General features: G+C 44.1%; 5 protein-coding genes across 7 annotated transcripts in view; 4 read left to right on the top strand and 1 right to left on the bottom strand.

The window, feature by feature from the left end:
- Atp1a2 (ATPase Na+/K+ transporting subunit alpha 2) overlaps window positions 1-11,819 on the top strand; it is a 23,953-nt gene extending 12,134 nt beyond the window's left edge. Inside the window, exons 12-23 of the mRNA XM_090340672.1 lie at window positions 218-407; window positions 530-705; window positions 4,578-4,714; window positions 5,154-5,304; window positions 5,380-5,548; window positions 5,783-5,937; window positions 6,171-6,294; window positions 6,393-6,538; window positions 6,742-6,872; window positions 8,509-8,610; window positions 8,759-8,850; window positions 10,002-11,819. Coding sequence (XP_090196798.1) covers window positions 218-407; window positions 530-705; window positions 4,578-4,714; window positions 5,154-5,304; window positions 5,380-5,548; window positions 5,783-5,937; window positions 6,171-6,294; window positions 6,393-6,538; window positions 6,742-6,872; window positions 8,509-8,610; window positions 8,759-8,850; window positions 10,002-10,030 — 1,602 coding nt within the window. The 3' untranslated portion in view covers window positions 10,031-11,819. The remainder of the gene's footprint in view (window positions 1-217; window positions 408-529; window positions 706-4,577; window positions 4,715-5,153; window positions 5,305-5,379; window positions 5,549-5,782; window positions 5,938-6,170; window positions 6,295-6,392; window positions 6,539-6,741; window positions 6,873-8,508; window positions 8,611-8,758; window positions 8,851-10,001) is intronic.
- A 10,865-nt stretch (window positions 11,820-22,684) lies between these two features.
- On the top strand, window positions 22,685-62,957 carry Atp1a4 (ATPase Na+/K+ transporting subunit alpha 4). The gene is made up of 23 exons (XM_090340671.1): window positions 22,685-22,797; window positions 23,058-23,237; window positions 23,426-23,485; window positions 26,020-26,223; window positions 26,743-26,856; window positions 28,860-28,994; window positions 29,282-29,399; window positions 34,704-34,972; window positions 42,521-42,719; window positions 42,934-43,043; window positions 43,241-43,375; window positions 46,304-46,493; window positions 46,886-47,058; window positions 51,467-51,603; window positions 51,935-52,085; window positions 52,680-52,848; window positions 54,040-54,194; window positions 54,334-54,457; window positions 55,649-55,794; window positions 58,764-58,894; window positions 59,032-59,133; window positions 61,775-61,866; window positions 62,139-62,957. The coding sequence occupies exons 2-23, from the start codon at window positions 23,085-23,087 to the stop codon at window positions 62,165-62,167; spliced, it is 3,096 nt and encodes a 1,031-aa protein (XP_090196797.1). The 5' UTR covers window positions 22,685-22,797; window positions 23,058-23,084; the 3' UTR covers window positions 62,168-62,957.
- Window positions 62,958-66,149: 3,192 nt separating this feature from the next.
- Casq1 (calsequestrin 1) lies at window positions 66,150-76,336 on the top strand. Its single transcript, XM_090339814.1, has 11 exons — window positions 66,150-66,715; window positions 68,565-68,649; window positions 69,925-70,025; window positions 70,787-70,898; window positions 71,263-71,336; window positions 71,674-71,804; window positions 72,982-73,027; window positions 73,478-73,532; window positions 73,734-73,834; window positions 74,504-74,578; window positions 75,781-76,336. Exons 1-11 carry the CDS (start codon window positions 66,437-66,439, stop codon window positions 75,925-75,927), a joined length of 1,206 nt encoding a protein of 401 aa, XP_090195940.1. The 5' UTR covers window positions 66,150-66,436; the 3' UTR covers window positions 75,928-76,336.
- Window positions 76,337-79,913: 3,577 nt separating this feature from the next.
- Window positions 79,914-90,141, top strand: Pea15 (proliferation and apoptosis adaptor protein 15). Its single transcript, XM_090340670.1, has 4 exons — window positions 79,914-80,080; window positions 85,651-85,824; window positions 87,539-87,694; window positions 88,125-90,141. Exons 2-4 carry the CDS (start codon window positions 85,653-85,655, stop codon window positions 88,187-88,189), a joined length of 393 nt encoding a protein of 130 aa, XP_090196796.1. The 5' UTR covers window positions 79,914-80,080; window positions 85,651-85,652; the 3' UTR covers window positions 88,190-90,141.
- A 1,815-nt stretch (window positions 90,142-91,956) lies between these two features.
- On the bottom strand, window positions 91,957-138,634 carry Dcaf8 (DDB1 and CUL4 associated factor 8). Of its 3 annotated transcripts, none has more exons than XM_090340668.1 (14): window positions 138,551-138,634; window positions 137,376-137,450; window positions 120,761-120,835; window positions 117,905-118,572; window positions 116,427-116,567; window positions 114,172-114,266; window positions 107,904-108,014; window positions 102,754-102,826; window positions 102,007-102,064; window positions 101,402-101,509; window positions 99,363-99,493; window positions 94,300-94,419; window positions 93,624-93,740; window positions 91,957-93,004 (listed from the first exon to the last, which is right to left on the bottom strand). In XM_090340668.1, exons 3-14 carry the CDS (start codon window positions 120,807-120,809, stop codon window positions 92,888-92,890), a joined length of 1,788 nt encoding a protein of 595 aa, XP_090196794.1. In that variant the 5' UTR covers window positions 120,810-120,835; window positions 137,376-137,450; window positions 138,551-138,634; the 3' UTR covers window positions 91,957-92,887. The 3 variants fall into 3 exon arrangements, with proteins under 3 accessions (XP_090196794.1, XP_090196793.1, XP_090196795.1); XM_090340667.1 differs by having other exon boundaries at window positions 138,381-138,582; XM_090340669.1 differs by lacking the exon at window positions 138,551-138,634 and adding an exon at window positions 138,228-138,349.
- Window positions 138,635-142,187: the final 3,553 nt, after the last annotated feature.

The raw sequence follows: 142,187 nt of genomic DNA, 5'->3' as shown, positions 1-142,187 counted from the left end.
AGAATATCCTTTCTTGACTGATCATAATAATGCCTTATGGAAGTGGCTCTCGGGTTAAAAGAGTTGAACACCCCTCCATGCTCAGCGAGTCTCCCTTTGTTGACAAGCCTTTTTATGAAAAGTTTCCTTACCACAGCTGCTCTGTATCAGACCCCATGCTGGGCACAGAGCTACTAAGTCAAATCCAGTCCCTCTATCACTGCCTTTCCGCTTCCAGCTGTCTATCCATGAGCGCGAAGACAGCCCCCAGAGCCATGTGCTGGTGATGAAGGGGGCCCCAGAACGCATCCTGGACCGGTGCTCCACCATCCTGGTGCAGGGCAAAGAGATCCCCCTTGACAAGGAGATGCAAGATGCCTTTCAAAATGCCTACATGGAGCTGGGAGGACTAGGGGAGCGTGTGCTGGGTGAGAGAGCCCCAAACAGACCCTCTGTGGCATCCCAGGGTGGCAGGCTACAGGGGAGTGGGGGGGGAGGCATCCAAGCAGCCACTGTGCAGCTCTCACGCTTCCATCCTGCCCTTCCTCAGGGTTCTGTCAACTGAACCTGCCCTCTGGGAAGTTCCCCCGGGGCTTCAAATTTGACACGGATGAGCTCAACTTTCCCACGGAGAAGCTGTGCTTTGTGGGGCTCATGTCTATGATTGACCCACCCCGCGCAGCTGTGCCAGATGCTGTGGGCAAGTGCCGGAGCGCAGGCATCAAGGTACAGGTTTCCCTTCTTTCCTTCCACCTTTGCCATCCCCATGCTGAAGGTCAAGGTCTCCCCACAGCAGCTGCTGCCCTGGGGAGACACTGGTTCCTGGTGGCTTCTGTCTTTCCGACTCAGCGGAGCCACTGTCTATCTGCAGGGGAAGAGCACCCAGCCTGACGCCTCACCTCTCCCTTCTGCTCACAGCAGTCCATTTCCTCTGCCCATCGTCTGTCTTCCTGGCACAGTTCATTGCTCAACATTCATGTGACCCTTTCCCTTCTAATTCCACGACAACACACCTTCCCATGTTGGAGATCTAATTATCCCAGCCTTCCCACAGCAGCCCATTCTATCCACTTGGGAAGGGCTTAACAAACTCTTGTCTGTTCTCATTCTTTCACCTCCCCAGCTCCTTCCCTGCTGCAATTCAAATACACCTCTCATAGACTTTCTCAAACTGCAGCCACTTCCTACTTTCCATTTTCTCCTCTGATTCTTTTGTTTTTTGGGGTTTTTTTTGCAGATTGTGGGGCTTCAACTCTGGGCCTGGGCATTGTCCCTGAGCTCTTCAGCTCGAGGCTACCACCTTACCCCTTGAGTCACAGAGCCACTTCCAGTTTATAGTGGTTAATTGGAGATAAGAGTCTCATGTTCTTTAGTGCCTGGGCTGGCTTTAAACCATGATCCTCAGATCTCAGCCTCCTGAGTAGCTAGGATTACAGGCCGGTCTTCTTTATTCCACAAATATTGTTTATCCATAGATATTGTTTACCAACGATCCATCAGACACTGTGCAAGGTGCTGGAGTGGACACACAAATCTCCTTTCCATCTTGGAGCTTACGTTCCTGTAACAGATTTGCCCCCCATGACAGGTCTTTGTCATCCTCTTTTTCTGATCACCAGTTCTAAGGCTATCACTTGCCATCTTACCAACATCTCACCAATTCCCAAATCAATGGGACTCAACCTGTTCACTGAGGGCCAGATAGGCACTGCAGCTGCAAAGAGGAACAAAAACACAGGGCCTGGCCTCCATATGTCATGGTCTCCCAGGCACAGATGACTTTACAGCCCATGATGAAATAGTCAATGATGGAGTTATTGAGTATTTACTGTAGTCAATTTTGTTTAACTTGTATCAAATCAGGCACTGTTCTAAGCATTAAGCTGGTATGATATTTAATCTTCACCATGGCTCTCTGAGTAAGCATTAGTATTCACTCTATTTTATGGAGAGGAAAACTGAGGCACAGAGTATCATTCCCAAGGCCAAATAGCTGGTATGTTGCAGAAGCAGAGTTTGAAGCAGGAAGTCTATTTCTTCACCATCACATCAGAAGGCCTGGTACTGGATATATGTGTGAATGCTGAACCCATAGCCACTTAAACTGTAAGGCAGGCATCACTGTCCTCATTTAAAGACAAAACAAATGGAAACTCAGAGTCAGTAAATAGCTTTCCCAAAATAGAACCACTGCTAAGAGGTGATTCGGGAATATGAAACACAGTCAGCTGGAAGCCAGAGAGTGTCTTGCCAGGTTAAGTGCCTCTTGCAGTGGTGGAGGTTACCACGGAGTCCTGGGCAAGGGATCTCAGGGAATCAGCATGAAGCAGTTAATTCTACCCCGGAACTGGACAGTGATTAGCAAAGAAGGATGATATCTGATCCGGGCCTTGAAGGCTAAAGAGGAGGAGAGGGCTTGGAAAGAGCAAAGAACACGGCGTGCTCTGACATGCCTACACTGTGTAGGGGTGTGGGGGATGGAGTTGGTAGAGGAAAGATGGCAGAAGATCAACGAGGATTGAGATTAGAACATTGAGTTAAGGCCAATTGGAAGGATTTGGTTTAACTGCCAGACTCGGGGTTTATCTCATGGCCCAACCAGGGCTATAGATGTCACAGGTACTTCTATCTAGATGCAAGATGGATAGCTGGAAATCAAGAGGCAGGTTAAGAAGCTACATGATGGTTAAGTCAAGACATGGTGACCTGAACTAAGACAGCAACAAAAGAATAGAGAGATAGTTACTGATGAGAAATGTTTTGAGAACATTTGATCAAAGTGGGTATAGGAGTTGAGGAAAATATGAAAGAGAAAGGGACAGAATGAATAGAGCAGGGGATATCTGGGGTAGAGAGGAGCAGACTTGGGAGGAGTTTGGGAATAGAGATGAGTTCAGCTTGAACCAGGTGCTGGTGGCTCACACCTGTAATCCTAGCTACTCAGGAGGCTGAAATCTGAGGATCGCAATTCAAAGCCAGCCAGGGCAGGAAAGTCTGTGAGGCTCTTATCTCCAATTAACCATCAGAAAACCAGAAGTAGCACTGTAGCTCAAAGTGGTAGAGTGCAAAACTTGAGCTTTTTTGCCCAAGGACAGCACCCAGGCTCTGAGTTCAAAACAACTGAAGAGTTCAGTTTGGACAGTAAATTTGGAATGCCTGCAAGAAACTCAGACATTCCAGGATTGGAATATGGCTTAAAACTCAAGAAATAGGATCCAAATTGGAAATCTGAATTTCATTAGCACATAGGTGCAAACTAGGATACTTTATAATATTAATGTGGAAGTACACGTAAGAAAAGAGGGAATGAAACTCTGACCTATACTAATGTGTGCATGAAAGCAGACAGAGTACCTAGTGAAGAAAAGATGGCAGGCCATAGCTAACACAGCATCCACCTGTCTCATGTGGTCTTCGAGACAACCTGGGAAGGTAAGAATCATCTCCATTGTTCCACAGACTGACTTGTCTCTGGGTAGCATCTAAGTTTAGGTCTCCTATCCAACTCCAAAGGCAGTGCTTGCTCCATTGCACAAGGCTTCCTGCCACCCTGAGAAGGCTGAAACGAGCAGGCAGAGATGGCATGGTGGGGGAGCCAAGAGAGCATAGGGTTTCCACAGGAGGCTTCAACACTGTCAGTGTCTCAGAGGGTCGGAGGAAGGTGAGAGTTGAAGAGCTTACCTTTTGTTTTTGCTTTTGTTTTCTTCTATTGGGTGGCCCATTTGGGGGTGGTTTCAGTGAAGTGATATGGGGTGGGAGAGAAAGCGTGAGGTCTGAAATGATTTACTTCTCAGGATCTGTGGGAGTTTCCCCCCAGACCCATACAGGTACACATTGCTCTCATCATCCAGCCTTGAACACATTATGCTAATATCTCCTACCTCATCCTGGGACAGCCCTTCTCATCTAACTCCATCCATTTTTGCAGCAGCAGCAATTATCCTGGCTAAGGCAGGACTCTTTTTCCAACACTGTGCAGGGCTCTCTGAGGCAAAAGAGCAAGATGCCAACCGCAGGGCACTGTCTCCATTTGTCCCTATTAGGTTGTGGCAATGCTCACACACATTAGACACTCATTCATTTGTTCTGGGACCCAGAGCCAATTGCAGCTTCTCCCTCACAGAGCCTTTTCAAAGCCTTACTCTATAATAAGAGAGCAGGTAAAGGAAGTGACCTTCCAGCTCCAACTGCCTCATACCCATGAAATCCAAGCTTCAAAATAATCCTAACCAACCCAGGCTTCTCTTCCACGGGATCTTCATTAACTTGTCATAATCATGGATGCCTTCCTGTGTTTAAGCAAGCTATTTTCCAGCTCCTAAATACAACTCATCACTGTCTCCCAAACAGTCTCTCTCTCTCTCTCTCTCTCTCTCTCTCTCTCTCTCTCTCTCTCTCTCTCTCTCTCTCTCTCTCTCTCTTTCTCTCTGTCTCTCTCTCTCTCACACACACACACACACACACATGAATATGCTTTCATTTATTTGGGTTGGGATTTGCCAGCCTCAGATATCTCATGACCTAGATGCTCCACCAGCTTCCGGGAAAGGAATAGGGACAATCTCTCAATATTGTGTTCCCTTTCTCTTTCCCATCAGGTGATCATGGTGACTGGAGATCACCCTATCACAGCCAAGGCCATTGCCAAAGGTGTGGGCATCATATCAGAGGGTAATGAGACGGTAGAGGACATTGCAGCCCGGCTCAACATTCCTGTGAGTCAAGTCAACCCCAGGTGAGGCCTTTTCAGAATCTTACCCCTGATCAACTCATCCTCTCCCACTGTGAGGCCTTCCCTGTCTCCTGGGGGGATTCAAACAGCATCTCTGGGGCCTTTCACTAAGGCCTTACTTCTGAACCTCTGTGACTACTTCCTCCCACCTCCCACCAATGAGCAGTGTGACTTTGGTGGTAGTCACTTTGCCTTGCTGAACATGTCCACATGGTGAAGCTTGCTGTGGGAGTGAGATATGGAGGAAGGAAGTATCCCAGGGCTGGAAAACTGGACCTACAGCCTGTGGTGACATCACGAGCCGAGGATATAGAGTAATGGAGGGAGAGGGATGTGAAAGAGATGGGAGATCCCCACTTGTTAGGTAGACTGAGGCAGGCCCAGAGATGGTGACGAGACACCTGGGCTCAAGTCATCAGCCACAGCTGTCCCTACCCTCCAGAGAAGCCAAGGCATGCGTGGTGCATGGCTCAGACCTGAAGGACATGACATCAGAGCAGCTGGACGAGATCCTCAGGGACCACACGGAGATCGTGTTTGCCCGCACCTCTCCCCAGCAGAAGCTCATCATTGTGGAAGGATGTCAGAGGCAGGTAAGCGTGCGGGGAGAGGGGGCGGTCAGGGGCCTTTGAGAGAGGGGCTTTATCTTCACAGTGGTATTTTCACAGGGAGCCATCGTGGCCGTGACGGGTGACGGGGTGAACGACTCCCCCGCCCTGAAGAAGGCTGACATTGGCATTGCCATGGGCATCTCTGGCTCTGACGTCTCTAAGCAGGCGGCTGACATGATCCTGCTGGATGATAATTTTGCCTCCATTGTCACGGGCGTGGAGGAGGGTGAGGAGGCGGCACGGGCTGGGGTGACGTCCAGGGTGTGTGAAGCCAGTCCCTCCACCTCCTGTGTTTTCTTCCCTAGTAGAAATGTCAACCCAGGTTTCCAGACACCTCGGCCTGCTTTGGTGTCTCTTAAATAGACTATCATCCTCTCTCGGGGAAATGAAAGGCCACTTTTCATGGGCTAGGGGTGGGGACTGTCCCTCTGACCTCCCTGACACTCAGAATCTCCTGCAGGGCGCCTCATCTTTGACAACCTGAAGAAGTCCATCGCGTACACCCTAACTAGCAACATCCCCGAGATCACCCCCTTCCTGCTGTTCATCATTGCCAACATCCCCCTCCCTCTGGGCACCGTGACCATTCTCTGCATTGACCTGGGCACTGACATGGTGAGGCCAGAGGGAGCGGCAGCCGGGTCGCTGAGGGAGGGAGGGAGATGGTATGTGAAGGAATTTCAACAGGGCAGCCCATTGGGTCTTGACTGTTCAGACACACTCAGGCCGGGAGGAGAATAGGATCTTCGTATGTGTGTGTGTTGAATCATATGTTGGAGATTCTTCACGGCTGTGCCCGTGGTCTCCCACACCCCTTCTGATTTCCTCCCCACATCCTGTGCACACAGGTGCCCGCCATCTCCCTGGCCTACGAAGCAGCTGAGAGTGACATCATGAAGCGGCAGCCACGGAACTCCCAGACTGACAAGCTGGTGAACGAGAGACTTATCAGCATGGCTTACGGACAGATCGGTGCGCCAGGCCCCAGGGATGAGGAGAGAACCCCCCAAAGGCTTCTGTTCTTGTTTCCTTCCCTGACCCAGCTGCTGCTTGTGGTCCCCCACTCACAGGGATGATCCAGGCTCTGGGTGGCTTCTTCACCTACTTCGTGATTCTGGCGGAGAATGGCTTCCTGCCTTCGAGGTTGCTGGGAATCCGCCTGGACTGGGACGATCGGACCACAAATGACCTGGAGGACAGCTATGGACAGGAGTGGGTGGGTGGGATGGCATGTCGCCATGTACACACTGGAGGGGTTGAGCTGCATGCCTGGCAGGAGTGGCCAGGGGCCAAAGGTGGGGGAGGGCAGTGTCCAAGGATGGATCGGGGACCAGGGTTAATGACTACTCTAAAACCAGGCTGTGCTCTGGTCCTACCTTTTCCTCTTAACACTTAACCTCCTCTGGCCGCCCTCCCCAGACCTACGAGCAGCGGAAGGTGGTGGAGTTCACGTGCCACACGGCCTTCTTCGCCAGCATTGTGGTGGTGCAGTGGGCTGATCTCATCATCTGCAAGACTCGCCGCAACTCCGTGTTCCAGCAGGGCATGAAGTGAGCACCCCACTGTCACCCATCCACCCGGGCAGAGCACTGGGGGCAAGACCACCAACTCACGCAGTCCAGTCCCGACAGCAGATCACCTCGCTTCCCTGCGTCCCAGCCTGCCAGGGGGCGTCTGGTTCTCATTATCTAGCTGCTTATCCATAGCTAGGTTTGAAATGGAGAAAAGACAAGGAATAATAGAATCCTTTCCACAGATTCTAATTTTGTTCCTAAAATATATTTTGTTATGGTTTCCTTCCCCCTTCCTTTTTATCTTCTTTCATCCTTCCTTTCTTTCTCCCTCCTTTCCTTCCCTCCTCCTTTTCATTCCCCATCTATTACTCCAGGGGCATCTACTGACATTCTTTGCCCAACTCTATATTCAAGGTCTTCTGCTCACCTCAGCATGGAGCCTAGAGTACTGCACTTACCCTGCGGTGCTGTATCTGCCTACTGGCAGACTTGGGCCTTCCTACAGCATGGTACCATGTGCCAGGCACTGGGCCAAGTCCCTCACAGCCTTAAATCCTTACCATCACTGTAGAAAGTAAATATTAGTGTTTAAGTAAACAAAAGTCTGTTATGCCCAAACTTGCCAGTTAGTAAGGGTCCACTAGGCCTGTCTCTAAAGCCCAAGCTCCTGGCTCTCTCTCAAATCCTAGTGGCTCATCCATCTCAGACACTGGCACTTATTAGGAACTCAATAATTTATGATTCCAGCATAGATGGAGGTTGAGTGCTAAAGGTACTACACTAATTCTCTTTCTTTTCCTCCGCTTTAAACAATGGCCATTATTCCCCTGGTAAGTTTTGTCCCAGGGAATCTAAGAACTTGGGAGACAGACTTAGGGCCCGGGACTTATGTGTAGCACATGGATAGGCCCAAGAAGCTAGGGGCACTGTCAGACTGCTAAATCTAACTCACCTACAAGCCAATGGAAAGAAAAGAAAAATAGAGCAAAGCCAAGAAGTGACCGAGCTGGAAATAGACTCCTTATCTGACTCCAGAATCCTCCCTCTAAACCTGTCTATGCTGGTATAGGGAACAAACTTCCCAGAGTTCCCTCAGCTTTCCATCTTGACTCAACATCTTTAATGAACCACCACTAGAATCGGTAAGAGACACTGAGAAATATAAGACACGCATGGGCTCTGCACTGAGTTTTCAAGAAATCTTTGTTAGTTTGATTGAAGTTTTGTTGTTGTTTTGAGATGGGCTTGATATGTAGATCCTCCTGCTTCAACCTGGTGAGTGCTGGGGTCACCCAGCTTTTCAGAGCCTCTCATTGGAGGGTCTCTGGGAGACCCTCTCCCAGAGAACGCATCTGAAGCAATAACTTAGAATGACCTGGGGAAAGGGATCTGCTGACCGCTGCAGCTCTAGCTCAGTACATATCATCCAATATGTAAGAAACAATATGAACACATGTGTGATAGACAATAATTGGGGCTAAACTCAGTAAGCAGAAAAGGAAAAGGTTTCTATGGTTACATAAAACATAAGATGTTTGAAGAGGAAATCAGCAGATCTCATTTATAACCCTTCCTCCGTTATTCCCCCCCCCTTTCCTTTCCACCCCCGAGGGTGTCCTTGCAGCTCTCCCTTCCCATGCCATCTCAAACCTCTTGCTCTTTGCCTTTCCAGGAACAAGATCCTGATTTTTGGCCTTCTGGAGGAGACAGCACTGGCTGCCTTTCTGTCTTACTGCCCAGGCATGGGAGTAGCCCTCCGAATGTACCCACTCAAGTGAGCGTCCCTTTGGGTGGCTGAGTGCATGGCACACAGGTGTCCTGAGCCCCGCTCTGGGATTCAGGATCCTACCCATTTGAACCCAGTGTGTGTGATGCTGCGCTGACCTCCGAAGCTCCTGATCACCCCTCCCTCTTGTTTGTAGGGTCACTTGGTGGTTCTGTGCCTTCCCCTACAGCCTCCTCATCTTCATCTATGATGAGGTCCGAAAGCTCATCCTGCGGCGATATCCTGGGGGTAAGCGCCTCTGCCCAACCAGGCCGGAGAAGTCCAGCCCTAGCCTGGGTTTGCCTCTGAGCTTCATTTCTTTATTACACCTTTGTTCCTGTTTCTCAGGTCCCAAATCCCAGAATCCCTAACTCTGGAGTCTCCCTCCCTCCTAGTTCCTCCTCTCCAATTCTAAGTCCCACTTAACTGACCACATCTCTCTCCTTCCCCCAGCATCACAGAACATTCAAATTAGAAAGAGACTCCTCAGATTCATCTAGCCACTTCACCTCCAGACTTTACAGAGAAAGAGAAAGCACTAGGGTGAATTTATTTATTCAAGGTCTCAGGCAAGAAGTAGTAGAACTTGATCTGCTGATTTCTTGGCATCCAACAAGAGCTTGTTTGGTTTTCTTCTGACATTTAAAAAAAAATCACTTACTAGGTTAAAAAGTTATGGCCTAAAAACCAAATACAGTCCACAGAGTATATTTGGTGTGTGTGTGTGTGTGAGAGAGAGAGAGGGGGAGGGCACCTAGGGCTTGAACTCAGGAAATGAATGCTGTACCTAGCTTTTTTGCTCAAGTCACGGCACCACTTCAAGTTTTCTGGTGCTTAATTGGAGGTAAGAATCTCAGTAGTTCCTGCTTGGGCTATCTTTGAACCACTATCTTCAGATCTTAGGATTATAGGGATGAGCCACCAGCACCCGGTTACATACAGATACACGCAGGTAGACAGACAGACAGACAGACAGACAGACAGATCTCCAATATCCAAGCTCTTAGGAGCTTTCATATTAAATCTGAGTTACTAAGTCTTTTAATTTCAGAAGAACTGGCAGTCCTCTGTCCCTATTCTCTGCTTCATTTCATCAGCAGACAGCTGCTTCTAGACACTGTTTTATCTGAAGAGTCCTGAGACATTTGTACTTGAGTCTCCGCTGTTCCAATATAGATCTCCCCAGAAGGCAGGCTTGCCCGCTTCTTCCCTCTAACCCACAGCCTGCCCAGCAGGCCCCTTGCTCTCCTTTACTTCCCTCCCACCAACTGCGGCTGCTTCCCTCAACTCCCTCTCCAGGTCTCTCTTCCACCTGGCCTCAGCTACCCAAGCTCCCAAGAAATCTATCTTCTGCCTCATTTTGAGCTCACACTGTAACCTTACCCCAATCTCTCTAACAGGCTGGGTGGAAAAGGAGACATATTACTGAATCCACTGGAAGAAGAATCAGCCACGGGCAAGCTGGGATGCTCTGGAGACCTTGCAGGGGTGAGGGGAAAGATGTGGGGAGAGACAAGGAAGCAACTCAGCAGGCTAAGTTGGGGGAAATGGATTAAAAAACAAACAAACAAACTTGAGAACGACTGCTCCATAGACCTAATCGTGAACTCTCAGATTAGACTGCATGCTAGTCATCCTCCCAGATTCTTTTTCATCCTACTCCACCCTGTTGAGGAGCTGGGGTTTGTGACAGCACCCTTCTGTGCCCTAGCCCTTTACCTCATCTCCTATAGAGCAGCATCTGAAGACAGGGATCTGCCTAATTTAAAGACGGAACCCTCTTAGATCACCAAGTGTCACTTTATGTCTTCAGCCTTATTCCTCTTCTGGCTCTTGCCTCTCAGTTTTCTGTCCCCTCTGCTTCCCCTCAGACCTTGACGTCACAAAGGCTTCTCTCATGAGAGCAAGAGCCGGAGGCTGGGAAGAGAAGTTAGTTTGGAGAGGCAGGCCATTCCCTAGTTAGGAACTAGAGAAAGGATCTGGGAAGACAGGTGTTCTGGCTAGAGGAAAGGAGCAGCAAAGGAAGAAAGGTAGGAAAGTAATAGCAATATCAGAGCAACAGAAATACTGCATCCTTCCCTTTTAGAATAGCCTACCAGTAGACCAAATTCATATCTCATCAGAGTAGCAGCAGAAATAGAATCAGGAGACAAACTGAAGCAGCGCACAGATACCACACTGCATGCCACCTAGTGTCCCATTGGCCCTTGGCTCACAGTCTTGTTGGTCCATGAGGCCCAGATGTCACAGATGCTCCCGCTATCTCAATCACAAGTACTTAAGATACTAAGTCCTTAGTCACTCCCTGCTGTTCCAGGACACTAGATGCTGCTTGTTCTTTCCATGCCTCCCTCCCCCCCACCATGTCAACTCTACATCAATCAAGCAGGAACCTTGATGCCCATCCTATGAATTAACCTCTTGACACTTACAAACTGACCCTGGAAAAGGCCATTAGCTGGAGTTGGAATGGAATCGTTCCCAGAAGATTCCTAACTCCCAGAGTCATGCAGAATCAGCTTAGGCCATGACATAATCAGATCCTTTAACACGAAGAGGGTCAATGTTAAGACAGATCTGCTTTAGGTTCTGAGGCAGATTCTTTACTCCTTCCCCATCTAATATGTTTGCTCTGCTGGCAGTTCTGCCTATTCCCTAAGCCTGGTTTCAAAAGTATTGGGAAAACCCTACACAGCAATCTAGATGGCCTAAGCCAGCATGAGACACCGGAGGAAGATGGAAGACATAGGTGAAAAAAAAGGACAAAACCCAACCTTAGTCAGGCCCATTAACAGCCTCCCATTGGCTTTCCTTTCTCTGCACTGGCATTTTGCTTTATCAGAAGAACCTTGAAATAAGTGAGTCATTGTTTCACGATGGAATCTAAATCGGACATCATGATTTATTTGAGCCAGATTAATTTGAGATTATTGACTGTGGACAAAAGTTCATCTTTACGCAATCAATAAAAATGGCATCTATCTAGTGAATTAAGGGCATCAACAGTATTGGTAGGGGTGACCTATTTAGTCTAAAATTATACGTTTCAGGCACTTTACAAATATGCATTTAGAAGTATAGCAAGTACGTTGGCTAATTATCACCAATCCTGATGTATTTGTTAAATATCTACGGGCTCTTTACTGTGATCTGTAGAATGTTAGTCTGAGGCACTATATATGTACTTGAAAATAATAAAGTTGCGTTGCATTTCTTTACGGGAAGAACACCTCTTCTATAATTGACTTGTATACTTCATATCTGCCGCTCACTTGGGTATTGAAATGTGTGCTGCAGCAAGATTTGGCTTGAAGAGAGAAGTGTAACGAGAACAAAGGTGTCAGGGATGGGAGTGAAATGATCTGGAAACAGATGGTGCTGGGAGGAAAACTAGCAAGAAGTTAGTTGCAAAATAACCTAGAAGGAAACAGAGTAGAACTTCCTCCTAGTTAAATCACCCCAGGGGTCACAAGGTCTTCTCCAGGACAGCAAAGGGATGTGAGATTATGAGGGCCAAACCTCACAGCCACTTCTGCTTCTTTCTGTTCCAGACAAAATTCAGGCCACTCCCCCCACCGCTTTTTTTCTAATTGGTCTTGGGACTTGAACTCTGAGCCTGGGTGCTGTCCTTGAGCTCTTCAGCTCAAGGCTACCACCCTACCTCTTGAACCACAGTGCCACTTCCAGTTTTCTGGTAGTTAATTGGAATTAAAGAGTTTAAGAGTTTCACAGACTTTAGTGCGTGGACTGGCTTTGAATTGTGATCCTCAGATCTTAGCCTCCTGAGTAGCTAGGATTACAGGCGTGAGCCACCTCGCCCAGCTTCTGCTACTTCTAACCTGACAAGAGTAGGGGAAAGAAATCTGCTCTGAGAGGTTGGACAGACAGCACTATCAACAGTCTGTACTATATGCAGAGCTGCTGTGGCAGACATACTTAGGGTGTGAAGATAATACAGGTTCAGCCTTGAAGTGCACCTGAGAATCTGGTAAGCGTCACAGGGAAGGTGTGATGGTCAGCCAAGAGGAAGGCCATGTTCTGGATATTGGGGGGATGGGGAGGTGTGCACTCCTCCAAGAGTTCCTAAGCACGGGAGATGGGGCAATCCCAGTTCTTACAACAGACACAAGGATTCTCAGAAGAACAGCCAGTTCCTGCTGACCTATCTTCTGACCCTTCAATTACACTCAACAGTGTAGTGTTGTATGAGTGTTGTGGTGTAGTGATTGCATGAGTGATGACTCTGACTTACTCTATGCCATAAAGATAAGATGTCTACTCTGTGAGTGTGTGTGTGTGTGTGTGTGTGTGTGTGTGTGTGTACATACCAGTCCTGGGGCTTGAACTCAGGACTTTGTGCTCTTACTTACTTGCGCTATAGCTTCACTTGTGGTGGCTTTTTTGTGGTTAATTTGAAATCAGAGTCTCATGAACTCTTTTCTCAAGCTGGGTTTGAACTATAATTCTCAGATAACAGGATTGAGTCATTGGTGCCCAGCTCAAATTTGTTTTTTGTTTTTTTTTTTTTGCCAGTCCTGGGGCTTGAACTCATGGCCTGAGCACTGTCCTTGGGCTTTCTCAAGGCTAGCCCTCTACCACTTGATCCACATCACCATTTCTGACTTTTCTGTGTATACTGAGGAATCAAACCCGGGTCTTTGTGCATGCAAGACAAGCACTCTACCACTAGGCCAAACTCCTGGCCCCAGCTCAAATTTTTATTTGTAAAAATTTTATTCACATTTCTTTCATCTCACCTCAGGGCTTCTATTCTTGATGGCCCTTATGTCAAGAATACTTTTCCCTCAAATGCCTAGCTCCTTCATTTCATTCGAATCAATCCTTAAATATTGTCTCCTCAGAAGGGTCCTTTCAGCCCTTTCAAAAAGTAACATTCTTGGTACCTCTTTGTTTTCTCTCTTTCTAACTTTCCAAGTAGATACACAAGAAATAGATATAGTGTATAAAAATATATACAGGGGCCAAGAGATAGGCCTAGTGGTAGAGTGCTTGCCTAGCAAGCACAAAGACCAGGGTTCGATTCTGTGGTACCACATACATAGAAAAAGCCGGATATGATGCTGTGGCTCATGTGGTAGAGCTCTAGTCTTGAGAAAGTCCAAGTACAGTGCTCAGGTCCTGAGCTCAAGCCCCCGGACTGGCCAAAAAAAAAAAAACTAAAGTAAAAAAGGACTGCAAGTCAGCCTACCTACTAAGGAGGCTAAGATCTGAGGATTGTGGTTCAGAGCCAACCCAGGCAGGAAAGTCCAATAAACAACTCAGAAAAAGCTGGAAGTGGTACTGTGGCTCAAGCAATAGAGCACTTTGAATATAAAGAGGCTCAGGGACAGCACCTGGCCCTGAGTTCAAGCCCTAGGACCAGCTAAATAAATAAATAAATAAATGGCCTGCAAGTAAGGCTCAGATGGTAGAGTATCTGCCTAGCAAGTAGAAGGCCCTGAGTATCAGCTAAAATAAAATAAAATATAAATGTAAACACATATGTCTAATGAGGCATATGTCTAACATATATGTCTAATGAATCCTCAGAAGAATCCAGAAATATGGAGGCTGTTACTATTATGTCCAACTAAGCAAATGAGACTATGGAGGTTCAGCAAGGTTAAATAATGTCTTCAGAGTCTCTTAGGTAGTCAGAAGCAGTAGTCAAATTAGACCAGCCTAGATCCAGGGCCAGCTCTCTGCATCGGGTAACCTGCAGGTACAGAAGTCTGCAGACAGCATGCAACCTATCAGCCCAGTGCTTAGCAGAATATGGGGGTCTGTGCAGGGAGCCAGGACTTGTAGTCATTGACTGTTCAAGCAATAGGGGCTGGGAAGACACATAGGATTAGAACCAGAGAAATACATCAGAGTTTTTAAAAATATATGCAAAAAGACTCAACAATTTGCTAGAGGATCTTCCTAAAGAGATGAAATGTGATTGGTATTTGAAAGTAAGGCCACCTCTGACCCAAGAAGTGCTTTCCATGACATTTCCCACAATTTTATCTACAGAATAGGAAATGTGATATTTCAGAGACAGACGATAAGCTAATTACTCAAAATGTTAAGAATGTAGTAAAAATAGGAAGTGATTAGATTTCTATCAGGGGAAGACATTTGGTTCAAAACCACTCTTTCCAACATTCTTGGCTCCATATAATTCAATGAGAATGTTTTCCAAATTCCTCAAAGAGTGTAACTGGGTGTGGTGGCTCAAGCCTATACTCCTCCATACTGGGGAGGCAGAGATGGCAACAGGGAAGTGAACTAGTTTGAGGGTGGTTCAGGCAAAAAGAAGATCATAGACTTCATGAGACTTCAGGGGAAGGCTCATGAGAAGCAAGAGAGCTGGGCCCAGCGATGCATACTTGTCACTCCCAGGGACATAGGGGAGCGAAAGTAGGGGAACCTATCTTGAAAACAGCCAGGGGAACTGGGAAACTTGAAGGTTGGATAGCTGAGTGTGGGAGGCAGGGAAGGAAGAATGACAGATAGGATCACGATATATTATATTCATAAACTGACAGGTTGAATCAAAACCCCTTTGTATAACCACTTAAAGATAATAAAAATAAATTTAAAAATAAATAAACATGAAAAGACAGAGAAAGGAAGAGAGAGAGAAAGGAAGGAAGGAAGGAAGGAAGGAAGGAAGGAAGGAAGGAAGGAAGGAAGGAAGGAAGGAAGGAAGGGAGGGAGGGAGGGAGGGAGGAAGGGCCTAAAGAGGCCATAGGGTGCTTGCCTAGCATGCACAAAGACCTGGGTTCGATTCCTCGGTACCATGTGCATAGAAAAAAGCCAGAATTGGTGCTGTAGCTCAAGTGGTAGAGCTCTAGCCATGAGAAAGCCCAAGGACAGTGCTCAGGCCCTGAGTTCAAGGCCCAGGACTAGCAGAAAAAAAAGAAGTAGTAGGTATGTATGACTCAAGTAGTAGAGCAGCTGCCTAGCAAGCTCAAGGCCTTGAGTTTACTTTTCAATATTATCCAAATGAAAGAAAAATCAGGCGTCGTGGCTCATGCCTGTATTCCTAGCTACTCAGGAGGCTGCGATGTGAGGATCGCTGTTCAAAGCCAGCCCTGGCACTAAAGAACATGAGACTCTTATCTGCAATTAGTCATGTGGCATGCGATCATATCACTAGGAACATGTTACTAACAACTTTCATCAACTAGACAAATGATGAGGTCATCATTTCAAGTGGTATCAACAAGGTGGTCGGTAATGCTCAGCATCACTTCCTGATTCAAATATTTGAGGAAAGAACCTACTAGAACACGCCATTATGCTCAAAGGAGAAAAGGATGAAATTCGGAAAGCAGCAACAATTACAACAGAAAGGATAGCAACAGCATTTGAAATCTTCAGGAAGGGACATCATTAAAAAAAAGTTTAGGGGCTGGGAATGTGGTTCAGCATGCATGAGCCCCTGGTTTTGATTCCTCCATACCATATAAACAGAAAAGGTTGGAAGTGGCAAAAACTGTGGCTCAAGTAGTAGAATGCTAGCCTTGAGCAAAAAGAAGCTCAGGGACAGTGCCCAGGCCCTGAGTTCAAACTCCAGGGGTGACAAAAAAAAAGTTCAAACAAGCCAGGTATGGATATTCCATACCTGTAATTCCAACACTCAAGCCTGGATTACAAGTTCCTCTGGTACATAGAAAGACTCTTTCAAAAGAAAAATTTTAAAGTGTGTGTGTTGAGGAAAGGTAAGAGAAAACCCATAAGCCCAACTACTTAAAAGGTAAAAATCATTTGATTAAAAAAATACCACTTTATGACTCTATAGACATAATGTTTTATTACATAGATTATTATGTATCTATGATATACAAACCCGCAGCCTAATTTTGATTACGTTCTAAAATCTAAGTGCCAGTGATTGTATGTAGAGATTCCCTTATTGGGGCCGGGAGTTTGGCCTAGTGGCAGAGTGCTTGCCTAGCATGCACGAAGATCCAGGTTCGTTTCCTCGGTACCACATACATAGAAAAAAGCTGGAAGTGGTGCTGAGGCTCAAGTGGTAGAATGCTAAGCCTTGAGAAAGTCCAAGGACCGTGCTCAGGCCCTGAGCCCAAGCCCAGGACTGGCAAAAAAAAACAAACAAACAAGAAAAAAAAAACCAGTATTCACCTCATGGAATAGAATGGGCAATGAAAATGTCTTTTCTATATTCTAGGAAGTGGTATTGTAGCTCAAGGGGTAGGGTGGTAGCCTTGAGCTCAGGGACAACACCCAGGCCCAGAGTTCAAGCCTCACGAACCACCCCCCAAAAATATTTTTTCTATATTCTAGTGTGGTTTAAATAATGGAAGGATATTCTTTCTGTGAGGGGGTAAATATTTCAACTGAAGGTCTTGAGCTTGCTAAGCTTTACCAAGGTTAGAGGCCAAACCCAGCCACAACATTTAGCAAGACCTTATTTCAAAGAACACACCAAGTGTGGCCCAGTTACTTAGGAAGCACAGATGAGAGATTGCAGGTCTGAGGCCAAGTCAAGAAAAATGTGCAAGACTTTGTCTGAAAATAATTAAAGCAGAAAGTGCTACAGGCATGTCTCAAGTGATAGGGTGCTTGAATTCAAATCATAGTGCCTGTTCCTCCAAAATTTCCATAGAAAGGTAGAGACAAACAAGAGTAAAAATATTTTGTTAACCAGGCACTAGTGGCTCATATCTGTAATCATAGCTGCTGAAGAAGCTGGAATCTCAGAATCTATGGAGGATATGTGAAGCTGTGGAGGATACGTGGAGCTATGGCTCAAGTGCTAGAGCACCAGCCTTGAGTGAGAGATAAGGTCACGCCCAGGCCCTGAGTTCAAACCCTGATATTGGCACCAAAAAACAAAGAATATAGGGCTGGGAGTTTTGCCTCATGGTAAGAGTGCTTGCCTAGCATGCTCAAAGACCCAGGTTTGATTCCTCAATACCACGTACACAGAAAAAGCTGTGAAGTGGTGCTGTGGCTCAAGTGGTAGAGCTCTAGTCTTGAGAAAGCCCAAGGACCGAGTTCAAGCCCTGGGACTGGCAAAAAAAGAAATACATATGTATTTGTATTTAAGCAAGAATCTGCTTAGTATTGAAGTAAACAGATCAAATGTATAACAATAATACTAACTAATCTACTTACAGATTTTTTTTTTCTTTTTTCTGCTGGTCCTGGAACTTGAACTCAGAGTCTAGGCTCTGTCCCTGAGCCTCTCTGTGATCAAGGCTAGCATTCTACCGTTTGAGCCACAGTTGCCACTTCCAGCTTTTTCTGACTAGTTTATTGGAGATAAGAGTCTCATGGTCTTTACTGCCCAAGCTGGCTTTAAACAATAATCTTCAGTTCTCAGCCTCCTGAGTAGCTAGGATTTCAGGGATAAGTCACCGGCACTTGGCAATTATTTTAAGTCATATTTTTTAAAATACTGCAGACCTAAGTGACTTTGATATCAAAATCTTATAATGTTAAGATGAAATCTAAAACTCATTCATTCAACATTGATTCAAGAGCTATTTGTGGAGCAGCCACTCTGCAGTGGGCACTGTTGCCAGGGCTCAGCCTCTTGCCATGAAGAAGTCAGGAGAGGTCACGGAGTATGACAATCAGCAAGTGCACAGACAAATAGGATAATTTCAGAGGGTTAAAAATACCCAGAAGAGGGGCCAGGAGTTTGGCCTAGTAGTAGAGTGCTTGCCTACTATGCACAAAGACCTGGGTTCAATTCCTCGGTACTATATACATAGAAAAAAGCCAGAAGTGGTGCTGTGGCTCAAGTGGTAGAGCTCTGGCCTTGAAAAAACCCACAGACAGTGCTCAGGCTCTGAGTTCAAAACCCAGGACTGGAAAAACAACAACAACAACAAACGCTCAAAAGAAGCCAGGTGCCTGTGACTCATGCCTGTAAGACTCTTTTCTCCAATTAACCACTCAAAAACTGGAAGTGGCACTGTGGCTCAACTGGTAGAGCACTAGCCTTAAGCACAAAGAGCCTTAGGAACAGTGCCCAGGCCTTGAGTTCAGATCCTCAGATTTCAGCCTTCTGAGGAGCTTGGATTACAGTTGTGAACCACTAGCACCTGACCAGTAATTTTGATTCTAATCCTTTTCTTGCTCTTAAGACTTTTAAAAAATTTTTTATTTTATTATTGGGGTGATGTACAGAGGAATTACAGTTACATTCAATCAGGTAGTAGGTACATTATTTCTTTTTTTTTTTTTTGGCCAGTCCTGGGCTTGAGCTCAGGGCCTGAGCACTGTCCTTGGACTTTCTCAAGGCTAGAGCTCTACCACTGGAGCCTCAGCACCACTTCCGGCTTTTTTCTATGTATGTGGTGCAGAGGAATCGAACCTGGGTCTTCATGCGTGCTAGGCAAGCACTTTAACCACTAGGCCAAACTCCCGGCCCCATAGGTAAATTATTTCTTGAACATTGTTACCTCTTCCCATGTTTTCCTCCCACTTTCCCTTCCCCAAGCCCCCCCAACTCATATTGTTTTTCCCTTACCTTCCCACTTTCAAATATGCAAATAAATGTAAGACTTTTATGTGGACAAAGGGAGGAAAAGGTTAGTAATGTATATCACACAGGGTTCCTACAAATCAATTTTTAAAAAAGGAAATCAATAGAAAATTGGGCAAATGACAAGAATGACAACTCACACACACAAAAAGAAACAAATCCTGAAAGCCAATAAGCAGAAGAGAAAATGCTCGCATAGACAAAGAAATACACATGAAAACTACAAAATACCAAATATTGCAGTTAGAAAGGTCATCCAGTGTACAGAATGGATGTCCTTGCATTTTGTTGTTCAGATCTGGACAGGTAAAACCCTTTTAGGCAGTAATTGGTAACATATTTTGAGCCTTTAAATGAGTACACACTATGAGTCAGCAACCAAAGTCAATGCTACAGACACAGGCTAGAGATACCTGTCACTGTGGTAATGCTTGCTTTTCTTTTTTCTTTTCTTCTTTTTCTTTTTCTTTTTTTCTCTGGTGCTGAGACTGGGGCTTGAATGCAGGGCCTGAGTGCTGTCCTTGCACTTTTTTGTTCAAGGCTATTACTTGAGCCACAGCTCTACTTTTGGCTTTTTTTTTTAACTGACTAATTGGAGTTATGAGTCTCAAGGAAATTTTCTACCCAGGCTGGCTTTGAACCAAAATCTTCACATTTCAGTCTCCTCAGTAGCTAGGATTACGGGCATGAGCCATCAGCAGCTAACTATGGTGGTACTTTTAGTGGTTAAATTTTTAAAAATGGAAAAATATTCTATGCATCTATCAATAATGCAAATGATAAACAAGTCCCATGCTCAATATGGAATATGAAATAACTTGCAGCTAAGCTTTTATTTGTCTGAAAAGTTGCTAAGTTAAAGAGAGCTGTAAAGATTAAAATGCATCAAATTTGGGATCTTTGATTGTATAAGCATCTAGAGGAGACTACAAGGACAGGTCACACGTTCACAGCAGTTCCATCAACTAGAGTTGCTGAGATCAGGAAGAGGAGAATTTTCAGTCTTCTTTTATCCCTTTCTATTGTACACAGGGTCTTGCCATGTAGCCAAGATCGATCCTTTTGCCTTGACTTCTGAAGCACTGGGAGTGCTTTATTTTATACATTCTTAATAAAGAAGGCAAACTCCATCTGATAAGAAAACAGACTAACCTTTATCCCTGCCAGGAAAGGGATGCTTTCATTGGTAGATTTGGAAGGAGGACTAGATCAGTACCAATGTGGATGTTTTGGGGGTTGGGATGATGAAGATTGGTGGTAAAGCATTTGCCCAGAAAGCACAAAATTCGGGTTCAATCCCCAGTATAAATAAGGATAAGTGAGGGGGAGGAGGAGGAAGATGAAGAGGAGGAGGAAGAGAAGGAGAAAGAGAAGGAGAAGAAGGAGAAGGAGGAGAAGGAGGAGGGGGGAAGAAGAAGGAGGAGGAGGAGGGGCGGAAGAAGAAAGAGGAGAAGGAGGAGGAGGAGGAGGGGGAGGAGGAGAAGAAGAAGAAGGAGAAGAAGAAGAGGAGGAGGAGGAAGAAGAAAAAGAAGAGGAGGAGGAAGAGGAGGAAGAGGAAGAATTTGCAGACCCAACCAAAATGTAATTAAGCAATCATCAAACATAGAAAGGAGAAATCATGGGGCACCTATGGCCCAGGTGTGTAATCCTAGCTATACAGGATCTGGAGAATCTCCATTCAATTAGACCAGCCCAGGCAGAAAAGTCCTTGAGGTAAAATAACTAGCAAGAAAGCAGGACTGAATTCTGACAAAATATTCTAGTACCCCACTGGTGGGAATGTAAACTACTACAATCACTCTGGAAAGCAGCCTGAAGGTTCCTGAAAATAGGAAACAGGGGCTAGGAGTTTGGCCTAGTGGTAGAGGGCTTGCTTAGCATGCATGAAGACCCGGGTTCAATTCCTTAGTATCACATACATAGAAAAAGCCAGAAGTGGTACTGTAGCTCAAGTGGTAGGGTCCTAGCCTTGAGAAAACGCAAGGACAGTGCTCAGGCCCTGAGCTCAAAGCCTAAGACTGGCAAAAAAAAGAAAAAAAAAAAAGAAAGAAAGAAAAGAAACAGGCTGAGCACCAGTGGGTGGCTCACGCCTGTAAGCCTAGCTACTCAGGAGGCTTAGATCCAAGGGTTGCTGTTCAAAGCCAGCTCGGGCATAAAAGTTGGTGAGACTCTTATCTCCAATTAACCATCAGAAAACTGGAAGTGGTGCTGTAGCTCAAGTGACAGAGTGATAGCCTTGAACTGAAGAGCTCAGGGACAGTGCCCAGGCCCAGAGTTCAAGCCCCATGACCAACCAAAAAGAAAAAACAAAAAACAAAAAACTAAATATAAACCTTCCTACAACCAAACCAGACCATTCCTAGGCATCTACCCTAAGCACCAAGAGCCAGGATATGACAAGGACATGGCACGTTCATGTTCACTGTCTCACTGTTCACAACAGCCAAGATATGAACACAACCACATGCCCTATAATAGATGAATAGATCCCAAAATGTGGTACTTATGTATAATTTTACACAGTCATTAGAAAGGATAAAATAATGCCATTTGCAAGGAAATCATGTGGAGCAAGGTAAGCCACGATCAGAGAGAGAAACAGCTCACATTCTCCCTGATATGCGGAAGTTAGACTTAAATCACAAGGGGACATGCAAATTGCACAGGATTCTAGACTTTCACATACAATGAGGCCAGAAAAGGATAGTCTAGGAGAAAATCACCATGTTGTAATGCCTAAGCATATGCACATAAAATAATATACATACTGAAATGAACTCCAAAAATACGAAACAAAGGATCTTTTTCTTAATTTGTTTTTCATATTCTCATGACTCTGTATTCTTTACCTCATATATGGTATACAATAAAGTAATTTAAAAAAAAAAAAGCAGGATTGGAGGCTGAAGGGATAGAATGCCTGACGAGCAAGCCAGACTGAGTGTGAGACACTGAATGCATACAGTTCCACCAAAAGAGGAAAAAAAAAGAGTAGAGGGAGTTTATGTCATAGACATTACTGAATATATGTGTGCATACATATAAATATATAGCCACTTTAGGAAGCAGGAAGGAGGCAAAAAATAATTTGCATATACTGTAAGCATGTAAAGTTGAAGCACTTACTGAGATGTCTGCAAAGGTGAACAGAAGATAGCCCATCGTTTACAAAAGGTGGAATGGTTATAGTTTTACTCTCATTGGGAAGAATCCATTGCATTAAGCAATGAATCTGAGGGTCTGAATTTGTAGCCAGCCTAGGAGGAGGAGAAAAAAAAAATCTTAGCGACTCTTATCTCCAATTACCCAGTAAAAAGTAGGAAGTGGTTCAAGGGGTAGAGCGCTAGCTCTGTAGTTGTTGAGTTAGCTATGTGGGATATTGGTAAGTCTCCAGAAGTCACAGCACCACACAAGCCCTTTGTTCTAGTCTGATCCTCACATCCAAAGTTGCTTTGTGACAGAATCTGCTTCCGTCCTCCTTAAACTCAGTGGAAGTTCCAAGCAAGAACTGACAGGTTCCTGGACGGAACTTCCACAAGCCTTTGTAACAAATGACCTGGGCTGTTGCCACAGCACCCACAGAGCCTAGGGCAGAGGGGCTACCAGCCTGCCCTGAAGCTCACCTGGCCTCCTAGCTCTTGCTGCACTTCCTACCTGTCGAGCAGCTGTGCATCTTCATCTCTTAGGTACCTGGTTTTTCTCCACCTCCCTCATTACTTCCATCACCATTCTGCATCCTTTACCTTCTCCTTAACTCTCCAAGCTCAGTGGACCCCTCTCAGCTTGACTCTCTCCCTCCATCTTCTTGGCTCAGACCTGTTCCTCACTCCCCTTTCCCTTTCTCATCCCTGGGCTGACTCCTCCATCGCCATCCCTTTTTTTGCTAGGCTCTAGCTCCCCATTCCCCACGGCCCTCCCCTTCTCACTGTCGGTTTTCTTCCACCAGTGGAGTCAGTTCAATCCAGGGATCAGTATGGGGCTTGAGGTAAACAAAACATCAATGACTTCTCCTCAAGGATGGAGTCCAACCCCAAGATCTTCAAGGTTGCCTAAAAGTTTTAAGTCCTCAATATACAAAAAAGGAGGAGAAATAGATATAGAAGAACTAAAGAAAGAAGTGGACATGGTGAGACCACCCAAAACAAATGGCCCCTGAAAATGCTCCCCTCCACCTTGATGCTAAAAGGCTATTCAGCATCTTACCTTGACAACAGATCACACAGGCCTTGAATGTCTTTTCCCTCTGTATTTCCCCCCCCTGCCAATTGACCTGTGGTCACCACTTCCCCATCAATGACTCTACTGTCCCCTCAGGATGACCACAAATTAACCTTGGAAGAACTGAGTGCCAAGTATTGTGTGGACCTGACCCAGGTGAGTAGGGAAAGGAGGTAGAAGATTTGCAGCTGGGACTTGGGCCTCCATGACAGGCAGAGTGAGAAATCAAGTCCCCTAACTTCAAATCCAATGCTCATTGGCTAGGCCAAGGCCCGCAGGACATGGTGATAGTGGTAACTTCCCTGAAGAGAGTTTAGTACTAGATAACGGATTAACAAAGATTTAGAGCTGATTCTCTCAAATGTTTTATCCCCTACCCCCACCACACACATCATTTATTCAAAGACTCTGACCATTTATCTACAGTTACCATATTAAACATTAAAATTCAAGAATGTAAAAAGTGTTTTTTAACCCATTTAAAAATAACAAGAAGAACTAGAGGCATGATACAAGAGATATAATGCTTGCCTGACACAAGCAAGGCCCTGAGTGTAATTCTTAGCACCACAGTAAACAAACAAACAATTACAATCATACATATTTGTCATATATGCTAAAATCTGACTCAAGGCCTAAATCATGTTCTACAGCTGAGCAGCTGCAAGGTCTTATGTTCTACCCCTCTGTTACAATCCCTCTGTTGCAAAATGAACAAGTTAATTTTCTAAGTGATAAATTCCTTACAAATTAGTATCACTAGTATTTGGGGCAGAAGGCTGGGAGTGGTAGTGCATGCCTATAATCCCATCTACTCTGGAGGTGGAAATAGGAGGCTCTTAATGACTGCCTAGGCAAAACATGAGACTTTATCTGAAACACAAATTAAAAGTTAAAAGAACGAAGGGCATGGCTCAAGGACTAAAGCACAGTGTGAGTCCCTGAATCTAATCCCTAGCACGGACCAAAAACAATTTAAATTAATAATTTTTTGCAAAATAACCATTTATAACAAAAGTGCCATCTTTTTACAAAGCTCTTTAAGATCTAGTTTTTAAAAATAAGACACTTAAGAGTCTCATATCTTTTCTCTATTTGTTGATACAGTGTGAGTCACGTATGCTTTAGAAAATCCTATCTATTAGCTTTCAGTCACTGTGACAATATACCTGTGGTAATATTACCTGTGGAAATATCGTCAGAGGAGGAGGGATTTCATTGGATTCACAATTTCAGAGGTTTCAGTCCGTGGTCACTTGGCTCTCTCCTTTCTTTTCTTTCTTTCTTTCTTTCTTTCTTTCTTTCTTTCTTTCTTTCTTTCTTTCTTTCTTTCCTTTGCCAGTCCTGGGGCTTGAACTCAGGACCTGGGCACTGTCCTTGGACACTTTTTGCTCAAGAATAGTGCTCTGCCACTTGAGCCACAGCTCCACTTCCGACTTTTTCTGTGTATGTGGTTGCAGGGAATCGAACCCGGGGCTTCCTGTATGCTAGGTGAGCACTTTACCACTAGGCCGCGCTCCTGGCCCTTCTGTTGTTTCTAGGCCTGTGGTAAGGCAGAGCATCAAGACAGGGAGCATGTGGTGGGACAAAAGAGAGAAACAGAACAAGGAACTAAAGTCCCAATATACCCCTCAGGACCGCCCCTTCCCACGCTTAGGCCTTGAACTAGGCCCTTCATTCCTAATGCTGCCCCCTGCTGCCTCCTGACAGCTGAGGAGCAAGCCTTTAGCATGTGGCCTTCCAGGGGCTATTTACCATCCTAATGGTAGTATTTCCCATACACTCAGGCTTTTCCATTTGGTTGGGTTGGTTATGTTGTTGTTTCATGTAGCCTCAGCTGACCTGGATCTTGCTCTGCAGCCAAGATTTTTCAGCCTTTTGAGTATGGGGATTATATGTTGGAATAGACCACCAGCCCTGACCGACTGTATGCTCTTGAGAATGAGAGGGGAAAAAAGACAATGACTTATGAATATGAGTAATTCTGGACCTATGGGCCACACCTCCCCCCATCAGATAGTCTTTTGAATCCCTTGGGAGCCCCCTCCCCCAACACACACACCCTACCCTGGGATAGGCTGGAAAGGGGTGATGGAAATTGGTAGAATCTATATTGTCATGTCCATTTAGAGGGGGAAGCACAAAAACTTGCACACAAGACTAGAATGCCTGTTTATGCTTCCTGCCTTTAGACATCTGTTTACTTGGGGTTTCCTTTCCCAAGTTGGAGAGACAAAGTGTAGCTGTCACATTAATACGTAACATTTACATATTACAGCTCATCACTACATTGGTCTTGCACATTTTATCTCTCTATATTTGTCTCCTCCCCCCAAGGAAACTCCTTAAGGATAGGTACAATTCTTATTTCATGTTGGTATTCTCAGTAGCTAGCACAATCAGGGGCATTAAGATAGACATTCAAGTTCATATATTGATTTATAGACAACAATATAGGGACCCAATAAATGGATCGTAGATGGACCGGTAAACGATAATAAGCTCTTCTTAATAAACTGCTAAGTGAGATTCCTTCTATAATGACAATATTCAAAACCTATCATATCTAAAAAGAGCTTCCAGATTGCAGGGCTACTTTAGTCAATACTATCCTGAGCAGGTCACTATTTGCTGCAATCCCCTTTTCTCCACCACAACTCTTCATCTGCCCCCATTTCCTTTCTCTCTAGGGCCATAGCCCAGAAACGGCAGAAAAGATCCTCCTGCTAGAAGGACCCAATGAACTGACCCCACCCCCCAGCACTCCAGAGTGGCTCAAATTCTTGAAACAACTGTTTGGTGGCTTCTCCCTCCTGCTGTGGGCTGGTGCCATTCTCTGCTTCTTGGCCTTCATAGTCCAGCACCATATTAAGAAGGAACCAACCAAAGATAATGTGAGTCTGTTTAGCTAATATTCACCAGTCTGGTCTCTGTTCAGACCCTGAAACTCTTCTGCTCAGCAGCTGAGCAAAAATCCCTTCGTTCAGCCCTTTGTAAGGAAGCCCTTAGTCCATCTTGGTACCTTTAGTCTTCTATCTAGAAGTGTCTGAGAGGGTGTGATTAATCTCAGCAATGTCCTCTCTCTGTTGATCTTCTCGAGTAATCATCAAAGCCCTTACCCTTCTCTGGAGCTTCTCCTCTTCATTCTCCCCTCCTCTTGCCTCCCTCCATATCTGCCTCCATGAATATTCTGAAGAGAAAGAGTCAGGTCTTTTGGACCAGGAATTTTTCTGCACTTACACTTCAAGTTTGGTTCACAAGGAAACCAAGTGTGCCAGCCCTATTTCAGATTTTTCTCTGGTCTCCAACTTATGCTTTTTTCTACCTTACCATTTTGCCTTTGCAAGCTGATTTTCTAAGACCAGCGAGGGTGAATACCACTTTACTGACAACCCATCCTTCCCCATCACCAGCTGTACCTGGGTGCCGTACTAACTGTCGTGGTCGTCATCACTGGCTGCTTCTCCTATTATCAAGAGGCCAAGAGCTCCAAGATTATGGAGTCCTTTAAGGACATGTTGCCACAGGTAGGACTGGTGTGGCAGGATCTAGTGAGTGGAAGCATAGACTGAGCCGTGACAGAAGTATTAGGGGTCTAGAAGAATTATAGTCCCCAATGAGTGAGCTGTAGGAGGCTGTTGATGAGAGGCTAGGTATTATGTTTGGCCTGAAAAATACCAGGAAAAAAGCTTTAGAATCCTGAGAATGCCATCCTATCACCAAAAAGTAGCTAGCTAGTCTGGAAGACACAATCAGAATTTAGTAAGAAAACACCATATACAAGCCAAATGACAACATTGCAGGGATAATTTAAGGCTGTATTTTTCCCAGGACATTAAAGATGATGAACATCTGTGGGAAAATGTCATTGTAAAGAACGCTAAAGAAATAGTTCTTAGCTCAAGATCTGATTCTTTGCTAGAGAAGAATATATACATCAAAAGATATTTTGGGGTCAATTAACAAAGCTAGAATATAGAAGGTAAATTTAAGGATTGCATCCATGGTAAACTTACTAAATTTATACATACATTGTGGTTACACAAAAGAATGTCGTAATTCTCAGTAAATGCACACTGCAACACTTGATCGTAATGTATGGAACAATGATTGTAATGTATGCAACTTACCTTTAAATAGATCAGGAAAAAATATACCTTTATCAGGGCCAGGAGTCTGGCCTAGTGGTAGAGTGCTTGCCTAGCATGCACCAAGACCCAGGTTCAATTCCTCAGTAGCACATACGTAGAAAAAACCTGGAAGCGGTGCTGTGGCTTAAGTGGTAGAGCTTGAGAAAGCCCAAGGACAGTGCTCAGACCCTGAGTTCAAGCCCCGGGATTGGCAAAAAAAAAAAAAAAAAAAAAACCTAAAGGGGGCCTGGAGTTTGACCTAGTGGTAGAGTGCTCACTTAGCATTCACAAACCTCTGGGTTCAATTCCTTGATACCATATACACACACAAAATAGCCAGAAATAGTACTACGGCTCAAGTAGTAGAGCACTATCCTTGAGAAAACTCAAGGACAGTGCCCAGGCCCTGAGTTCAAGCCCCAGGACTGGCCAAAACAAAAACAACAACAATAACAAAAACCTAAAGGTACATAGAAGCCATGTAAGAGTAGACAGGCTTTCTGACCACAGGCCTGGAAACTTGTAAAGTGGTAGGTTCCAAAATTTCTCAAGAACATTATCATCTTTACATTTGAACCTAGGATTATCTTTCCCTTTTAAAAATCAACATGATTTATTTTCCTTTGATAAGAGTTTGGTCATTTTGAACTGGAAGCTTGGAGATGGCTAGTGACATCAGGCTAAGAGGCAATTCCAAATTCATTTGATTGCTTATTTCTTTGCATGTTTTGCACATCAATGTCTGTCTATGCATACAGTGTGCCTTGGTCAGTCTCACCCCTTCACCTCTCACCCTCATCCCCCACGCCCCTTTCCCAAACCACTTCAACAAACCAACGAAACATTTAGTGACTTGGAACAACATATTCTTTGTCACCACTCATGGCTGAGCTGTTGCTCTGGTCACCTTGACCAGAACATGCTTGATGAGCTAAGGTGACCTCATGCTCTTGTCTAGGGTCTCAGCTGAGATGACTGGGACAGGTGAGTTCTTTCTCCTCATGGTCTCTCTTCTTCCAGGAGATTAGCTCAACCTCATACATAGGCGTGCCAAGGGGCTATTAGCAACCACAGGACAAGCCCCATCATGAAATTGCTTTATAAGTCTACACCACCCTCACTAATGTCCTAGGAGCCCAAACAAGTCACACGGCCAAGTCTGGGTTTAGGGATAAAGACACTGACTCTGCCCCTTGCTTGAAAGACCACCAGTCAAAGGACAGGGAAGGTGATATGGGTAGGAATGCATATCCACCAAAGATCTCTTCAAGATATCATAGTGGGTAACATAGTTTAAAAGGGGGTTCCAAAGAAGAAGCCAGGAATTGGAAGTTGTTGGACAGGAGCAGATTGGGAGAAGGAGGGAGTTTTAGTAATGACTCTGCATCATTTTCCTGCAGCAAGCTCTGGTAATTCGAGGAGGAGAATATATCCAAATCAATGTTAAAGATGTGGTATTAGGAGACCTAGTGGAAATAAAGGGTGGAGACAGAGTCCCTGCTGACCTCCGAGTGATCTTTGCACAAGGTTGTAAGGTAAGGAGGTGAGAAAATCAAAAGATGGGTTCAAGCATGACCTTAAGATATGGCATTAGAAATGGACCTAGCTAGAGAAAATAAACCTTATTATTCAAAACTTTGAGATGTGTATGCATCCGAAATGAGAGTCAAGATGCTTGTGTAGATGGTTTCTTTATACAGACGAGGATAATAATGATGAGATGATAAGCTGTGATATGACATGATGATAGTGACATGTTTTCTTTATACATGAATCTTTTCCCACATGATCTCCTTACAATGCCTTCTCCTTCTCATCCCAGGTGGACAATTCATCCTTGACTGGGGAGTCTGAGCCCCAAAATCGCTCTGCTGACCTCACTCATGAGAACCCTCTGGAGACCTTAAACATCTGCTTCTTCTCCACCAACTGTGTGGAAGGTGAATATTCCATCATAAGTCACATAGATTCAAGAGCAAATGTGGAAGCAACAAATGTTTCAAGACCCTTTGTCTTCTAAAGTTTTGGGGGTAGGAAGAGCTGGAATTCTAGCTTTCAATCACTCGGGAGCACTATGACCAAGCCAGAATGATATCTGCACAAAGATGACGTAATTACCCATTGGTTTGGGGGTGGATTAAGCAAGATGAGTGCAAGATGTTTAGTATAAGATCTAGTCCATTGCAAATGCTCTAAATTGTTAGCTATTATTACTGCTAGTAAATGGACTATGAGTTTGCCGTATGCTGAGAAGTGTATAATTTATCCCTGGATTGGTCATTCTTCTCTAAGCTAAGTTTCTCTAAGAGAAGATACTGGCTTTGAATTATCGAAAGCCCACCCAGACTTGGATCATCCAACTTTAGCTTTGCTTTTAGAATATACAATATTTGGGGGTTTTTGTTTTTGGTTTTGGGGGGTTTTTTTGGCCAGTCCTGGAGCTTGAATTCAGGGCCTGGGCATTTTCATTGGGCTTTTTTCAAGACTAGCACCACTTTCATCTTTCTCTGTATTTGTGGTACCAAGGAATTGAACCCAGGGCTTTGGGCATGCTAGGCAAGCACTCTACCACTAGGCCATGTTCCCAGCTCGAGACTATACAGTATTCTTGAGCCAGGAGGCAGTTCTAACCCACAGTAACAAAGGACTCAAAAATCATCAAGGCATTCTCTCTTTTGCCCTTTCCCTTTAAGGAGACATGAAGACTTAAGGAATACACTTGAAAACCATTATTCACGTTTAATAATAAATGTTTTAGTATCTACAAATAGCTTTTTGTTGAATACATAATGACATCTTCTTGGATGTCAAATGCTAGAAATGTTTTCTGATGTTGACGATGCTGCACAGCAGGTATATATTATCCCTCTTTTACACATGAAAGACTAAAGTTCAAGCAAATTGCACACTCCTCAGATCCAAGAACACAACTCAAAGAAAGGAGGAGGATCAGAGTCTCATACATGCCTGTCTCCAAAGTCCATAGACTTCTGAGATCCTTGTAACTAATTTGTTCATTTGAAATGCCTTCAAGAGTTACATGGGCTGAATAGACTCTGAGGAAGAATTCAATATGAAAAATAAAATAATAAAACAAAAAAAAATACTTGATTGGATAGAAAAAGCAAGTTAGCAAGCTTTCTCCCAAAACACTACATTTCTACTATCAAACTATAAGAAGCAGTTTGCCCAGATCTGTTCTTCTGAAACGGGATTTGTATTAGCTAAGCTCATGCTATGGATCAAAGCCCTGGGGAGGAGTAGATAGTGGCATTCTGCCTGGGAAACAGAAGTCTTTCTGGGTAGAGTAGGATTTAACAGAAGACTAGAAGAACTCGAAATGTAGTCAAAAAAGTGGAACTGGATTGGAAGAGCTCTTGACTGATTTTTGCTTGCTTGTTTTCTTGTTGGTTTTGGTGGTTTTGCTAAGCATGGTACCAAATCTACACAGGTGACACTGTAGCTATTACTCATGTAAAGCCTTTAGCACTTCTCAATTACTTTAGTATCTTCCTGAGATGCAAAACGAACGTGTTTCTGTCAATAGTCTGAAGGTCATCTGCAGAGTGACAAACTTTCCCAGAACATCCCCTCCACATAAATAAATACAAAATAAATAGAGCTTCATTTTCAGATGCAGATTGCCACAGGTGACCTTGGAAATAAGAGATCCATCCCGCTCAGTCCCCACGTGCTCTGTGCTGTGAGGTTTCTAGGAGCTGTTTGCTGTTAGGTCTGCTAAGTCACATGCATGATTTTCTATTTGTCCTCTGGAGACCCCTCAGTTCACCTGAATGGAGGAAGGAATGGACTTGAGCAGTGCCTCCCATGTGCCTAGCTCTGTCAGCTCTTCTAAAATGAAAGCATCCACCTTCACAGCATTGTTGGTGCTCGCATCCCATTTTAAATAGGAGGAAGTCATATCTAAAATCAATGTCATTAACTTGCCCCAGGGAAAAAGAGCTAGCAGTTTGGAAAGTTGAATTTCCAGCCCTGAGTCATTCTGCTTCTAAATAAGTATTACATCCATATGTTTCTTTGCTGAATGATTCTTACCACAACTTTAAGGGTAGGAATTTCTGTCATTATGATAAAGCAGAATTAGTTTAAACAAAAAGCCACCCCTTTCCAGCATCAGATCAATGAGCTGAACCATGCTTGTGTCAAGGCAAAAATCATGTCCAATTAAGTTACCCTTCTGGTTCTAGGAGCCATGCTAGTGAAGAGAAGGAGCTCTAGAAAGCATGGAAGCCCAACTGTCATGGCCTTCGCTACCCAGCAGAGGTCAGACTGGCTCTAACCAGCAAAGCAGGGAGGGGGCTCAGGTTAGGCAGTGTTTCTCAACTTCTGCTGACCTCTGGGCCTAAAAAAATCTCTGCTGTAAGAGAAAAAGAGGAGGGCTGTCCTGTATAGTGAAGAATGTTTAGCAGCATCTCTGGTTTCTACCCAGTAGATACCAGTAGCAGACCCTTCCCTCCATAATTGGGATAGCCACAGTGTCCCCAGGTAGTGTCACATGTCCCAAGAGGGGAGAGATATTGCTTTTGGTTGAGAATTACTGCACTGGAAGATAGCAAGAAGTGGGAACAAAGGACTTCCCTATAAGAGTAACTACAGTTCCTATTCCTATCCTAAAAAGTATTCCTATTCTGTTCACCAAAATAAGAAATCTACAGTGGCCAAGCATATTCTGGCTAAGGATCTTTTTTTTTTTTAACAGTCTTGGGCTTGAACTCAAGGTCTGAGCCCTGTCCTGGGACTTTCTCAAGGCTAGAGCTCTACCACTTGAGCCTCAGCACCACTTGCAGCTTTTTTTCTATGTATGTGGTACCAGGGAATTGAACCCAGGTCTTTGTGCATGCTAGGCAAGCACTCTACCACTAGGCCAAACTCCCAGCCTAAGGATTTTTTTGACAGTGGATAAAGTTGGATATTTCTGAATAACTGTAAGATCTCTTCAGAGATTTTCCAACTTGGAGACCCTTATTTATTAACTAAATATGAAAGTAGAATGTAATGCCTTCTCAGAGAGCCTTGGGACCATGGACAGCTCTCTCTCTCTCTCTCTCTCTCTCTCTCTCTCTCTCTCTCTCTCTCTCTCTCTCTCTCACACACACACACACACACACACACACACAAATAGGCCTTCCTAGTCCAGATTTGCAATACCTTGGTTCACTATCACAAAAAAAGAAAGAAAAACAATTCTAGCTACCTTTCACACTGAATACAAAGTTCTCCAACAGCACAAGGGGTCCTATAATTCAATTCCCTATCATGACAGTGTCTACCCAGAGAGGTTGTCCATCATATAAGGTGAGGGAGCAGCCCCACAGGACTGTGCCTAGCCCAGATTCCAATCCAAGTAGTAGATCATCATCTATACTTCTGATAGACCAGCTAGGAATCTAGGTCTGTGGATCCTAGAACCTCTCCCTTGCGCCCAGATCATTTGTTAGGACAGCTCATAGCACCCATGAAAATACCTAATCTGCATTTTCCTATTCATTACAGAAGATATTGCAATGGTTACTTAAATGGCCAGACTGAAAAGGTGAATCGGATATGGTAGTGAGCAAGCGGGGGATGGAGCTTTCATGTCCTCTCCAGGTCCTAGAAGCCCTCCAAATCTAGTCTTTGGACTTTTTTCTGTTTTGGTTTGGTTTGGTTTTGCCAGTCCCAGGCTTGAGCTCAAGGCCGGAGCACTGTCCTTAGACTTTCTCAAGGCTAGAGCTCTACCACTTGAGCCTCAGCATCACTTCTGGCTTTTTTTCTATGTATGTGGTACCGAGGAATCGAACCTGGGTCTTCATGCACGCTAGACATGCACTCTACCACTAGGCCAAACTCCCGGCCCCTGGGCTTTTTTTAAAGAGTGACTTGAGGGATTCTACAGGGACCACTGGCCCCTGTGTCAATCTGTTTCCTGTCCCTGTGACAAAATTCTGGAAATAATTTATAATGAGGAAGAATTTATTTTGGTTCACAGTCTCAAAAGTTTCCAGCTATGGTCACTTTGTCCCATTGCTTTGGGCCTGTGACAAAGCAGCACAACACAATGAGGAGCGCAGTGGTAGAGCCAAGCTGCTGGAGGGGAGGGGGGAGAACAATAGAGGGGAGAGGAGGGAGAAGAGAAGAGGAGGGGTCCTAATATACCCCTCTATGGCACACTCCTAATGACCGACTCTCTCTACTTCCCAAAGTTGCTACCACCTCCCAATAGCACTAACAGCTGGGGACTGGGACTTCCAAACATCAATTTTCAGGAGACCTTCTAGATAGATTATGATAGTGTCGTCGGTTTCTTAGAGGTCAGGCAGTGGAGCTGTAAGCTCAAACCTCTAATCACATGGGCGGTTTCCCCTGGCAACCAGCTCTTATGTGGATCTATCCAAGAGCACACCAAGAATTGCTTCATCAAAACAAAAGATTCAGCCAGTAGCTGGTGGCTATGCCTATAACCCTGGCTTCTCAGGCGGGTGAGAGGCAGACATAGACACCTGAGGAGCGTAGTTCAAAGCTAGCCTAGGCAGTAAATGTCTATGAGAGTCTTATCTACAATTAACAATCAAAAAGAACTGGAGGGGGGATGGGAGTTTGGCCTAGTGGTTGAGTGCTTGCCTAGCATGCACGAAGATCCAGGTTCAAGTCCTCGGTACCACATACATAGAAAAAAAGCCAGAAGTGGTGCTGAGGCTCAAGTGGTAGAGCTCTAGCCTTGAGAAAGTCCAAGGACAGTGCTCAGGCCCTGAGCCCAAGCCCAGGACTGGCAAAAAAAGGAAAAAAAAAGAACTGGAGGTATAGCTCAAGTGGTACAGCCTCAACCTTAAAAAATAAATAAATAAATGAACCGTGTGAGCATGAGGACCTGAGTTCAAGCTACCCCAGTATTGGCAACGTGTGTGTGTGTGTGTGTGTGTGTGTGTGTGTGTGTGTGTGTGTGTGTCTGTCTGTCTGTCTGTCTGTCTGTCTGCCTGTCTCCTTGTCTGTCTGTCTGTCTGTCTCTGTGTATGCTTCTCACCCATGGAATTCTAAGGGATTTAGGAGCTCTGTGTCAGACACTATCACCCAGGATATTACAAAGGCCTTAGGAATGAGTGCTAAAGGCCTACTGTTCAGACAAAAGTTTCCCCCAGCGACCCTGTCCACATGGGTTTCAGGAGTGTTACGTCAGGAAGGGGAGAGAATAAAGGTACTCCTATGTATTTCCCAGTCACAATATCACAATATCCTTTCATCCACAGGAACAGCCCGGGGCATTGTGATTGCTACAGGAGATGCCACAGTGATGGGCCGAATTGCTTCACTGGCATCATCCCTGAAGACTGGAAAGACACCCATTGCTATTGAGATTGAACACTTCATCCATCTGATCACAGGAGTGGCTACCTTCCTTGGCATCACTTTTTTTATTCTCTCACTTTCCTTGGGCTACAACTGGCTGGAAGCAATCATTTTTCTAATTGGCATCATTGTAGCTAATGTGCCTGAGGGCCTGCTGGCCACTGTCACTGTAAGTAGATGAGGTGGCCTTGTGGGCGAAAGAAAACAACCCAGGGAAATGAATCCTCGAGCAGCTTTTTGTGTTGTTGAAACTTGGGAATGCAGAGTATGCCTGACATATAGGTGTCAGAAATAATTTAGCTTCCAATATTACATGGACTTTGTCCCCACCTGTTTTCTGGTGTCTGCTCTTTCTCCAGTGAGAGTAGAAGCAAGTGCCAATGGAAATAGAAAAGGGGTTCCTGTGTGTGTTGGCTATGAATTCAGCCAAATCTCTTAATATCTCCAGGCCTCTATTTATCTACTTGTAAAGTAATATTTAGAATCATAGAGTCCTACTGGAAAGAATGTCAAAGGCTATATAAATTCCACATTTGAGCCAGCACTGACTATCCTCTGTAAAAAATTCATAGGAAATGCTTTCTTTTCTGGTACTGGGGAGCACATTCATGAATGGTTGCCTTAGCCCAATTCCTTGTTGAGTTTCTTCTGGGTAACTTTAATTGTACTGAACAGCAAGGTTTCTCTGGGTCATCCTAGATTTACCAAATGAAAATCCAAAGTACCTTCTCTCTTTCCTATAGTCTAGCCCTTTAGATTTCTTTTAGATTAGCATATATTAGCTGTACAAGGGTTTCACTGTAGTGTTTCCATAGATGTGTACAAGATGCTTTGATTAAATCACTCCTTCCATTGTACTCTCTTAACTCCTTCCCACCGTTTCCAAATAACATTGCATGGGTTTCATTATTCTGTCTTCATATATGTATATATAATGTGTGTCACTCACGTTCCCATACGCTCTTCTCTCCTCTTCTCCACTCTCATGGATTCTCACCCCTAGAGAGTCTCCCTTTTATTCCTATGGCCCATTATTATTATTATTATTATTGTTGTTGTTGTTATTCTAGGTCTAAATTATGCATGCCACAAGTGATCTTTTGAGCTTTGCCTATCTCAATATGATGATCTCATTTTATCCATTCTCCCCACAAATAACATCATTCATTCTCTTTTTTTGTCGGGGAGGGGGGATGAGTCATTACTCCATTCATTGGTTGTTGGTCACTAAGGCTGCTTCTACAGGGTGGATGCAATAAACATTGTACGGTGACTAACAATGCTCTGGGTATATGCCCAAGAGTGGTATAGCAGAGTTGCGTGATAGGTTTACTTTTAGATTTTTTATAAACTACCATACTAGCTGGGTGCGGTGGTTCACGTCTGTAATCCTAGTTACTCAGGAGGCTGAGATCTGAGGATCAAGGTTCAAAGCCAGCCTGGCCACAAAAAGACCTGAGACTCTTCATCTCCAAATAAACGCTATAAAATGGGAAGTGGGGCTTGACTCAAGGGTAAGGTGATAGCCTTGAGCTGAAGAGCTCAGGGACAGTGCCCAGGCCAAGTTCAAGCCCCATGATCCCCCCCCCCACACACACACACAAACAACTGCCATACTATTTTCCACAGTGGTTGTACTCATTTACATTGCCACCAACAGTGTATAAAGATTTCTATTTCCTTTCACCCTCACCAGTATTTGTTGTCTGTATTGTTGATGTCATTCTCATTGGGTGAAATGAAATCTCAGTATTACCTTGATTTGGATTTCCTTAATGGCTAAGAAAGCTGGACATTCCTTCATGCATTTATTAGCCATTTGTACCTCTTTTTTTCTGAGAACTGTCTGTTCAGTTCATTTGCCTATTTATTTATTTTTATTTTTATTTTTTGCCAGTCTGGGCTTGAGCTCAGGGCCTGAGCACTGTCCTTGGGCTTTCTCAAGGCTAGAGCTCTACCACTTGAGCCTCAGCACCACTTCCGGCTTTTTTCTATGTATGTGGTACCGAGGAATCGAACCTGGGTCTTCATGCATGCTAGGCAAGCACTTTAACCAAACTCCCGGCCCTCATTTGCCTATTTATTAACTGGGCTGTTCTTTGAATGTTCAATTGTTTTTATGTTCCTGTATGTTCTGGATATGTATTCTTTAGCCAATGAATATCTTGCGAAGATTTCCTCCCTTTCTATAGGCTGTCTTTTCATTCTGGCAGTGTGGAGCAATTTTTACTACGATATAATCCCATTTGTAAATTCTTGCAGTTATTTTCCGGGCTATTGAAATCCTATTCAGAAAATAATTGCCTAGATCTATATCTTCCCCTACAATTTTCTGTTGTTTCGAAGTTTCAGGTTAATTCATTTTTAATTTATTTTTGTTCAATGTAGTGGGAGATGCAACTCTAGTTTCAGTCTCCAACATGTGGATAAACAGTTTTTCCAGCACCATTTATTGACGAGACTGATTTTTCTCTCCAGCGTATGTTTTTGGTACCTTTGTCAAAAATAAGGTGTCTGTAGTTGTGTGGGTTTATTTCTTGCTCTTCTAAGTCTAGTTCATTGGTCAATGTGCTCGTATTCTGTGCCAGCACCATGCTACTTTTATTACTAGGTCACTGTAGTATAATTTTTTGAAGTCCATCATTATGATAATTCCAACATTTCTTTTCTGTAATTTTGATTTGTGTGTGTGTGTGTGTGTGCGCGCGCGCGCGCGCGCGCGCGCATGCACGCACACACTGATACTCGAACTCATAGCCTAGGTATTGTCCCTTAGCTTCTTGCTCAAGGCTGGTGCTCTAACTATTGGATATAAAAGTATCACAGGCTTTCCTTCCTGGGCTGGTTTCAAACCAAAATCCTCAGATCTCAGCCTCCTGAGTGTCTGGGATTATAGGAATGAGCTACCAGCACCTGGTTCCAGGATTACACTTTTAAGATTAATCACTATGTTTTTGTGAAGAATAGCATTGGAATTTTGATAAGAACTGCACTGAGTCTGTAGATTTATTTTACTACTAGCCATTTTCACAATATTAATTCTGCTAATCCATGACCATGGGAGGATTTAGCATCTTCCAATGTCTTTTTGATTTCTTAAGGACTTTACTGTTTTTGTTGTGGAGATCCTCCACCTCCTTAATTAAGTTTACTTTTAGGTGTTAAAATTTTAAATTATGAATTCAGAAATTCATTATAAATGGTACTGGTTTCCTTATTTCTTTCTCAGCCTGTTGTTGATGCATTGAAAAGCTCCTGACGGGGTTGGTAGCATGGACTAGTAGTAGAGTGCTTGCCTAGCATGCATGAAGCCCTGGGTTCAACTCCTCAGCACCACATACACAGAAAAGGCAAGGCCAGAAGTGGTGCTGTGGCTCAAGTGGGTGAGTGCTAGCCTTGAGAAAGCCCAAGGACAGTGCTCAGGTCCTGAGTCCAAGCCCCAGGACTGACAAAACAAACAAAACAAAACAAAAACCTAGGGCCTAGGAGTTTGGGCTAGTGGTAGAGTGCTTGCCTAACATGCATGAAAACCAGGGTTCCATTCCTCGGTACCACATACATAGAAAAAGCCAGAAGTGGTGCTGCGGCTCAAGTGGTGGAGCTCTAGCCTTGAGAAAGCCCAAGGACAGTGCTCAGGCCCTGAGTTCAAGCCCTAGAAACTAGTGCCAAAAAAAAAATCTACTGACTTTTCTTCTTAGTAGTAGTATGCATTAGTTGTATGGGATGGGAGTGGATAGTTCCTTGTGACATTTCCCTACAGGCAAACTCACCCCCTCTGTCACTCTCTCTTACCTTTCTTCACACTACTAAAACAATATCAAAGGGCTTCATTGTTCTGTTTGCATAGATGCAAATAAACTAGTCCAACCACATTCATCCACATTCACCTACGCCAATCTCCCTTCCTCCTCTGGCTAGTATCTATATCTGTCCCCAACAGAGCCAACTTTCCTGTCATTTTTTGTACCAAGGACTTTCACTATGTTATTCTGATGTGCACCTACCTTTGTACATAAGCTACTGATTTTTATGCCTTTATTTTTAAAATTTTTTTCTTTACTTTTTATTTTATTTTATTTTTTACTTTTTGCCAGTCCTGGGCTTGAGCTCAGCACCTGAGCACTGTCCTTGGACTTTCTCAAGGCTAGAGCTCTACCACTTGAGTCTCAGCACCACTTCCAGCTTTTTTTCTATGTATGTGGTACTGAGGAATTGAACCCAGGTCTTTGTGCATGCTAGGCAAGCACTCTACCCCTAGGCCAAACTCCCAGCCCCAAAACCTTTTTTTTTTTGCCAGTCCTGCGGCTTGAACTCAGGGCCTGGGCACTGATCTTGGGCTTTCTCAAGGCTAGCCCTCTACTACTTGAGCCACAGCACCACTTCCAGCTTTTTCCAGGAATTGAACCTGGGGCTTCATGCATGCTAGGCAAGCATTCTACCACTAGGCCATGCTCCCAGCTCTTTACTTTTTAAGCTTTTCCCCCTAATCCACTTTTGTTTACTCATTTAATGGTATTATTATTTCCCATATTCCCCTAAAATTTATCTTCCTTTTATGGGTATAGTTTTTTTTTAAAGTATTTTCTTCAATGTTGATTTAGCGGTCATGAACTCCTTTGGTTCTTGTTTATTATAAAAGTTCTTTATCTCTCCTTCAGTTATGAAGGATAGCTTTGCTAGATACAATAATTTTGATCAACAGTTATTTTGACTCAGTTGCTTTTAGAGTTTATGTTGAGAAATCTACTGTTATTTTGATAGGCTTTATATATGACTTGCCACTTTTTTCTTGCATCTTTCAATATTCTTTCTCCTCTATCTTTATTGTTTTAATATATGTTTTGGAAAGTTTCTTTTGTATTCTTGGTGTTCTGAATGTTTTCTGTAGACAGATATCCCTTTCTCCAGTGTAGGGAAATTTTCTGCTATTTTTTTATTGACTATATTATCTATGATTTTAGCTTATACCTCTTTTCCTTCTTCTATAGTTATGACTCGTAAGTTTGGTCTTTTCTTTAACTTTGCCTTAGTAGATTTTTTTTTTTTTTGCCAGTCCTAGGCTTGAGCTCAGGGCCTGAGTCGTGTCCTTGGACTTTCTCAAGCTAGAGCTCTACCACTTGAGCCTCAGCACCACTTCCAGCTTTTTTCTATGTATGTGATGCCGAGGAATCGAACCCAGGTCTTTGTGCATGCTAGGCAAGCACTCTACCACTAGGCCAAACTCCCAGCCGCTGCCTTAGTAGATTTTTTTTGCAGATTTTGTGAGTAATTTTTTTCTTATATAATACTTTCTTTAATTAGCTTCGTTTGATTTCATAATCTGAAATTATGTTTTTTTTAATTTTTAAAGAATTTATTAACATTGATTTTTACATATTTCAAATGACATGTTTAACAAACAAGTATTCAAGAAGGGAATCTCTATATACAATCACTGGCACTTAGTTTTTAGAACATAATCAAAATTAGGGTAAGGGTTTGTATATCACAGATACATATTAAACTATGTAATGAAACATATCTATAGAGTCATAGGTTTTTATGTCTATGTAGTTGTGTTTATCTTCAATACCATGTCCATAGCATTGGGTATGCAAATATTGAGTCCTCGCTCTTGTACTGTTTGGATCTAATAGCCATATATTAAGGATACCATGCACCTTTTGTTCCTTTGTTCTTGACTTGTCTCACTCAATATGATTCACTCTAGCTTCTTCTACTTCCCTGCAAATGCCATTATTTTATCTTGTCTGTTGGCTATCTAGAATTCCATTGTATATATATATATATATATATATATATATATGTGTGTGTGTGTGTGTGTGTGTGTGTATATATATATATATATATATATATATACCACATTTTTCTGTATCCATTCATCTGCAGTAGAACATCTGAGTTGTTTCCATCGACTGGCTATTGTGAATAGTGCAGAGATGAACATAGCTGAGCAGTTGTCCTTATCACATCTTGGGTTATGATGCTCAGGGTAGATGCCCAGAAGTGGTATGGCGGAATCGTAGGGAAGGTCAATTTTCAGTTCTTTAAGAAACCTCCACACTGCTTTCCAGAGTGGCTGAACTAGTTTACAATCCCACCAACAGTGTAGTAGGGTTCCTTTTTCTCCACAACCCCGCCAGTATCCGTCATTGTCTGAGTTCAAAATCTTGGCCATTCTTGTTGGGCTTAGGTGGTATCTTAGGGTTGTTTTTATTTGCATTTCCTTTATGACCATGAATGATGCACATTTTCTCATATGCTTTTCTGCCATTTTAATCTCTTCTTTTGATTAGTCTCTTTTTAGTTCCCTTGCCCATTTAGTGATTGGTTTGTTGGGTTTGGGGGGATTAGTTTCTTGAGTTCCCTGTAGATACTAGATATTAAGCATTTGTCAGATGTATTGTTTGTAAATATCTTTTCCCAGTTGGTTGGCTGTCTCTCTACTTTTGTGGCTATGTGACTAATTTTTTAAAACATTTTATTAACATTGATTTTTTACATCATATTTCAAATATCAAGTTTAACAAACAAGTATTCAAGAATGGGATCTCTATATGCAATCACTAGCACATAAATTTAAGAACAAAATTAAAATTAAGCTGAGAGTTTGTATGTCATAGATACATATAATAGATCTATATAACACTCTGTCTACAGAGTATATATCCCATCACAGATTTTTATGTCTATGTAGTTATATTTATATCTCCAAGGTCATGTCAATGACCTTGAGTACCAAATACTGAGTCATCGCTCTTATATTGTTTGGATCTAATATCCACATATCAAGGAGACCATGCACCTTTTGTTCCTTTGGTCTTGACTAACCTCACTCAACTTGATTTACTCTAATTTCATCCACTTTCAAGTGAATGCCAATATTTTATCTTGTCTGATGAGGTTTGGTCTTTTAATGGTGCCCTAGAGATACTTTCTTAGGATTTTTCATTGTCTTTATTTTTAATTATTCTACTTTATCTTTAATCTCTAATCTTCTATTTCCATTCTGTAAACAAAGTTTTCAACTGAGTTTTGCATTTGGATTATTGAGCTTTGGATTTCCAGAATTTCAATTTTCTCAAGCTTTCCATCTTTATTGAATTTCTGACATAATTTTTCCTATTTCATTGTGCTGTTTACTTAGATTCTCTTTAAATTCACTCTGAGAATTCTACATTTACATAACTCACAGCCTACTTGTTAGTTTTTAAAATAACTTTGCTACATACCTAACATGATGAATTTATGATTTTTAAAAATCTTGTTTAAATTATTTTTCAAGTGCTTTACAATACTGTGATACATTTTCCCAATATTGTTCTTGTTCTTGTCCATTCATTATTTAGACTACTGGTACAATGCTCCTCCACACACAGCATCTTATATGATTGAAGACTAGCTATCTATGTGGTCCCTGGAATGACTGGATCTAGAAAGAAAGAGAGATAAAATGTTAAAGAGGCTGTTAAATAGAAAAGTAGGAAGGATCCTAGGGGAAGAGGCTCACTCCTTAAGATTCTCTGATGAAGGAACAACCCGAAACTCTTGTCCTACATCACACACTAAAATTACTCCCCAATATTCTGTACTATGGTCATAGAATTTCCAAAGACTAGGTGGGAATAAAATGGAAACAAGAGTGATCAATCTCAAACACAAAGTGATGGGAGCAATCTCCCTCTCTGTCCATTTTCTCCCTTCTTGCTGGCTTTAGGTATCCTTGACCCTGACAGCCAAGCGCATGGCACGGAAGAACTGCCTGGTGAAGAATCTGGAGGCTGTGGAGACCCTGGGCTCCACATCTACCATCTGCTCAGACAAGACTGGCACCCTCACCCAGAACCGCATGACAGTGGCCCACCTGTGGTTTGATAGGAAGGTGTATGAAGCTGACACCAGTGAAGATCAGAGTGGTGACTAGTGATATTGGTAGTGGAAGGACCGGGGGGATGTGATGATTGAGCTGAGAGAATGGCAAGAAGAGAGCAAAGAGAGGAGTGACTAGAAGAGAGATATGGAAGGGAATAAACACATTCTCAGTGTAATATTTGTGCGCAAAACAGGATGTGACTAATCCTCTGCTTCAAACTCTCCTGTTCTCACAGCTATTTCCTTCTTTCTCCCTAGGAGAAAGTTTTGCCAAAGGCTCCGATTCCTGGCTTATCTTGGCCCAAATCGCTGGCCTCTGCAACCGGGCTGAGTTTAAATCTCGTCAGGATAGCCTGCCCATAGCTAAGGTGTCCGGCCTAGGGGGAAAGGGACCTGTGTCCAGTGACCTGCCTTCTCTCAAAATATCTCTTTCATAGCACTCAGTGTCTCCCCCTCCCATGCACCCTCTGTCTTCCCTTTTCCTCCCCTCTCCTTGAGATCACAGGTAAGCCCTGTGCCCAGGTGGGATACCCCTGGGACTTATTACACAAACCCATCTTGGCAGAGAGCAACAACAGGGGATGCTTCAGAGTCAGCCCTCCTCAAGTTCATCGAACAGTCTTACAGCTCTGTGAAGGAGTTAAGAGAGAAAAACCCCAAGGTGGCAGAGATTCCCTTTAACTCTTCCAACAAGTACCAGGTACAGAACTAGCAAAGGTAGGAGAATAGTGGGGGCTGGGGCATGAGTGCATCAATGGGGAACAGAACTTTTGCTTGTATTATCAACTGCACCTCTCAGCAGAACAGCAGGAGAGCCAGTAACCCAAATGTAAAAGAAGGCTCACCTCAATGAAAAGTGACAAACAGGTGAAGAGAGGAGAAGCAGGTGAGTTAGAGAAGAAACATTTAGTCCCAAGCAGAACTTTGACCTGTACCATCTACGGGGAAAGAAAATTATAAAGCATTCACTGAACAATCCATAGGTAGTAGAGGCTGATTAGTGAGTCCTGTTAGAGCCATATATGGCTGTTAGGTACACCAGAATAAGGTGTCACTACAGAACAAGACTGTGTCTGCAAGGTACTCTCTTCAACTTGCAATCCACTATCTCCCTTCCTTCTATGCCAAAATTCTAGCAGCTGCCATTCAGGTAGGTAGGTAGGTGATGAAGGATCTTAGAGCATGGCACAGTTCCCATTTCCCAGGAACATTTGGATCCATTATCCAGGTAGAATGGACAAGGGAAAAGGAAATATTGAGTGAAGTGGCAGCAGCACAAACAATAAAATCCACTGAAGCCATGCAAAGCAGCACCTGCTTCTCAGTGTGGCCCTTGGGAAAGGGGCATAAAGGAGGATCTCCAATGCAAAGCCATGTGGGGCTCCATAGTTAGTTTGAGGGTAGGCTGGTCTCAAAGTCCACAGAGGAATAGGAGAGAAAGCATTTCTTTCCCAAGGAAGAATCTAGGGAAACTTTGAGGAGAGGTTTCCAGTAGAAAAGTAGGGAACAATGGCCTTGCCATGACTGTAGGTCTGCCAGATCACCTGGGGAACCTGGCCGACAACTCCCTTTACTACCACGAAGACATTCAGTGTGTGAAACAGGAGACAGACTTAAGTCAGACAAGCTAAGTGGTACATAATAAAACAATGCTATCTATATAGATATTTTACAAACACACCTCCCTGTATTTTCATATTGAACACAGAACAAGTAATAGTTATACAGATCACTTCCTATCTTCATTGGTTTTACTCTGTGTAATAAAATAGGTCACCTAAGCCCAAACTGAAAACTTCCATTCCATTTCCTCCCCTAACATTTGCTTGGCTTCCATAACCAGACAGGGATTTTGTGGTTTGGCAAGATCTGAATTGAAGTCTTTGGGAGGAATTAGGTACCTCTTTTTTTATGTGATTCAAAATAAAATCAAAACACACTCATAACTGTGTTGGGGCATCCAACAAATAATGACTCTTCTCCCCAAATGAATGTTAGTGCCTCCGAACTACTAAATGTCACTGAAATGGCAGGGTTGGTTTCTGCGGTACACCAGTATCATAAGCCAGCCCCCTGGCCACTCAGCTCTGGCAGAGGCTAGTTCTAGGGAGCTCTGAGTAGGCTGAAATAATTAGATTTTCTAAGGGTAGAGACGCGTCTGTAAGGGACATCTTAGCTTACTGAGTGTTTGCAAAACTTGGACTCTTTCCCTCTCTGAGGAATGGAAGTGAAATGAAAATGGTTCTCTGTTCGGGCATTTCCTTTTTTTCCTTTTCCTTCCATCTTTTTTTAAAAATCTGTAATCTGTCAAGATGTGGCTTTTCTGTGACCAACGCACTAGCTTAAGTACCTCTTGTTCTCACCTATGAATGAGCTTTTTACTCACTCAACAAATATTTACTGAGCACTCAGAAAAATGGAGCTTCATTAACATTTTACAGCTTTTTGCTTAAACAAGTTGAAGTTTTTCCTGGTAATTGCTTGGGCCTATTTTAAGCATGACTGAACAGTTTCTAATAGAACAGTTTTACCCACATTCCATGCATTGGTTTCTCATCTGGCTTGTTCTTTCGGCAGCACAGTCTGGCCTCCTCAGAGTTCCCAGAATTCTTTTCGAAGCACTGATTTTGTTCCCAACAGGTAGTTTAGCAGGTATATTCTGCCAGCTACAAACTGAACACCATAAAGTTCCTTTTCATAGGTCAGAAATAAAAGAAAATGCAAAACTCAAGCCATTTGACTTCTCTCTCCTTTTGCTATAGTGTCCTCAGGTTCGTTTCATGAACTTGTCTCCTACTGCCATACCATACGGCTCTCAGTGGGTACCAACCACTTATGAGCCTCTCTCAGGGAATACTCTTGTATTTAGGAGAGGAGCTAAGGTGTTGTGCCACCATCTTCAAAACTGTCTCTCATAAAAACCCATGGTGGTTCACGCCTGTAATTCTAGCTAGTCAGGAGACTGAGATCTCAGGATCAGTGTTCAAAGCCAATCCAGGCAGTAAAGTCTATGAGACTCTTATCTCTAAGAAACTACTCAGGAAAGGCCAGAAGTGGTGTTGTGGCTCAAGTGGTAGAGTGCTAGCCTTGAGTATGAGAGGCTCAGGGACAGAGCCTAGGCCCTGAGTTCAAGCCCCAGGACCAATAAAAAAAAAAAAAAAAAACACTGAAGAAAGCAAGGCCGAACCTTTCTGTGAAAGGTTTTCATAGGTAAGGAAGTTAACAAATGCAAATGAAGCATTCATGCTACCAGTAGAACAGGTCTTTGGGCCTTAAGTTTTCTTTCCTGCCTACTCTGCTGTCTTTCTTCACTGACCCTATAATTTCTGCTCTGGAACCATCAAACCAATAGGAAGCTGAGAAGTTGAGAAGCTCTCTACCCTCAGAGAGCTTCCATTCTAGATGAAAAGAGAGTTCTGCACGTAAATTCCAGGATGGGATTGCCTGGAAATGGAGGGGCTGGGTCCAGCCTTGAGTCTCAGAAAGCAGGGAAGGGATGAGGAGAAAAAGGAGGGGGTGTATGAAACAAACAGTCCATCTTTTTCATTTTTAAAAATTTCCTCTTAGTTTTCACCCCTGTTCCGGCTCAGCTCTTCCCTTCTTTTCCATTGCTACTTCCTCCCCCCAGCTGTCCATCCATTTCCGAGGGGACCAGCCCGAGCCCTACGTGCTGATGATGAAGGGTGCGCCTGAGAAGATCTTGGATTTCTGCTCTACTTTCCTCCTGGAGGGACAGGAGTTCCCAATTGATGACGACATGAAGACTGCCTTCGAAAACGCCTATTTAGAACTGGGAGGCCTGGGGGAGCGAGTGCTGGGTGAGGAGCTCTAGGGGGTACCGTCTTTTGTCGGTTGTGGGACTTGAACCCAGGGCCTGGGTGCTGCCCCTGAGCCTTCTGTGCTCAAGGCCAGCACTCTACCACGAGCGCCACAGCACCACTTTCAGGATTTCAGTGGTTAATTGGCGATCAGGATATTGTGGGGACTTTTCTGCCTAGATTGGCTTTAAACCAAGATCCTTAGATCTCAGCTTCCTGGGTAGCTAGCCTTATAAGTGTGAGCCACCAGTGCCAGGTCGGGGGGAGGGGGGGACATGTTGAAAGACTGGAACCAAGCTGCTCACATGGTGGGTGAACAGTCTTGGTATGTTGGGGTATGGTGGGTAGGAGCACAAACTGAGTGATTGCTGCTCTCTTCTGTCTTTCTCCAGGGTTCTGCTTCTTAAATCTACCTAGCAGCTTCTCTGAGGGGTTCCAGTTTGATACCGTTGAAATTAACTTTCCCATGAAAGACCTGTGTTTCGTGGGCCTCATCTCCATGATTGACCCTCCCCGCACCACCGTGCCTGAAGCTGTGAACAAGTGTCGCTCTGCAGGGATTAAGGTAACTGCCTGTCCACCCCAAAAGTCCCTCACTTGTCAGAAGATGGAGCAGTAAGGTAGAAAGCCTGGTACAGGGTAGATGCTGAATACTCTTGGCTTCATTAATTTTTGCTACATTGAGCTGATGACTTGTAGTGTTGAAAGCTATCTGGTAGCAAGTCTCTTCTGTAGCTTGCACTGAATGTTAAAAATGACAAGGAAGATTTTTGTTTTAATTATATTAAGGTGTGCACAGGGAAAGAGAAACAGGCTCTGTTGTCAAGGTGGGTACTTGCAGGAGGGGAGGGTTGGGCTAACATGAAGGGTGACCAAAAATAGAGTCAAAGTGGATGGTTTGCACGCATAGACATGGATGAAACCTGTTGAAATTGCTTTAGGAAGGGAAAAAGTGAGAGAGATAGAGAGGATTTGATTGATGAAAGTACATTGTGTACACAAGAGTGCGGTGGCTCACGCCTGTAATCCTAGCTACTCAGGAGGCTAAGATATGAGGATCAAGGTTCAAAGCCAGCCCGGGCACAAAAGGACCTGAGACTCTTTTTTTTTTTTTTTTTGCCAGTCCTGGGCTTGAGCTCAGGGCCTGAGCACTGTCCTTGGACTTTCTCAAGGCTAGAGCTCTACCACTTGAGCCTCAGCACCACTTCCGGCTTTTTTCTATGTATGTGGTACCGAGGAATCGAACCCGGGTCTTCATGCATGCTAGGCAAGCACTTTAACCACTAGGCCAAACTCCCGGCCCCGACCTGAGACTCTTATCTCCAGTTAACCTCTAGAAAACGGGAAGTGGGGCTTGGCTCAAGGATAGGGCGGTAGCCTTGAGCTGAAGAGCTCAGGGACAGTGACCAGGGCCAGGGGTAGGGTGGTAACCTTGAGCTGATGAGCTCAGAAATAGTGCCCAGGCCAAGTTCAAGCCCCATGACCCACAAAAAAGAAAGAGAGAGAGAGAGAGAGAGAGAGAGAGAGAGAGAGAGAGAGAGAGAGAGAGAGAGAGAGAGAGGAAGGAAGGAAGGAAGGAAGGAAGGAAGGAAGGAAGGAAGGAAGGAAGGAAGGAAGGAAGGAAGGAAGGAAAAGAAAGAAAGAAAGAAAGAAAGAAAGAAAGAAAGAAAGAAAGAAAGAAAGAAAGAGAGAAAGAGAGAGAGAGAGAGAGAGAGAAAACTACTAGAATAAATTTCCAAAACATTCCTGGAAACTCCAGTGAGCAGACAAGCATCCAGTATCCAGCATAAAGTGCCTCAAACGTTTGCCAACATGAATCATTTGGGGGTTCTTTTATTAAATGCATGTTCTGATTTCGTAGTTCCAGATACCCTGGAGGTTGCACACAATACTGGTCCACAGACCATTATGAAGGAAAGTTGCTGGGATGAGTGGTATAAGGGTGAGTCTAAGAGACATGGGGTGCAGAGCAGGATAACATATCAAAAGCTGGGGATCCCTCAATGGAACTGACTCGGAACAAGCAGCTACTCTTACTGCTACAAACCATGCTCCTGTGTAGTAAAATACAGAACGTAAGGGGAATTTAATTTGTCCCAGCGAATAGAAAAGCCCAGAGGGGGGAAATCCCAAGATCAGCGTGGGCAGCAGAGGAATTCCTCTGAAATGTCCTATATCCCATGTTTACAGGCCAAAGACTCACAGCCTGACAGATTGGCTATTGACAACTTCCCTGTTTGTATTTTGGATGCCCTGAATGTTCTGGCTTCCAGGCTTGGGAGGACATTGAGTTGAGGGGATTGAAGAATTTAAGGAAAAGAATGTGCTCTCTGTTGGAGTTGATCCCATTGTGTTGATCCAACTTATGACTGCTGGAATTTTGTCTATGGGTCATTTGGGGTCATGCTTCATTCAAGGACTAGACATTAGAATGGGGACCCAAGAAAGGATGCAGGAAATTATTGTGAGTAAATTGTCTAATGGCTACCATCAAAACTTGAGTGATAGCATTCTCATAGCACATCTTCATAGAATAACCAGGCATCTTGATATCTCCACGGTTCTATAAACTACCCTATTATCATGTTGTAGAAGATATTTGTTGATTTTTTTTTGCTTTAAGTCAAAGTATTAGATTGAGGTAAAAACTGTGATTTTAGCCAGGGTGACTACCAGATGAGAAGGTTGTCACAGCCAGCTCATAATAGTCTGAGAGGGCTCTGAGAACTGGCTGCTTAGCTGGCAGACTGTCAAGTCCTTGTTCTGGGTCCCAGTTTAGAGCTCTCACTACAATTTCTTACCTTCTTCTGGACTCTAAACTGACAGGAAGTTGGTAGACTCAGTGGAGAATTGTGCCTCATTCTCTCCCCTACAAAGAAATATAAAACATACAAATAGTGCCATCCTTCAAGGAAGCTAAAATGTAATGAACACATAAATGCTTGTTGTGTAGAATAGACCCTTACAGGAATCAACTGAAATGGTGTTGCTGGAAGGCTGATAAATGCTGATTTACAAAGGTGGTATATGGACTGATGGCATGGCTTAAGTAGTAGAGTAGCAGCTGAGAGCAAGAAAGCCAAGAGGCCCTGATTTTAAGCCCCCGGACCTAGAACTCACACCCAAAGAAGGTTATCTAATGGTCTCATGGCAATGAACTATTTATGAGGAAAAACTAAGGTTTTCCAGGAAGCCACATGTTCCTAACTTAAGAATAAATGTGATTTTTTTAACCTGAAAATATTCCCATTGTACTTGCCAGGGAGCGCGAGGATCTCAGTAGTATGAAGAAACTTTGACTCTCTCTAAGAGCTGTAGCCAGCCTTTGGATGGTGTTGGGAGAGCACAGTTTCATTACCAGTGCTAGAGTTTCCCTCAGAGGGATGTGATGGTGAGGAAGGGAAGATGGCATAGGGAAGAAGAAGGTGCCTTGCAAGACTGCATGGGAACTTCAGAGGCAGAATCAACACCAAGAAGTTGGAAATACTCTAATTCTTTCAGAAACTGCTAGAAACTGTTTGCCTGAGCCATTCTTTGTAAAGCTACATATCGTATGAAAAGGTCTATCTCAATGTTTCATGAAATTGGAATTCAGGTCCTAGGAATTCACTCTTGGAGTGGTTACCTTTGTATTTTTATCTGTTATGATATGGAAGTGGTCCATTTGGTGGGCCAGCTGGGCATAATACCAGGAAAGGACAAGAATGGCAGTGTGTCTTGTCTAACAGGTCCTAGGTCACTGTGGGAAGTTTTCAGGCCACACTGTAAGCATGGATGGCATCACTAAAGGCTTAATCTCCCTCACATCTGGAAGATGGTCTTCTTATAGTTCTCTCCCTCATCTGATCCCTGCCTGTTATAAGGTGCCCCACAGGCCAAGCTCATAAGAACCCAGTACCTCACAGCTCAGACAGGACTCTCAACATCAGAGGCTGTATGGAATAGCTCAGTGCCATTTTACTGAGTCTGTGGTAATTACAACCTAATTAGTACTTTGCTGTCTTCTTTCAACCAGACATGGGAGCCAGTGTAAATAGATGAGAGCTCATGAAATGCCATAGTAGATGTTTCCGGGGAAACTTTAGTACTTATTTCATACCAAGCCTCTGAATGACCCTGATTCCCAAAAGCTGTGGACCATTTTGTTGCTGTCAGATAGTTTCCTTCTCCCTCCCATTAGAGCTTAAAATATTGTGTGATGAAGAGCACTGGGACACCTTGAGTGGAGCTTCACAGGTCGCTGCCATTGCTTCCCTCCCTCACCTGATGCGTATTTGTTGGTGGAGTCCCCTATGTTAAGCATTGTGTAGGTCAAGATAATTAATGAGCATCTCACATCTCACCTTGCAGAGCTCTCGGTCCAGGAGAGGGAGAGAAAATTAAGTGATCATCACACAGAGAAACGAGAAGTGTTGACATAAAGAACAGATTATGTGAGAGCAGAGAGCTTGAAACCTTATCTTTGGGGAGGAACATGACAGGACTAGGTACCAGGAAGCCAAAAATAAGTTGAAACAGAGGGTGATGGCAAGGCTATGGGATGAAGAGAGCTAGAGCAAAGATCTGAATGCACTGGGGTCTGATGAAATTTTGTTAGGCAGATGGAGAATTTCAGTCATCCTTCATTACCACTTGTTCTGTGTGTAGGAGTTTCTGAGTTGGTGCTCAAGGTTGCAGAACAGCTACTGAAATAATTAAGGAAAGTTCTGAATATTGTAATAGACTCAAACCTCTGAATTGTTCCTAGGCAATCTAGAATCAAATTATCTTGCATTTATAGGTCTGAGGGTCCTGACTCCCAAGTGCTGAAGCCGCAATAGCAAAGCTTTGGGTCTGTATCACGAGTTCTTATAAATGAGCTACTAAAACCCTTGTTCAGTGTAAGTAGTGAGTTATTCATAAGAGAGAAAAACAAAGGATTCAGAACTTTTCTGAAGAAATCCTGCTCTTCTTCTTTTTCCTCCCAAACCCAGGTGATCATGGTAACAGGAGATCATCCCATTACAGCCAAAGCCATAGCTAAGAACGTGGGTATCATCTCAGAAGACAATGAAACAGCAGAAGACGCTGCTGCCCGGCTTTACATTCCGGTCAACCAGGTAGATACTAGGTGAGATCCCTAAAGAACACTGATCTGCCATTTTCTTCTCTATCCTCAGAGGCTCCAGACATGATTTACCAACATTCTTGAAGTTCCCTTCAATTGGTAGAGTAAAGCATACTAGGGAAATAGTCAAGTAACTAAGTCTCAATATACTTTTAAGAAACAGGGGTAGAGGAAAGAGAGGAGTGATAAGGGAACTGGTGTGGTAATGGGTCAATTTGGGGACTGTATGCAGAGAGGAGACAGGAAAGAAAACAAGAAACAAGACATTGAGTAGACTAATGTGAGTTCTCCACATTCAGATGTATGTAGCCTTTCACCATTCTTTTTCCCTCAGGAATATTAAAGCCATTGTGGTGCATGGATCCGATCTGAAAAGTATGAACTCAAAGAAGCTGGACCATATCCTCAAAAAATATAAAGAGATTGTGTTTGCTCGTACTTCCCCTCAGCAGAAGCTCATTATTGTGGAGGGGTGTCAGAGGCAGGTAAGAGAGACCATGGAGCTAGCCTGGGAACCTGGCAGAAATTTTGTGGCAGATCACAGTATTCAACCAAGGACAGGGTTATGTGTCCTGAGGGGAGAGAGATCAGAGAGCATCACATCTTGAATGCATGAGGGCTTCAGTGTGGGGGCTTCCTGAGGGCTGAGATATCTTGTAGGGAGCAGGAGAAGGAAGAGGTGAGAGTTCTGAATCAAATATCATCACATTAAGAAGCAAGATAAAGCAGGTGGCTCCAAAAGAAGTTAAAAAAAAAAAAGACAAAGGACTGAATAAATAGACTGGGATCACTCAATCTTACAGAAAATGGTGGGGGGGAGGTGAACCTACCAATCAGAATGCCATCCAATTCTCAATATTTAACCCAAGGTCAAGTTCCATAATATAGGAAGGTAGCCCAAGATGGCAGACCTGGGAGAATTTCCTGTCTTCCATGTGGCATATCTATGCTATATACTCTCTCTGTCCTTTTCGTCTACTAACAAACTTTTCTAGCACCTTTAAAAACAAGGAGATGTTGAAATGAAACTGATGCTGATTCTGACACAGTAGTTGTTTACTCCTGTCTGACTTTACCAGGGAGCCATTGTGGCCGTGACAGGTGACGGGGTGAACGACTCCCCCGCCCTGAAAAAGGCTGACATTGGCATTGCCATGGGCATTACTGGCTCTGACGTCTCTAAGCAGGCAGCTGACATGATCCTGCTGGATGACAACTTTGCCTCCATTGTCACAGGCGTGGAAGAAGGTGAGGAAGCTAGGGGCCAGGGTTGGGACTTGACCCTTAGATTTAGGCAGGACTTGGGATACATTACCTTCACCTTTCTCTATCATCCAACCACCACAACCTGTGAGGACTGCAGGGGGGGAAATCATTATAAGACAACATTTTGCAAATTAGATCCAGCTCTGGATGAGCTTAGAGGGAAGACCAGAGTTTCCAGGGAGACTAGGACTCTGCCATACCATAGTACTTTCTTTGTACTCTCACTAGAATTCAAGTGTGTATACAGCAAGTTCCTAGAGGAGCCATAGTCCTGGGGGAAAGTCCATGTTACACAGTCTTCAGCAAGACCCCCTACGAACCTGTTCCCTGAATGACAGGGACCATTCAAGATCTGTTGAAGACTATGATTCAATTACATTAAACACTCCTTTTTTCCCAAAAAATGCTGAAGAGAATGTTCATTGATGAGCAGAAAGATCCCCAAGTGCTGAATTCCAGAGTCCCTGAATTTTTCCTGGAGTTAGTTTTACTAAAACATGACAACCTACATGTGTCAGCATCATCTGAATGGTTCCCAGAATGATCCTGACACTTTGCTTGATTATTTTGTATCCATTTAATATCATTTTTGAGTGCTGACAGTATGTAATACACTATTCTAAATGTATGGGACAAACCCAGTGCATACCCTCATGTAACTTGATTTCCGGGGGCAGGGGAGAGAAGACAAACGATAAAAGCAGCATATTTTGCAGTATATTAAGAAGAGAACACATGAAGGAGGGAATATAGAGAGCGATCGCAGTCCTTGAAAGGGTAGCCAGAGAAAGACTCAGCAGTCTTGAAAGGCAGGAGGAATGAGTTGGGAGAGCTCAAAGATATCCAAGATCACAAGTTAGGTCAAAAAATGAGATTCAAACCCAAGCTCTTTTCCCTTGAGCCTTCATCTCATAAAGGATTTAATACTGACATTCTCAGACATCTCAGGATTAACTTGCTCCAATGCTGCTTAATTTTCAGAGATCAGATAACATTAGCCATGTTGAATCAGGAACAAAGAGTACACAGTCAGAAGATGGTAATAAATTAGGGCTCTAATGAATAGATACACAATGTAAAAAGAAAACTAGCCCCAACGTTTTCATGGATGCTAAGCAGTTGTGGGAGGTGGGTCTTCTCTACACCTCTCAGAAGGCTGACCCTCTTCCCCAGGTCGGCTCATCTTCGACAACCTGAAGAAGTCCATCGCATACACCCTGACCAGCAATATCCCCGAGATCACCCCCTTCCTGCTGTTCATCATCCTCAGCATCCCTCTGCCCCTGGGAACCATAACCATCCTCTGCATTGACCTGGGCACCGATATGGTAAGCACCAAGTCCTGAGCTGGAACTCCTGTACCATAGTGGAGGAGCAAGGGAACAGAAAGAGGGAGCAGGATTGGTGCTACTTCTGAGTTCCCCTCTTCATGTTGTGACCTTGCCATCGCCACCTTCCACCTTCCAGCTCCCTGCCATCTCCTTGGCTTATGAGTCTGCTGAAAGTGACATCATGAAGAGGCAACCTCGAAACCCAAACATTGATAAGCTGGTCAACAACCGTCTCATTGGCATGGCGTATGGACAGATTGGTGAGCTAGAAGAGTGACAGGTGGGGGATAAGGGGAGTAGGCCCCCTCGCCATCGGAAGCATCTCTCATTTGAAGTCAGGGAGGCTCTTTCTCAACAACAAACTACGTTAGACCCCAGGAACAGTCCAGTAGAAAAGGAACACATGTACACAAAATGATAGCATCTTTCCAGGTGCCAAGGAAGAAGTATCGACCCCACACACATGACAGGAAGCCCAGCACACACAAGCACACCAATTATGAGAATTGTCAGTGAGGTGTAATGGAGGGAATGGGATTTCAATTCAGTGTTGAGAGGATAGGGATTCAGCTAGGAAGTAGACAGCCAGCTATTCCCTGACTTATACACAAGGCATGGTTAAAGAAGAGTGAGTAAACAAGCTTGTTGGTGTTCTTAGTCATGATAAGGAAATCGGGGGAAACAGGTCTGTAAGACATAATAGCATTCATACTGAGACCAGCCATAAAAGGACTTTGAGAACCATAAGAGTTCTTTGTTATTGAGCTGCCAGGTACATTAGAGTGTTTCCGAGAGTATAGTGAGCAGTGGACAAGGAAGAGACTTGAGATGAGAGAGATCGTCGGGGACTCTTCTTTGGTCCCCCTCTCCAAATGGAGTCTTGCTATTTTCTTTCATAGTATACCTTTCACTGTCAAATAGACTTACTCTGTATATCTTAAAAAATAAAAAGGGATTGTTCAGATATCTAAGAGATGAAGCATGAATATAAAACACAGGCTAATCCTAGCTACTCAGGAGGCGGAGATGGAGATCATAGTTCAAAGCCAGCCTGGGCAGGAAAGTCTGTGAGACACTTACCTCCAAGGAGACACCAGAGTCAGAAGTAAAGCTGTAACTCAAATGGTAGAGCACTAGCCTTGAGCACAAAAGCTCAGAGGCAGCACCCAAGCCCTGAGTTGAAGCTCCAGAACTTTCACACTTACAGAGAGCAAGAATATTGCATGATTCAGTGATCCTGGATTGCAGTCTAGAAACAAATGTCAGGAAGTCTCCTAGAGAAGATGAAGTCAGACACTGATGATGAAAATTTTCATCACTGTGTACACACACACACACACCAGCCTAGCTAACTAGAAGCAGTTCCTAGTCCCATTCCTCCTATTATTTGCCTTTGAGGCCCGCCCTTTCTCTGAATCAGGTTCTCCATCCCATGGTTCTGTCCTTCACAGGAATGATCCAAGCTGTGGCTGGTTTCTTCACTTACTTTGTGGTCCTGGCTGAAAATGGCTTCCTGCCTTTGGATCTGCTTGGCATCCGCCTGGCCTGGGACAACAAATTCTTAAATGACCTGGAGGACAGCTATGGACAACAGTGGGTGAGTAGAAAGGGTGGAGTAGTGAATAAGTAGCCACTAAGGAGAGTGAGTGAGAAGGTGGACAAGCAAGTGTGTTGAGCTCAATTTTTTGGAGCATAGGAAAAGGGAGATAGCTGGCAGAGTTGATACCTCATCTCCAGCCTTATCTGAGTGCATTTGACCACAGCCTACAATGACACATGAAAACTCCTCTTTGCTTATAGTGGCCTCGTTTCTGTACATTCCTGCTGTGTACAGCCTTACCTTCCCAGATGCTTTGGCTCCTTGAGGCTGGAGGGTCTTCTTTATCCTTTAGACATTTTCAAGCTGAATGCTGTTTTTCCAGGTTTTGACCATGATTCCCCAAAGTTGTCATCATTCCTCCTGCTGATATCACCTTAAGTCAAGCCTTTGTACTGAGGAATTTTTTTTGCAAAAAAAGCAAAAAAAAAAAAAGATAATTAGAAGTTATTTTGCATGGCAAAAGTTCCTCTTGTACCCTGTTGACATCATAAAGTACTACAGTGAAAGTGAATTAAGAATAGTTTTCCTGAGGGATATACTCCACAAGTTCAGAGCCTGTGGCCCTTCTACTATGGCAGTTTTTATATCACGATGTGCTTTCCTGCATGTCCAGGAAGCACAGTACTTCCTGGAGCAAAGATAGCTTCTTATTTTCTAAATATCTTTCCCTATTTGTTTCATTAATCCAGGTTCTGATCTACACCCTGAGGATAGGATACTAAACAAAAATGACCAAGTTATTATTTTATGGAATTTATTTCTATTTGAGGGTATAACCATACATATATATACACATTAAAACAAATATAACCACAAATACATATATGCATATATATGCATGCATAAATATATTACATACATACATACATACACACACACATGTATACAGCACTAAAGATACAACCCAGGTAGTAGTGTGTTTGTCTAGCGTGCTCATGGCTCTGGGTTCAATCCCTAGTATATCAAAACAAAGAAGCAAACACTGTCAGATCAGTAGATTGTAAGTCCAAGAGAGTACGAGAAGTGCTAGAATAGAGATACCAGAGTGAGTGGGATAGATACATCAGGAGAGTTGAAATTGCAGAGCAATTTAATTACAGAGAAATCATAGTTATTGGAAAGGATATTATCTAAGGTTTAAAAACAGTCACAAGCAGTCCACTTGGGGAGTGGAGGACAACAGGGTTAGAGAAGATAGATAAAAGAAACTATGAGATATAGTATTTGAAGGGTCATCAACATAGATATTTAGATGTAGCTTAGTGACCATAAGTCAGAAGAAATCACAAGAAGTGGCTCAAGTAAAGGTAGCTAGAGGTAGTGGAGGTTGTGACAATGTGACCTGATGCTTGAAACATGATGTCTGGTCATAATCTAAACTCCATACTTAATCATTTTCAGCTATGTTCTCTGGTCATTTAAAGCCTTGTGCTCCTCTCTCAAAGTATAACTTGAAGTGTAGTATCTCAATATCATACAATCATATACATATATATATTCACATTTCTTTTGGGGGGTGTGTCATGGGGCTTAAACTCTGGCCTAGGCACTGTCCCTGAGCTTTTCAGCTCAAGGCTACTCCCCTTACCCCTTTGCCACAGCCCCACTTCCCATTTTCTAGTGATTAACTGGAGATAAGAGTCTCTCACCTTTGTTTTGGCCAGGCTGGCTTTGAACCTTGATCCTCAGATCTCAGCCTCCTGAGTAGCTAGGATTACAGGTGTGAGCCACCACATCTGGCTCATATATTCTCATTTCTTTCTTGTTCTGAGTCATTTATCAACATGGTGTTTTATTTTTGTAACATAGTTTTTTTTTTCCTCTAGTCTTCTTCTCTCTTGGCTTTTCCAAGTGAGAGCTGGTACTCTACCACTTCAGCCACACCTCCACTTCTGGCGAGATAAGAGTCTCATGGACTTTTCTGTCCTATCTGGCTCTGAACCACGATCCTCAAATCTCAGCCTCTTGAATAGCTAAGATTGCAAGTGTGATCTACCAACACCTGGCTGAAAACTAATTTTTTCAGAACCCACTGCCAAAATAGTTTTAATAATTATTTTCAGAACAAATCAACAATATTTATTTTGAAGTCATTTTTCCAGTCTAATTTTGATGTACTTCTGTTTCTGTAGTCCTCTTATAACTTACCTAGCATACTGGCATAGTTAGCATATTTATTTCTCCCACTCTAAATTCCTTATATGCAAAATGCAAATGAATAAATAAGTACATGCCTCTTCCCACTCCCCTCCACCTCTCCATCTCCCTTCTCATGGGGTTTGAACTCCAGCCCTTGTACTTACCTTTTTACCCAACAGTTTTGATTTTAGTTATTTTTAAGCTAAGGTCTCATATTTTCCCAGGCTCACCTGGACCATAATCCTCCCTTCTGCCTCTCACATAGGTAGGACCATAAATTTATGCCACCATGCCTTACTCATTTGTTGAAATGGAGGGGTCTTGCTAGCTTGTTGCCTGGGCTAGCCTTAAGCTGGGCTCCTCCTGATATCCACGTCCTGTGGAGCTGACATTACAAGCATGGTCCAGGGTGCCTGGCCCTATCCACCACTCTTTGGGGGCATTTCTTTTTACCTGTGGTCATTTTGCCCTCTGGCCCCACCTTCCTCTCTGACCTAAGACCTTTGCTTCTGCTTCTTCTATACCACACTTCTTACTAATTTAGTATCTTTTCAGCCGAGCTACATGATATTCACTGAACGTGATGAGAGGACACAAGATAAACAAAATAAGATCAGGGCTGTTGAGGAACTTTCAGGGGAGGAAAACACACAAATAAATCATGGCACAACCTGGGAAGTCTTGGCACAGGGATTTGTGGTGTGGGGTTCTGAGAAAGAGGAAGGACCAAACTCAGCCTCTGGTCCTGGAAAGCAGAACAGACCAGGAGGCTCTAGATGTTTCTAAACTTCTGACCACCGCGTCACCTCCCTGGCCGCCCTCCCCAGACCTACGAGCAGCGGAAGGTGGTGGAGTTCACGTGCCACACGGCCTTCTTCATCAGCATTGTGGTGGTGCAGTGGGCTGATCTCATCATCTGCAAGACTCGCCGCAACTCCATCTTCCGGCAGGGCATGAAGTGAGCACCCATCCAATGGCCCCCAACACGTTCCCATATTCCCCGACATACACACACACACACACACACACACGCCATTATCCCCAGACCTTTTCCTCCTCCTCACCTCCATCGCACTGATACATGTTCCTTTCCAGAAACAAGGTCCTAATTTTGGGACTCCTGGAGGAGACATTACTGGCGATTTTCCTGTCCTATACTCCAGGCATGTGCGTGTCTCTGCGAATGTATCCACTCAAGTAAGTAAGGGAAGGGACTCAGAGAACAAGCTCTCTGAGCACAGACATGAGGAGAGAGCCTGTAAGAGGCAATGGAGGAAGCCTGTGTTGGAATGGGCCTGTCACTGACGAGGGGCTGCCTGGATACATGGGGCTACACTCGGTGACATCACGAACAGAGTCATCTGTGCTCTGAGGTGTAGACTTCATTTACAGAGGTATCAGAGATTGTGCCAAATGAACACAAGCCACTAGGCATGCAAATTCAGCAGGCTTACCAGTCTCTTTTTATGATTACATGTGGTATTGCTTACAGTAGAAATAAGAATAAAAATAGTTTAAGCTATGCTTAGCTAGTTCTGTTATATCTACGTGAATATGTTCTAATGGGTATGTGAACGAACATACTGAAATTCCTACTGTCTGGTTCATTGTCCTGTTCAAATTCCAGGATTGTATGTGGTGTGTGTGTATGTATGCCAATACTAGGGCTTGAACTCAGGACCTATCTCTCTTGTTTAGCTTTTTTGCCCAAGACCAGTGTTGTACCACTTGAGCCTCAGCTGCACTTCTGGTACTTTTTGGTGGCTAACTGTAGATAAGGATCTCATGAACTTTCCTGCCCAGGCTACTTCAAACCTTGATCTTCTGAGTAGCTAAGATTATAGTCATGAGTCATGGAAGCCCAGCTGTATAGTCTCATTTTATCATTAATATATTTTTGGATATTTTTATTTTAAAATTTACAGAGAATACAGCAGAAGTGTCATTCTACACATGAATAGGACACTATTTGCATATTAAGGTTTATATTTGTAGTATGTCTGGAGAAAGAACCCTGGCCTAGGCCTGTGTACTGTCCAATATGGTAGCACTATCACATGTGACCACTGAGCTCTTGAAATATGGCTAGTGAGATTAAGAAATGGAACTTATCATTTTAATTTATTTAAAGTTAAAACCTAAGGCCATGTTAAATTTTTCTCTATTAAATACAACTTCAGCCAGGCACAGTGGAACATGCCAGTAATCCTAGCTACTTGGGAGACTGTAGCAGAGAATGAGAATCCAAAGCCAGCCGGGGCAATCAAGACATACTTCAGACAGACAGACAGACAGACAGACAGACAGACAGACAGACAGACAGACAAATGCTGTCTCTGAGCTTTTTCACTCAAGGCTAAAACTCTACCACTTTGAGCCACAGCACCACTTCCATTTTTCTGGTGGTTAATTGAAAATAAGACTCACAGACTTTTCTGCCCAGTAGCTAGGATTACAGGAGTAAACCACTGACACCCAGTTGTTAGAGAGAATTCTATCATTTTGTCTGGAATGCATTTCCCTTTAACTATGGAAAATTTAGTGTCTAGGTTTCATCTGCATAAGATACCCAATGGAGGGGCCGGGAGTTTGGCCTAGTGGTAGAGTGCTTGTCTAGCATGCATGAAGACCCGGGTTTGATTCCTCGGTACCACATACATAGCAAAAAGCCGGAAGTGGTGCTAAGGCTCAAGTGGTAGAGTGCTAGCCTTGAGAAAGTCCAAGGACAGTGCTCAGGCCCTAAGCCCAAGCCCCGGACTGGCAAAAAAAAATGGATTTATTAGCATAGAACAAAAATACAAATGCAAATCATCTGCATTTTTTTTTGAAGTACTGGGATTTTGAACACAGAGTGTTGCACTTGCTCCATCAAGTGTTTCACTTCTTGAGTTCCACCTCCAGACTACTCTATGAATAGTATTTATATTGTGTCCTTGATATGTTTATTTTGTGCTTGGGAGCACTGAAGGTTGAGGCAGAAAGATACAGATTTCAGGCTAGCCTGGGTTGTATAGCTAGACACCATCTCCCTAAACTAATCGAGTTTATATTGATTTTGTACATGTTGCAATGATATTTTAACTGTGTTGTATTAAAATTCTTGATATGAGTTTAATTTCTTTTTAATGATTTTAATGTGACTATGAGAAAGTGATTTTATGTGTGTGGCTTGCATTATGTTTCTATGTAGTAGTGTTATCGGATTTGACCATCTCTTCTCTTTGTCACCCAAGAGAACTGAGGTCGTGATTCAACCCTCCCCACTCCTTCCAAACCCCTTCCCTCCACCAACAAGTCTGTCTTCCTGGTCTCTAGGTCTCCAATTACAGAAGAAGCTCAGGAAAGAAAAAAGTGTCCTACTAATATAATGTGGAAGAGTATATTATACAGATACATTGTGTGTGTGTGTGTGTGTGTGTGTGTGTGTGTGTATCCCCTCCCCAAGGCAGTACATCCCCACTCTAGATGTCTAAGGGCTGAGAGAGCCTCATCTTGCCCTGATCCTATTCACAGATGCAAGGTCTAGAGCATGCAGAAAGCATGAAGCCCTTCCATGGCAACTCTTCAGAAACCAATAGACAATCATTACGAATACTGCACATACCTCTAAACATAATGGCACATTATCATGACTCTTGTTTATCTGTCCTATGCTTCATCTCTCAGGCTCTGAACCCCTTTAAAGGTACAATCAACTGTATTGCACTCACCTTCCTGTTTCTAATACCCAGATGGTCTGAGGAACACAAAAGGAAGATTTAATTCCTAGGCACAGTTTGCTGTGACTGCCTGGCCCCTGTAATCTTCAGTCACAATGACCAACTCTTATTCTCTACAGGATATACTGGTGGTTTTGCGCTATGCCCTACAGCATTCTTATCTTCCTCTATGATGAAAGCAGAAGACTGATCATCCGTCTACAGCCTGGTGGTAAGGCTGCCCTGGTTCTCCTCTGACCACCAGCCCCCAACGACCCATCCACTGGGCTCCTCCAGACTTGCTGGAATCCCCCCACCTCACATCTTCTCTTTTCTATGCCTCTGCCTAGGTGTCTCCTCCTTGACAGAGCCACCCTGTTCCTTTTGTGCTCGGGGCCATGTTCCACTTGGCCTCATTCCTTCTTACCCTTGCCCTTTGCTGAACTTCCCTTGAAAGCTCTCTTGCAGTCTTCCCGGTTCACAGTGGTCTCCTCTTCTCTGCAGGCTGGCTGGAGAAGGAGACATACTACTAAACTCAGCAGAGTACACACCGATACCAGGGGTCATGAAAGCCAGAACAATGACAACAACAACATCTGATCTGGGGAAGAGACACTAGACCACCTTGGATGAGAAAGAGAGGCAATCCTAGAGCTGGACTGAGGGCATCATGGGTAGGAAGGGGATGGGCTGAGGGGAAGATCAACTGGAGCCCATCAAGGAAAGGCATAGTCTTGTAGAATCCAGCAGCCAGTCAGTCTAGACGGTAAATATTTGGAACAGCCTCACCTCGCTGGATGAGTCACATCTGATTTGGGGGAAATGATTACTGCAAAGTTCCTTCTCTCCATCTTCATGGTAACTAGGCAAGGGAAATTCTTCAGAGACCTGAGAAGAGAAAAAGCTGGGAGGAGATTAGAGCCATGGTCCTTTCTCCTTGAGAGTATCTGAAATCACACTTGGTTGTCCTGAGGAACAAATGACCAGTGACGGCTCCCAAAAGTCCAGCTGAGATCAATATAGGGAGAGCTCCAGCCCCTCTATCCCAGGAACCGAGGGACTGACTGACCTACGTCCCGCCTCACTAGCTCATTTCTGCTGGGTGAGCCCTGCATGTTGCTTGGCTGCTTAGGCCATTTAGATTGTGGGCTGTGAGCTGTGTCATCCATGAAGAACCTGAGATTCACTTGGGAACAGTGATATGAGGGGTGGCCCCCAACTCAAAGGCAGACTGGCATCCCCCTCCTCTCTAACATTGTCTCATCCCATCCCTCAGTCTGATTTCTAGGGTTTAGCCTTGAAATAAGAGTCTGCACAATGCTATATCACTGTGCTATACCCTCAGCCCTAGGCCCTGGGACCGGCTGCTGTTGGTCTGGTCTTGGATGAGTGAGAAGGCCCAATGAGGGCCTCTCTCCTGCCCATTCTCTTCACCAAGGTGTCTCCCAAACCCTGTCCCTGCAACTCACTTCCACTTGGTGAATCCTTCCATTCTGCATTGCGGTTCAATTCACTCTCAGCCATCTCTTTTTTTTTCACATTGAATTGATTTTTTATTTTATTTATTTATTTTTTATTGTCGGGGCAATGTATAGAGGGGTTATGGTTACATTCGCCAGGTAGGTGCATTACTTCTCACACATTGTCACCCCTTCTCATGTTTTGTCCACATTTCCCTCTCCCTTCCCCCTCCCTTCTTTCAGAATAGAGAGTTGCTTCTGTCCAAAAGACTAATTAAGAGAGAAATGCTAAGTAATACTACGAGGAAATTGTTAGCTGTTACCAGAAACAAAACACTTGTATTACTAGGCACGGTGGCTAGCTACTCAGGAGGCTGAGATCTGAGGATCGAGGTTCAAAGCCAGCCTGGGCACTGAAGTCTGTGAGACTCTTATTTGCAATTAACCCAGAAAACTGGAAGTGGCACTGTGGCTCCAGGGATAGGGTGGTAGCCTTGAGTTGAAGAGCTCAGGGATAATACCCAAGCCCAGAATTCAAGCCCCACAACCCACAGAAAAACAGTGACTGCACACAATGCCTGGCACTGGGCCAAGAGCTATAATCATAGCACCAATTAATTCACACCAATGTATTCCTACCTCTCCAGCCGATTTGGTAAAAGAGGAAATCAATGTCTATCCAATTACTGAACCTGTGCCCTTAGCACTTTGTGTATCAGTCTTACGATGAGGGCTAGGCCAAGACACATATAAAGAACAAACAATAAAATTAAAGTTTTGGAGAAAGGGTCTTGGATAGGTCTGGAGAATAAGAGGCATGAGCTGTCAGGGAAGGCTATTCCACTGTAAGGTGTAGCCAGCTCTGTCCCCTCTCTCAGGCTCCTCAGAGGACTCTCTCCCTCCCATTCTCCTCCCTCTCCCAACACAAGGTCTCCTAGGGACAGGACTATCTCAGTCTGGGGTCCTCCCTGGATGCTGACATGGCTGAACCAGACTCTGGAAGATGGAGGGAGGGACCAAGAAGGTATGTGAGTGAGGTGGGGAGGGGGAGGGGGAGGAGCCAGCTCCTCAGGTTTCAGCAGAGGGAGCTATGGGTATCTGGTGGGTTAAAAATACAGAGGCCCCAACTCAGGGTCATTTGATACCAGTGGCTGAGGCAGTGTTAAGTCCAAGGACCCAAAGGTAGGGGCCTAGAGAGAAGAGGGCTGAGGAAAAAGAAGACAACATGAGAGTGGGAAGGATGAGGTCGGGGGAGGGGAAAGGACAAGGGTGGAAGTGGAGCAAAAGAAGGCATCACCAGAGAGACACGATCACTGCAGGAAAGGATGAAGAGATGGAGGTGGCTATGGTAACTGTGGAGTCCCATCTTACACTCTGTGGGGAACAAAAGGTCTGATTTGTGGTGGAACAAGTCTAATGCCCCAGTAGCTCCCCTTTCCCCAGGATGCTGTAAAAATGGCAAATCAGGGTAATGGATCATCTGGGCCATGATTCTCTGAGTGGGCCTGCTCATCACTCCTGGCTGCCTTGGCTCTGGCCGTGGGCTTTGGCAGGGCAGTCACTGCTGGAAGAGCAAGAGGCAAGATTCTGAGGTCTCTTCAATGTGCCATTCTTGGGCCTGCTCTGGCCTCTCCTGATACTATGACAGCTGTCCCTCTTGGACCCATTCCTGTCCTGCTCTGAGATTTTCTGCAGCTTTTCTTACTTAGTTGTATGAGGTCTGTCCCCATGGGAGTATGGAAAAATTCTTCTAGCATAATTCCATGTCCCTGACTGGATGTAAAACAAACATTATCCTTCCAGAATGAGAGCTACCCTGGGGTGGAGGATGGGGATAGGGTCATCTGACTTTAATCTAGTCTCTCTATGATCTCCCAGTATGTTTTACCTAGGAATAGTAAGGCCTTGATGAAACATGGAAAAGGTCCTTTCTAGATAATCCAGACCTCAACTTACTCTCTGGAATCTAGAAATTGCAGGCCTTAACCCTCATCCCGTCCCACCCCAGCTTCACATCATTTCTATGTGTAAATCAACATCTTCAGTCAGGGTACAGGACCCATCACACCAAATTTCCCGCGTGTTTATCGTCCTCTTCCTCCAGTGTTCATACCTGATCCTCTCTGTCTTGTCAAAGGCAGAGTTGTAAGTAGTAGCTATTAGCCATCTTTGGAATCATGCAGCCTAGGGAATCCTCCCTTCCCACGGTGCCCTAGAAAATCAAGTCTCATAGGATCAGAGTAGAGAGAGGAACGCACACAGGGGTTTGTAGGCACTCCACATTTTCCTCCTCCTGGTGGGCCTGATGGGTAGAAAAAACCCCCACATCCACATCCCTGCAGGATGGGATCCCAGCCAGCGCCATCCTTCGCCTGCATTCCTCAGTTAGGACTGTGGAGTGAAGTAAAGGAAACTGGCTGGAGCTGAGCCAGGTCCCTGGTCTTGGACTCAGCTCCATCTTTTATTCAGGAATGATCTCATCCTTGGTGCTGGTTCTTTAAAGGGAACTGCAGGAGGATTTTTTTTTTTTCCTATAGTCTGGACTGCACTTCAATTCCCGCCCCCCCCCCCAGCCCCTTCCCACTTCTCCACAGAATCAAATAAATAGGCTCCAACTCTAGAAGATTCCCAGATTTTTAGGGTGCAGAGGCAATACCACATTTGTCCTATATTATTAACTTAGCTAGGACCAGAACACTACCTCCTCTGCACCCACATTTCCTTCTCCCTAATTATCCTCACTCTACCCCCCAGTGCTTCTTACTACCCCCCCATCTCCCCTCCCCCAGCCCAGCTTCACTTACCTCGGACTCATTTTGTCTTATTTTTAGATCCAGGCTCTCTCTCTCCTCTCTCTCTCCCTCCCTTTCTTAATATGGTGATGAGCTCTTGGGCCTGTGTGAGGGACAGGGGCTGAGGAACCTTGGCTCTTGGGGGAAGGGGGGGAAGGAGTATCTGGGGGCCTGGGGGAGAGGGGCAAGAGGTAGGAGGATTCCAGCGCTCATGGAGTTGTCCTGGCCTCAGAAGGTTATCTGTCTCTCCTGCCAACCACAGAGACATATTTAGACAGGACCAGGTGGAGACTGAGGGGTGCCAATTTCAGGGGGCAGCTCCGGTTCCCTCCCCGCCCCCTGCTCCTAGTCCTCCTCCTGACCCTTTCTCTTGGCCCTGTCAGGCAGTTTCTTCAGGACCCAGCAGTGTACTCTGACCGCTTCTCTGAGCCACTCCCCACGCCACCCCCCACCTAGAGCCCCTAACTCAGGATTTGGTCCCTAGGGGCCCCTCTCTACTCCAGCTAGCCTCCTCTGGACCTGGAGAGCAGACCCAGATCCTACTACCTCCATGAGCCCTGCAGACAAGATGGGGGCCAGAGCAATGCCCAGGCTGCGGCTGGCACTGCTGTTACTGCTGGTGCTAGGGGCGCCCAAGTCAGGGGTCCAGGGGGAGGAAGGTCTGGACTTCCCAGAGTATGATGGCGTGGACCGAGTGATCAACGTCAATGCAAAGAACTACAAGAACGTGTTCAAGAAGTATGAGGTGCTGGCCCTCCTCTACCATGAGCCCCCTGAGGACGACAAAGCCTCACAAAGACAATTTGAGATGGAAGAGCTGATCCTGGAGGTGAGTGGGGGGGTGGGGGAGCGGGTTGCAGGCCTAGAGAGCTCACCTAAATCACACAACCATGAGAATCTCTCTAGGTGGGATCTGGGGTTGAGTAGCAGCATGGCAGGCCCTCTGTCTTGAACAACAGGATGCAATTGGCCTGCGATCTTAGCTGGATGAGAAACAGACACAGAGACCCAAAATCCTATCACAGGCAACTGTGCTGGTGTGTGGGGGGGGAAGGAGGGGGGTTCCATGCCATGTTGTAGAGGCAGTGGTGCTGGGTCTGGCAAGGAAGAGGATGAAAGAGGGCGAGGAGGTCAAAGTGAAAACTCAGTGCAGTCCTGTGCATTGCTCCCTCACCCCACCAGATGCTCCCCTAGCCAGGCATGTCCCCACTCCACCCTTAGGCTGTACCCCGAAGAGATCCAACTGAGCATAAGTAGACCTCATTTTCCCCAGGCTTCTTGATGGCCATATGTTTGTAACTGTCTGAGAAACCACCATGCCTCCCACTGGCCTTTCACCTCCCTCTCTTTTCCTTTCCCTGCCCCAGGTCCTCCCCCATCTATGCCCACTGGATCAAGCCAATGCCCTCATTGGACATTTCTTATAAAGGAGATTTCAGAATGCTTTCACTCATTTTCTCTTTATAGAAAAAACTCCTCACCTTCATCTGAGCAGAGAGGTTTTTATAAAAAGAGAAGGAAAACAAACACAAAAAGCTTAGGGTTAGAAGATATGGTCACATATCCTGTAAGAGCTGGGACATGTTTGAGTGTCCTTGTCTGAATTTCTCCCGCCCTTTCTCTGGCTTGGTGGTACACAGAGGCCCCAGCTTGTCTAGGGCTTGGTGTCTTTGGGAATGAGCTATCAAGACCAAAGGCTCTCAGCTCCGTACCTCCCCGCTGGGTGCTGGAACATGCCATCTGATTAATGAACCGTGTATTTTTATCCTGACTGTTCAGTAGCCTCAACCATCCACCTGCCACCCGCCTCCTTTTCCATCCCCTAAAGAATCACAGTGCCTGAGTATTGGGTGGGGTGAAACTGCAAGCTGTGCCCACAGCCCAGCAAACCGGTTGAGTGCAGTCCTGGGAGGCTTGTGGGGGCAGGGACTGCCCATGTGACAGTGCACTGGCTGAAGTACGTGTGAAAGGGCTCTGGGGACTGGAGAGAGAGCTCTGGAGACCTAGAGCCATCTAGGTTTCAGTAGTGGAGCTCTCTCCTCTCTCTCTCTCTCTCTCTCTCTCTCTCTCTCTCTCTCTCTCTCTCTCTCTCTCTCTCTCTCTCTCTCTCTCTCTCTCAGAGCTCTACTTCCCACTATGACCTTCCCCATTTCTCAAACCCTTCTCTATCATTCCCCTCCAGAACTCTTGTGTTGGGAATCACTGGAAGGTTCCAGAGATTGTTAACATCACCCCTACACTCATCTCATCTGGGCATTTGCCCAGGATGGAGGCAAGGGGCAAGGCCCACCCCTTCAGTCAGGAAAGGGCCCTCAGTCCTTCTGAAGCCAAACGCCTCAGGAACTAGGAAGTGTTCAGCTCACTGTCCTGAAATTGTTGGCACAGTTGCCAGTGAGCAACATTCACAAGCTTCAAACAAAACCCAAGCCAAGGACTAAGAGAATGGCTCAAGAGGTAGAGTAACCTGCCTAGTTCAAATCTCTAGTTTCTAAAAACAAGTATTGAGCCAAAGACAGAAATCAGGTGGGGAGTTGGGAGATAGTCTGGATCTTAGTATAGGATAATGATCAACCCTGGGCCTTCCTGTACTCAGCTGACCCAAATGAAAACATCAGATGGGGATGGAGAAGGGGATTTAATAACTGCCAAGGCTAATTTTACCCTAACCTTACCTGCAGTTAGCAGCCCAAGTCCTAGAAGATAAGGGTGTTGGCTTCGGGCTGGTGGACTCTGAGAAGGATGCAGCTGTGGCCAAGAAACTAGGTAAGGGAGGGGAGAATGTTTCAGGAAGGGGAAGGGGATGCCCATCTGAAGAGACTTCTGTGGAGGCTTTGGACTTGGGAGCTCTTCCACTGTGTCCATTCTGAAAGAAGCAACTGAAAATACTGAGCTTGAGAAGGTGATAGCTGCAGAATCTTATAAAGAGTCATGGTCTAATTCTAGTATTGGCGGCAGGTGTGGGGGGGAGCGGTTCTTGCTTAGAAAAGACTTGGTAGAGCTGGGTGCGGTGGCTCACACCCATAATCCTAGCTACTCAGGAGGCTGAGATCTGAGGATCGCAGTTCAAAGCCAGCCCCAGGCACTAAAGAAAGTGAGACTCATCTCCAATTAGCCTCTAGAAAACAGGAAGTGGCTCTACGGGTAGGGCGGTAGCCTTGAGCTGTAGCCTTGAGCTGAAGAGCTCAGAGACAACGCCCAGGCCCAGCGTTCTAGCCACACTACCCACAAAAAAAAAAGAAATGGTGGGGGCTGGGAATGTGGCCTAGTGGTAGAGTGCTTATATAGCATGCATGAAATGGTCAATTCCTCAGTACCACGTGCACAGAAAAACCCAGAAGTGGTCTTGGGGCTCAAGTGGTAGAGTACTAACCTTAAGCAAAAGAAGCTCAGGGAGTGCCCCAAGCCTTGAGGTCAAGCCCCAGCACAGCCCCCCCCCGAAAAAAAATTAAGAAAAGACATGGTGGAAGGAAGGAAGGGAGAATACAGGCAGGGCTGCAGAGCAGGCTTCCAACTCCTCTTCCAGCCCCTCCCCCTCCACAGTCTTGGCTAGCTGTTTCTTCATGCAGCCACCAGGAGGCAGCACTGACTCAAGGCCGGACTCCGGATGTGGAGGGGGAGGGGATGGTTAGTAATAATGAAGTCATCTGGCCAGCAATCACCAGTTAAAGGGCAGGACAGAGAATTCCAGCTACTGGAATGTTCAGGGAAGATAGCAGGAATATTTTATCTCTAGTTACAGCTGGCAGGGAAAGGAAGCAATATTGCTAGAATCTGTGTATTCCTAAGTCCTCTTCACACCCTATCTGATCCTCCCACTTCCTCACTTCTCCCTAGAAATCTCTAAAGCAAGGTTAGCTCCTGGGCTAAGTGCAGGGGCATGCACGACCAGATGAGACAGTTCAGAGATGGTGCAGGGGGGCGGTAGGGAGAGGGCGGGCTGGATGAGACCAGTGAGATTATCTGGTGGCTGGAACCCTGGATTTGGACTTGTGACTCTGGAAGTTTGGGATGGTGGCTCACCTTCCACTCCCTGCCCAGGTCTAACTGAAGAGGACAGCGTTTATGTATTCAAGGGAGATGAAGTCATTGAGTATGATGGCGAGTTTTCCTCGGACACCCTGGTGGAGTTTCTGCTTGATGTGAGGATTCCCCTGGGCCTAACAGCCTTGTTTTTACACTCCTCCTAACCCCAACCCTATCCTTACCCTCCCCATACAAACACAAACATACTACACATGCATCATACATACTGGACACATACCATACTTACACAGCATGTCCACAACATAACACACACAGCACATTTCACACACAATACATGTAATACATATATCATGTAACCACACACAAGACACAATATATGCAACACACCCAGCACATATAGCAACTGTATGTTTATATACAACATGCCTGTAACATACAAAGCACACTACTTTGTATGCAGAGAGCACACACATACATACCATATGACATAACACCATACTATACTACTACACATGCCATATCTACAGGCAATACTCAAAGCATATAATATATCACACAGCACATGCATGCACATCAAATGACAGGTGGACACATATGTACATATCATAAGTGTACAGTGAAAACATCCAACATGCTTTAAACATGCCTGCCACATATCACATACCCTATACATACAACAACACACAAAACCACACACCTTATACAGCACATAGCACACGCAATGCATTCATTATAAAACTCCACACAATAAATCAGAAATAAAACAGTGGACATATCACACAAAGACCATACAAACGACGACACACACACACACACACACACACACACACACACGCCTCTTGTACTTTCCTGCCTTCTCCCTAGATCCCACTCTGCCAGCGAGGACAGAAACATTCTTCAATATCCCTTCTTCCAGGTCCTAGAGGACCCTGTGGAACTGATCGAGGGTGAACGAGAGCTGCAGGCATTTGAGAATATTGAGGACGAGATCAAGCTTATTGGCTACTTCAAGAGCAAAGACTCAGAGCGTGGGTAACCTTCAGCCTCTACTCTTCCCTTCCCTGAACTCTCCACCTTACCGGCCTTGCCTCCTTATGCCTCCACTGTCTCTGTTTTATGTTCCTCCTTCCTTGCCCCTCTCCCTCTTTAATAGTCAGCTCCAACGTGTGTTCTGACCACCCTGCACTTGGGAGGAGGGGGCTTCTACATACAAGCACCTCCGCCATTCCACCTGCCCTTCGGATAGCCCTGTTGGATCTGACCTCTCTCAAAGGACTAGATGGGGTGGGTGGATCTCTCAGAATCAAAGAAGAACTGGGGAGAAGCACAGGATGGACTGGCTGGCAGACCTTGATTCCCCACAGACTGACCAGATTTTTTTTCCTCCCTCAGATTACAAAGCCTATGAGGACGCAGCAGAAGAATTTCATCCCTACATCCCCTTCTTTGCCACCTTCGACAGCAAGGTGCCCCTCCACACGGGCGTGTTGGGTCTCCCCCTACCCCTAAGTTGCCCTCCAGTTTCCTCAGCCAGAATTGATGGGAGCCTGCTCCTAGCTCATGTGCTGGCACTCTCCACCGCACACCCAGCTTCTCCTGCCTCTGCAGACTTCTGATATTCAACCCACTCTTCTCTCTTTAAATGAAACTCAGAGAAGTCAAGTCACTTGTCCATTATCACAGTGGCAGTGGCAAAGACCTAGCTTCTCTGATTCCCTTTCTGTGTCCCTTCACAATACTGCTTCCCACTGTGACCCTGCACCTCCTATGCCCCTTTTTCTCATTCCCTCCCCCCCCACAAAGGTGGCAAAGAAATTGACCTTGAAGCTGAATGAGATTGATTTCTATGAGGCCTTCATGGATGAGCCAGTGACCATCCCAGACAAACCCAACAGCGAAGAGGAAATCGTCAGCTTCGTGCAAGAGCACAGGAGGTAGGGATGGGGATAAATCTGTAAAATGGACTGGTCTTCACTGGAGGTGAATGCACTCCAGGCATAGCAGTTTCACACACACACACACACACACACACACACACACACACCCCTATGACCTACACAGAGAAGGTCCTCTGCAATTGTAGATAAGTCCTTGCAATGCTGATTGTGACCTCAATAATCTCTGTCAACAAATCAATCTTGCCTGTCTGTGGTCTGACCAGGAGCAGTAAGTAGCGTCTATCTCTTTTGTTGTATTTAATCCTGTCTAACAATCACAGTGAAAGAGCTTCCACAGAGAGTAGCACCAGAGCTGAGTTTTTAACCCTGAACTGCCCCATGCTCTTTCTCATACAGTACACCAGTATCTTTCAACAGAGATGGAGGAAATGGCAGGCAGGGGAAGGGTTCTGTCCCCTTAGGGGAGATTTGGCAATGTCTGCAGACACTCCTGGTTGTGGCTAGTGCTGCTGGTATTTAGTGGCTAGAGGCCAGGGATACGGCTAAATCACATATAGTGCACAGGCAGGTCTCCACAACAGAGAATTACCCAGACCCAAATGTCAGTTGTGCTGAGGTAGGAAAACTCTGCCCTCTACTCACAGACAATTCACGTACTCCATGACTGGAAAGACCCATTCATCAGTATAAATACTACTTACTCTGTCCCAGGAGATTAGGGTTCCCTTCACAGAGGAGGAACATGGGCCTGATGCAGTGCCTACTCAGCACCTAACTCATGGCTTAGCACCTACCAGCCCTCCATTTATTTATTTCCTTACGATTATTTTTGTTATAGTGTTGGGGATTGAACTCAGTGCCTTGTGCAGGTAAGACAAGCACGGTGTCACTGAGCTACATCCCAGCCCTAGTCCTCAATTTTATTCAACAAATGAATGGATAAAGAAGCAAATGCGGGAATAAGGTGATTACCACCAGTTCTTACCTTTCTCCAGAAGGTCTCTTTCTCCAGCCTTTTGTTTCCCCCTCCCCGCTGCTTCCAAACCATGTAATGATCTCAGCCTGGTGCCCAGAGCTTAGGCTTTGCCAGATGGCTTTGTTCGGGGCTACAAGCTGTCTATGGCCTGGGCCTGATTCAGAGTCCCCTACAGGGACCCTCTGCTACGGGGAGGAGACCTTATTCACTGAGTAAGGGACCCTCTATCTCTTCTAGGTCAACCCTGAGGAAACTGAAACCTGAGAGTATGTATGAGACCTGGGTGAGTGTTCCTGGCTAGGATCAGGCTCTCAGGGAACAGGGTGGCTAAAGACCTAAGCCCTAGAAATAGCCTTCCCAGCTGCCCTTCCTACCCACCTGTAGAAAGAGCTGTGCAAGGCTGGGGGGAAGAGCAGTGGAGAGGAAAGATTTTTGTTGTTGTTCTTCTGAAAATTGTCAGGAATCAGGAGACAGACATAGGTAGATGAAGTGAACAAGGGAGCCCCAAGCTCTGGGGTGAAGGAATGAGCAGAAGAGGCAGACGGCTCTGAAGTTCAAAGCGACAGTGTCACTGGGCAAAGGGCCATCATCAGAAGACTTTACCTGGTCCCGACACTGGCTGTCCACATGATTCACAGTCAAGGAACATTTTGAGCTAGTCTGGACTCTCTAGCCTCAGGGAGTACAGGAGTTATTCCCTGGGCTTCCTCTCACCACCACCCCCGCCCAACAGGAGGATGATATGGACGGAATCCACATTGTGGCCTTTGCAGAGGAAGCTGATCCTGGTGAGGAAATAATACTGGATTGGCCTGCAGGAAGGCAGGGTGGGATGGGTGTTGACTGGAGTGTAGGCCTCATGTAAGAAGCATTCCCCAGGCCTTTGCAAGCAGCCTGAAGCTGTAGGAGGCAGGGAACTATACCTGGACTCCTGGGTCCCAGGTCCCTTCCCTGTCCATCTTACACTTCTTGTTTTTGTTCCTTCCAAGATGGTTATGAGTTCTTAGAGACTCTCAAGTCCGTGGCTCAAGACAACACTGAAAACCCTGATCTGAGCATCATCTGGATTGACCCTGATGACTTCCCCCTGGTAAGAGGCCTGCTCAGACACTGCCACCTTAACGCAGAGCTTTAGACTGTGACACCTTTTGAGCAAGGACTTTGTTTTAGCCACTCTCTCCACCTCTGGGCTAGGGAATATGCCTATTGCAAACTCAAGGGCACTGTGAGCATGGAGCGGGTAGAGGATGCGTGGGAAATGCATCATGAGCTTCACACATGTGTCTTAGAGCAGAGGCGGGGCAGGTAGCCCGAGAGCCAGGGCTGGTTCCTAGAGAGAGGACAAGCACTGAGAAGTTGGGCACACGAGTAGACATATTCACTGATATGTTCAAGGTAGATTCCATGTCTCAGGATGATTTCTTTCTCAGCTGAATAAACCACCCAATATGTGAGGAATGTTGGTGATTACCTCATGTGTGAGGCGTAGAAACTGAGGGCCAAAGAAAAGTGATTTGCCCAAAGTCACAATATCGATCCAATAGTGGATCCAAAAAGTAGAAAGGAGGAGCTTTGGATAAATTTCCTCAGGGATTTCCACTCTTTCACAGACTAGAGCTACCCAGGGCCTTCTGGCCTTATAGTTCCCCCATCCACTGCCAGTTCAGGCTGTCTTCTCTGTGGCTGGGTTTACCATCACCCCAGTAGACTTGGGTATTCCTAAACTCCATTAAGCTGCCATCTTTGGATCTCTCTACAGCTGGTTCCATACTGGGAGAAGACATTTGACATCGACTTGTCAGCCCCACAAATAGGAGTCGTCAATGTAACTGATGTGAGTTTCCTTCCCTCATCCTGGGTTGACCATTACGCTACTTCTCTTTCTCCATCTCTCCTCCCCTCTACTAAGTAAGAATGGAGTGCTTTTCAGAAAATGAAAACAAGCAGACATGCTATGCTCACTCTAGTGGCTAGACTAATTGGTCTGGGAAAGAGGCAATGCATAATGTGAACACATCTCCATCCTTATTCATTTCAATCAGCTCATCTTCCAAAACTCCTCTTCCTCATTAAGTTGTTCATTAAAATTGTCCCTTCTTTGGTATTCTTGGAACTCACTTAGCATTGGAAATATGACTATTTATTATTCTATCTGTCTTCTCCAGTAGACTTGAGCGGTTTTTTTTCTTTCTCTCTCTGTGGTACTGGCATCAGAGCCTCGCACTTGCTAGGTAGATGGATTTTCAGCTTAGCCATAACTCCCTCCTGACTTTGACCAATTCAAGGATAGGAATCTTCTTGTGAGCACATAGTAGGTGCTTCGAAATTGCTGTTGAATTGAAGTGAGTAGATCAGAGTCTTTGCAGTCATAAAATTCTCGGGGAAAGCTATTTCTCTTTAGATTCCAATTCAATTAACTACAAGGATGGATTTGATTAACTGCATAATAAGATTCAAATAAAAAAATGCTGGAAAGATGCAGAAATCAGTGACTTCTGCTTGAGAGAATCAGAGAAGCATTTAAGAGAAAGTGGCCTTAAAACGGAGCTCAACAATGGATAAGGATTTTAATGAGTGAGGTTAAGGGAGGTAATTTCCAACTTGAGGAAAAAGCAAGATGGAAAGATCAAAAGCCCCCAAATGAATATCACGTTTGGTAAGAAACAAAGTAGCATTTTTTTGTACTTTTGTAGTCTAGAAATATTAAAACTGGCCCTGGAAAATCAGCGACAGCATTCTACTAGCCACGAAGAGCCACCAGTGGTTTTACACTGAGGATATAATGGAGACCTCAGTTTTTGGAAACTTAGTATGGCAAGAGTATAAGAAAAAGATGGAAGGAATGCCTTTGGCCAATCCAACTCCCCACTTTCAAATATTATTATTCGAACAGAGACTATAACCTAAGCACTTTCTCTGGCCACTGAAAGATGAAAGAAGGGAGACAGGAGGTAAGGAAGGGTACAGTGAGCATGAGGACGGTCTGAAGACCAGCATTAAACTTCGCTTCCATCCCCTGCCTGTGCTATCTCCCAGGCGGATAGCATATGGATGGAGATGGATGACGAAGAGGATCTGCCTTCTGCTGAGGAGCTGGAGGACTGGATCGAAGATGTGTTGGAGGGTGAGATCAACACAGAGGATGATGATGACGATGACGATGACGACGATGACGATGACTAGCTGCTCTGACAACTGTTTCTCAGCCCCACCTGCTCCCTTCCTATATCCTCCTACCTTCTCTGTGCTCCTTCAGGGACACTAGGTCATTCTCTACCATAGGCCAGCTGGGTCTGTATATTGGGTGCTGATAGCCTGGTTTCCCTCAACCCATGAACTAAAGAGCTATTGCTTTTTAGATTCCAATTCAATACTCTCATCTGACTTCGGTTTCTTATCCCCTAACTTACTTATCTCTCATCACTCCTCACACTCTTTCTTTTGTTTTTTTTTCCTCTTGCCATTATCTAGGGGTCCCCATCTCTCTTGTTCCTTCCATCTAGGCATACAGTTTTTCCTCATTCTCTCAAATCCTTCATCCTCCTGTCTTGTCTCTGGCCAGGAGGAAGGGAGGTACTGTGGGGCTGTATCTCAGCCATCTCTTGTTAATGTATTTGGGTCAAATGCAAGGCCTCAATAAAGAGATCTGGGACAGAATGAGCAAGTGTCTGTGGATGAATTCTCACCCTTGTAGCAGGGGGAGGTGGTCACAGGATGGGAGATTTAAGTGTGGATGCCTTGTTAGGAATGAGCTAGGGGACTCTGTGTGTGTGATAGGAGGGGGGTGGGGCTCCCTCCAGGCAGTTATCCCAGAAAAGCCTGGATTATTTATCAGCTTCAAGTCAATAAACCTTTTTTGAACACATGGTGTTTGTCCAGTGCTGCTGTTGGGCTCTGGAAGAACAGAGAGTGCCAGGCCTGTCCCTACTCTGGAGCTGATTAGTTTCACTGAGAAGTTAAGATAAGCACAACTAAACAATAGAAGAAAAATACAAAGCAATATGTAATTAAGTGACTATGTGCTCCTGGTTTGTACCCTCCCTACAGCTCTTCTTTGAACATTCAGAAGAATCTCAGTGATTCTTTCACAGTGATGTATTTCTAGGATTCATCTGTCCTGTAGTCTCCTTCTCTAGGTTCCCACTGTCTCTTCCATGTAGACCTCCATTCTAATACTCAGCACCTTCTGCTATATTTCTTCACTTATCTATGCACATATCCCACTAAATAGCCCCTCAAGGGCAGGAGCCCAAGTGTTCTCTTCCTTTCCACAGGCTGGGCACATAAAAAGTTGTCATTAATATTTGCTAAAAGAAGGAACAAATGAAAACATGGAACAGATTCCAAAGAGAAAGGTCAGGGTGGGTTTGATGACTTTGTAATGGAAGGAGGCCTATACTGGGCCTTCAGTTGAATAACTGGAGTTGATTACAGGCAGCAAAGTTGGGAAGGAAATATTTCAGACAAGTCCCCTAAAATGGCAGGATGTGTTTGTCTTAGTAGGGATACAAGAGCAGAGTGATGCAAAACTCAAGCTGTGTTTTCTAATGGGAATGAGCTGGAGAGATGTTTAAAGTTAATCTATGAGCTGGTAAAGAACTAAAAATAATGCACATTGTATTGAAGAACGTGATGATCTTGAGAGGAAAGTAATGATGAGGATAGAGGCAAGGAAGTACAACTCAAAATCAGAGATGGTTATAAGAAGTAGAGAGAAGTTGAGAGAACTTGGGCCCATGGGGTAATCATGAGAAGGGAGAAGAGGCACTGACTTACAATGAGAGATCAACTATGCATGGACTGTTTGGAAGTGTTTGCAGGAAAGACCTACATACATTCCATTATAGGCTCAGGCTCAGGTATGCATACAGGAGTCAGGCAGGGAAGGAAAAACTGTTGAATAGGCTCAAAAGTATCAGCTATTATAGTGGTTTTGCTTTGCTTTGTTTTACCAGTCCTGGGGCCTGAACTCTGAGTCTGAGTTCTGTATCTGAGCTGTTTTTGCTCAAAGCAAGCACTCTACCAGTGAGCCACAGCATCATTTCTGAGGTTTTGAGTAGTTTATTAGAGAACAAAGTCTTACAGAATTTCCTGCCCAGGCTGGCTTTGAACCTCAGTCCACAGATCTCAGATCTCAGCCTCCTAAATAGCTAGGCTTACAGGCATGAGTCACTGGCACCTACTTAGTTTCTTGTTTGTCTGGAAACAGGCTATCATCATAGCTAGCCTCTCAGAATGTAGTCAGCCTTCTTTCAGTTTGTGATGCCCTTGAGTGCTACCATGCCTGGCCCAGCATCATAGTTTTCATGAAGACAGTGTAAAGGCATTGCCAGGAGCTTTCAAGGATTTTATTCAAGAAGATTTTATTCTCTACAGACAAATCTAGGAAGTGCTCCTAGAGAAGATGGTCCAAACAGAAGCCAAGTCTTCATCTATCATGCTCCCATTTAGTTAATGACTAAAGGTAATATGGATACTAGGTCACTATTAAAATATCGTGAAGCTTAGCAGACTGCAGGTAGCTCACATCTGTCATCCTAGCTACTCATAAGGCTGATATGTGAGAATCATGGTTCGAAGCTATCCTTGGCAAGAAAGACTATCTCCATAAGACTATCTCCAGTTCACCACCAAAATTTGAGAAGTAGAGCTGTGGCTCAAGTGGTAGAGCATTAGTCTTGGACAAAAACGCTCAGAGACAGTACCTGTGCCCTGATTTCAAGCCCTAGGGCTGACTGGTACAAAAGAAAAAATATGGAGCTTATTATTATCTAGCATAGGCTATTTTCAGAAGATCCTGGACTAAAAGTTCCTATTTAAAAAAAAAATCTATTTGTGCCTATCCTTAGACTCCTATTTCTAGTTCTCAGAAGAACCCTGTAAAATAAATGTTACCATTTCCACCCTGCTGGTGAAGACATAGCCTTTGGGGCATACTGTGTCTTAGGGAAGCATGGAGCCAGCATGAAGTCATTCTGTGGATAAAGTCATTCAGTCTCTCTGGGCCTCAAAGATGGATCAACAAAATAGATTTAGATCTTACAATATAAGATAAATGCAAAACACATAGGAAGGTGAATTATGAAGAAGGGGTGTGATTCTCAAGGGCAGGCCTGCTTAAGGGAGGGAGAGAAGCAGCAGAGAAGGGCTATGAAACCTGAAGTAGCAGGGACAGGGCTGTTTGTAGGGCCAGTGTAGGATGCCCCAAAGGAGAGCCTCTTCTAAGACTTGGAGGGATCCATGCTTGCTAGGCTGGACCTGAGGCAAAATGGGGTGTTACTGAACGTGCATAAACACTAAAGGGGCTCATAACTCTTTCCCAGGGCCAAGCCTTGCCAGAATTGAAGCAAGACCCCTTATTTTGGAGATGGAGCACAAAAACAGATGCTTCCCTGTTTCTTCCTTCCCTCTTTCAGTTTGGCTATATATCTGGAGGAGGAAAGTCCCTGAGGTAGAGGGGAAGTGAGAGCTACCACACTGGGCCTGGGCAGAGGGGCAGAGGTGGAAAACAGCTAAGTGTGGCTGTGTTCCTTGTCTATATTTGAATGCTGAGCTCATGGCTGCTTTTTCTCAAAAAGAAAAAAAAAAATAAACCTGCTATGGTGACGGGAGAAGCAGAAGTAGGACCAGTTAGGAAAGGTGAAAGAGTTACAGTGGGCCTGCTGGCACCTCACTGGAGAGAAGAGCCAGGGCTCTGCTTGTCCCAGGACCTGCCACCTCTCCTCTCTGCGTGGACAAGCCCATCATTTGCCTACTAGGCCTCAAAAGAGTTTTGTTTTGGTTTTGTTTTCCCCCAATATCAAAGTAAACAGCTAAGAGAAACCAGGGGCCAAAGCCCTTCTAATTCCAAACGCTAATTTCCTCTGCTTACCAGGGGACTGGGCCACGCTGGCCATCCTAAGGTCAGAAAAGGTAAGAAGGTGTCCCATTGAGAAAGAATTAAATCTAAGAACTATTTCACAGTTTTGGGGGAGGGGGAAAGATGCAGCGTCCCCACTCTAGTCCTTGGCCCAATGCTATCACCATCGCAAGAGCCTTCCAGAATCCCAGCCCCTCGGCACCCGTCCCCTCCTCCTTCCCTTCCCCCTCCTCCCGCCGCTGCCCGCCCCCCCCCCGCCCCTCCCCGGCTCTGACATCACCGGCCAGCCGGGTGGGGTGAGGCGGTGCTGGGATCCGATCGGGCTCGGCGGGCGGAAGAGGCGGCGGCGGCGGCGGCAGCGGCGGTCGCAGCAGCAGCGTCGGTGGCGGCGGGAGCCGAGGAGGAGGAGGCTCCGGACGCTGCTTAGGAACCGGGGACCCGGAGTGGCCGCGCCCTGAGCTCTCAGCTCCGGAGGCGGTGAGAGGGGCGGTGGGGAGGCGTGTGGCATGGAGGAGGGGGCCGATTTGGGGGTCTGGGTTTGGAGGAGTGACGATCGGGACCCTGGGAAGGGAGGGACACAACCGGCGGGGAGGGGAGAGCGCGGACCCAGACAGGTGGGCCGCGCCAGGCCCCCTGGGGTCGCTCTCTGGAAGTGCGCCCGGGGCGCGCGAGCGAGCGAGCGTGCAGGAGGCGGCGTGGCTTCCGCCGCGCTTTCCCCTCGGCGCCGAACCGCAGTTGGCGAGCCCGGCCCGGGCCTGGGGATTCGGACGCAGCCTGCTTCCCGCCCAGCCGGCCCGGCGGGCCAGCTCCCGCCCCTCCCTCCCTCCTGCCTGGGCTTCGGCCTCGCCTCCGCCGGCCTCGCAGCCCTGACTCAGTTCCGCTGGTACCCTCCCCTCCAGCCCACTGCACCTGGGGAGAGGTGGGATGGGGGAAGGCTTGTCCAGAGGTTAGCAAGGAGCCAGGGGCGAGAGGAATGGTGTGGCCAATGCAACGCCCCCCCCAAAAAAAAATTACATAAAATCCGTGTCAAAACTGACCGGAGACACAAACGCACCCATGAGACAGCCAGCACACACAGTGACACACACCCATGTGACTTACACATTGTCTCACACACCCCAAATCACACTGTGCATCCCACCGCCCACCCGTCTCCCTGGTGGAGTATCCTGGACTATGGATTCCAAGACGTAAGTCTCCCTGGGAGTGTTGAGTAGTGGACAGGAGGGGCCGCTGCCCTCAAGTCCACTTTAGATTTTGGGGGTAGCTTTAGGAAACAGGATCTTGAGGACTACAGAGCTTGTTCTCTTTCGCTCGGTGAGGGGCTTTTGATGATCTCCTGGTAGTTCCAGTTAGAGATTAAGCTGCTGGGAGTGGCTGGTTTCTGTGCATCAGAGTGGCCAAGGGATGGAGGAGGGTTTGGAAAGGAGAGGGAGAAAAAAAAAGAATGAGTATGAGTCAGCCAAGAATGGAGCCAAAGTCAGAGGAGACAGAATGAGAGGAATGTGTGTGAGGAAACAGACATGGCGAAAGGGACAGAGGGACAGTAAGGGAACAGAGGAGAAAAGTGTGAGCAACTGAGGAAGAGTGTGAAGCGGGTTGGAGAGTGGACCAAGGAGGGTCAGAAATTCAGGAGGATGAAAGCCAGGAGTTGGAACACTCGGAATGCATGTCTTGTTTCTCTAGGTTGTGTGTCTGGCCCCCAGGCTGTCAGAGCGATTAGTGTTAATTGCTCTTTCCTTTGTGGTTAAACACTCCACTGGGGATACTGCCAGCATGCCATATAGACTGCCAGCTTCCCCAGATGCCTACTTCACTTCCATGACACCTGTGCCCGTCATGTATGCATATACATTGCCATGCATGAAGGTCACAAGCTCACAGGGCCTCTCTCACACAGGGATCCATATGTTCTGTCAAGGACACCTCTGCCAGCCTCTGCATCTTCCGGTCCTTCCCATCAAATGCATTCTGTCTTTTGCAGAAGGGAGGCTCATGCTTTCTCTTAGTGCAGTGGGGACACTGAGTCACAGGACCCTGGAACCCTAAATTATCCCTGGTGTCCAAATGGGGTGGGTAAATAGAAAAAGCTGGACAAGATGGATGCCCATTGAAAGGAAGAAAAGAGACAGGAAGTCTAAGGAGAAAAATGGATGAAGAAGAGATGAGAGAGGAAGAAATAGGAGCAGGCAGCACCATCATCAGATAAGTAGGAAGAGATGGGCTAGAATGAATCACGGCCCTCCTTGCCTGCTCTATCCAGTGCCAGCTGTCTTTAGCTGCTCCTCTAGGTGCAGACCTTTCTTATAGATAAGGGTTTAGCGTCAGTCTTGTTTTTCTTCTTGGACTGTCTTAAACATATTGAGGGCCCAGGTCTTCTGCCCTCCCCTTAATACCACACTGACCCTGAAACTTCAGAACCCTCTCCCTCCTTTGTTAGAGGAGTAAAGATGATGGAGAAGTGCTCAAAACTGGATAGAAGCATGGAGATGCCAATTAAGATACAAAGGAAACAAATGAATACGTGACTGTTTCATTTGGGGCCCAGATGTAATTTAAAATAGGGTAGCTAGAACCTTTCCTTTCATACCCCTCTACCTCTCCTTAAGTACATTCTGCAACTTCTAACTTTGGACATGACTGATAGGTTTAAATGCATGAGATCCCTCCTGTCCATAATACAGGCATCTCCAGGTCCTGGCAGCTGTGTGGTAACAGCCCTCCCCTCAGCTTTAGGCAGCTGCCACAGATGTGGAGGGAGCGGTAGCAGCTCCTAATCCCCAGGCGTCCTTGTTTTCTGAGGCTGGGGAACTGAGGGGAGGGGGTGGGTGGAGAAAGGATCATCTACCATCTACCATACGTTTCTGTTAAAATGCATGGGAATTCTTCTGGTAACTACCACCTCCTCCTCTAAGTGCCTGTAGGGCCTGCCTTCTTCCTTCTCTACTACCCACAGAGCACCTACCTCCCAACTATCCTAAAAGGTCAGTAAATAATGATCCTCACCTCCTGCTCCTCTTCCCCAGTATCCTCAGTTGAATGGACCTTTGTCAAGGCTCCACCTGGGACCAGCTTAGGAGAGGAAGGAAGGAAGGTGTGAGGAAGTGGTGAGGAAGTGGTGAGTAGAGCACAGAATAAGCTGGGAGGGAAGGGGATTGACTTCCTGGCCGCCTAAGCTCCGGTTCCCAGTTCCTGCCCTGGTATCCTGTCCCAAGAATGGCCTCCGCCCAGGCTGCCTAGTTAGTGTTCCTGGGGCAGCCCTCTATAGTACTCCAGAAATACTCGTGAGAATATTTCAAAGCAGGAGGGCAGACTTCTCCGTAGGTCTTAAGGAATTCTAAATCTCTGGTGAAAAAAGTAACTCAGAATGGAGCCAATTCCTGCCAAGTCCCACCTTACTTAGCCAGACTAGCTAGAGACAATAGTAAGTCTGAGAGCCATGTACAGGAGATTCTACCTTCCCACACGTCAAAAATCTCCCTCAAACTCTTCTGTCCTTTCCTCTGCTGTCACTCCAGGGCATGGCATGCACAGATGAGATCTCTGGAGAAGTAACAATTGTCTTTTCTTGCCCCCCAAGGGGCTATTATTCTTTTCTGTTCTTACCACTCCCCACATTACTCTAGTGTCCTGATGGCTGGTAGGAGGCACACAGAACTGAGGTTGCTATAGTAATGACTGTATCTCTGTGTGGAGCGCGTTCATCACCCTCATCCCTTAGAAGATCGCTCACTGGCAGCCTTACCCTAACTGGGTTCCTCCATTCTGTGGGCTCCCCCTCACTCTGTTGGACAAGAGCTTGTGGTTATATACTTTCTTATACAGTAAGCTGGTTCAGAAACATGCAAACGTATATCCCATATGTTCATAAGCCAGTGCACCCACAACCACACATCCAGTGTTGGCATACAGCTCCATTACCAGAACATCCAATTGCAGCCACTAACTCCACACACCTGTATCCACCCACACAGGGATCAGCATCCACACACAGGATCCTTCTCCACCCTCTTTTAGACACCTCCTAATGTTTCACTATTAGAAAGCTCTCACTCACTGCCCTCAGCCTTTGTGGGTGGGTGTGTTACACATATGAATCCTTGCCCGCCTACCTTCCCTAGGATCTGTTTTGTAGTCAGAGCCCGAAATCTGAAAAGATTCACACCCACACCCACACATACTTTCCTCCTACAGGACCTCTCATATTTACAAACTCTCCCTGTAAAAGCAAGGCACCATGACTAAATCTTGGCCCCTTGTCCAGTTAAGGGCTTGGCCCCAGTGCCTCAACTGGAGAAGGGAGTTCACACTACCTTTTCCCTTCCTGCCCCCCACAACTCAATCATCTCCGGACCCTTTTTCCACGCCCCCCCACATGCCCCCTTTTCTGCCCTTGGATTATCAGTGGAGTGGAGGCTGGGTTGGGCTTCAGAGCTTGCTGCTATGACCTAGATTTCAAGGCAGAGATGGTGCTGACAGTCAGAGAGCATTGTTCCTGGCCCAGCCTGGCAGGACCACCGCTGGGCCCTTCTGTCTGGCTGCACCTGCATTGGAAGTAAGTGTGCCTATGAGTGACTGCTTCTTGGGAGGGTGGTGCTAGACTTGCTGTCCAGCTCATTGTCTGTGTCACAGTGCCTGCCACTAAAGGCAGTCTTGTTTATTCCTGTCTTAAGCAGAGGGATAGCAACGAGGGCCTCTGGTTCCACTGTGCAATTGCCACACCTGTTTCACTTCTCCTGATTATAGCCCAGAAGTGAGGAAAATAGGACTGTGTCAACCTACCCCCCTTTGATTTGCCATAATCCAGTTCAATGTTGGGGGTAACTCATGAGCAGTCTAGACAGGTCCATAGTCATCTAGTTCTTTGCCCACTCTGGTCCAATCACAGAAAGTTTATTGTGTGCTTTACACTTTTAATGTAAAGCACACCATAAACACACTGATTTCTGATCATAAAAGAAACATGCTCATTGTGGAAAATGTCTTTGTTTTGAGCTCACTACTGGGTTCTCACATCAAAACCAGAAACTTCACTCTAAGGTGCAACCTTTCTTCCTGTCTTAGCCTATTTAGGAGGCCTTGAATATTCTCACCTGTGGAGTGAAAATGAGAGCTGGCCTTGCTCAGCCCCTAGTGGGTTGGAGATAGGGCCAGGATGTTGGTGCAAGAAAGGGTGACAGCCCCCTTCCTTCTGGACTTTCCCAAAGCCGTATCTAAACTCCCCTCCCCCTGCCACCCCACCAGCCTGGGAACTGGGCAGGGGGCCAGGGCCAGCCGCTTGGTATTCTTGGGCGCGGGGGCTGCAGGCACAGCACAAAGGCTAGGAAAGAAGGCTGAGGGGAGCCAGTAACCATTAAGTGAAAAAATGGGCTCCACAAAGGTAGGGGTGGTCCATTGCTTCCCCCTACCCTAAGCTCTAATGAACCAGTAGTCATTAGCATGGAGTATAAGCATGGTGGGGCCAGAGATGGTCAGACCAAGCAACTAGGCATCCATCCAAAATGAGTCATTAGTGGGGTGGTGGGAAGATGAAGTGAGAGGGACCCCTTTGCTTCTGGGGAAGAATGGAAGCTAGATGACATAGTTTCAGCCAACCTCTGAAGCTACAAAGGAGCTGTAGCAAGCCTCTCCCCAGTCCTTTTTGAGTGTTTTGTTTTTTCTCTGACAGGGGGAAGGGTTGCAGGTGGGAGGGGCCATGTGGGGGGATACTTGGAGACAGCGGGTGAGAAAGTCAGGAGCAGGTTGTCATGGTAACCGCCTCCTCAGTCAGGGGAGCAGTTACCAGGGTTACTGTTGGGGGGGGGGGTGAGGCATGACTTGTCACTTTAGGTTCCAGCCTAGCTCCTAGCTTCCGAGTTTCTTCCTGTCTAACTGTACTGCTTCTCCTACATCTTCTTTTTCTCCCTCCAGCCCTTCCCACCACTACCCCTACCCTCCATGTGTACATGCCCAGCAGGGAAGAGTGGGAGATGAGTAGTGCCAGTAAAGTGAGCTAAACACTGTCTGCTAAGCTCAGCCTCCTCTCATTTGTTACCTCTCACCCTCAGTCATGGCCGAGTATGGGACTCTCCTCCAGGACCTGACTAACAACATCACACTTGAAGATCTGGAACAGCTCAAGTCAGCCTGCAAGGAGGATATCCCCAGTGAGAAGAGTGAAGAGATCACTACAGGCAGTGCCTGGTTTAGCTTCCTGGAGAGTCACAACAAACTGGACAAAGGTGGGGGCAGGAGCTCTGTTCATTCATCAAATAGAGAAACACAAAGCTCTTCCGCACATGACAAGGTGGAGTATGAGATACCGAGAGTATAAGGAGCTCTACAGCAGTAGTCTTTGGACCTTTTTTCAATACACCCCTTGTTGGCAAAAAATATTTTTAGGGCTGGGAGTGTGGCCTAGTGTTAAGAGTGCTTGCCTGCTTAGCATGCATGAAGCCCTGGGTTCAATTCCTTAGTACCACATACACAGAAAAAGCTGGAAGTGGTGCTGTGACTCAAGTGGTATAGTGCTAGCCTTGAGCAAGCACTAGGAGAGTGCACTGCAGGCCTTGAGTTCAAGCCCCAGGACTGGCAAAAAAAAATTTTCAGATACTCCTGTACTATGTGTATGCATGTTATAGTTCATACATCGACACTGCATATATGCATATACTTAATACACACACACACACAACAATTTAAAGTGGTAAAACTTAAAAACAGTCGTACCATTTTCTTATCTACTTTTAGAGATCACTGCTTCTGATGGGAGGAGGGTATGGTGGATTGGAGTAATCTCATGCAGCTGGGGGCTTTAGGAAATAACTAGTATTTAAGATGGCCCTAAAAGGCAAGTGCTATTCCTAAGGTAGAAACCAAAAAAAGGGCGTGATAGGTACATAGTTGCAAAGTATCTGGTATGCTTGTAAAACAGATGTTCAGAAGTACTGGCAAGGTAAGTCACAAAACTATAGGGGAAGGGAGGAGATAGATGAATGAAGAAGAAGCCATAATAGTCAATGCATAACCTATGCATTAAGAAAATTGAGGGGGGAGATTGAGAGGATTCAAAGAGAATGATGGAAAGGGAGAGATCCATCAAGATAAATCATACTGAGAAACGGATTAGTTGAATGGTAATACCTTTGTACAATTAAAGATAATAAAAATGTAATTAAATGAAAAAGAATTATAGAGGGGTCCTTGCATGATGAAGGACTTCAGAGTCCTCAGGTGTATTACTCTGACTGTTGTTAAGGAGGGAGTCCAAAAAAGGGCATTTTCAAGTTAGTATTGTGACTATCTGGGAGCAGGAACAGGTGAGAAGCCATTTGCAATCTCCTGGAACTGGCCACACCATGGAGATCATCTTGGTTGTGTCCAAAGTATGGACAAAAGCCAGACTAAGCAGGAAAGTCCATGAAACTCTTACCTCCAGTTAATCACCCATAAGCTGCAAGTGAAGCTGTGGCTCAAGTGATAGAGCACTAACCTTGAGCAAAAAGGCTCAGAGATAGTAACCAGGCCCTGAATTCAACCCCTAGGACCAGTACGCACACATTTTCACTAGACCCAGAACCTCTCCTGGATTGTCTATAGAAATCCTACTTCTCCTATAACACATGTGCTGCTGGGAAATTCATCTTGAGGCACACTTAAGAGGGAAAGTAGAAAAAGGATAAGGTGGGTTTGAGAAGGCAGTTTTTCCTACTGTCCCCTCTCCACAGAATGTAATTTATCTAACCCAAATCCCTTATTCCCAGTCTGTAACCTAGAAACTTCACTGAGGAAGCATTTCTGAGACCAGTCCTCTGTGCTGTTGTGTGGGTGCCTCGGATGTCTTTCCTGCCTTAGTAACCTCTCTTCTTACAGTCTTGATTCCAGAACAATGATCAGGCAGAGAAGGAGAAACTGGCCTCTAAAGACCTAGTTCTGATCTAATCTATCTTCTTCCAGACAACCTCTCCTATATTGAGCACATCTTTGAGATCTCCCGCCGCCCTGATCTACTCACTATGGTGGTTGACTACAGAACCCGAGTGCTAAAGATCTCTGAAGAGGATGAGCTGGACACTAAGCTAACCCGTATACCCAGTGCCAAGAAGTACAAAGGTAAGATGATTGCTCCTTCTAGCCTTTTTTTTGGGGGGTGGGGGGGTGGGGGAGGGAGGGCGCCAGACCTAGGCTTGAACTCAAGGCCTAAGTACTGTCCTTGAACTTTCTCAAGGCTAGAACTTACCACCTGAGCCACAGCACCACTTCTGGCTTTTTCTATGTATGTGGTACCTAGGAATCAAACCCAGATCTTCGTGCATGCTAGGCAACTCCCAGTCCCTCCCTTTAGCCTTTTTGAGACCAGGTCTCACAACCCAAGCTGGTCTCAAAGTGGAAACCCATTCTTCCTTCACCTCAAAGTGCTGCAATTATCAATTTGTGTCATGTCATTCTTTTATGAATTATGGGAATGGAAGTTGATGCTCAGTGTATATTCTTGGCATCTCACTCAGCTTCTATCCTTGGATTCATCCCTTTCTTTCCCCAGACATTATCCGGCAGCCCTCTGAGGAAGAGATCATCAAACTGGCTCCCCCACCGAAGAAAGCCTGAGCAAGGGGGAGGAAGAAGAGGAAGGTTGGACCTTCATCGGACCATTCCCTTCCCCATCCTCCACGGGAGGGGGCAAGGGCAACCCCCACCCCACACCCACTTACTAACCTGGTCCTAACCCTTACTGTGCGCGTGTGTGTGCGTGTGCGCACGCTCTGGCTGTCTGTCTATGTCTAGCTCATCTAGTTCCTCCTCTACATGAGGGGATGGGAGTCAGGGGATAAGGTAGGGGCATAGTTTCCCCAGTCTAGGGGGAAGTAGAGGCTATTTCTATGCAAACAGAAATTGGCCCATTCTTCCTCTGCGTACATCCACCCCACACCCATCTCTAAAGTATGGAAGCAGAAAGGATCTGCATGTTCCTACACTGAGGAACTAAGGTCGTAGTGAGGTATGGGAGAGGTGGGGTAGGAAAGGCAGCAGGGTGGGAAGGTTGGGACACTTGGTCCCCACCTGGAAGAGGTGACTGAAAGCCAGAGTACCCTGTGTTGGACCGGCTAGAGCCCAGTTTCCTGCTGTTCTTCAGGCTGGAGGTCCTGGGTGCCAGCAAGACTCTTTTTGTCCCCCATCATTAGTCTAGGATGGGTGTAGCCAGGGATCTAAAGAGAAGACCACTGGATCCTTCGCTCATTTCAGTGATCAAACTCCACTGGGCAGTCAGCATCCAATGACCCACCACCTCTGCTCTGGAGAAACTGCTGTGAACCACTGAGCCTGAAATGGGGATACACTCCTTTATTCCTTTTCAGATTGTTGGCAAATAGGGACCCTGAACCTAGGACGGCTAGGGAATGAGATACTTAAGTTTTTAATCTCAGCCTGCTCCCACCTGCAGAGTCACAATGTGGATATTGCAGACAACTTTCCCTCTCTCTACTTTAGGTCTAGAACACCCCAAGCCAAAGAGAAGAGAAGTTGTCAAGTAGTGATCCCCATTCCCAATTTAATCGAGGAAGGAACTTGGTAACCTTTCTCACTTGACACCCTGGGCCCTTTGGGCTTCTATGGAAGCCTTCTAGCCAAATCACTAGAGTACAATGAGTGACCCCAGCCCAGCCGCCTGCCTGACCCAAGATGCCTTTCCCTACCCTGACCGTGCTAACTGTGTGTACATATATATTCTACATATATGTATATTAAACCCGCACTGCCATGTCTGCCCTTTTTTGTGGTATATCTATCATTAACTTATTGTGGAGGCCAGAGCGGGGGTGGGAGGGAAATGCTACAATTAAAAGAGAGTGGCAGTCAAGTTGCTACACAGTCCAAACAGAAAACTTTTATCTTAAATAAATAAACCGCCCCCAAATCTAAACCAACAAACATTAAATTCACATGCAAACTCAGAGACTACCTATAAAAGGTTAATGTTAAGAACTTTTAGTATGTGGGAGCAAAATTTTAGTTGGAGGGAAGGGCTGGCTGTTAGAAGAGGGAAGAAGCCAGACTGTTTAGAAAATGCACCCTCAACTCCTAACCTAGCCTAGTATATCTGTCCCCTCTGGCCACTGTTGTGGACACCTGCCTTAACATACACACACACACACCTTGAGGACTCCACGGTTTTGCCTTAAAGGACCTTTCCAAGTCTCCTCAGCCCTGTCTGGATTCTCCCTTAAGAAGAAAGAGATACTTGTAGAATTGGGAGGGAGAACATGAGCACTAACTGTCCTATTTGGGATGCTGTGTGTGTAAGAGTAAGAACAAGAGGAGAACAAGATGGGAAAGGGAGAAAGATAGGAAGCCTTCTTAATGGGGGAAAAATGGGAGAAGAGACAGGGTTATTTTCAGAGTCTAGTAGTTTCTCTGTAAGAAAAAGAAAAAAAAAATCTTAAGAAGACTAACCTCCCACCCTTTGTATTTGCTGTGAGGTTGTTCCTTCATGTGCTCCTCTGTCTACAGTGTGCACGGCCTTGTTCTAACCCAGAATAAAGGTGAATGATTGTACTGTATCTGATTTTCTATGAGTGACAAGAAGTTCTGGAGCCTCTGAATGAAAGTGGTATTCATCCTATCATTTCTTCACTACAACATGAACAGGAGCTTGGAAAATATTCCAAATAATATCCTCAGTGCAACTTCTTAAATGAGATACACAGGGCCTATTCTACTTACAACAGTCACCGAGCTGTTATAAGCCAAAGCAATGACGGGCATCTCAGATTGGACTTCAAAAAGGGGTGTGTGTATGTGTGCCAGTCCCGGATCTAGACAATATTTCTAAGCTTTTTTTTGCTCAAGGCTTGTGTTCTATCACTTAAGCCACAACTCAATTTTCCAGGGCTTTTTTTTTGGAGATAAAAGTCTCACGGAGGGCCAGGAGTTTGGCCTAGTACTAAGAGTGCTTGCCTAGCATGCACAAAGACACAAGGTTCAATTCCTCGGTACCACATATATAGAAGTGCTGCTGTGGCTCCAGTGGCAGAGTGCTAGCTTTGAGGAAAGCCTAAGGATAGGGCTCAGGCCCTGAGTTCAAGCCCCAGGACTGGCAAAAAAAATAAAAAAAGGTCACATGGATTTTTTTGCTCCAGCTGGCTTTGAACTGTGATGTCACATCTCAGCCTCCTCAGTAACAGATTATAAGGCATAAGTCACTGGCACCTGGCTAGACTTCATAAAATTTTAACATGGGCAAAAGGAGAGGGCAGTGCCAAGTCCCTACTTTGTGGGGAACAGAAATAGTATACCATGACTAAATACACCATATATCACACAGAACGGAAGACAAAGGTGAGGAGGAATTTTACTGAGAGAAAATACAATGAATTCCAGAGTACAAGGTTTTTAGCTCACCTAATCACCCCACTAGCAGTAAGTACACAAGACTACTCAGTCATCCCACATTCCCTACCTCAAAAAGGAAGTATAGGAGCAAATGTGGTCTGAGAGGAACAGGAAGTGTTTGGAAATACAATTCTCTTATGCTTTCCTTCCTCCTGCTTGTCCAGAGGTTCAGAATTGAATCTTGTGGAAGCAATAGCCAAAACTATTGCAGCAAGACCATTTACAGGCAAGCATTGAACAGAAACTTTCATACTCAGTGATTAGAACAAATATCTAAGACCCAGCCACCAGAATAAATCCTTGGATTTCTAACTTGTTTCCCAGTCCCAAAATACCAGTACAAGGTATCAAGTCAAACCCAGAAAATCGTTCCCTTCACTCTTTTATTAGGAAGGGAGTTGAGTGGAGTTGAACAGATTTAAGAATCTAGCAGCCAGAGGTACAAAAGGGAGAGTGTATACCTTTTGTCATACACAAGACCAGAAAAAAAAGCCAGCAGTGTGTGCCCTTTTCTGAAGTCAAAGTTCAATCATGTCTCAAAGGCTACCCTTTGAGTACAAGAGCAATCTTGAGTGCTAGAGGCTCAGGAGGCTGAAAGTATAATCCCAGTGACTCAGAAAGCTGAGATCTGAGGATCATGGTTCAAAGCTAGTCCACGCAAGGAAGTCCATGAGACTCTTACCTGATCGACCACCAAATAGCTGGAAATGGTAGAGCACCAGCTTTGAGCAAATAAACTGGACAGTGCCAGGTCCTGAGTTTAAGCTGCCCTCCCCCACAAAACAACCCAAAATTTGAGAGGTAGGAGATCTAAGGCAAAGAGCTGGGAGGAATTTCTTGGCTTCTCCCAACCCTACCAACACAGGGAAGGAAAGAACTAAGGATCCTTCATTCTTGAGCCTCCTAAAACCTAGGAAGGAAGCCCCAAGATCTAACAGGCAAACCACTCACAGGTGTCATTTCTACATCATCACTCTCAATCATTCTTCCTTTAAGTCCCTTTATTGCATTCATAAAGAATATATAGGTATTTAAACTTTGACAATAATTTTAACTTGATACATCCAAGTTTGACTTGCTTTTTAATATATTTATAGATATAAAATTAGGCCTCTTAACAGTGATAGGGACAGAGAGATTGCTGCCACCAAAAAAATAAAATAAAATAACAGAAGAGGTAACATCCTTCTTATTCTTTTCTCCACCTCTGCCCCTCCTCCCATCTCTCTCGAACCTCCCTCACCAGACCCACTTAGGGGATAATGGGATGAAGAGAGGAGAGTGAAGGATACATAATCAAGTGCAAAACACTGTGATAAGTACAGAGAAGGAATGAGGTGGAAAGTGAAGTGTGGGATGGTTAGGGGCTCTAAGGACTTCCCAGAAAAACAGAATAGGGTTGGAATAGGGTTGCTTGGGGGGGGAAAAAACAATGAAACTGTCATAGACTTCTTAAAAAACAAAGAAAAAAGGTCAAAAAAACCTAAGCCAAAGAGAGAGTGGCATTCCTATCCTCCACTCTGGCCCCTTGGTACTGAACAGCCAGTTGTTCCCCCCACCCACCCCCGCAAAAGAAACAAGGGAAGATTAAAGAAAAAGAAGCCCCATTCCTATCCTAAACCAGTTAACAAAACAGATTCCCCTCACCCTAGGAAAAAGGCTTCAGAGGGAGGTCATTTCGATGAGTCCTTTGCACCTCTCCATGGAATCCCATTCCAGGGCTCAACTCTCACATCTAGGGGCTCTCTGTTGATTTGTTCCCCACTGGTCTGTCCTCCTTCTGAGATAGCTTTCTTTCATCTAAACAAAAAGTCCAAAGTGCATTTCTGCTGAATGTAGGGCCTGGGGCAGGAAAGAGTTGCCCAGGCAGGATGGGGTTGGCAGCCTGAGCCTGCCCCTCCTAAGTATGGGGCCTCAGGATGGCATGCACTGCACCCGGTCAGGGCCCTCCTCCTCGTCCGATGTGTCTGAGGAGCTGGGAGACTCATCAGAGTCCGCATCCGTAGCCCCAACCCCAGGTTCTCGCCAGCGCTGTGGGATGGGAAAGCCTTGTTAGTAATTTCCCAGAAAAGCAAAGTTGTTAATATATTTACTTAGATTTGTTTGTTTATGTATGAGACCACCTTACTATATAAGCCTTCAAATTTGGATCCTCCTGCCTCAGACTCCCAAGTATCTGGGTTCATAGACTTAGAATTTTTCTTAAGGGGATAGACCAAATATTTCAGATGTGTTGGCATGTGGTCTCTGTTCTAAGTGCCCAACTCTGCCTTGTACTATCAAAGTAGAGAGTAAGTGCAGCTGCATTTCCAATAAAACTTATTTATGAAAACGGACAATAGACCAAATTGCCAGTTTGCTGACCTCTACCCTAGGCCATTCTTAGTATGAAAGTAAGCAAAGAAGAAACCTCGTTTCTTCTCCATTCCTTCCCTCTACCCATCATTATCTTTATGAAGATAGAACTCTATAAATATGGCAACTGAGGACAGAGCAGACAACTTTCTACAGCTGGCTCTTATATGGATAGGAAACCAAACCAAGGCTATTTGATTCCTTCCTCTTTAAAGTACTGAGAAAGGGTGCACTGCAACTTTTTAGCACTCTTAAAAGTCATTGTTTTAGGGAGCTCAGTCCAACCCCAGCTTACCCGGTGATGGCGTCTCTGTCTCAGATGATGCATAAGGAACCAAAGCATGTGGCTATCAAATAGGTCAGTGTGATGCAAGCTATCTTCATCCCGCTCTCGTTTATTCTTCTTAATCACCTGGAATGTAAAAGGATTTGAAGCACAGAAATCAATGAACAGATCTTGACCACAAAGGGTGGTAATGGTGCCCAGGTGTGATACTGTGGAAATCTCAACACTTAGGAAGCTGAGGCAGGACCATCCTAATTTTGAGAGTCTCTCAAAAAGCAAAAGGATGAGGCTGTTGGTCAATGGTAGTACACTTGCCTAACATGCATAGTCCATGGGTTTAATTCCTAGCACTGGGAAGGAAAAAAAAGAAAACACTTCCCTTGGGTACTCTTAGCCGAAGTAAGAACAGATACCTCAGTTTCAGCCAAAGAAGGGTGAAGACTTCAATATAGAACAAGTCTTTCCAAAGCTGCTCCCTGCTCCAATCCTATTATCAACTAGAAGCACTTCAAAATTGCCCTCTGGAACAAGACTACCCTACATATGCAGTGGAAGGAATGTGGAAAAGATCTTAAGAACAATAACCTAAAGAACTGGAAAATAAGTTATTCCTTCCTGACAGTGAAAAATGGCAATGATATATGCCTAAGTAGAAAGACAAAAAACTTACGCAGCAGCCACTTACATCTTTTAACCCTGTCAGCTCAGTGGACGCTTCAGCTGTGGGTGCCCAGATCTTCACATCATGGTCTAGGCCACTGGTTGCCAGCACAGGCAAGTGAGGGTGTGGCTCAAGACAGTTTACCTGGTGAGGAAAGAAACCATGGGTTCAAGGATATATGGAAGTAAGAGTCTAAAAACCACTACTCACCTTGATCTAAATAACTACCTCTGATCAGGACTAAGACAGCTGCTAGAAAGGCAGAGAGGCCCACCTACTATTAGTCTAGACCAAAGAGCCCTGAAGAGGGCACAGGGGGAAGGGTAGAATAAATACCAGAAAGACTGGATATAAGACTAGGCCCATCTATCATTTCCTGTGTCTAGATCTGGGATAGATTCATCTGTAGATATAATCCCTAGGACCGGTTATGGTTAGTTACTTCTGCCTTCACAAGAAATCAGTGAAGTCCAGAAAACTTTATTCACCCCAGACTCCCTAAGGCTGGAATAAAAAAAAAAAAATTTTTTTTTTTTTTAAATTGTGGAAGGAGGCTGGGCACAGTAGCTCACACCTGTAATCCTAGCTAGGCAGGAGGCTCAGATCTGAGGATCAAAGCCAGCCTGGGCACTAAAATCCCTGAGACTCTTATTCCCAATTAACCAGTAGAAAACCAGAAGTGGCACTGTGGCTCAAGGGGTAGAGCAACAGCCTTGAGCTGAAGAGCTCAGGGACAACGCCCAGGCCCTGGGGTAGGGTAGTAGCCTTGAGCTGAAGAACTCAGGGATAGTACCCAGGGCCAGAGTGCAAACCCCATGACCAAAAAAAAAAAAATCTGGAAGAAGTGGCTACCACTAAGCTTCCAAAGAAGAATGAGAACAACTATATTCACCTAGCACTGTTTAATAACTTGAGGAAGACCAAATATGGGAAAAGGAGGCTGAAATGGAGAATGCTAGGGAACAGTAGATGCTAAAGTCAGCTTGAGAATCCTGTATATCCAAGGGGTAAGCATCCTGCTACCTACTGTAATACAATAAACTCAGCCAGATAGGACAGCACAAAGTAACTAGGCAACTTCTTTACTGAGCCACTCCTCAATTTTGACACTCTTACTGACAAGAGGAGAAGAAAATACGGATTTATAGATGGCAGACCTTTGTCTTCCATTTCCTTTAGTCTAAAAGCATGTATAGTAAGGAAACAGACTTGGAAAAAATCATATTAAGTGAAGTAAGCCAGACCCAAAGGAACACAGGCTCAATGGTTTCCTTCATTTGTAATAATACAAACCTAGGACTCTCCTAGCAGAGGACTACAATAGCTCAAAATCTAGATACATAAGGCCATATAGGATGAGGCTAAATGAAAGGATCTTTAGGGTGTGGAAACAAGGGCTTTGTATTATGTGATTGTTGTTCTCAATGTACTATATGTTATTTCTCTTCTCTTTTCTTTTGTGGCCCTTTGGTTAATCTCATATTGTTACAGTATCTGAATTTGTTACCTGGTATACTGTATATACATTTATTTGTTTATCTGAATAGGGAAGGAAAGAAGAAACAAGATTAGGAGGGGGTGGGAGGAGGAAAATGGGGACAAAAACATGAGGGGGGTGTCAATGTGTGAGAAGTGAGGTACCCTCTGTCTGACAAATGTAACTGTAGCCCCTCTATACAATAAAAATAAATAAAAGCATGTATTACCCTCTATTGTCTGTCTTGGAAATGTGAGCAGGGCAGGGCAGTTCCGATCTCCACCAGAAGAGTTACTCCCAAATTTAGCTATTAAAGCATTTTGGAGGTGTTTTTAGTCAGATGAAGGGAAGATAGGAAAGGCACCTTGTCTTGTAGCTGTTCTACAGACTGACAAAACAACCGCTGGCTAAAACCCTATTAGTTCTCTCTGGACCAACATCCAGATTTAATTCAAAAGAAAATTAAAACTAAGTGCTAGCCTAAGAGTAAAGTAAAAACCATATGTTTTCCCTCCTTCCATGGAACACTTTATTTAATTATAGTTTTTGTTTGTCGGTCTTGGTGCTTGAACTCTGGGCCTGGGTGCTATCCCTGAGGTGAATCTTCAGCTCAAGGCTACCACTCTACCCCTGGAGCCATAGCGCAGCTTCTGGTTTTCTAGTGGTTAACTGGAGATCAGAGTTTCACAGACTTTAGTGCCTGAGCTGCTGAGCTGGCTTTGAACTATGATTCTGAGATTTCAGTGTCCTGAGTAGTTAGGATTACAGGTGTGAGCCACCGCATCCGGCTTAATTGCAGTTTATATTTGGGCTCTTTCAAGCAGTGCAAGTGTAACATGATGAGTCATTAGTAATTCTAGAGCTTGAAAATATTACCAGTAGATATGTGACAACTTACTATACAAACTTGAACTTACCCATCTCCTAATAAGGCCTGTACTCTGAGCTATCTGTTCAAACAAGCTGGCAAAATTAAAAGCACTGGGGAACAATTCCTTGGGGTTCAGACTAAGGAACAAGAGAACAAATTCCAGATAGTACCTTAGTTGGAACCTGAAGGGGAAGCCAACAGACAGTTTTGGGCTAGGGAACCTATTAGTTTACCAAATCTGCCTGAATGTTAAGATTTATCCTGACAATAATAACATTTAGCAGAGAAAAAGAGCTTTAAGGTGCTTTGGCTAGAGGAAAGTAAGAAATAAAGCATCAAAGTAGTCTTAGGAGACCAAGATGCCCATTGATATATGACCTACTCTTGTCACTGTGAAACTGAATAGAAACAAAAATAGGCCCCCAAAACAAGAGTTAAAAAGACCTGGGCAAGGTGAATAACAATTCTACTCTACTCTACGGAGAGTAGAGTACAATATTACAGTTAGAGTAAAATGAGAGTAAAAAACTTAAGCGTTAGAGTAAAATTAGGTTAGAGTAAAATGAAACAGATGAAACTAAGAATCACGTGTATCATGCGGCCTATAATTATAAAGGCTAAAGAAAAGGAAACACTTTCAGGGATAGTTGCTGTTATCTCTTGGTCTAGTTTCAGTTTGTACCATTAAAAGTCAGGCTTGGGCTCCATTCATATTAAGTACTCTTCCCACGTAAGCACCAGGATTAGTCACCAAACCCTGGTATTCACTAAGCTGAAAACAAACTAGTCTCCCCGCCCCTTTATTTGGTTGGTCATGGGTCTTGAACTCTGGGCTTGAGTATTAGCTCAAGCCTAATGCTCTACCACTTGAGCCACAGTACCACTTCTAGTTTTCTGGTGGTTAAATGGAGAAACTAGTCTCGTGGACTTTAGTGCCCGGGCTGGCCTTGAGCAGCGATCCTCAGATCTCAGCCTCCTGAGTAGCTAGGATTCAAGGTGTGAGTCACCAGTGTCCAGCTAGCAAACTAGTCTTCACAGTACTTTTGTAGAACAGATAAGTGCTAGCCTGGGAAAAGACCTTTATCCATATATCTCTCTAGAACACAATGCTAACAATTACAGAATTTCCAAAAAGACCCCAGTGTTTTGGATTTGCTAACTGCAGATAATCGTAGGGGAAATACGGAAGTATAGAAAATGAAGCAGAAAATGAAACTAGACTTCTTAGATTCCTCTTCTTTTGCATTCAGGCCATCAAACTCCTGACTTATGTATAGGTCTCAGGTCCCAAAGACTTAAAATGAGAAAAAAAATATCTGAAAACACTCTCATAGCAAGACAAGAAAAATACAATAGGGAATGGTAATAGGAACCATTTTAAATTTTAAAACCATTCTTTGGTAGGCCTCATCAAGTCATGGCTAAACGCTGAGGTTCCTCACACTTTAGAAGAGACAAAAAGGAAGAGAAACCCATGCAGTCTTCCTTGAGAGGCCTTGAATAGCCAAACTACATTGGATGACCAGAACAATCTAATCCTCCAAATGTTCTCCTTTCTTTTGTTTTAAAAACTTTACGATAGAAAGCTCCTGACCTCTTCTGAGCTGAAGAGCTCAGGGACAGTGCTCAGGCTGAGTTCAAGACTCATGACCCACAAAAAAAAAAAAAAAAAAAACAACAAAAAAACCCAACAACAACAACAAAAAAACCCTCAAAGGACAGGCAGACTGTGATACAACTATGGATTATACAGCAGGATGCTCAGCTACTCTTAATGGGGGGTGGCCTATAAATACATAAATGTATATACAAACGTATTTATCCCAAAATACCCAACATTTGCCTCTTAAGCACAATATATATTTCGCTAAATGTTATTTTGAATACTATGTTTTTTTTGTTTGTTTTTTGCCAGTCCTGGGCTTGAGCTCAGGGCCTGAGCACTGTCTTTGGGCTTTCCTCAAGGTTAGTGTTCTGCCCTGAGCCACCACACCATTTCTGGCTTTTTCTATGTATGTGGTATTGAGGAATTGAACCCGGGTTTTCGTGCATGCTAGGCAGGCACGCTACCACTAGGCCAAACTCCCAGCCCCTGAATACTATATGTTATACTATATGCAAACCATATTCTGACTTCTCTAAAAAAAAGTTCCTGGGGCCAGAAGTGTGGCCTAGTGGTAGACTGCATGCCTAGCATGCACAAAGCCTTGGATTCAATTCCTTGGTACCAAATACACAGAATAAGCCAGAAGTAGTGCTGTGGCTCAAGAGGCAGCCTTGAGAAAGCCCAAGGATAATGCCCAGGCCCTGAGTTCAAGCCCCAGAACCGGCTAAAACAAATAAAAAACCCCAAAACTTCCTTTTGGCTTTTATATGCCAATCTAGAAATCAGCCAAGATCATGTTTACTTATTAAAGGTATCCCTTTAATAAGCAAGCATAGAAGACACTGTACAATATGGTGTGCTCTAAATTCTAACATTTTCTCTTTTGGAAAAAAGGTACCCTTAGATATAAATTATCTCATTCAGACCAGGAGGTCTAATAAAAAACAAAAAAAAAAAATTCCCTTTTTTCAGTAAACCATACCTAGTAGGAGCAAAAGAAAAGGAAATATTTCATCAAATCTCAGCATCTTCAAGGGAATATCATATAGTCACTGAAAATTCTGTAGCCCTGCTAGAACCTACCTGTGAATTACCTGAGAAACTAGGGAGCCAGCTCAGCACACCATACTCACCACGCCTCCCTTGTCTCCTTCCATGAACTGAATGATCTGGCAGGATGATTTCTCCCAGAGGAAGATGTGCCCACAGTCACTACCGCTCACCACAAACTCACTCTTGGGGCCATAGAAATTGACACCTTTTACTGAAAGATAAATGAGAGAATAAACCACATGATGGTTGGCACTAAGCCTATATTTATTTACCTCACAAAGAATTTATTCACCAACTCTGAATCAGCCAAGAGTCACACAATTCATTTCATTTTTACAAAACAAGAGACTATGCATGTATGTGCAATAAGATCATACTAGTACCAGGGACTATTTATTTACATTTTCCCAAACAGCTCCCTAAGCACAGGAGTCTGTAATCCTTGGGCAATAGCTTGCTTCTTTTACACTCTATCAGACAACCAGACCTCACAAATGCCTCATTTGTCCTAATCCAAATTACACTAGCTCTGTATACTCCAAGGCAGCAATGCCCTAAGTCTAGGATTATCCTTGATATGTACTTTATCAATTTTTCTTGGGTCATCAACTGCTCTGATACTGGTGTACATATATAGCACAATTAGTTCTAAGATCAGGGCTCAATAATAAGATTATTACCAAGACTCATAAAACATTTTCATTCTCTTGAAATTAGTAGAAGCTATAAAAGCTGGATGCCAGTGTCTCATGCCTATATTCCTAACTACTCAGGAGGTTAAGATCTATTATGGCTCAAAGTCAGCCTCAACAAGAAGGTCCATGAAATTTGTGTCTCCAATTAACCACGAAATTAGAAGCCAGAAGTAGATCTCAAGTGGTAGGGTGCTAGTCTTGAGCAAAAAAGTTCAAGGATAACATCCATGCCCCAGTACTGGCACAAATTCACACACAAAATAGCTGTAAAAGCCAGGAGTCCTAACTACTTTCTTTTGTCTGCCTGTTGATAATATCCAGATATTTTTAATTATTTCCAAAGAAAAGGTAAAAGTAGCTACTACAATTCTACAAGTCATATATGACAGATGTCTGTTACTAACGCTGAAAAGAAAAAATTACCTATATTTTCTGTACACTAGAACCATGTGAAGAGCTTTCAAAAAAAATGCTCAAGTTGTACCCCATACTAATTAAATCAGGGTATATAAGGATGAGAGGCACCAAGATTTTGAAAAGATGACTCCAATGTACCTCAATTCCCTAATGTTGGGAACAGACACTGAACAAAAGAAAGCCAATCTATGGGGCCCGGAGTTTGGCCTAGTGGTTAAAGTGCTTGCCTAGCATGCACGAAGACCTGGGTTCGATTCCTTGGTACCACATACATACAAAAAAGCCGGAAGTGGTGCTGAGGCTCAAGTGGTAGAGCTCTAGCCTTGAGAAAGTCCAAGGACAGTGCTCAGGCCCTGAGCTTAAGCCCAGGACTGGCAAAAAAAAAAAAAAAAAAAAAAAAAGAAAGCCAATCTTTATTGGAAGATGTCCCTAATTCAAAATAATTATTTTCTCTCTGTACCTCATCTTTATAATGACAATTTTAAAAAAATTAAAGAATTATTTCAGGGATGGGAGTATGCTTCGCATGGACAAAGCCCTGGGTTCAATGGTTTGACTCCTTGGTACCACATACACAGAAAAAGCCAGAACTGGTGCTGTGGCTCAAGTGGCATAGCATTAGCACTGAGCAAAAAAGTATCCAAGGACAGTGCCCAGGCTTTGAATTCAAGCCCCAAGACTAGCAAAAACACACACACACACACACACACACACAAATGGCCAGGAGTTTGGCCTAGTGGTAGAGTGCTCACCCCAAATCATAAAGAAATAAAAAAGTCAGTTCAGATTCATGCCCAAAAGAGACAACATCACTCTACACTGAAGATGCCACTGATCCCTCTTTCTTCTTGCATAGTGGAGAAAATATAAAGACTGGAGATAATCTCTCACTGCCAAAGAGATACAGACAGCCAACTCCTTAAGTAGCTCCCATTTGTACAATGTGAATATTGTAGCTCTCCTAGCTAACAAGCTTAGAATACAAAAACCTAGAAAAATGGTCTTACCTGTGGCATTATTTCTGTGACCCTTATATCTCTTAATGTATTGAGCCCCATCACTGTGAGAGGAATTGAAGAGGTAAATGTCTTCATCATTGTAACTGGCCAGGAGCTCTGCCAAGAACAAGAACACAGCAGTGAAGGCAAAGGCTGAAAACCAGACCAGGACCTGGGGTCTGGGGTGGGGCAAGAAGCAAGTATACTCTGGTATAGCACCAATCTTACTAAGTGGAACAGCAGGCAAGAGGAATTATTAAAAGGTACTCTAAGAACGCAGTGCCAACCCAGGGGTAGTAGAATATTAAACAAGATCATGTCCATTAACTCAGCAATGAATCAAAGACATACACAGCTACTCAGACAAGAGCCTGGGCTTCTGGACAGGCCTGCCAAATATTATCTGTAGCATTTCATAAATTGTGCCTGGTTATGTCAAAGGGTCCTCTGCTATGTCCTCCCACTTTGTGCTCACCATCAGCAACTATTCCCCAACTGCTCCAATTGGAGCTATAGCACAGTGGTGAGCACTGGAGGGCACATGCCTCATTGGCTCAGCAGCTCCCTAGACAGAGGGGGCACGCCAGCCTAGGAGCTGGGCCCTGCTCACGTACCTGTGCCGTCGTGGCTGTACACAAGACAGGTGATGTTTGCTTTGGACTCACTGTTCACCTGCAATAAGGAGCAGATACTGACTGATGCCCCTCCCCCCCATTTGTCATACACTTTTAGGAATAAGTTTTCCTGAAAACTCCCCTGTGTCTTCTTCTCCCAAGACAAACAGATGGTGGGGGTGGGGTGAGGCAGTAGTATGACTGGTAAAACTTAACCATCTCCATCAAGGGGAAGAGTCTTATGGCTCTCTCTTGGTTCCTTATTTAGTGCACAGGTAAGCTTGTTACGTGTACGTTCGAGAGCATGTGTGTGTGTATGTGTGCATGCACATGTGTGCATACTTGCACAAGCATGCGTGAGCATATGTGCTGGTACTAGGGCTTGAACTCAGGCCTCATACTCTAGCCTGGCTTTGTCACACAAGGCTGGCATACTACCAGTAGAGCCACACTTCTACTTCCTTAGTTGCCTTCTCTACGCCAGAAGTTTCATACACATTGTCTCATTAGGCTTCACCATGATGAAGCAAGGCAATTATAGTCATCTATTTTGTCAGTGAGAAAATGAAGCTAACAAAATGGAATGATAGCCCAAGATCACAAAACTAAGTGGAAAAGCCAGAATTCAAATCGAGGTATCTGATTTGAAAGTTCAAGCTTTTCCTGCTATAATAGCGGGAATAGGGATAGTCTTGGAATCCAGTCATGAAAGTCAGGAACCATTCACTGACCCTTCATGAACCTTACCAGGTGATGAGGACAGAATTTCTTGAGTACTCCATTGTTCTCATTTTCATCAATCTTCCTCTGGTCATAAATCCTGTAATGGAAGAAGCAATGAAACTGTTTGAACTCCGGCTAGGAGTTTGGCCTAGTGGTAGAGAGCTTGCCTTGCATGCATGAAGACCCAAGTTCAATTCTTCAATACCACATACATAGAAAAGCCAGAAGTGGTGCTGTGATTTAAGTGGTAGAGCACCAGCCTTGAGGAAAGCCTAAGGACAGTGCTCAGGCCCTGAGTTCAAGCCCCAGGACTGGCACAATAAAAATAAATAAGTAACTAAATAAATATATAGAACTTTTGAACTCATACCTAAAAGAGCTGTAATTTGATGTAACCATCAAATTACACTAACCATCTAGCTGGATGCTGATAAAGAGCATTTTCCAAATCAAGTTCCTAGCAGATGTTCTTCTATAAAGATCCTCCCTTCCCCAGCCATTTCCAAACTCTTAACACTTTCATCCAGGTAGTTCTCCCATATCAAGCAGCACTCCTGTATTATATCCATGGGTATGGGGGTAAGAGAGCATGTTAGAGTCTAATTCTCTTGCTTAGCTTTCCTACTAAAGGCTGACCCTCTGAACCACATCTCCACTTATGACTTTTTTGCTGGTTAAAGTCTCTGAACTGTCTGCATGGGCTGGTTTCAAACTTCAATCCAAAATAGCGAGATGGTGTGAGCCGTTAGAGCCCAGCATTATGTTAGGGAACATTTTGGCAGTACTGAGGTTTGAACTCTGAGTTTCACACTTCCAAGTGCTCTTAGTACTGAGCAACACCTCCCCGTGTTTATATCCATTTTAAATGGCTTCTTTTTTCTCCTTTTGTGTTACTTTTTATTTTCATCTAATATAAAACTGCTTTTTGCATGTATGTTACTACCCCACATAGTTATTACTCATGGCAAAGGCCATGCTATTCTATAGAAGCCAATGGGTTTGGGGCTCTAATCCTTCACTGAAGCTTTATCTAGTCAGTTCTCTCCCTCATACCCCAACAAAAACTATTATAAAAGCACCTATCTCTCTCCAAGATATTAATTTCTTTCTTTTTTGTGGGTCATGGGGCTTGATCTGGGCCTGAGCACTCTCCCAGAGCTCTTCAGCTCAAGGCTACCACCATACCCCTGGGCCTAGGTGTTATCCCTGAGCTCATCAGCTCAAGGACACCACCTTACCCTTGAGCCAAGCCTCACTTCCAGTTTTCCAAAGGTTAAGTGGAGGTAAGAGTCTCAGGTCCTTTTGTGCACAGGCTACAGGCATGAGCCACTGTGCCCTGCTCACTCCTTTATTTCTTTCCTTCAAGAAGCTACTTTTACTTCCCATCTCTCTAAGCTTTATAAATATTTATAGAATGTTATGCTAGATATTGAGGAGCAGTCCTGGTCCACACTCAATGGTGTCTTCTAATCTTTGTCTCTCTGTGTGTGCCAGTCCTCAGGGCTTGAACTCTGGGCCTGGGTCCTGTCCTGAAGGTTTTTGCTAGTGTATTCTCTCTACTGCTTCAGCCACAGCTCTACTCTGGCACTTTGGGTGGTTAATTTGGAGATAAAGAGTATTAAAGGTTTTCCTGTCCCAGCTGGCTTCAGACTACAATCCTCAGATCTCTGCTTCTTGAGCAGCTTGAATTATAGGAGTGAGCACCACCCTGGCTCCAACACTGTTTTCTTTTTTTTTTTTTTTGGTCCTTGTGGGACTTGAACTCTGGGCCTGGGTATTGTCCCTGAGTTCTTCATCAATTCAAGGCTACAATCCTACCCCTAGAGCCACAGTACCACTTCCCATTTTCTGGTGATTAATTGGAGATAAGAGTCTCATGAGCTTTGTGTGCTCAGGCAAGCACTCTACCACTAGGCCAAACTCCCAGCCCCCAGGCCACATTCTATTTTATTATTGTTGAGGCTGATCTCTCATTAGGCCTAATAAATTCCACTACTGATGTTTTAACTACTATCTTCTGTACATAGATGTCTTAAATCTGTTTCCAGGCAACATTTAGTCTGAATTCTAGAATGCTACTTGACATTCCATATTGTAATATTGTACCAAAAGTAAACTTATTCTTCTCCCAAAACTAAACTCATTCTAAACCTATTTCTTCCTCTACATCTTTGTTAATAGTACTTTCATCAAAAATGGCCAAACCAAAAAAAAAAAAAAATCAAGCCAGGCACAGTGGCTCACACCTGTAATCCCTGCTACTCAGGAGGCTGAGATTTGAGGATCACTATTCAAAGCCAGCTCAGGCACTAAAGTCTGAGACTCTTATTGCCAATTAACGACCAGAAAACTGGAAGTGGTATTGTGGTTCAAAGGGTAAGGTGGTAGTCTTGAACTGAAGAGCTCGAGGGACAATGCACAGGACCAGAGTTTAAGTCCCACAACCACCGCCCCCCCCCCAAAATCTTCTTTTTCCCTGTACAGCTAACTTATTTCTTCTCAATTCTATGCCTTGGGTGTATATGTATATAATTGTGTGTATGTGTACATATATACATATACACACACACACACACACACACACTATATATATATATATATATATATATATATATAGTGTGTGTGTGTGTGTGTGTGTAGATTACTGTATCTTCTTTCTGATTTCCCTGCTCATACTAGACTGGAATTGTATCTCAAATGCAAAATTTTGTGTAAATTCCCTGCTGAAATCTATAAATTTCAAAATCCCTAATATACTGTTTATTATATTTCAAGATTCTATATATTACACCAAAAAATCAAAGTTTTGTTTCCTTGAATATACAATATCACATCTTATCATCTCTACATACACTATTATTGCCTCTATATATGTTATTCCCTCACCTGACATACTAATTTCACCAATGTCTTTAATACTTGTCTGTGAGAAAAGAAAAAAAAAAAAACATCTAATTCTGCTATTTACTAGCTGAATACATAAAAAAAAAGATATCTTTAATCTACACATGTTTCTTTAAAAGCAGAGAATATGTCTCCTTGAGAGCATAAGTAGCAAACAGATGCTGGATGAGCTAATCAATCTATCCTGCACAATCTCTTAAGATCCTGCATAAATTGAGTATCTAGTAAAAATGTTTAACCCACATGCTAAATGTTCATTTAGAAAACATGGCCCCCAATGTCACCAAAGAAGAATGACAGTTTCACTACCCTTAGTAGTTTGTGGGGCTTGAACTCTAGACCTGGGTGCTAATCTGAGCTCTTCAGCTCAAGGCTAGTGTTCTACCTACCATACCACTGTGCTAGCCACAGTATCATTTCCAGTTTTCTGGTGATTAATTGGAGATAATAATCTCACAGACTCGCTGGCACAGTGGCTCACTCCTGTAATCCTATTCAGGAGGATGAGATCTGAGAACCATGGTTCTCAGTCAGCGCACTAAATAGACCATGAAACTCTTATCTCCAATTAATCACTAAGAAAATGGGAAATGGGGCTGTGGCTCCAGGAATAGGGTGGTAGCGTTGAGCTGAAGAGCTCAGGGACAGAGCCCAGGCCCGAGTTCAAGCCCCATGACCCACCACAAAAACAAAAAAAAAAAAAAAGAAATCTCACAGATTTTTGTGCCCAGTCTAACTCTGAATCGTGATCCTTAAGATCTCAGCTTCCTCAGTAGCTAGGATTACAGGCATGAGCCACCAGTGCCCAACAATCTATTTTTTTTTAAAAACTAAGTTTATTTAAACCAGTGGCTCTCAGATGTTATTAATCCATTATGAAACTTAAAAGTATATAAGCTTGTGCTGAGAGTGTGGCCTAGAGGTAGAGTGCTTGCCTAGCAAGCACAAGGCCCTAGATTCCATGCCTTGGTACCACATACACAGAAAAAGCCACAAGTGGTGCTGTGGCTCAAGTGGTAGAGCGCTGGCCTTGAAAAGGCTCATTGTATCTATATTATCTCTATCTGTATCTAGGCTTGAACTCAGGACCTCACATTCTAGACTTGGCTTATTTTTGCTCACAGTTGGCGTGCTACCATTGAATCACACCTCCATTTCTGGCTTTTTTTCTGATTAACTGGCAGTAAGAATCTCACAAATCTGGGGATTGAATCCATGATGTCTACTTTCTCTAGGATGTACCCCTTTGAGGCCTATGATATAATACATGTTTGAGTAACAAAGGTAACTACTACAGATAAAAGGAAGTTGAAGACAGAGAGTCAAAAAAACCCTTCATTGAGTTCTCCTAAGTCAAATCAAGTCTAAATCAAAGCCAGTATTTAAAATTGCTAGTGAAGAGCTGGGAATGTGGCTTAGTGATAAGAGTACTTGCCTAGCATGAATGAAGCCCTGGGTTTGATTCCTCAGTAGCACATACACAGAAAAGGCCAGACAGAAGTGATGCTGTGGCTCAAGTAGTAGAGTGCACCCCCCTCAAGCCTAGTGCTATGGTTCAGGTGGCAGAGTGCTAGCCTTGAGCAAAGTGTCCAAGGACAGCGCCCAGGCCGAGTTCAAGCCCCATGATTAGCAAAAGAAAAACTCAGGGATAGTGCCCAGGTCCTGAGTTTAAGCCATAGGACTGGCAAAAAATAATAAAAAATAAAATTGCTAGTAAAATTTTATATATGAAAATATAGAAGACAGGGGTTTATGTCTTAGCTGCTATGTAAAGAACTTTCTCAATTTATCAGACTTTTTAAAAACATGATACCCTTTTATTTTATTTTATTTTATTTTTTTTGCCAGTCCTGGGCTTGAGCTCAGGGCCTGAGCACTGTCCTTGGACTTTCTCAAGGCTAGAGCTCTACCACTTGAGCCTCAGCACCACTTCCGGCTTTTTTCTATGTATGTGGTACTGAGGAATCGAACCTGGGTCTTCATGCATGCTAGGCAAGCACTTTAACCACTAGGCCAAACTCCCGGCCCCATGATACCCTTTTAACATGCAAAGCCATCTGTCAGATGTTACATTAGGGAAAAAAATGTCTGAGGTAATTAAGTATTTTGGAAAAAGAAAAAAGTATTCAAGATGGTGGTTAGTGGATTCATATTGCACCATAACAGAATATATGGCAAGACACAATGCATTAGTCTCAACTCTTGAACACGAATGAACACACACACACACACACACACACACACACATGCACGCAAAATAGTAGACTCACCTCACAAATTGATCTCGTCCACCCACTGCAAATTGGTGGGTATTAGCAGGATTCACATAGATTGTATATAGTCCCACTTTCTTCTCTTTTTCTTTTGTCACTACCAGTTTCCTTTTAAGAGGAGAAAAGCATAGTTATATTCTACAAAAGACCCAGGTGGAAGCCAAGCAAGCATGGTGGTACAAGCTTGTAATTTCAGCAATCAGGAGGCAGAGGCAAAAGGATCAAAAGCCATTTTAGGGCTAAAGACTTCTAGTCCAGGCTGAGCTTGAGCATATTGCAAGAGGTGGGCCCCACCCCACTGGAAAAAAAATCTACATATGTATACTGGTGGTTTACATTTACAATCCTAGTTATCTGGGAAATAGAAATCTGGAAGACACTGATTTGAGGCAGTCTGGGAATAAGTTTTCAAGACTACAGGTCAATCAAGAAAGATTTGGGGCCAGGAGTTTGGCCTAGTGGTAGAGTGCTCACCTAGCATGCATGAAGCCCTGGGTTCGATTCCTGGTGACAAATACATAGAAATGGCCAGAAGTGGTGCTGTGGCTCAAGTGGCAGAATGCTAGCCTTAAGCAAAATAAAGTCCAAGGACAGTGCCCGGGCCCTGAGTTCAAGCCCCAGGACTGGCAAAAAAGAAAGCAAGGAAGAAAGAAAGATTTGGACATCATGGCATATACCTGTCATCTTAGCTATGTGGGAACTATAAATAGGGGAAATTACAGTCCAAGCCAACCCTGGCATAAACATAAGATCCTATTTGAAAAGTAAAGTAAGCAAAGAAGGTAAGATCATGCTCAAGTGGTGGAATGCCTAACCAGCAATTGTTAAGACTCTGATGTTAAATCCCAGAACTGCTTAAAAGAAGAAAAGAAAAATGCCCAGAAAAGAAGAAATGCCTGGGGCTAGAAATGTGGCTTAGTGGTAGAGTGCTTGCCTAGCATGCATGAAGCCCTTGGTTTGATTCCTCAGAACCACAGAAAAAGCCAGTAGTAGTGCTGTGGCAGAGTGCCAGTCTTTAGCAGAAGAAGCTCAGGGATAGTGCCCAGGCCCTGAGTTCAAGCCCTAGGGATATGTGGAGGGGGGGATGGGAGAGAAGAGGAGGGGAGAGGAGGAGGAAGAGAAATAACAACCACAATAATAATAGTCTGGGGCTAGGGATTTGGCTTAAATGGCAAAGGCTGAAGTGGCACTATGATTCAAAGTGGTAGAACAGTAGACTACAACAAAAGAGCTCAGGGATAGGTCCCAGGCCCTAAGTTCAAGCCCCAGGACTGGCAAAAGAGAAGAAAAAAAGGGGGGGGATCTTAGTTGAGAAGAAAAACATTTCATTGTTTATTATTTATTTTTTGGCCAGTACTGGGGCTTGAACTCAGGGCCTGAGCACTGTCCTTGGGCTTTTTCCTCAAAGCTAACGCTATACCACTTGAGCCAGAGCACCACTTCTGGCTTTTCCATGTATGTGGTTCCAAGGAATTGAACCTGGGTCTTTGTGCATGCTAGGCAAGCACTAGGCCAAACTCCTGGCCAGAAAAACATTTTAATTTGAAAACAAAGCAAGTTTTTTGGTTTATTCTAATTGTTAAAACAAGAAAAAGCACATGAATTTACTAATACTATTTTAGGATTGGGGGAAAAAATAAAATTAGAAAAAGGCTTCATTACATCTGGGTGTCAATGGCATCTATAACCTTAGCTATTCAGGAAGTTGAGATTTGAGGACCATGATTTGAAGCCAGAATGGGCCTGTGAGATTAGTGTAATTTCAACTAACCATCAAAAAAGCCAGACGTATAGCTGAAGCTCAATTGATAGAGCATCAGCTTTAAAAAAAGGAAAGCTAAAAGGAAAGCTAAAGGGGCAGCATCAAGCCCTGTACCAGCTTACAAACACAAACAAACAAGAAGCACAAGCTATGGAACTAGAATCGCTATGTTAAGTAAAAATAAGCCAGACTCAAAACCAAGCATTACATGTTTTCTCTCCTATGTCAACTCTACAGAGTTGGGATAACATAAAAGTAGAAGGATTATCTTTAAAAGGGTGTCATGACCAGGCTCAGCGGTTAACACCTGTAATCCTAGCTACTCAGGAGGCTGAGATCTGAGGATCAAGATTCAAAGCCAGCCCAGGCACAAAAGGACCTGAGACACTTAACCTCCAATTAACCTCTAGAAATTGGGAAGTGGGGCTTGACTCAAGGGTAGGGTGGTAGCCTTGAGCTGAAGAGCTCAGAGACAGCACCTAAGCCAAGTTCAAGCACACCGACCCACCAAAAAAAAAAAAAAATGTCATGGATGGAGAGCACAGAGTTTGGCCTAGTGGTAGACTGCTTGTCTAGCATACATGAAGACCTAGATTCAATTCCTTAGTACCATATTCAAAGAAAAAGTTGGAAGTATTAGTGTAGTTTAATTGGTAATGTGCGAGCCTTGAGAAAACCCAAGGACAGTGTCCAAGCCTCAAGTTCAAGCCAAAGGACTGGAAAAAAAAAAAAAGGTAAGAAAAAGAAATTTAAAATAAATATTATCAAAGTACATTATATACATTATAAAAATGTCACAACAAAATTTTGTTCATAATAACTACTAACAAAAGAAAGCATAACCTAAAGATAACCTAAAGCTATATGAATACACTGCTCTTTAAAAGCTTAAATTTAGCTAGACTCCAATGTGGTATGCATTGGTCATTAAAGAGATAATATTAACCAAGTATTGTTGGCCTATAACCCTAGCTAATCAGAAGACTGATATCCAGAGGATTACAGTTCAAGATCACCATAGAAAGAAAAAAGTCTATGAAACTCCATTTCCAATATAACTAGCAAAAAGCATGTCTGGGGATATGGTGCAAGTGGTAAGAGTGCCTGCCTAGCAAATATGAAGCCCTGACTTCTACATTCAGTGCCACTACCAAGTAATAATAATAATAGGAATAATAACAATAATGGTGATGATATGCACTATGAAAAAATACTCTCCTGTGTCCAACCAAATTTGACACTATGAAATAAACTTATAGCAAAAATATCAAGAAATTAGAGAAGAGAATTGACTTCAGCTTTTGTTTTTTATCTTGAGATTTTACTCATTTCTGGTACTATGGAAACAGAAGAAACATAATAACCATGACAACTAGTTTCTTTGGAAAGAAACATTTTTAGAATCTTCACTGCACCCGTCAAACAGTCTAGTAGACTAGCTCTAGGCAAAGCAGCTTGGTCGGAAGTTTGGCTAGTGGTAAGAGTGCTTGCCCAGCTGGGTGCAGTGGCTCAGGCCTGAAATCCTAGCTACTCAGGAGGCTAAGATCTGAGAACAAAGGTTCAAAGTCAGCAACCCAGCCCGGGCACTATAGACTGCCCGGACACTAAACACTCTGGGACTTTTATCTCCAATTAACCACTAGAAAACCGGAAGTGGCGCTGTGGCTCAAGGGGCAGGGCCCCTGGCTGAAGAGCTCAGGGACAGCGCCCAGGCCCAGAGTTCAAGCCCCATGACAGACAAAAAAAAGTGTTTATCTAGAATGTACAAAGACTGTAGTTTGGTTCCTTGGTACCACATATATAGAAAAGGCTGGACGTGGTGCCATGGCTCAAGTGGTAGAGCTCTAGCCTTTAGAAAGTCAAGGACAGTGCTCAGACACTGAGTTCAAGCCCCAGGACTGGCAAAATAAACAAACAAATGAATAAGTAAAAGTCTTGCAGCTTGTGAAATGGATGGAACTAGAACAAATGGTATTTAGTGAAGTAAGCCAATCTCAGCGAGACAAATGACACGTTTTCTCTGATATGCAGAAAATAGATCTAAAATACATGGGGATACGATAAATTATACAGGACTCTAGGTATTCACACACAGTGGGACCAAAGGAGGATAGTCTTAAGAGAGGAACACAAAGACACAATGTATCTGATCATATAGTATTTGTTGAAATGAACTCCAGAGAATAGAAACAAGATGTGGTTTTTTTTTCCTTTGTTGCTATCTTTTTGTCTTGTTTGTTCATCTGTCTTTGGGAGGGTGGCGGGGGACACAAAAATGGAGGGAGAAGGGTAAAGAAATGCAACAGTGGAACTTACTAGGCACTATGTAAAAAATGAACTTGTGGGGGGGATGGGAGGGGGAAAAACTAGAAGAAAACAGGGGAAGGGGTGACCTTGTCCAAAGAATTAAGTACTCTTTATCTGACTTCTATAACTTCTCTGACTTCTATAACTTCTCTTTGTACATCATCTTTCTAATAATAAAAATTAAAATTAGCCAGGCGTGGTGGCTCATGCCTATAATCCTAGCTACTCAGAGGAGGCTGAGATCTGAGGATCAAGGTTCAAAGCCAGACAGGGCACTAAAATCCATGAGATTCTTGGTGGGTTTTTTTTTTTGTTTTGTTTTTTTGGGGGGGTCATAGGGCTTCAATTCGGCCTGGGCACTGCTCCTGAGCTCTTCAGCTCAAGGCTACAGCCCTACCCTACAGCCAGGCCCACTTCCTGTTTTCTAGTTTATTGGAGAGAAGAGTCTCAGGTCTTTTTGTGCTGGGTTTCAACCTCAATCCTCAGTTCTCAGCCTCCCGAGCAGCTATGATTACAGGAGTGAGCTACCGCAAAGGGCATCCATGACTCTTATCTCCAAATAACTGCCAAAAACCCAGAAGTGGTGCTGTGGCACAGGTGATAAGAGTTATGGCCCTGAGTTCAAACATCAAGAGCAGCATAAAGAGAAGGGGGGAAGGAAGAAGAGGGAGAGAAAGGGAGAAAAGAGGGACAGAGAAGTAGAGAGGGAGAGTGGGAAAGGGGGAAGAAAAGAAAAGGAGAGGAAAGGAAGGAGAGCAATGAGAGGTAAGATTGATTGGGATACATTGTACACAGGTGAGGGAAAGTGTGGAAAATTTATACCTAAACAGACAAAAAGGACTGGAAAATTATTCAAAATTACTAACAATGGATAGCAATAGCTAGAAAAATGGGAATAGTCCTTGACAGAACATACATTTTAGTCTATATATAATATTATTTGAGTTCCCTTGGATGTACTTTTCTTTATAAAAGGAAACTAAGTTAAAATAATAGCCACCAAAAAGAAAGAAGTAGATGGGGGGCCAGGAGTTTGGCCTAGTGGTTAAAGTGCTTGCCTAGCATGCGCGAAGACCCAGGTTCGATTCCTTGGTACCACATACATACAAAAAAGCTGGAAGTGGTGCTGAGGCTCAAGTGGTAGAGCTCTAACCTTGAGAAAGACCAAGGACAGTACTCAGGCCCTGAGCTCAAGCCCAGGACTGGCAAAAAAAAAAAGAAAGAAGTAGATGGGTGGCTCAAGTGGTAGAGTGCTAGGCTTGAGCTAAAACCTCAAGGACAGTGCCTAGGCCCTGAGTTCAAGCCCCAGGACTAGCATATTAAAAAAGATTTATTTCTTGGTCATAGAGCTTAAACTCAAGGCCCATGAGCTTCTTTGCTCAAGGCTAGTGCTCTACAACTCTGAGCCCCATCACCACTTCTGGTTTTCTAGGAGTTAATTGGAGATAAGTCTCCTAGACTATCCTGCCCAGGGTGCTTTTAAAGCATGATCTGAGATCTTAACCCCCTGAGTAGCTAGGGTGCCCTGAGGCACCAGCACCTAGCAGTAACTTAACTCCAGCCATGGAATAGCTACTATCCTAGGACATCATATATGTGTCAACATTTTATAATATCAAACTGATTTAAGATAATATTTAGTAATGCTTGAGTTGAGAGTCTGACCTAATTCTGTATGGATCCAACAAGATGCTATGTTCTATAATACACAGCTTATAATGGATATAATCGGGGCTGGGAGTTTGGCCTAGTGGTACAGTGCTTGCCTACCATGTACCAAGACCCATGTTCAATTCCTCTGTACGACCTACATAGAAAAAGCCAGAAATGGTACTGTGGCTCCAATGGTAGGACTCAAGCCTTGAGAAAGCCCAAGGACCAGTGCTTAGACCCTGAGTTCAAAGCCAGGACTGGCAAAAAAAAAAGGGGGGGGGAATATAATTTACCCATGAGCCTCAACTTTATGTACAAATGGATGAAAAAAAATGACTATATTTTCTTTGAGAAATGAAGTAGACTCAGTAGTATTTCACTGCTAAGAAACAGTTACAGGAAAATTCTTCTAAATCTAAACTACTTATCATAGGCCCAAAGATACTATTCCAGTAGATCCAAGAATTGAACATTACTAAAACACACGGAGTATTTTCAAAACCAAAGGATAGAGTTCTATAAAGATACTATGGTTATACTTACGAAGCTGGCCGGTCTTGTCTCAGGTCAATGGTGAAAACAACTGCATCTTCACCTGCAGATAGGAACGTACAGGGAGAGTCTGGCTCCAGGGCCAACTGAAAATGAAAAGGGATAAGGATAAGGTTGCTAAAAGATTAGAATTAAAGATAGTTTATCTAGTTCATTCCTTAGGAAAGACTGTATTTAAAATGACTCAGTAAAAGAAATATCTACATTTGCCAGTGGCTCATGCCTATAATCCTAGCTACTTAGGAGGCTGAGATCTGAGAATTGCAGTTCAAAGCCAGCTCAGGCAAAAAAGTCAGTGGACTCTTTATGTCCAACAAACAACCCACAAAAATCCAGAAGCGGTGCTCTGCCTCAAGTGGTAAAGTGCTAGTCTTGGGCACAAAGGCAGAGGGACAGCACCAAGGCCCTGAGTTTAAGCCCCAGGCCTGGAAAAAAAAGAAAAAAAAAAAAAAAAAAAAAGAGGGCCGGGAGTTTGGCCTAGTGGTTAAAGTGCTTGCCTAGCATGCATGAAGACCCGGGTTCGATTCCTCGGTACCACATACATAGAAAAAAGCCAGAAGTGGTGCTGAGGCTCAAGTGGTAGAGCTCTAGCCTTGAGAAAGTCCAAGGACAGTGCTCAGGCCCTGAGCTCAAGCCCAGGACTGGCAAAAAAAAAAAAAAAAAAAAAAAAGAAAGAAGGAAAAGAACTATCTACATTAATTGTTGCTACTCTAAAATCCCAAGAAGAGAGATAAAATTTAAGCGTCACTCTCGGAGTCAATTATTCATAGCCTTTTTGAATGAGAAAGGCAGATTTCAACTAGTTGATTTGTTAAGTTCAGAAGGGACCTGAACAGAGATACCAAAGGAAAACAAGCCATTTAGAGTTTATTCATGAGTTTATGCATGAAGCCCTGAGTTCAATTACTAAGTACCACATAAACAAGAAAGGCTGGAAGTAGTGTTGTGGCTCAAGTGTTGAGCAAAAGAAGGTCAAGGACAGTGCCCAGGGCATGAGTTCAAGCCCCAAGACTAGCAAAAAGCGAATCTATTCTCAAACAAACTCAATTCCATACCTTCAGACATAGAGGAAAGTGTCTAAGGTGTCCCCCCACCCACACACACCAAGTTTCACTCCTTAATAGCTTAATTCTAAAAATTAATTATTTATTTAGAGGATTAGAGATTAAGTTTAAATATATCAAAGAAACATACAGGTGATTTTCATCCCTCAGGACTGTCCTTGGACTTTCTCAAGGCTAGAGCTCTACCACTTGAGCCTCAGCACCACTTACAACATTTTCTAGGTATGTGGTACCAAGGAATCGAACTCAGGTCTTTGTGCATCACAGGCAAGCACTGTTACCAGTAGGCCAAACTCCTAGCCCCATGATTTTCATTTTTCAAACTATCTGGATTAGAAAGGAATACTCAGATCCATTTACATGCTTTCTTAAGTTGTATAAGAGAATCCCATTTATGGCATGGCAAAACACAATGCCTATCCTGAGACTGGATCTCTTCACTGGCTGGAATCAAAACTTCTAGGGATTCCAGAAATAGTGCTATTCATAAGCTGAGAGCAATAAGTTGTGAGCAATGCAGTTGGGAGAACATATGAAGAACTAACCACAAGTGCCTCAGAACTGTTAAAACATTCTGAAAACAGGGCTGGTAAAGTAGCTTAAGCGGAAGAGCACCTGCTTAGCAAATATAAGACTCTGAGATCAAGTCTCAGTACCTCAAAGCAAATAAATAAATCAGAAAATAAAAGATGTATGGAAGGCTCAGAAGACCTCAAGGATCTCTAAACCAACCATATCTCAATTTAGGAGTCGAGCATTATCTACTGAATGCTTCAACTATAAGATCTGGGGCTCGGCCGGGAGTTTGGCCTAGTGGTTAAAGTGCTTGCCTAGCATGCATGAAGACCCGGGTTCGATTCCTTGGTACCACATACATAGAAAAAAGCCGGAAGTGGTGCTGAGACTCAAGTGGTAGAGCTCTAGCCTTGAGAAAGTCCAAGGACAGTGCTCAAGCCCAGGACTGGCAAAAAAAAAAAAAGATCTGGGGCTCTCCTGGATATTTATCTACCCTGAAATTTAAGGTGGCTGTTCGTGCTCCCTTACTTAAGTATAAACTTTAGGATTTAAAGGGTGAGTAATATGATAACAAAGGAGATACATTATAAAGAGCTAAGAGAGGAGACTAGCAAAGACCTGTAGAAGTTCAATGATTCATAAACTTTGGGGCAAAGGCTTACTTACCTTGTGGGAAGCTCCTTTGTGTTGGGCCACACGCTTTGTATTCTTGCAGCACTGTGTGGCAGAGAGTTCTGCTACCCGAACCTGCCCATCACGGGCACACATGGCCAGGGTGGAATCACCACTGTTAGGAAGGAACTTGGCCTGGGGTGTTAAGAATAAAAAAGGAATGCGAAAAAGAAATGAAAGAAAAATTTAAATTTAAGAAAAAATGTGATGATCCCAGTTCACCCTCCTTTTCTTGCATGACAGCTATTAGTCTTCTACTTTTGTACAGCTGACTAAGCCCAATTTTTTCTGAGTTAAAAGAAAAGGTGTCTTGTGACTGGTGTGGTAGCTCACACCTGTAATGCTAGCTACTCAGGAGGCTGAGACCTGAGGATCAAGGTTCAAAGCCAGCATGGGCACTAAGAAACCACAAGAAAATGGGAGGTGGTGCTGAGGCTCAAGAAGGGCAGTAGCCTTGAGCTGAAGAGCTCAGGGACAGCGCCCAGGCCCAAAGCTCAAGCCCCATGCCCACCAAAAAAAAAAAAAAAAAAAAAAAAAAAAGAAAGAAAAGAAAAAAGGTGTCTTCTCATCTATGGGAACATTCTACTTGGTTTTGAAAGGTTGACGGGTACCTGATCAACTGGTAAGGTGAACTAGTTTTGTATCTTACGGGGGGAAAAAATAAAGAAGGAAAATCTTGACTCACAAAACAAACATAAATTGCCATAAAGTAAAAAACAGAACAACAACAACAACAAAAAAAACAGCAAAAAAGGCTTGAGGAGGAATGTTGAGAAATAAAAGAATATGCTTTTATAGATAAGCAGCTAGTATCAATAATAGAGGTTAACCTCTATAAAATGGGAATGGGGCTCAGGAGTAGGGAGGTAGCCTTGAGCTGAAGAGCTCAGGGACAATGCCCAGGCTGATTTCAAGCCCCATGACTCATCAAAAAAAAAAAAAAAAAAAAAATAGAGGATGAAATGCCACAGAATAATATTAGCTAAATTTACTAAATGTAATTATCTGCCAGTCATCATTTTAACTGGTTTTGTGGTCCTTTTTTGTTGGTGCTGGGCACAAAACCTAGGGCCTCACACATGCCTAGCATACATTCTACCACTGAGCCACACCTCTAACCCATTAAATTATTTGCATAACCCTGTAAGACCCATCTTGTATAAACTGAAATAAGTGAAAATACAAATTTTCACTTGTGGGATTAAAAACTAGGCAGTTTGGTTAAAGGGTCTGTGCTCTTACTGTTTTATACCACCACACTACTATAAATACAAGTAACCCCTTCTATAACTAGACCTCCTTATATACAAGGGAAGAAAAGGCTGTCAAGGATATCTGAGTGCCATTAAGGAACCACCAATAGGGTCAAATCCTGATATCAATTCCTACCAGTTTACTATGAGCTTCCACACACAAAGCTCAGATTTGTCTAACTTGATTCTCTCAGTTGCTATTACTCTTCCTTGCCTCACCTGGAAGACATTACTTTTGTGGCCACTTTCAAAGTCAAGTACTGGCTGCCGCCGAACCCAATCCCACACCACCACCTTCAGATCATCACTGCCACTGGCCAGCCAGGTGCCACGCTGGTTGAAGTGTAGGGTATTAACACAACCGGTATGGCCCTCAAGCCCATGTTGCAGGCGGAAACGCTGTACAAATACTCTTGCCCCACAGGCCTCATACACAAACCGGGCACTTGAACCCAGTTCTCGCTCCCGAAGGGCAGGAAGGGCTTGCCAGCGAGGCCGGGGTAGGGCTGTTGTCTCTGAAGACACCCAGTCCTCTAGGGCCCGTTCATCATCTGATGAGTCCTGGTCACGGCTGGCCCGCTTGCGCTGTACACGGCGCCGAGGCTGCTCTTCCTCCTCCTCCTCTTCTTCCTCTTCCTCTGAACGGTCATGAACTCGGTTTTCATCATTGATGGAGTAATGGCCAGTGTCCTCCATGCTGTCAGAGTCTTTTTCTTCACCTGAGCTCTCTGTGTCTGTGCCTCGACTTTCTGTGCTGGTCCGAGTAGGACCACCATCATCCACAGTCAAACTCAAACTCAGGTCTGAGGCCTCCACTTCAATGCCTGAGGATGTCTCCCTTCCTTCTTCAGCTCCAGACATCTCTTCTGGACTGCTAGACAGGCTTCCTGTACATTAATGAAGTAAGGAGTAGATGAAATAAACAATAAAGCAATAAGGGCAGTGATCAAGACTACCCATGTTAGTCTAAGAAACTATCACGTCATAAAATAAAAACTATATATTGGTCAAGGTGTTCCCATCACAAACGCTTACAAAAAGTAACTTCTAATAAAAATCTTGTTAAGATTAAGATTATAGCAGCAAGGGCTGGGAATGTGGCTTGGTGGTAGTGAACTAGGTTCACATAAACAGAAAAAGCCAGAAGTGGTGCTGTGGCTCAAGTGGTAGAGTGCTCACCTTGAGCAAAAGAAGCTTAGGAACAGTGAGCAGGCACTGAGTTCAAGTCCCAGGACCAGCAAAAAATAAAATAATTTTAAAAATTAAAAATTAAGCCAGGCGGTGGTGGTTCACACTTGTAATCCTAGCTACTCAGGAAGTGATCTGAGGATCACCCTTCAAAGCCATCTTTGGACAGGAAAGTCTGTGAGATCATTATTTCGAATTAACCACCTGAAAACTGGAAGTGGAGCTGTGGCTCAAAGTGGTAGAGCACTAGCCTTGAGCTGAAGAGCTCAGGGACAGCACCCAGGCCTAGAAATCAAGCCCCATAATCGACAAGAAAAAAAAAGTATAGGGTCAGGTGTTTGGCCTAGTAGTAGTGCTTGCCTAGCATACATGAAGACCCAGGTTCAATTCTTTGGTACCACATACATAGAGAAAAGCTAGAAGTAGTACTGTGGCTCAAGTGGTAAAGCTCTAGCCTTGAGAAAGTCCAAGGACAGTGCTAAGGTCCTGGGTTCAAGCCCCAGGACAAAAAAAAAAAAAAAAATATATATATATATATATATATATATATATATATAGGCTCATACCTATAATCCCTACTGTATAGGGGGCTAAGATCTGAGGCTCTGTAATTTAAAGCCAGTCCAAGCAGGAATGTCCATGAAACTCATAACCAAAAAAGCCAGATATCAAACTGTGGCTCAAATGGTAGAGTACTAGCCTTACTTAGCACAAAAGCTCAGGGACATTGTAAGGCCCTTAGTTTAAGCTCCAGGACTGGCATAGTAACCAATGAACAGGAAAAAATTACAGTAGCAAGCTGGGTTCCAGGAGCTCAAACCTGTAATTCTAGCTACTCAGGAAGCCTGAGATCTGAAAATCATGATTCAAAACCAGTCCAGGCAGGAAAATCCCTAACAATTTTCTCAGATTAACCACCCAAATGCCAGAACTGGAGTGGTGATTCCTGAGCATTAGCCTTGAGCTAAAACCTTAAAAATAGTGCATAAGCCCTGAATTCAAGCCCCAGGATCAACATAGGTTTAAAAAAAAAAAAAAAAGAGGCCAGGAATTTGGCCTTTTGGTAGAATGCTTGCCTAGCATGCACAAAGACCTGGGTTTGATTCCTTGGTACCATGCACATAGAAAAAAGCCAAAAGTGGGAGAGGGTAATGGGGACCAAGACATGTGAAAGGGTATCAATGTATGTGAATTAATGTACCTTCTATCTGGCAAATATCATATAACCCTTTTATTAATTACAATAAAAAATATAAAAAAAAAAAGAAAAGAAAAAAGCCAAAAGTGGTGTTGTGGCTCAAGTGGTAGAATTCTAGCCTGGAGAAAGTCCAAGGACAGTGCTCAGGCCCTGAGCTCAAGGTCCAGGACTGGCAAAAAAAAGAGAGAGAGAGAGACAGACAGTCAGACAGACAGACACAGGGAGACAGAGACAGAGAGAGACAGAGAGAGACAGAGACAGAGAGATCAAAACCATTTGACTTCTTAGGAACACTTAACAATCTTAAACAATCAGATAAAAATTGAAGGAAAAAAGTACCAAATAATCTAACAAAATGTAACTCTGTATTTTTCCTATATCCAAAACCAAACAGGAAGGGTTTCTTCCCCTCCCCACCCCCCACCAGTCCTGAGGACTGAACTCAGGGCTTGAGCACTGTCCTTGGGCTTTCCTCAAGACTACAACTCTACCACTTGAGCCACAGCACCACTTCTGGCTTCTGGCTTTTCTATGTATGTGGTACTGAGGAATCGAACCCGGGTCTTCATGCATGCTAGGTAAGCACTCTACCACTAGGCCAAACTCCCAGCCCAAGGAAGGGTTCCTTTATACCACAAGAGGGCCTTAGCTGATAGTAAATTAGCTTTACCTTCACTTCGGTCTCTTACCATTAGCTAAGTCTGTTTTGCCATCTGTGCTGCTTCCTTTGCTGGACATTTTAAATGATGTTTGCTGTAGCCAGCCTCAATTTTTGGAGAAGAAAAGGAAATAGTTAGAACACAACCTGGGAAAGACAACATTAAGAAACAAGGAGATTTAACCATGTATACAGGTCAGTGTCATTTTCATAAAAATGATTTTTTATGTATGTTTAACAGGGCTTCTCAATTGCTGAAAAACAAGTCAAGTTTTGTTTTGTTTTCTCTACATCTAGTTATATACAAAGGAACACAGAATCAAATGTCATTTCTATAATTTAATCACTGAGAAGGAGTTTTTTTCAAGATGGACAAGAGTGAACTGAAATAAAACCTGGAACAGCAGGCATACATCAAGCTATGAGCTTCATTTCAGTACAAATAGCTACACCTTTGGCACTGCCCTCCACACAAGAATCTTCCATTTTAATGTCATATATATCCACAAAATGCTTTGTAAAACACTTATTTACCCAACATGAGGAGTTGAATCAAATTCTCAATATAATTTTACCCACAAAAAAACCAAAAGAATAGATCATTAAGCTCTTGGTAAAAGTCAGAGCTTTATTTTTACTCCAGATGCCTAGCTTCAATCATAGTATAAGCATAGATACTAAAGATAAAAAGCAAGCTAGAATTGTAGAATTAGTATAAAAGCAAGAATTAGGGCCGGGAGTTTGGCCTAGTGGTAGAGTGCTTGCCTAGCATGCATGAAGACCCGGGTTCGATTCCTTGGTACCACATACATAGAAAAAAGCCAGAAATGGTGCTGAGGCTCAAGTGGTAGAGCTCTCTAACCTTGAGAAAGTCCAAGGACAGTGCTCAGGCCCTGAGCTCAAGCCCATGACTGGCAAAAAAAAAAAAAAAGCAAGAATTATTATAAAATTATAGAATCATTATAAAAGCAAGCAAGAATTGAACTCAGAGCATCTTACCCCTAAGAAAGACCTGTAGGGGCAAACATTCCAACTGTTTTCCTCCCATCCCAACTTAAGACTAACAAGTATTATCAAATACAAACATAGCACTTAATGAAAAGAACATTTCCATTAAACTATCTTGACCCTATTTTATGTAATAGAAGGTATTTTTTCAGTTAATTCCATCAACTTTCCCCAAACCTTTATCTTTCTAGCAGAGCTCTAACCAGAACTAGTATATCTTTCTTTTTTTTTTTTTTCTTTTTTTGTGCCACTATAACAAACACAATGCCTATCTTCACCCGAGGGCCTTACTGCCACCTTCAGCAAATTCCAAACAGCAAAGAATAATATTATTCATACTAGAATTTTTGTTAAGCTCTTTCAATGGCTTGGACAAAAGGCACTGGGTAAAAGACAAAGTATGATTATGACCCCAGGCTGTGTACCCAGCACACTGGCCTCCAATCTCTCAACAGCCTTTTCATTCTCATAACAATTATCCCAGAAGCAGCCACATCCTTATCCCTAACTGTACAGAAATCCATGTGGCTTTATAAAAAGTCTCCTCTTTCAAAAGTTACCCAAAGACTGGTGGTAATAGGATGAGACAGTGAACTACAAGAACAAGGCCAAAACTGATTTTAAGGAAAGGAGACCTGGAAAGGTGGTGATAAAAGGAAACAGAAAACAGATGTGTGAAGTCACATAAAAGAAAAACAGTGTGTGGCTAGAAATGTAGATGAGTGGTAGACTGCTTGCCTGACATGTACAAAGCCCTAGGTTTGATTCCTCAGTAACACATGAACTGAAAAATCCAAATCAGGCACTGAACTTACTTAAAGCTTATTGTAAGATTACAGGCTCACACCTGCAATCCTAGCTGCTCAGGAGGCTGTTATATGAGAATCATGGTTCAAAACTAATGGGAAAGTCCATGAGACTCTTACCTCCAATTAACTACCATATAACCAGAAGTGGTGCTTGTGGCTCAAGGAGTAAAGCGCTACTCTTGAGCTGAAGAGCTCAGGGACAACACCCAAGCCCAGACTTCAAGCCCCATAACTGACAAAATTAAATAAAATCTAAAAAATAAAAAGCGGTAGAGTGCTAGCCTTGAACAAGAAGAAGCTCATGGACAGTGCTCAGGCCCTGAATTCAAGCCCCTTGACTGGCACAAAAAAATTGAAAAGAAAAGTTAACAGTTCTGCTTTTACCCAAGCCTTAAAAGCCCTGCTGCAACCAGACTTGGTGCAACCACTCCAGGTTCACCAGGGGGGTTGCTGGGGAGCATACCCCAAAAAACTTTCCTCTACTTGCCTTTAAAAAAAAAAAAAGAGGGGGGAGGGAAACGGGTACCAAGACATGTGAAAGGGTATCAATGTATGTGAATTAATGCACCTTCTATCTGGCAAATATAATGTAACCCTTTTACCAATTACAATAAAAAAAAATAAATAAACATTAAAAAAATTGAAAAAAAGAAAAAAAAAAAAGAAAATGATATTGTACAATGACCAAAAAAAAAAAGAGTTGGGCTGAGAGTTTGGCCTAGTGGTAGAATGCTTGCCTAGCATGCACGAAGAGCCGGGTTCAATTCTTCAGTACCACATACATAGCAAAAAGCTGGAAGTGGTGCTGAGGCTCAAGTGGTAAAGCTCTAGCCTTAGAAAGTCCAAGGACAGCACTCAGGCCCTGAGCTCAAGCCCAGGACTGGCAAAAAAAAAAAAAGACTAGTGCTCTACCATTTTGAGCCACAGCGCCACTTCCCCTTTTTCTGGTTTTCAGGTTTTAACTGGAGGTGAGTCACACAGGCTTTTGTACTCAGGCTGACTTTGAATCACAATCCTCAGATGTCAGCCTCCTGAGTAGTTAGGATTACGGGAGTAAACCACCAGCACCCAGCTTTAATGAATATTATGTTTGTGCAGCATTTCTTATATGGCACTTGCTTTCCTCTTCTAACTGGGTTTATTTTTTAGCATAGTTGCCATACCTTCCCCACTTAAGATTTAAAATTAATTACATTACTTGCAAAAGTCCTATGAAGTGGGAAAATAATTATACAACTCTGTTTGCCAAGACCACATAGATCAGAAGCAGATCACAATATCATGATCAATTAGAAACAGGTTTGATGTTTTTGCTTCTCCATAAATGAAAACATGTCAGCTATTCAGTGATCCCTTGCCTATCGGCCATAGGTGAAAATCCTCAAAGTAGCAGCATTATATAGCCATCCCTCGCTGTATGTCAGGTCATTGCTACGGATTTTTACTTACTAACACCTGAGGCGGGGAACAGAGGAAGGAAAGTCTATGAGACTCTTATCCCCAGTTAACCACCAAAAAGCTGAAGTGGGTTGGGAGTTTGGCCTAGTGACAGAGAGCCTGCCTAGCATGCATGAAGACCCAGATTCAATTCCTCAGTACCACATACATAGAAAAAAAAAAAAAGAGCTGTGGCTCAGGTGGTAGAGCTCTAGTCTTGAGAAAACAGAAGGACAGTGCTCAGGCCCTGCACAAAGCCCAGGACTGGCCAAAAAAAAAAAAAAAAATGAAGTGGAGAGGGGACTCTTGTGATAGATGGCTAGCATTGGGCAAAAAATTTTGCTCAAGGACAGTGCCCAGGCCCTGAGCTCAAGTCCTAAGACTGGTACAAAACAACAAAAGCATTTGTTTTCCCAGCTCCATAACCAAAACCAAGAATTAAAGTATAAACTCCTACTTTTGCGGGACACAATGAGGCGTGGTAGCTCATGGCTGTAATCCTAGCTACTCAGGAGGCTGAGATCTGAGGATCACGGTTCAAAGCCAGCCCAGGCACAAAAGACTGTGAGACTCTTATCTCCAATTTATCACTAGAAAAGGGGAAGTGGGGCTGTGGCTCAAAAGCTAGGCCTTGAGCAGAAGAGCTCAGCATGGCACAGCACCCAGGCTCCAAGTTCAAGCCTCACGACCTACAAAAAAAGAAAAAAGAAAAAAAAAAACAACTCTTACCTACCTCCCAGAAGTGAGAAAAAGGGAGCCATGGCATTCAATTCATAACCAGGGTTTTAGAGTCCTCCTCAGGAAAAATTAGTCTAAGACTCTTTCAAGGAAGGAATTTTTTTTTTTTTTGAAAAACATTTGATGGGACTTACTGACAAACTAAGAAACAGAAAACTGGATTCTGTATCAACTGCCAACACTAGACAGATCATTCTGTCACATTTTAGAAGCCCAGAAAATTAGTTGTAAATGAAAATCACAAGTCTAGGATCCTAGCATATGAGCCAGCAATTAGTAAACTTTGTGCCCTTGGATGAGAGAGAGTTATTTGTGATTTCTGGACTTTTCTTATCTCTTAAACAACAAATCTAATATCCTTAGTTTAAACCTCCTATACTCTCCAAACTATAAACTTTTAGAACACTGATATGACACAAAAAGTTAAGAGATTTCAGATTTTCAAATTAAGTAGGGATGTTCAGCCAACAGCCTATATAAGTATTCCAAAATCTGAAGAAAAGAAAAAAAAAAAGCGGGGGCTGGGAGTTTGGCCTAGTGGTAGAGTGCTTACCTAGCATGCACGATTCCTCAGTACCACATACATAGAAAAGGCTGGAAATGGTGCTAAGCTCAAGTGGTAGAGCTCTAGCCTTGAGAAAGTCCATGGGCAGTGCTCAGGCCCTGAGCTCAAGTCCAGGACTGGCAAAAAGAGACTCACAGTTTAGTGAAGATAATAAAAAAAAAAAAAAAAAAAAAAAAAAAAAGAAATGGAACTATGACTCTCTCAAGTGGTGTAACACTAACTAGCCTTGACCAAAAAGAAGCTCAGGGACAGTGCTTAAGACTCTGAGACCAAGCACAGGACTGACACAAAAAAAAAAAAAACAAAACCAGAAGTATGTCTCATGTGGTAAAACACCAATTTTGACTTTAGGAAAAAAAAGGCAAGCAAAAACATGAGGCCACAAGTTCAATAAAGCCCTAATACCAACACACACACACACACACACACACACACACACACACACACACACACACACACACACACACACACACACACACACACACACACACACACACACACACACACACACACACACACACACACAAAGTTAAGCTGAGCTAGGTAGCTCATGCCTGTAATCCTAACTACTCAGGAGGCTGACATCTGAGGATCTCAGCTCAATGCCAGCCCGGGCACAAAATACTTATCTCTAATTAACCACTAGTAAACTGGAAGTGGCTCTGTGGCTCAAGGGAATAGTGGTAGCCTTGAGCTGAAGAGCTCAGGGACAACGTCCAGGTCCAGAGTTCAAGCCTCATGACCAACCAAAAAAAAAAAAAAAGTCAAGACACTTACTTTTGTATTACAATATATTGGGAGGGAAAGAGAAAGGAGGGAAGAAAAAAAATAAAAAAATTAACACAGCAAGGTAAAGAGGTAGGAAATCAAAACCTATTTAAGTGGTACTGTGGCTCAAGTGGTAGAGCACTAGTCTTGAATTGAAGATCTTAGGGACAGAGCCCAGACCGAGTTCAAGCCTATAATCTATAATCAACCAAAAAAAAGGAAAATCAATTCAAATTCAGATCTAGTTGCTAGTGTGGAAATTAGTGCGGAATTAGGGAAACTGTATCTTCTTCCCTCCATATACCGAAGGCTCAGTACAATGAGATGAAGAATATAATCCAGTATATATGAAGTACTAAGAGTGAGAACTTTCACTATGGGATCAGTGCCCGAAAAGACACCAGAATTTTCCTTTTACTCCCCTGCCACAAAAGGTTAGTAACAAAATAGAGAACTACAAGCTAAGAAAGCCTCCAAGCTGGGTACATGTAATCCTAACTACTCAGGAGGCTCAGATCTGAGACTCAACATTCAAAGCCAGATGAGACACAAAAATCCATCAGACTCTTATTAATCACTAGAAAAAATAAAGTGGCGCTATGGCTCAAAGCAGTAAAGCACTAGCTTTAAGCTGAAGAGGTCAGGGACAGTGCCCAGGTCGAGTTCAAGCCCCATGACAAAAAAAAAACAAAATAAAACAAACTTTAATCACATGGTACTTTGACCTTATATGAGTACTCTCTGGGACCATCAGAAAAATGAACTTCTATTTTGTTATGGCAACCTGAGCTGTGTCCAAATTAAAGCAGGTGAAGACACTGCCTTAGGGCTGTAATATTGAAGTTGCATTACAATTTCTTCCATTTATCATCAAAATAAAATCTTACTGTATAATCTTAAATTAGGTACTATATTTGATTCAAACACAAACCATCATTCACTCATTCAATTCACAACATTACCAAAAAATTAATTGTTTCTTCTTTGGTCAATTTCCTAGAACAATCCAGTACAAAGCAAACCACACTGAGCTGTAAGAACAGATGAGCTCAGGTCCCAGGTAGCTGGAGCAGTTTAATTAGATTAACTGTACTGCCTGTATTCTAAAAATAACCATATCTCCAGCTAAACTGAAAGTTCAGTAGTAAAATGCTAGAGCATGAGGGAAAAGACCCTAATGGTATAATTTTAATTTCATTAACAAATTCCAGTGACCCCCTTTTTGCTTAGTGTATAACAAAATACTAACTAAAATCTAAGACCAAGCAAGTATCTCTTGTTTAGAATCAACAGCTCTTTCCCCTTCTAATACTGATGAAAGATTTGTACAAGAGACAAAATATTCCAATCCAAAAAAACTCTCAAACTCTATGTTGAACAATATATGAAAACTAAAAGTAGATTAGCTGGGAGTGCAGCAGGGCATGTGTTTCACAAGCAAAAAGCTCTGGTTCAATTCATAGTATTTTAAAAGTAAATATGTAAATAAATCATACACCTAAATGCGTAAGTAAAAGTAATACAATTGCTTGAAGAAAATAAAAGGACAAGGCAGGGAGTGTGTCTTAGTGGTAGAGTGCTCACCTAACATGCACAAAGCCCTGGGTTCCATTCCTTGTACCACACACACAGAAAAAGCCAGAAGTGGTACTGTGACTCAAGTGCTAGCCTCTTTGAGAAAGCTCAAGGACAGTGCCCAGTCCCAGAGTTCAAGCCCCATGACCAACAACAACAACAACAAAGAAAAAAAAAAAAGAAGAAAACATGAATTAAAACTATAATAATCCACTAAGCACCTTTTAGAATGCTTAAAAATGTTTAAAGAATCTATTGGCACTTGTGGCTCATGCCCATAATCCTAGCTACTCAGAAGACTGAGATCTGAGAATCTTGGTTTGAAGCCAGCCCCAGCAAGAAAATCCATGAGATTCTTACCTGCTATTAACCACCAAAAAGCTAGTGGAGCTGTAACTCAAGTGGTAGTGCTAGCTCTGGGAACAAAAGTAACAGGACAGTATCCAGATCCTGAGTTCAACCCCAGAACTGGCACATGCATACATACATAATTTAAGAATCTGGGCTGGCCAGGAGTTTGGCCTAGTGGTTAAAGTGCTTGCCTAGCATGCATGAAGACCCGGGTTCGATTCCTCAGTACCACATACATAGAAAAAAGCCGGAAGTGGTGCTGAGGCTCAAGTGGTAGAGCTCTAGCCTTGAGAAAGTCCAAGGACAGTGCTCAGACCCTGAGCTCAAGCCCAGGACTGGCAAAAAAAAAAAAAAAGAATCTGGGCTGAGCTGGGTGCAATGGCTCACTCCTATAATCCTAGCTACTCAGGAGGCTGAGATCTGAGGATTAAGGGTCAAAGCCAGCCCAGGCACAAAAGGACCTGAGATTCTTATCTCCAATTAACCTCTAGAAAGCTAGAAGTAGGGCTTGGCTCAAGGGTAGGGCGGTAGCCCTGAGCTAAAGAGCTCAGAGACAGAGCCAAGGACAGTTCAAGCACCATGCCTCCCCCCCCCAAAAAAACAATCTGGGCTCAAATGGATCACATCTATAATGCTAGCCATTCATAAGACTAAAGTTTAAGGAACCATCTTCCAAGCCAGACTGGGAAAACAATCCTCAAGATTCTTAGTCCCAGTTAATAAGCACAAAGCTGGAACTGAAGCTGGTAGCCAGTAGTGGCTCCCGCCTGTAATCCTAACTATTCAGGAGGCTCACAGTTTAAAGTCAGTCCAGGCTGGAAAGTTCATGGGACTCTTATTTTCAATAAACTGCTCAGCAAAAGCTGCAAGCAGGCTGGGAGTTTGGCCTAGTGGTAGAGTGCTTGCCTAGCATGCACAAAGACCCAGGTTCAATTCCTAGGTACCACATACATAGAAAAAAAAAAGCCAGAAGTGGTGCTGAGGCTCAAGTGGTAGAGCCCTAGCCTTGAGAAAGTCCAAGGACAGTGCTCAGGCCCTGAGCTCAAGCCCAGAACTGGCAAAAAAAAAAGCTGCAAGCAGTGCTCTAGCTCAGGGACAGCACTTACACCCTTTTAACCCCAGGAGGGGGAGGAAACACACCTGTAATCCTAGCTACTCAGGAAGCTGAGATCTGAGGATCAAGGTTCAAAGCCAGCCCAGGGAACAAAGTCTGTGAGACTCATCTCCAATTAACCACTAGAAAACCAGAAGTGGCACTGCGGCTCAAAGGGTAGGCAGTAGCCTTGAGCTGAAGAGTTCAAGTCCCACGACCAACACCCCCCCCTCCAAAAAAAGGGAGGGAGGGAGAGAGGAAGGAAGGGAGGAAAGGGTAAAAAGAAAATACATCAGTGGCTGCCAAAGGCTAAAGGTAAGAAAATATAATTAATTACAAAAAGCATGAGAGACCATATCCAAAGCATTATGTGTTCACCAAAATTCAAAGAATAGATCACCTAAAAAGGAAGTGTCTTGAGAGGGAGGGAGGGAGGGAGGGAAGGGAGGAAGGGAGGAAGGGAGGGAGGGAGGGAGCAGTAGGGGTAGGGAAGGATGGAAGGAGGAAAATGTGCTCATCTAAAATTCATTTTCCTCGGATTTGGGATATGGCAGGAGGTACAGCTTACCTAAGCAAGTAAGAGGCCCTGAGTTCAACCTCCCTTGAAAATTCCTTATCCTAATATAGTTTGCTTCACAATGAACATTTTTCCAAGTAAGTCTTCTATTACTGCTCCCAGCTACAGTCTAATAGTAGAAATGCTTATTAATCAGGGATCTTCAGTACACTGAAATTCTAAGGACTATCCCAGAAATTCATACTATATAAACAAGTATTGGGAAACAGGACATTTGCACTTTCTACTAAATGTTAGGAACAAGTAAAAATCAAACATTGTCTTCTCTAACTTCATGGTGAAGAAAAATACTTAGGATGTTTCTCAATCAGGGAAATTAATTTTATATCTGCTCCGCCAAACAACCCATAACACAAGGTAACCCATTTTTGTTTACAGGACTCTGGCACCACCCTGTGGCCCAACTTACACGAGCTAATTTACAACATACCTAACAGGCAATACAGAAGCTAAAGTCACCCACCAATCCCCTTTGTAGCCAATTAATAAGAAAATATAGCGTATGATTATAATGTAAGAAATAATTATAGAGTTTTTGTTGTTGTTGTTACTGTTTTGGTGGGTAATGGGGCTTGAACTTGGCCTGGGAGTTGTCCCTAAGCTCTTCAGCTCCAGGCTACCGCCCTAGCCCTGGCCTGGGCCCTAGCCCTGGCCTGGGCATTGTCCTGGAGCTCTACAGCTCAAGGATACCTACCGCCCTACCCCTGAGCCAAGCCCCCACTTCCAGTTTTCTACCTGTTAACTGGAGATAAAAGTCTCTGGTCCTTTTGTGCCTAGGCTAGCTTTGATCCTCAGATCTCAGCCTTCAGAGTAGCTAGGATTTCAGGTGTGAGCCACTGCACCAGGCCTGAAAATTGGCTTTTAAAATGGGATTTCAAGGAAGGACAGAACTTTAACAAGTAGAAGCCAGGACAATGCCCATGCCCAGGGGTAAGGTAGCCTTGAGCTGAAGAGCTCAGGGACAGTGCCCAGGCCACGCTCAAGCCCCATGACCCACAAAATAGATAAATAAACTTTAACAGGTAAGGATGAAAGAAAAAAAATTCTGAAGGTCCTTGAAATATGACATGGAAGCTAGAAACCTGCTAATTCAAGAAAGTCTGCTTTGGTTAAATGGTATGTGTATTTGATAAATTTAAAAGTATAGTAGAAAGCGGGCCGGGAGTTTGGCCTAGTGGTAGAGTGCTTGCCTAGCATGCACGAAGACCCGGGTTCAATTCCTTGGTACCACATACATAGAAAAAAGTTGGAAGTGGTGCTAAGGCTCAAGTAGTAGAGCTCTAGCCTTGAGAAAAGTCCAAGGACAGTCAGTGCTCAGGCCCTGAGCTCAAACCCAGGACTGGCAAAAAAAAAAAGAAAGAAAAACTATAGTAGAAAGCTGGGCACCAATGGTTCACACCTGTAATCCTAGCTACTCAGGAAGCTGACTTCCGAGGATCTTGGTTCAAAGCCAGTCTGGGCACAAAAGTTGCTGAGACTCTTATCTAATTAACTACCAGAAAAACAGAAGTGGCACTGTGGCTTAAAGTGATGAGTACTAGCCTTGAACTCAGGGACAGCTCCACAATCGAAAAAAATTAAAAATACTCTGCTCATGTGGCAGAGTTGCCTACTTAGTATAATAGGGGCTAAGTATGGTGCCTCAAGACTGTAATCCTAGCATTTGAGGAGCTAAGGCAAGAAGATCAGCGTTCCAAGTCAACTTGGGCTATCTAAAAAGACCCATGTCGCCGAGGCTAGGAGTTTGGCCCAGTGGTAGACTGCTTGCCTAGTATGCACAAAGACCTGGGTTCTATTTCTGCCTAGTATGCACAAAGACCTGGGTTCTATTCCTCGGTAACACATACATAGAAGAATGCCGGAAACAATAATGTGGCTCAAGTGATGAGCTCTAGCCTTGAGAAAGCCCAAGGACAGCGCTCAGGCCCTGAGTTCAAGCACCAGAACTGGCAAAAATAAAAATAATAATAATAATAAAAGACCCAGGTCCCAAAACAACAATAACAAGTAAGCTAGAACTTGAATAGCTCAGTGTTAGCAGTGCTTACTAGCAAATGTGAGAGACTTGGGTAAAACCCTTCACATAGAAAACAAAACAAATCCATTACAGAATTCTGAAATGTAGCTGGGCATGGTGGCTCACACCTGTAATCCTAGCTTACTCAGGAGGCTGAGATCTGAGTATCAAGGTTCAAAGCCAGTCCAGGCACAAAAGGTCTTGAGACTCTTATCTCTAATCCACCTCTAGAAAATGGGAAATGGGGCTTGGCTCAAGGGTAGGGTGGTAGCCTGGAGCTGAAGAACTCAGGGACAGTGCCCAGGCCCTCAGTTCAAGCCCATGACCCCCCCCACCCCCCCCATCCAAAGAAAAAGAAGTATGAGAAGTGTTTTGTATCACAGAGACTTTTTTTTTTTTTTGCCAGTCCTGGGCTTGAGCTCAGGGCCTGAGCACTGTCCTTGAACTTTCTCAAGACTAGAGCTCTACCATTTGAGCCTCAGCACCACTTCCAGCTTTTTTCTATGTATGTGGTACAGAGGAATCGAACCCAGGTCTTCGTGTATGCTAGGCAAGCACTCTACCACTAGGCCAAACTCCTGTCCAGGGATTATTTTTTAACAATATTAAGAGGCATTGAAAATGGACAGAAAAGGGGAAACAAGTTTAAAAATTATAGCTGCCAAAAGAAATAATAATGAAGATCTAATACAAAGAAATAAAAGGGAGTCAATATGAAAAACATGACAATAGTAAATAATATTTAGTTTCAGAAACAGTCAATGAAGCTAAAAAGTCAAAAAAGGCAAGTTTGGAAATTAAATGCCACAAGTGAGAAACCTGAATGTGAAGAAAAGCTTAATTTTATTTTTAATGTGTTTACATCTTAGAAAGGTAGTGAGAAACCAATGTAGACAGCCTCTTAAACAAATGGTAATGGCAAAACTACATAATCACATGCAGAAAACTAAAACTACATCCTTATCACCTTTCAACAGCATCAACTCAAAATGGATCAAAGATCTCATGTAAGACCTGAAACCATGCAAGTAAGGAGTGGGAGAAACATTAGTACTCCTTGGCACAGGAAAGAACTTTCTGAGTAAAGATCTAAAAAGCACAGAAAATCAAAGAAAAACTTGACAAATGGAATTGTACCAAACTAAAATTTCTGCATAGTAAAGGACACAGCCAACAGGCTAAAAAGGCAGCCTACAGAATGGGAGATTTTTGTCAGCTACTCATCAGACAATGGCCTAATATCTGAATCTATAAAGCACTTAAAAAATGTTAACTCTCAAAAAACCAACAACCCAGTTAATAAATTGACTATGGAGCTAAATGGTCAACAAGCACATGAGTAAATGCTCTACACCCTTAGCAATATAAAAAAAAAAAAAAAAAAAGGCAAATCAATGGCTGGGAATGTGGCTTATTGACAGAGTTCTTGCCTAGCATGCAGAAGCCCTGAGTTTGATTCTTCAGTAACATATAAACAAAAAAAAACATATAAAGCTCCAAAGTGGAGCTGTGGCTCAAGTGGTAGAGTGCTACCTAGCCTTGAGCAAAAGAAGCTCAGTGACAGTATTCATACCTTGAGTTCAAGCTCCAGAAAAGGCAAAAAAAAAAAAAAGCAAAGCAAAACAACACTGAAATTCTACTTATACCAAGTTAGAATGGTCAAGAAAACAAATGATGATAAATGTTGGTGAGGATGTGGCCAAAAGGGAATCCTAATACATTGCTGGTGGAAATGTAAACTTATTCTACTATTTCAGAAAGCAATATGGAATTTCTTCTAAAAATTAAACATAAAATGATCCTATAATCCAGCAATTCCACTCCTGGGCATTTATCCAACAGTAAAAATCAGGATACAATAGAGCCATCCGGAACAACCATATTCATCTCAGCATGTCAAACGTATGAAATCAGTCCAAATGGGACTGGGAATGTGGTCTAATGGAAGAGTACTTGCCTAGCATACATAAAGCCCTGGTTTCGATTCCTCAGTACCACACACACAGAAAAAGCCAGAAATGGTACTGTTGCTCAAGTGGTAGAGCATTAGTCTTGAGAAAGCTGAAGGACAGTGCCAAGGCCCTGACTGACAAACACATGCAAATGCAAACATAAACACATATACACACACAAATACACTCATACACACAGGAACAAAAAAAAAGAATTCAATGTATAGCCTATAAAATTAAGAAAGAAAGAAGTGGTAGGGGAGAGATAAGTGAAAATGTTGAAAGGGGTTACACTAACCAAGATATATTTCATTTATAAACTGCTTTGTTAAATGGCAACTCCTCTGTAGAACTACTTAACTTTTTTTTCTGTAGGTCACAGGGCTGAAACTCAGGGTTTGGGTACTGTCCCTGATCTCTTTTTGCTCAAGGCTAGTGCTCTACCACTTTGAGCCACAGGGCCATTTCCAGTTTTCTGGTGTTTAATTGGAGATAAGAGTCCCATGGGGACTTTTGCTGCCCAGTCTGGCTTTAAACTGCAATCCATAGATTTCAGCATCCTTAGTATCTAGGATTATAGGTGTAAGCTACCAGCATCAGGCAAAACACCATTCTTCAATATAAGAGCAAATATCTAACTTTTCAGATAGCGGTATAAATTTTGCAATAATCCAAGCCATCAGACAGATCACACTGCAGTAATAAAAGAATTATCTTTATCATATTAACTAATCCCAATGCCCTTGGCACACTCAGGTGAGCTGAGTTTACTAATTTATCTGTATTTCTGAGGTATGCTAGTACTTGAAAATTTGAGCTATTTAGCACAGAAACTATATCCTGTTGAGATAAAAATTTGGTATAAAGAGGTAAGCAAAGCCAGGTGCTGTTGGCTCAAGTACCTAATCCTAGCTGCTCAGGAGACTGAAATCTGAAGATCACAATTTGAAGCCAGCCTAGGCAGATAAACCCAAGACTCCTATCTCCAATTAACCAGCAAAAAGTTGGAAGTGGAGGTGTGATTCAAGTGGCAAAGTGCCAACTTTGAACAAAAAAGTTAAGCAAAGCGCACAAGGCCATGAGTTCAAACCCCAGTACACCACACTTGTAGCCTTGAGGAAAGCCCAAGGATAGTGCTCAAGCCCTCAGTTCAAGCCCCAGGACTGGCCAAAAAAAAATAAAAAAATACACACATACACACACACACACACACACACACAGATAGATAGACTGACAGACAGACAGACAGACATGCCTGTGTAAGCTTAATTATAGATTCAGTAGAGCTTAATGATAAAATAGAAGAACACTACACTCTGAACCACAACACCTCTTCTGGTTTTCTGATGGTTAATTGGCTATAGGCATCTCACAGGGACTTTCTTGCCTAGGCTGGCTTTGAACTGTGACTCAGATCTCAGCATCTTGATTAGCTAGGATCACAGGCATGAGCCACCAGCACCCAGCAACAGTCAATTATTCTTCTTTCAATATAATGCCTTCCACATTCCACCTTTCTCCCCACCCAATATAGACCTCCAAATCTCATGAAAATATAAATGCCTATCTCATCACTCCTGCTTAAGTCTTCACCTTACAAAAGGAATTTAAACCATAGATGATAGTAACCCTAAAATGCGTACTGGTCTCAAAAGCAAAGTTACTTTCACTGCAAAGTTATTGGTATTTTAATTTTCACATATCTTTATTACTTGCAAAAATATGTAGAGCAGGCGCCATGGCTCGAGCCTATAATCCTACCTACTCAGGAGGCTAAGATCTGAGGATTGCAGTTCAAAGCCAGCCTCAGGCACTAAAGTCCAAGCAACTCTTATCTCCAATTAACCACCAGAAAACAGGAAGTGGCTCTGTGGCTCAAGGGGTAGGGTGGTAGCCTTGAGCTGAAGAGCTCGGGGACAATGCCCCTTGCCAAAGTTCAAGTCCCATGATTGATAAAAACAAAAAAGTGAATTTAGAAATATATACACACCAACAACTAATATTCCTTCTGTCCTCTGTTCACAAACCCCTACCGGACCCAAATCAAATTTAGAAGACAATAGTACTTGGGGACTTAGAAAGCACACATTAAAGCTGAACAATTAATTACAGAGAATAAGGATATCATTTATTGGCAGAGCATTTACTGAATTAGTCTCTAACTTCATTCTCCAGTACTATAAAGGGAAAAGAGAGAAAAGAAAAATATTCAAGTAATTTCTCTTAGACTATGTCTAATAAATCCTATTACTTAAACCTGAATCTGTCTAACTCTAAAGATTATTTTTCCCTTATCTCTCACACACATCTTTTTTTTTTTGGTCAGTCATAGGGCTTGGACTCTGGACCTGGGTGCTGTCCCCAGGCTACCACACTACACCTTGAGCCACATCACCACTTCTGGTTTTCTAGTGGTAAACTGGAGACGAGAGCCACAGTCTTTAGTGCCCAGGCTGGCTTTGAACCTCGATTCCTCAGATCCCAGCCTCCTGAGTAGCCAGGATTACAGGCATGAGCCACCTTGCTATCATTAAAATCTTTAGTCCAGCACTTTTTTTTTTTTTGCTAGTTGTGGTGCTTGAACTCAGGACCTGGGTGCTATTCCTGAGCCTCTTTGTGCACAAGGCTAGTGCTCTTACCACTGGAGCCACAGTGCCACTTCCTTATGAAAATTTTTATCTGAGGACCACATAGATAAAATTCACCTGTGTCACTCTCTACCTTTTGCCTACTGAAAATCAGAAAAATATAAGAACTGACTATGTCTGCCAGGCATGGTGGCTCACGCCTGTAATCCTAGCTACTCAAGAGCATGAGATCTGAGGATCAAGATTCAAAGCCAGTCAGAGCATAAAAGGACCCAAGACTCTTATCTCCAGTTAACCTCTACAAAATGGGAAGTGGGGCTTGGCTCAAGGGTAGGGTGGTAGCCTTGAGCTGAAGAGTTTAGGTATGGCGCACAATCTGAGTTCAAGCCCCATGACTCACAAAAAGATAAAAGAAAAAAAGAATTGACTATGTCTACCTTCCAGAGGTATTCAGCTCTTCTATCACATCCTATGAATCTCCAATCACAGTAATACACACTGCAACCAGAAATCAAAGAACCTTGTAAAAACTACATTCACAAGTATGTTCTGCCTTTCTTCTTGGCATTGGTCCATGCTGCTGAATGCACAGTACAAGTCTTCTCCCAACCAAGAGTACTTCAGACCAGCTACACATGAGCAGCTATAATTCATCTTTTTCACTAAACACTTCCAACTATATTCTGAAAAGTTGAGTCTGACATGCATTGGACACCAATTAAAAGCATTATTCATCACTTGCAGCTTTTAGTCACAGTGGCTAAATATTCTCCACATGGCAAGGATGACAACACAAAGCACTGAAAGGGGAAGAGACTTCACTTGACAAAAGAATGAGCAGGCACACTTATTCTCAATTTAAATGTTAGGAAACATGGTCCGCACAAAGGCAAAACACAAGGCAAATGGGTAAAGAAAGAGTAGACCTGGAGATAGACACACTAGTAGGCTTAACTCCAACCATTTGAAAATACACAAGAATAGTTTAGGACAGAAAGTCAGAATGTTCACAGCCAGTAACGTTTGTAAAAAGCAATTAAACCATGCTGGAATCCAGCCAAGAACAATACACAAACTCTTCTGGAAATTGTGGCTTTAGTGGTCAACACTTGGGCATCAGAGTAGGGTCTTGAACTGAGAAAATTAAATGCCTTCAACTCCCACTCACCTTTCCTCCTTTTTATCACTGAAGTAAGGCCAGGCTGAGCTCCTGAGAAAATAGGTCTTGAGGTTCACTGAAGGACTAAGAAAAGTTAAAAAGTTTACATGGGAAAGAGGTCTCTTCTGCTAAACATCACAAAAATATTTACGAATACATTATCTTTTTAGACCTCAGAACTATTGAAAAACCAGAATAACTTACCTAATTCTGACTGAACAAAACCTACACACACACACACATGTAAAACGCGAGACTTAAAACCCAAGCAAGTAATTTTCCAGCTCGACTAAAACCAGAGGTCATCTAAAAGGAAAAAAACCTGATTTCTTTCTTCCAATGATAAGCCAAAACCCAAACCAGCCTCTCAACCAGAAGCTAGAGTAGGGGGAGGGGGGGAATCCCGGAGAGAATGTGATAGCGCTAGTGCGGGTTTGTTTACAGACTCCAGCAACAATCATATGAGTCAGAAATTCAAGCCACCAGATGCTTTCCAACTAACCGGCCCCAAATGGGACCGTCCTAAGGTGTCCTAAAAGTCTTGGGGGAGGGCGAGCTGCGCCACGGGGATGAACACAGAGGACACAGGACCCAACGACCACCACAGCCTCCCCCGGCCCCCCCCACAGCCCCCCGGCTCAGCCTTCCGTACACGGTGCGGGCCGGAGCCGCGGGGTGGGGGAGGGGGCGCCGAGCTGCGGCCCTGGGGTGACGCGGACACGCGGGGGCGAGCCGTGTCCCCCCCCACACACACACACCAGTTTGAGGGGAGCCATGAGGGCAAATAAATGGGTCACCCAGCGGAGCGAGACGTCCCTGTGAGTTTGGGGGCTGCCTCTCGGGGGCACCCACGGGGCTGACCTGAGGAAAGGACAAGCCGCCCTCCAGGGACGGACGCGCGGTGGGAGAAGCAGCCCTGACGCCCCAGGAGCTGAGGGAGAGGACCAGGCCCGTCCTGAAGGGACCTGGTCCGGGGGGACAGGGGGACAGGCCGGGCCGGAACGAAACACGGACCGGGTAGGTCAAGGGGGGGGTGTCCAGCTGGGGCAGTTACAAGCACGGGAGCCGGCGAGGCTCGGCGGCCCGCTTCCCGTCTTGGGTCATCCTTTTGCCAGCGGCTGCTCCGAGTGTTCCAGGCCCCGCCGCCCCGTCCACTGCCGCCACCAACGCCGCCGCCATCTTACACTGGCCAGTGGCCGCCACCACCACCGCCTCCGCTCTCTGCGCCTGCGCCTGCGCCGCCGCGCTTTCCGGCCCCGTTTGCGACGCTGCGCTCGTGAAGGCCGGGGAAGAGTGGTCGCGCGAGCTCGCGGCTCCCAACCCTTCTTGGAGGACGCGGAGGGGGCGGAGCCTGGAGCCAACAGAAAAGCGCGGGGGGCGCGTGCGCAGTGCGGGGGGCCAGCCGGGGTGTTTTGGTCCCGTGGTTCCGACGTGCCGTCTCCGAGGGGCTTCGCAGCGTCCTCGCGGAGACGGGCGCAGCCGGCCGATTCCTGAGTGGACTCTGGGAAGAAACGGTGCTTGCTGTCTTTCTTCTGAGATTCCTTTTTCCTTCCACAGCGTGGTTTCCTTACAGTGGGTTCCAGGCGTCGGAGGCCCGCGCTCCCCACCTCCCCTCTGTGTGTGGAGCGGGCGGGAGGCCGGCCCCGCCGCCCCCAGTTTCACCCACGTATTGTCTCCTTTTCTTTCTTTAAAGAGGCTCAGAAGCTGTGTAAAAAACTCTCAAGACAGGGGCCGTGTGGCGAAGGTTACTGAGGCCGGACCAGTTAACTTGCTCACTGCTTGGTGCTAAGACCTGAAGGGCGCCTACACTGGATTTCTCCCAGCTGCCAGGCTGGGGAAGATTCGGTAGTGTATTTCTTTCTCTTTCTTCTTTCTTAATTTCTCCTAAGGCCAATGTGCAAAAATTAGACTCATTACCTCCTGACTTCGGTTACCATCCCATTCCACGTCGTATATTGTAACTACCTGCTGCCATGAGCACTTAGCTGGTTTCTCTACTTCCATTATTAGCCTCACACAGTTAGACCTAGAATAGCCAGAGTGACATTTTAAATTGTTAGGTCATAGTCCTTCACTCGAAGCATCCAATAGGAGGAAAAATAGCCTCACTAGCTACAGCAGTTAGGTGCTGTAGGAAGAGATAAAAGGGCATGTTCCACTTTCTTGCAATATACATCTGCTAGATCTTGATCAAACCAGATCTCTCCATTTAAGTCAGTCCTCTATTCAAATAGTAATTCCTGAGAGGTAGGTAGCTTCCTTACTATTGAAACCTGCACACCCATCAGTCACCTCTGTCTCCTTATTCTTCATTACTTTTTTTTTTTTTTATTGCCAATGCTAGGGCTTGAACTCAGAGCCTGAGCACGGTCGGAGTTTCTTTTGCTCAAGACTACTACTTGAGCCACAGCTCAAGCCACTTCCAGCTTTTTCTATTTATGTGGTACCAAGGAATCAAACCTGGGTCATCGCGCATGCTAAGCCAGCACTCTACCACTAGGCCAAATTCCCAGCTCCTTATTTATTTATTTTTTTAAATAAACGTGGTTTCACACAGACTGGCCTCTCACTTCTGATCTCAAGCTATCCTCCTTTGTCAGCCTCTCCCATTGCTGGTATTACAGTGTGTTCAACCACACTCAGATTGCATCACTTTTTTTTAGTAACATGTTTTACCTATAACAGCCTATAAGATTATATTTAATCTACCAGACATGGTGGCTCTTGTCCATAATCCTATCTACTCAAGAGGCTGAGATTTGAGGATCAGTTTCAGTTGAAATCCAGCCTGGGCACTAAATTATCTCCAATTTCCACTAGAAAATAGGAAATGGAGCTGTGGCTCCACGGGTAGGGCGGTAGCCTGGAGCTGGAGGGCTCAGGAACAACCACCAGGCCTGGGGATAGGGTGCTAGCCTTGAGCTAAAGAGCTCAGGGACAGTGTTCAAGCCCCCACGACTGACCAAAAAAAAAGTTTAAACGGTGCACTGGCCCTGCAAGTAAGCAAGCTCAAATTCCAAGTACTGGCATCAAAAAAGAAAAAAAGAAAAGGACTAGAGAGCAAAATAGCTATTTAATGTCATACCATCCTGATTTATGCCTTTTCAGGAATGTGGCTCACAGGGTAGAAACACTTGCCTAGCATGTGCAGAGCTCTGGAATTTAACCCTCAATACCTCCAATTTTTTTTTTTTTTGTTTGTTAGTTTGTTTTTGCCACTCCTGGGGTTTGAACTCAGGGCCTGGGCACTGTCCTTGACCACTTTTGTTCAAGGCTAGCACTCTGCCACTTGAGCCACAGCACTACTTCCAGCTTTTTCTATGTATGTGGTACTGAGAAATGGAACCCAGGGCTTCATAGATGCTAGACAAGTACTCTTATCACTAGGCCACACTCCTGCTCACCCTCAAATCTTTTTTTTTTTTTTTTTTTGCCAGTCCTGGGTTTGAACTCAGGGCCTGAGCACCGTCCTTGGGCTTTCTCAAAGCTAGAACTCTACCACTTGAGCCACAGCACCACTTCTGGCTTTTTTCTATGTATGTGGTACTGAGGAATTGAACCCAGGCCTTCGTGCATGCTAGGCAAGCACTCTACCACTAGGCCAAACTCCTGGCCCCTACCCCCCAAATCTTTAAAAGTGATATTAATACAATTAAGTAATACCTTGCTCTAGGTACTGGAACAACAGCAATGATGCTTGTATTATGAATGCGTAGGTTGATAGTATAGATGCAGGAGAATAACAGAAAAATAATAATGTTATGGAGAGTACTTTAAAAGGGAAACAGTAAAAGTAGATTACCAGGGTAGGTATGTTCTTTTACTATGAGGTTTGGAGAAGGCCACTATGCTGAGGTGAGGTGACGTGAACAAAAACCTGAAGTGAAAGAGTGAACCATAAACATATGGGGAATAAACATTCCAGTCATAGAGAATAGCAGAGCTAGACATTGAGGCCTGTGTGTTAAAAGAATAGGTAGGAAATTTGTTTGGAGAATGAGATTACTTAGATTCATAAATCAAGGAAGATTGGATTTTATCCTGAGAGTATGCTAGGAAGTCTTGGGGGATTCTCAGTTAAAGTGGCATAAACTGATAAAGAGCTTCACTCTGGTTAATGCATTAACTGCCTAAGGTAGGGAAAAAAAAGCTGAAAGATCAGTTAGGAAGTTATTGCAGAAGAGCTGCTGAAGCAAGCTGGATGAGGAAACAGGGACACTAAGAATATTAAAAGGACCAGATTCAGATATCAAAATGAGCAAGGCAAAACTGGAGGGCAAAAAAAGCCAGACACCAGATTCATGCCTATAATTCTAGATTATAATTCTAAATACTTGGGAGGCTAAGTGTGGAAAGACCATGGTTTGAGGCCAGCCTGAGCAGAAAAGTTTGTCAGACCCCTTCTGAACTGGACTTGATGGCGTGAGGTTATTATGGGAAGCCTAACATAGGAAGATCCCATCAAGCCCCACCTCCAGGCAGGAAATGAGATCCTATCCCAAAAAAACTGAGTGTCACTCAGTGGTCTGAGTGCTTATTCAGTAAGCATAAGGCCCACAGTTCAAATTCCTAATACTGCCAGCCCCGCTGCCATAAAAAGAGTAAAAGAAAAGCAAATAACTTTCTACCACATTAACTTTTAGATATCAAGTTACAAGAACTAGGGGCAGGCTCATGCTTGTAATCCTAGCTACTCAGGAGGCTGAGATCTGAGGATCAAGGTTCAAAGCCAGCCTGGGGACAAAAGGACCTGAGACTCCAATTAACCTAGAAAATGGGAAGTGGGGCTTAGCTCAAGGGTAGGGTGGTAGCCCTGAGCTG

The sequence above is a fragment of the Megascapheus bottae genome, chromosome 10 (genome assembly GCF_031878675.1).
Source record: "Megascapheus bottae isolate mThoBot1 chromosome 10, mThoBot2.hap1, whole genome shotgun sequence".
Classification (NCBI taxonomy): domain Eukaryota; kingdom Metazoa; phylum Chordata; class Mammalia; order Rodentia; family Geomyidae; genus Megascapheus; species Megascapheus bottae.
Note: the sequence above shows the minus strand (reverse complement) of the source record. Positions and strands in the feature narration are given on the sequence as shown.

Coding starts and splice junctions, on each gene's coding strand:
- Casq1 (XM_090339814.1), top strand. CDS start 66,437: ATGAGCCCTGCAGACAAGATGGGGGCCAGAGCAATGCCCAGGCTGCGG. Junction 71,805..72,981: donor TTCGTGCAAGAGCACAGGAG/GTAGGGATGGGG, acceptor TATCTCTTCTAG/GTCAACCCTGAGGAAACTGA. Junction 74,579..75,780: donor GAGTCGTCAATGTAACTGAT/GTGAGTTTCCTT, acceptor GCTATCTCCCAG/GCGGATAGCATATGGATGGA.
- Dcaf8 (XM_090340668.1), bottom strand. CDS start 120,809: ATGTCCAGCAAAGGAAGCAGCACAGATGGCAAAACAGACTTAGCTAAT. Junction 94,420..99,362: donor AAGGAGACAAGGGAGGCGTG/GTGAGTATGGTG, acceptor TTTCCTCACCAG/GTAAACTGTCTTGAGCCACA. Junction 93,741..94,299: donor AGCTGACAGGGTTAAAAGAT/GTAAGTGGCTGC, acceptor TTTACATTCCAG/GTGATTAAGAAGAATAAACG.
- Atp1a4 (XM_090340671.1), top strand. CDS start 23,085: ATGGGGCTTGAGGTAAACAAAACATCAATGACTTCTCCTCAAGGATGG. Junction 55,795..58,763: donor ACAGCTATGGACAACAGTGG/GTGAGTAGAAAG, acceptor CGCCCTCCCCAG/ACCTACGAGCAGCGGAAGGT. Junction 58,895..59,031: donor ATCTTCCGGCAGGGCATGAA/GTGAGCACCCAT, acceptor GTTCCTTTCCAG/AAACAAGGTCCTAATTTTGG.
- Pea15 (XM_090340670.1), top strand. CDS start 85,653: ATGGCCGAGTATGGGACTCTCCTCCAGGACCTGACTAACAACATCACA. Junction 85,825..87,538: donor TCACAACAAACTGGACAAAG/GTGGGGGCAGGA, acceptor ATCTTCTTCCAG/ACAACCTCTCCTATATTGAG. Junction 87,695..88,124: donor CAGTGCCAAGAAGTACAAAG/GTAAGATGATTG, acceptor TTCTTTCCCCAG/ACATTATCCGGCAGCCCTCT.